The sequence below is a fragment of the Ooceraea biroi genome, chromosome 5 (genome assembly GCF_003672135.1).
Source record: "Ooceraea biroi isolate clonal line C1 chromosome 5, Obir_v5.4, whole genome shotgun sequence".
NCBI classification, from domain to species: domain Eukaryota; kingdom Metazoa; phylum Arthropoda; class Insecta; order Hymenoptera; family Formicidae; genus Ooceraea; species Ooceraea biroi.
Genome location: NC_039510.1, coordinates 17322177 through 17426468, shown reverse-complemented (window position 1 = coordinate 17426468; position 104292 = coordinate 17322177). Strand labels below are relative to the sequence as shown.

At 47.9% G+C, this 104292-nt stretch overlaps 4 protein-coding genes across 6 annotated transcripts; 2 read left to right on the top strand and 2 right to left on the bottom strand.

Annotated features, from left to right (window-relative positions):
- The first annotated feature begins 15190 nt into the window (after positions 1 to 15190).
- LOC105284936 (cuticle protein 21.3) lies at positions 15191 to 19098 on the top strand. Its single transcript, XM_011348810.3, has one exon. It carries the CDS (start codon positions 17863 to 17865, stop codon positions 18715 to 18717), a length of 855 nt encoding a protein of 284 aa, XP_011347112.1. The 5' UTR covers positions 15191 to 17862; the 3' UTR covers positions 18718 to 19098.
- A 1086-nt stretch (positions 19099 to 20184) lies between these two features.
- On the top strand, positions 20185 to 22185 carry LOC105284935 (DNA-directed primase/polymerase protein). Its single transcript, XM_011348809.3, has 3 exons — positions 20185 to 20755; positions 20955 to 21751; positions 21889 to 22185. The coding sequence occupies exons 1-3, from the start codon at positions 20441 to 20443 to the stop codon at positions 22112 to 22114; spliced, it is 1338 nt and encodes a 445-aa protein (XP_011347111.1). The 5' UTR covers positions 20185 to 20440; the 3' UTR covers positions 22115 to 22185.
- Positions 22186 to 22199: 14 nt separating this feature from the next.
- On the bottom strand, positions 22200 to 25184 carry LOC105284934 (stAR-related lipid transfer protein 7, mitochondrial). Of its 2 annotated transcripts, XM_011348808.3 has the most exons (7): positions 24380 to 25184; positions 24161 to 24315; positions 23815 to 24077; positions 23618 to 23745; positions 23256 to 23395; positions 22815 to 23126; positions 22200 to 22726 (listed from the first exon to the last, which is right to left on the bottom strand). In XM_011348808.3, exons 1-7 carry the CDS (start codon positions 24793 to 24795, stop codon positions 22713 to 22715), a joined length of 1428 nt encoding a protein of 475 aa, XP_011347110.1. In that variant the 5' UTR covers positions 24796 to 25184; the 3' UTR covers positions 22200 to 22712. The 2 variants fall into 2 exon arrangements, with proteins under 2 accessions (XP_011347110.1, XP_011347109.1); XM_011348807.3 differs by having other exon boundaries at positions 22200 to 23126; positions 24380 to 25183.
- Positions 25185 to 32433: 7249 nt separating this feature from the next.
- LOC105284933 (LIM domain-binding protein 2) lies at positions 32434 to 101743 on the bottom strand. 2 transcript variants are annotated; one of them, XM_026969441.1, is made up of 10 exons: positions 98950 to 101743; positions 55624 to 55705; positions 38231 to 38333; positions 37086 to 37258; positions 36456 to 36659; positions 35325 to 35457; positions 34419 to 34540; positions 34088 to 34330; positions 33582 to 33671; positions 32434 to 33500 (listed from the first exon to the last, which is right to left on the bottom strand). In XM_026969441.1, the coding sequence occupies exons 1-10, from the start codon at positions 99813 to 99815 to the stop codon at positions 32982 to 32984; spliced, it is 2535 nt and encodes an 844-aa protein (XP_026825242.1). In that variant the 5' UTR covers positions 99816 to 101743; the 3' UTR covers positions 32434 to 32981. The 2 variants fall into 2 exon arrangements, with proteins under 2 accessions (XP_026825242.1, XP_011347106.1); XM_011348804.3 differs by having other exon boundaries at positions 33407 to 33671; positions 35334 to 35457; positions 98950 to 101736.
- Positions 101744 to 104292: the final 2549 nt, after the last annotated feature.

The window sequence follows — 104292 nt, the reverse complement described above, 5'->3', positions numbered from 1 at the left end:
AACCTAACCTAACCTAACCTAACTAACCTAACCTACCTACCTAACTAACCTTAACTTTTAACCTTTTTTTTTTTTTTTTTTTTTCGGAGGAGGAACCCGTCATGGGCCCCCTCGCTCCCCTTGGGCGGGGTGCGAGGGGAGTGTGAGACTCATACTCACTAAACCTACCTCCGTCTGCCAACCCTGGCTGTATGGGGCGCGAGATCGGCCAAACGGCACTTCGTTCGCGCCCCACGATGCCCGGTATACGTCCCTAGCGCCGGTGCGCTGCCCTTTCGGGCCCTAATCCCACCCGCGGTGTGGCAGACCACCGCTCCGCGGGGACCTCCCCTCTGTCGGGGGAGGTTTTAGGGCGACGGCCGACGCTCCCAAGTCGGCCCTCGCCCACCCGTCCCCGATACTCCCCGTTGGGGGTCAAGGAGTCCTCGGACCCCTCGACGATGACGGCCCGGGCAGATGCCCCGACGACCAGTCACCCGAGTGCCCGGGCAAATGCCCCGCCGACACTCTGCCCCCAACGGGGTCACGCGCCTGCAGCCCGACTCCACCCGAGTCGGGGCCCTTCCCCGCGACTCCGGAGGGAGGTCTCCGCGACCTCCCTCCCGAGTCTCCACCCCCTGCTCCTCGCACTCCCGCCCCGGACGCGACGAGGGGCCGCCGGCGCCATTAAGGCGCCCCGCGGCCCCCCGCCGTCATCCGTGGCCGGGACCCCTCCGGCCGACTCCCGGTCGGCGCTCGCGCTCGGCCTCCTCCTTCCGCAGCATCACCTGCTCGCAGAAGGAGGAGACCGCCCTCCAGTTCTCTCGCTCCCGACCATCTTCCGCATGACGGTCGGCAGCGAGAGGTCCTCCCCTACGTCTTAAGGACACGGCGTTCCACCCCACCGCGCACTCGGCTAGGGTGTGGTCCGCCGTGTCCCTCTCCGCCCCGCAATGGTGGCAGTGTCCGCGCTCCTTCCCGATACGACACAGGAACTCCCCGAAGCATCCGTGTCCGGAGAGAACCTGTGTCGTCCTGTAGGTCAACGTCCCCATCCTCTGTCCACCCACTCGCAGAGGATGGGCTGGACGGCCCCGGCGACCCTCCGACCCGATTCACCCGGGTCGGCGAGTCGCCGCTGCCACTTCAGCAGCACCGCCCTCCTCCCTGCTCCTCAGGGCCCCTTTGCCCTGGCCGTCAGCACCACACCCCTCTCCCGCAGGTCCCGCCGGCGGAGGTAGCGTTAGCGTGTCCTCCGCCAGCAGCTCCACGGGGGGGGTGCCCGCCAGGGCCAGCGCCGCTCGGTGAGAGACGGTGCGGTAGCCCTCACGACCCTCCGGCCAGCCGCCTCTCGGCCGCCCTCAACACCTGGAGGGCCCGCCGGGAGGCCGCGAGGTCCTCCGCCCACACGGCGCCCGTACAGGGCGATCGACCGCACGCTCCCACCAGCAGCGGCGCACCCGCGTTCCGGGCCCCCGAGGTTCGGGAGGAGGCGACTCAGCGCGTTGGTCGCCCCTCCAGCCTCGGCGCCAGCCGCGAAGTGCTCCCGAAGGACAGGTGCCGTCCAGGGTGAGGCCAAGATACTTCATCTTGGTCCCCACCGGGACGCTGACCCGCCGACCCGTACTCGGCCGGAGGCGGCAGACCCGGCGATGGTCGAAAAAGAACATCGCCTGGGTCTTCTGCGGCGCCACCTCCAGCCCAGCCTCCCTGATGGCGCGGACCACCACCGCCACCGCCAACTCCGCCAGGCGGACGCCTCCCCAGCTCGGACCTCGGCATCACGCAGGTGTCGTCGGCGTAACACTCACGTGACAGCCGGGCGGCAGAAGGACGCGCGTGACCCGCTCGTACGCGAGCCTCCACAGGTGCGGTCCGAGGACCGACCCCTGCGGCACGCCGCGCTCCACCTCGCGGGTCCTGGTGCGCCCGTCCCGGTCGACCCACTCCAGCGACCTGTCCGGAAGTACTCCAGGATCACCCTCGCGAGGTAGGGAGGGAGGAGCTGCGCGCGCATCTCCTCCACTATCACTCCCAAGGGAGGGAGTTGAAGGCGTTCACTATGTCTAGCGACACCGCACCACAATCCCCTCGAGACAGCGGCCTCCGTGAGGGCCCTCACACTCACACGGCGTCCACCGTGGAGCGGCCCTCCCGGAAGCCGAACTGTCTCTCCTCCTCACCCGGAGCACCCCCGGGCAGGTGCCGGACGAGACGGCCCGCTATCACCCGCTCGAACAGCTTGCCGATCTCGTCCAGCAAGCATATCGGCCGGAACTTGCGCACCGCCGCCGCGTCTCCTCCGCCGCCTTCGGGATGAGGACCAACTTGGCCCTCTTCCAAGCCGCGGGGAAGCGTCCTCCTCCAGGCACGCTCGAAGAGCGCCTCACTCCGGGGCCAGGACCTCCATCGCGAGGGCCAGACGGCTGGGAATCCGTCCGGCCCCGGGGCCCGTTGGCCCGCAGCCGGCGCAGGATCCCGCCCACTCTCCGGACCGATCCCCGGTATCTCCTGGGGCGCTCGGAGGTCATCCACTCCGGGGGTCCGGGCACCCGCCTCCCGCCGGGAAGAGGGTGTCCAGGACCCCGCGCAGCTCCAGGGATCCATCTCCTCCGTCTCCGGGGGCGTCCATTGCCGCAACTTGCCCATCACGAGCCGGTACGGACGCCCCAGGGATCGCCCTCCACGGACCGGAGGAGCTCCTCCAGGCCCTCGCCTTGGCGTCCCTGATCGCCGCCTCAGGGAGCTCCGTCTCTCCTGGAGCTCCCCGTAGCGCGCGTCCACCTCCGCCGCCGTCCCCCGGCGACGGGCGCGGGAGAAGCGGCGCCAGGCGCGCCCCGATGCGCGCCGCAGCTCCGCCAATCCGCGCTCCACCAGTAGGTGGGCCGTCGCCGAGGCCGGCCGGCCCGGGGCATCGCAAAGTCGCACGCCTGCGTCACGATGTCCCGAGCCAGCCGGCCTCCTCCTCCACCGTGCCCTGCGGCCTCTCCGGCCACGTGGACGCGAGCAGGGCGGCGACCAGTCTGTCACCAGACAGCCCCTTGAGCGCCCATCTCCGCGGTCGGGGTCCGCCCGTCCCCCGTTGGCGGGGGCGGAGCCCGAGGGCGGAGACACCACCATAGACACGTATCTATGGTCCGACAGCGTCTCCACCCCGACACACCCTCCACCCGACACCCGACGCGCGAGGGCCGGAGATGCCCAGGTCAGATCGACCACGGACTCCCCCGCCCACCGCACGCAGGTGCTGTCCGAGCCCACGTTCAACAAATGCAGGCCCAGACCCGCCGCCCAGTCCGCCAGCACCGCGCCCTTCGCGTCCGGCCGCCGGGAACCCCAGAGCGCGGACTTCGCATTGAAGTCCCCGGCGACCAACAACAGGCCGCGGGGGTGCCGAACTATGCACCCCCCAGCCTGTCCAGGAACCCTCGTACTCGGCGAGACTCAGCTCGGGGACACGTAGACCCGACCACGGTGATGCCTCCCACTGCGCCGCCACGAACTCCCCCGACCTCCAACACTCGGAGGGAGGGAGCCCGCGGCGTCGCCGCGCACGATCGCGACGAGGCCCCCCCGCGACGGCCCAACTGGGGCTGTCCGCGGGGGGCCGAAGGGCTCCGCCGCGATGCCCAACGCGTAACGCGCTCCGCCAGGCTCTGGAGGAAAAGATCCTGAGCCCGGCGGGCGCGGTTAAGGTTGGCCTGGAGGACCTGGCCGCCATTACTCCACGTCCATGGCGGCTCCTCCAGGCCCCTCGCACCTCGTGTCCTTCTCTCCGCCTCTTCCCATGGAGCGGGTCACCCGTCGGGGCTTCGGCTCCTCCTCCGCGGAGGAGCCGGCCTCCTTGTCCCATCAGCAGCGTCGGCTCACGCCGCGCCCGCCGACGGGGCCGCCTGTCCTGGGAGCCGGAGAGGCGACCCTTTGCGGGCGAGGAGCGGCCTCCGTCGGCCGCGCCCCTCCCTGGGCGCCGTCTCCGACCCCTTTGCACCCCACTTTTTCCCCCTTGGAGGGCGGAGCACAGGCCGCGCTACCCAGCCTGTGGTCCGCCTCCTGCCGAGACCCGTGCACAGAGGGCACTTCGGGTCAGCGGCGCATCCGCGCGCCCGATGACCCGCCGCGCCACACCTGTAGCACAGGTCTCGGCGGTCCTCGCGACTGGGGCACGTCGCTTGCACGTGCCCCTTCGCCAGGCACCTATAACACATCAAGGGCCTGGGCTCCAGCACAGTACGGTGCCCAGGCCCAGCCCACTCTGATCCTGCCCAGGTCGGCGACTTTTCCGCCGGCCTGCGCAGGAAGCCTGATCCAAGAGGTCCCAGGCCGTCTGGGACCTCTGGATCGCCCTACTCGATTCGGGGGTCGCAGCCTCCCGCGGCTGCGACCGCCCGCACCGACTCCTCCGTAGCCGCGTCGTCCAGCGCCGGACGCGCAGCTCCGCCTTCTTGAGGGTCGGGTGACCCTTACACCCGACCCCTCAAAAACCTTCTCCAAGCGGAGGCCAGCTCGTCCGCCTTGGTGGCGGACTCCGGCCCGGGATCTCGTAAATGAGGGCCCCCGTCAGGCCCTCCTCACTCGCGGCGCGGCGATCCCCAGGGCGTCGATGTCCACGCCCTTCTGCGCCTTCTCCACGGCCCCCTTGTAGTCGCCGTCGGCGCCGTGATGACCACGGCCGCCGTCTTGGGACTTAGGGGGCTTCGGCCCCTTCGCGCCGGGTCGACCGCCGCGGGGAGGGTTTGCCCGTCCGGGTTTGCCCCCCCGCTGGCCCCCTACCTGGGGCGGGTTTGCCCGGCACGGGTTTGCCCTTACCCGCGGGGGCCGGTGGCTGGGCGGTTGGCCTCGCGGCCCTCCTGCCCACCACCGTCGACCACGGCTGCTCCTCCTCGCGGCTGGAACTCGGCTAGCCGGGCCGGCCACCGCCGAACTGGGCCGCTGCTCTGCCGGAGGGGGTTAAGGGCAGGCGGGGCTCCGCTCGCCCCACCACCCCTTCTTCCTTTCTTCTTCTTCTTCGCCGTCCCGCCGTTGCCTGTCTCCGGTCCTGTTTGGGGGTCGGCTCCGCTCCCTCGCGCCGCGCCTCACCAGGGGCGCCACCGCCTCCGCGACGATCCGCGAGACCATGGTCCCCATGGAGGCCATAATTCTGGCCTCCATGGGACCAGGGGGTCCTCCCTTTCGGCGGGAGGACCCTCCCCCTTCTGCGGTGGTCTCGGTCCGGAGTCCTGCCTCCGACGTCGCCGGGCTCCTCGGCGGAGTCACCAGCCTCCGCCCCCTGACGCGCAGGACGGGGAGTCAGCCACCCGCTGGCTCTCCCCCCCGTCCCCCGCGGTCGCCGTCCCATGAGGGAGATGGTGTCCTCAGTTCGCGCACCTGCGATTTGAGGGACTCCACCTCCCCCCTCAGGGCGGCGTTCTCCGTGCTGAGAGAAGGGGCTCCGGCGCCCCTCCTCTCAGCAGTGACGGTGAGCGCCGCCCTGATGCCCGCCGCGGCCTCCTTCAGGGCCCTGACATACGGGCCCTGAAGGTGGCCCGAGTTCTTGGCGACCTTCACCACGGTTTCGAGGTGCTCCATCACCCGAGCGGTGATGTCGGGTGACGGGCACTCCCGAAAGCGCTCCACCTGGACTTCCCAGGATTCGCGCTCCCTCTTGTGGCTGGCGAGGGAATGGAGGCGAGGACTTCCTTCTCCCGCTCCCACTCCCTCGACAGCCGCTCCTCCTCCCTGGCGCGCGTTGGCCTCCGCCAGGCCGACGTACTCCCCGGTGGTAGGGGCCTCCCGCGCTTGCGCTTCCTCCCCGTCTCGCTCGCCGACGCGTCGGTGTCGACGTCCCCCGGAAGGACGCCACGTCGCACGTCGTCGAGGCAGCCGAGTCCCGGGAACTATCCCGGCTGACCCGACCGGCCCGACTGCCCGATCGCGCGCTCGATCCCCCCTCCTCGCCATTTGGCGGGTCCGCGGTCGTCGCGTGCCCCCGCGGCTACCGTCGGCCGCGGAGGAGGAGGCCGCCGCCGGGTCCAAAATGGCCCTCAGCGAGACCCCCTCCTCAACGTCCGACACCACCACCACCTCTCGAGGCGACTCCCACGCCTCCTCGTCCACGCCCTCCGGCGCCTCCGCGCCCGTCTTCCCCCCGTTTTCCCCGAAAAGAAGCGTTATCCATAGCGCAGTGTGAAATTCTCGGGTTCGGCCATCATGGCGTCCCCACCGCAGTGGGGAACCTTCCCCCGGTAAATTTTCCCTAATGAAGTGTGGGACAGCCGAGAGGCGGTTTTCGGGTGGCCAACCCTAGTCCCACCGAGAGCCGAAAGAGGGTGGGGTTACCGGTGAAGCCGGCCCCGATACAAAATTTTGGGGCTTTACGTCCGGCGACGACGTGCAGGCCCCGATCCGAACGGGCCCCGATCCGAACGGGGTCCTACACGGCCCCCCCGGACGGCTCCAGTGCACTCACCACCGCCTGACAGCCACGCGGTTACGGGAGACACTGGCCGAGTGCTCCCCCGCTCCCCCGCCCGGCACCGACGCTTCAACCCCCGCATTGGCTCCGATCCTCCGCCCGCCGCCGACGGCGCCCCACCACAGGGCGCCCCCGCCGGGCCGATCGCCAGGGGCAAGCCCCCGGCGGTCGAACCAGCGGGCTCCCACGTTCCGCATTCGCCCCGCGACGTCGGGCGCACTGCCCGACGCCCCGGGGAGAAGAGGCCTGGTACCTGGCCGGCAACGAGCGGCACGGTCGGGGGGCCTACTACTCCCCCTTGGCTAGTCTGCGGGGAATATCCACAGCGGGCCGACCGGGGCCCATTCATTCATACACTCATACCGTGACTCGGGTGCCCCCGGGAACGTCAATTCCCGTACCTGCTACACCGTAGCAGGCCCCTGAGGGAAACCTAACCTAACCTAACCTAACCTAACCTAACCTAACTAACCTAACCTAACCTAAACCTAACCTAACTAACCTAACCTAACCTAACCTAACCTAACCTAACCTAACCTAACTAACCTAACCTAACCTACCTAACCTAACCTAACCTAACCTAACCCTAACCTAACCTAACCTAACCTAACTAACCTAACCTAACCTAACCTAACCCTAACCTAACCTAACCTAACCACCTAACTAACTAACCTAACCTAACCTAACCTAACCTAACCTAAACCTGGACCAGTCTCCGTGGTCCTGACAGTTAGTTAATTAATTATTTAATCAGATAGTTAATTAATCAGTTAGGACTGTCGTCCCGACGCCATCCAAGGTAGGACTGGGAATTCCCAAAGGTTAGGACTGCCTTCGTGGTACCTGAAATCAAATCATTAGTTAGGCCTGGTTGCGTTAGGACAACAACAACAACAACAAAATTAACAGGAACAACATTTAACTAACTAGTGTAAAAGTTGGATCGTGCGGTTAAGGTTAGTATATAATATTCATGTATAACTATTATCAATCAAAATTTATCTTTATTTTTATCGGCCTTTTTTTTTAGAAACAAGATACAAATATTATTATTATACAGAATATATTATGCATATAGAATATATTTCTTTAGAGTACTAATGATAACAACAAACAGTGCAAACAGATTTTATAACAGACTCTAAGCTACGAAACGATAGCAGTTATACTCACTCTCGCTTTGCAGCTGGTATAAGAGAAGAATTTGTGTCATGGGTGGTAGTGTAAAAGATGTTTCAGGAATAGTAATAGTAAATAGTAAATAATATTACTTTGAAAATAATAGTACTTTGAAATATATAATATAACTATAATATAATATAGATGGATGGTAAGGCGTGTAAAAGTGTAAAATAACTCAATTTTTTTTTTTTTTTTTTTTCCATTAAATATTTTATAAATGTACATATATTTGATCTTATAATTTTGTTTGCATAATGTATTCAACTTTTTTTTTTTTTTTTTTTTTTTGTATAAAAATATGTATGCGTTTAAGTATAAAATAAACAGGTATTACTTATGCTAGTTTATTACTTATGCTTATGCTACTTCTCTATGAGTACTTTCTAGAATCGCCAAAACCAAATAATGTTGTCTATGCTCACTATACTCCATAAGGAAATAGTACTATTTCATTCTATGTTTACTGCGACTAGTGGTCATTATCTGCATATATAATATTTTATATTATTTATTGCAATCTCTTTTTTTTTTTTTTTTTTTTTTTTTCTGTTCACTCATTCGTTCGCAAAGTAACAAAAAAGTGTTAATTTTCCTAATTTTCAACAATAAGTCAAATATACGTCAAGTTGAACTGAGTAAATTAGTTGAACTAACTACATTTATAATTATATTCAAATTTTAATAATTTTAATAATTTATTCAACTTTATTAACGAAAGAAATAAAACCAAATCTTTTATATTGTACTTAGTTTCTTTTTGTACTTATTTTTTTTTTTTCTTAAATTATCCAAATTTCTTGAATTCGCTCAATTTTTTAATGGTTAATACACGGCTTTGTTTTTTAATCATCGGCCTGCGGCGCTTGAACAAAGAAAATTTCTTTTTTTTTTTTTTCCTTTTTTCTCTCCCTTTCCTCAATTTCTCCTTTTTTTTTAACGGTTAGTACACCAGGCTTTTTTTCCGATCATCGGCCTGCGGCGCTCAAACCAAGCAAATTTTTTTTTTTTTTCCTTAATTTTCTCCATTCTTTTTTTTTTATGGCTAATACACTAGGCTTTTTTCCGATTATCGGCCTGCGGTGCTCAAACCGAGCAAATTTCTATTTTTTTTTTCTTCTCTCAATTTTCCAGTGGTTAAATATAACAATAAACTATAATATAATAAATCACGCTTTTTTTCGGCTCATCGGCCTGCGGCGCTTAAACCAAGCAAAATTTACATTTTTTCTCTTCATTTCCTGCATTTTCTGCATTTTCCTTTTTCTTTCTTCTTTTCTCTTTTCTCTTTTCTCTTTTCTCTTCTCTTTTCTCTTTTATCATTACCTCTCACTATATTGTTAACCGCCTGCTTAATTCCATGCAATACCAAACCATCATCTCTTCATCATCTTACCTTACCATCGTCTCTTCCTTTACTAATTTCCAAAATTCCTCCTACTCCCTCCCATTCCTCATCCTCAACCGGTCAACTAAACCTTACGAGTAGCAATAAATCTATATTTTATTCCTATTCCTATTCCTATTCCTATTCCTATTCAACCTTACAACGATCATCCAATCAATATCCTCTTCTAATAACACCTGGCTAATATTTTACAGTCACGGCTTCTATTAAACCTCCATCGTACTTCCAGCCACGTCTCCCATGCAATGTCGCTGTGTCGCCATTGCCACATCGCACCAACCAATGCAAATATCACGCAAACAGCCAATAGGTCCAATGCGGCAATAAGCATCACGGCCATTCCCGCTCCTTAGCTTAAGCGCCTCTTCGCCCAGTCCGTCTCCCGCATTCCATAACGCTTCAGCCAAAACTTCCTCTCCACTCTCCACTCTCCACTCTCCACCATCCTCTTCCACCACCTCTTCTTTCCTCGCTATCCAATCTATTCTACATTCTTCTTCACGCTCCACACTCACAATACGGCCTGTATGCAGGGGGCATTTCGGTAACGTGTCAGCGATCGGTAGTCCTCCATACTCGTCGCTTCTCCATACTCCGAATAAACGTACATAGGCTATCTCTCTCTCTATCTCTATCCTCGTTCCATCTACCTGCTCCCATATCGCAATCCCTGCCACACCATTTCCTCTTTTTTTTTTTTTTTTTTTTTCCATCTAGTCCGTACTGCACGCTTTTTTCACGCCCATCAGCCTGCGGCGCGCAAACCAAGCAAATCTCTATTTTTCTCTTCCTTCCAATTTTCCCACTTTTTCAGGGTCAGTACCACATATGTTCTAATGGTTACTACCGCAACCTTCTAGTTAAGACCAACGAACCAAGAAAACAAACTTCATTTTTCCCCTCTTTCATTTTTTTTTTTTTTTTTTTTTTCCTCCTTAGTACTGCGCCTATTTATATCGTTAGTACGGCATTCATCCCGGTTACCACCACGTTAGGCCGCCCGCACACACCGTTCGTGTAGATCCAAAATATCTTGTTTCTCGCGATCGGAGTGGGTGGGCGTGTATCACTTGTGGTATGTGGCGCTGGATCAGTGCACACGGTCCAGGTCAACTAGTCCAAGTGTCGCCGCATATCGATGCCCTGGAATATGTACATATTCTCGAAAACGCGTTGTTCCCGAGCGTTCGCACTATTTACCCAGAAGAGGATATGCCGACACTAAGGTTAAGCAATCAAAAATCTTCTTCAGCATTTCACACTCGTCTTCTTCTATTATTTTTTTCGTTTATCCATAACACGCTCCTTCCCTTCTTCTTGCCAACGTTTAATCCATTTGCGCACCGTTTGCACGGAACAAGGAATACGACGTGCGATCTTTTTTTTTTTTTTGTTTTGCTGCACCACAGCTAATTACAAACGCTCCTTTTCAGGACCACCAATATATTTGACGAAGCAACACTTTCCTTCGCATAACCTTAATAAAACAATTTAAAACCCACACATTTCTCATACACGCATGTCGTTATCGACGGAATATTTCTTTCGCTGCTCATAACCATACGAGTCGATCAATTACCATCGTCGATCAATTCGGCGGATGGCCGCCATCTACCGAATATCCGCCGCTGCGTTATACGCTAGAGTGCCGGGCAACGTAGGAAATGCTCCGCCGTTTGCGAAACGATTCGCTGCCGGTCAGTGTACACGTCGCGCGCTACCAAGTAGCTTATCCGCAATTTCACGTCAAATTCATGTCGAATCAACTTTTCCTTACCCATATCTTCTCACCAACTAAACACCTAATGAAAAAATTAACCATACTTTTATAACATAATGTCTATGCAAGCTTTCTATTCCGACCACTTCCAAAACAATTGGTGCACTCCATCCTCGGATATCCTAATCGTATGCTAAAATTCTCACTTTCATTCTTCTCCACATTCACGTTCACACTCACGTACGTACGCTCCAACGCCGAAAGTCCAACGCCGAACGTCCAACGTCCAATGTCCAACGTCCAACGGCCAAGACGCGTGCTCGCGGCCCGCGGCTCGCCAAATCAGCTCATGTGCCGTACGATACGGCAGCTGTCAATTCTGTCAAATTTCTATTCATCAAACACCATGAAATAAATAACACCTTTAACGCCTTTTTTACAATACCATTTCTTATTTGTTATATAATAAATAATTGATCAATATTATTATCCGAAAACATTATTAATATTCAAAAATTAAATAGCGCGCGTAGCGCAAGCCTCTGTTGCTAGTAAAACTCTACATAATGTAGAATGGCAAGAAGATTGTTTTAGTTTTGGAAACGCGACGTTGTAATTTTAGTTTTGTTTTAATAGCGCGGTGATCGCGTTCAGTTTGATATGCGGTTGACGATTTATGTTACTTTGTTTCCGCGGGCGACCACGCAGCGGCGTGAGCAGCGCGAAGAGAGTCGAGATCTGGCAACGAGCGGGTCAAGACGTGTTACGCGCAAGCCAGTTGTTACATTACGTTCTTCTATTTTATTGTACCGTATCTCAGTAAATTCTTGTGTGGATCATCAAGGATTCTTGTCATCTTTATCCCACTTTCGATAACATCCCACAATAATTATATAGAAACATATAAAATTATCTATCAAATATGTCCATACATGTCCATACATACTTTCTCTTGTATAATTTCTCATCACAGATATATATATATATATATATATATATATATATATATATATATAGAACAAATAATATATGTAGAACAAATAAGTAGAAAAGTAATTTGCGCATTCTTTTTGTAAAATTGTGATTTTCTATAATTGTGACATATAATTGTGAGATAATATTTCATACATCGGGCGTGCGCGTATGGTATGTGCGGACGTACGGGCGTATGTGCGGGCGTGTGGGCGGACGTGCGCGAATGTGCGGGTGTATGTGCGGGCGTGCTGATGTACGTACGGGCGTACGGGCGGGCATGCGGGCCAATGACTTTGTCAGAGGCGCAGCTGCTGCGGCGCATCACTTTGCCAGAGGCGCCGCAGCTGGCGAATGACTTTGTCAGAGGCGTCGCAGCTAGCGAATGACATTGTCAGCTAACTGACTCTCTAGCTTGTCAGCTAGCTGACTCTCTAACCCTCTCCGTTCGCGAGATATCGACCATGATGTAAAAACTAGTTTTTCGCTATTATCGCCGGAATGGTGCGTGTGAAGGAAAGTTTAATAAGGGCGTTGGAAAGGGCTCGAAGACCCCCGTCGAATGCCGCTAGATAGAACCCTCTAGCTCGCTCAGTTCGCGAGATATCAAGCATTTTGTAGAAACTAGTTTTTCGCTATTATCTCCGGAACGGTGCGTGTGACGGAAAGTTTAATACCGGTGTTGGAAAGGGATCGAAAAACCCCGTCGAATGCCGCTAGAAAGAACCCTCTATCTCTCTTCGTTCACGAGATATCGAGCGTTTTATAAAACATAGTTTTTCGCATTATTTTTTATATTCCCTAGTTCTCTGCTATTGAAAATACCATAAGTTCAGAAATGAAAAAGTTCTAGTAAAGCAAAGGAATTGCTGTAAAATCACTAAACATGCAGTAAAATCAAAAGAAATGTAGGAAAATCACGGAAAATGCAGTAAAAGCAAAGAAAATGCAGTAAAATCACTGAAAATGCAGTAAAATGAAATAAAATGTAGGAAAATTCCTGAAAATTTAGGAAAATGAAAAATGCAGTAAAAGCAAAGAAAATGTTGTAAAATGACTGAAAATACAGCGAAATCGCTAAAAATGGAAAAAACAAAGAAAATGCATGAAAATTAAAGAAAATGAAATAAAATCATAGAAAATGAAATAACATACTGGAAAATGAAATTCAATCAAAGGAAATGAAAGAAAATAACATCAAATTTAAAAAAAAACAAAATGGCCTTTCTTGTTTCTTGAAAATAAGGTTAAAAATAGCGAAAAACACCCAGCATGCAACGATGCAGGAGGAATCTATAAGATTCAATGGAGTTCCGCGCAAACGCTTAGGCGCTACAGCGCTTCATCGTTTCAGAGCTTCGGTGCTTTGGCGCCATCGCTTAAGCCCGTATCAGACTACGTATTGGAGATTGGAGATTGCGAATTGGAGATTGGAATTTGACCAATCAAAACAAAGCAGACCCAGATTGCTTTGTTCTGATTGGTCAAATTTCAATCTCCAATCTCCAATACGTAGTCTACGCGCTACAGCGTTTAAGAGCTTGAGCGCTTCGGCGCAATAACTTAAGAGCTTCAACGCTTCAGCCCTACGGCGCAATCGCTAAGGCGCTTCAGCTTTAAAATGAGTTTAAAAATATCGAAAACACTCAGCGTGCAACGATACAGGAGGAATCTATAAGATTCCAAGGTTGTTCCTGGCTTAAATTTCGTCCAACAATATTTTCTGAATTTGTTGCTCTCGAAATATTCACGTTTAGAATTTGTTTCTTGCAAAATAAGCTTGAAAATAGCGGAAAACAGACAAATAGCGGATAACACCCAGCGTGCAATGATACAGAAGGAATCCATATGAATTAAAGGTTGCTTCTAGCTTAAATTTCGTCCTGGAACATTTTCCGTATTCGTTGCTCTCGAAATATCCAAGTTTGGAATTTCCGGCAGATTCTGCCAGCAGATTAACGACAAAAAAAAGCGAGCAGAATCTGTAGTACATTCCATCAAGAGACACGGTAGTGTCTCGCGCCAAGTGCATGCCCGTGACCTATCGAGATTATTAGAATATTCGCATAATGTTAAAAAAAACTGACGTAGAAGAAAAAAGAAAAAATGTAGATTTGACAAAATAGATCAGTATAAAGAAAATTCTGATACAATGCTAAACTACAAAACTAAATGAAAAAATATAACGGATTCAAAACAAGATAGATGCTGACTGAAAATTTTGAGAATCGCCTATCGCAATCCCAATGTTTTATTCGAGAAAGTCAAACTGCATTTTGATCGCTTGGCGCATTAGAAATAAAGTCACCTGCCGAGTTTAAAAACAGCTATGGCGAAAATAAGCGCATATTCCGCTCACCGTGATTCTAAAGCATCGATAGATCTTCTCTCTCATAGTTTTATTTGACGGATGTATGCTATTTGCACATTTCTTTACATCTGAGTTACACGTAATGATGCTGCTTGTAGATGATTTGGAACATCGACATATGTGGACTGCGCTTAGGCATAAAAAATATAATTGGCCGCAAGAAAGAGATAGCGACTACCCAAACAGCACCAAGTCGACTGTTAGTTGACTGTCAGTCGGCAGAAGAAGTCTAAAGTCGACTTTAAAAAGTCGAAGTCAGGCTGAATGTCAACTTATAGTCAGCTAATAGTCGACAAATGACTCGACTATAGTCGTCTATCAGTCAGCCAAAAGTGGACTTATAAGTTGACTTTATGGCAATTGAAGTCGACTTTCGAAAATAGTCGACCTTGGGTCGACTTTCAGTCTATAATTAAAGTCGACAATAAACCATCCAACAAATAGTTGACTAAATGTCGACTTAAACAGTTGACTTCAAGTTGACTGAAAAATGCCGACTATCAGCCGGCAAACAGTCATTTGTGCTGTGTGGGTAGTGACGGCCAAGTTCTATAATTAGTATTGAAAAAAAGAGCAATTGGCCGTCACTTCGTTCCCTCTTTGTTTAATTCTAGTGACACGAACGACGCTTTTCGAGGGCTTCCATGTACGGATGGCGCAGTCCATACTATATGTCGGTGTTCCACATCATCTACAAATAGCATTATTACCTGTAACTCAGATGTAAAGAAATGTGCAAATAGCATAATACATCCGCCAGATGAAACTATGTAGGATAGATTACAATCTCGAGCTTACGCAATTCAAATATTCATTTTCATAAAAATTTGATGATTGCCAACGTTGTATTTACCGATCATAAAATAAAGAGTTTAGGGTGATACTGGGTCACGGACGGAAAGAAGAATGGACGCAATCCCTGTGCAAAGTATACTTTTACAAAGGAAAAAGTTCGACATTATGTGAAGGGATATGTCTGTCCGTGACCTAGCACCATCACCTAAAGCGCAGTGGTGATCAACTTTATGACAAAGAGCAGTATTTTGGCAATATTGGCAGTTTTTAGTATTAACAAAATATATAATTTTGTTGTACTTCACACGGTTTTTTTTTTCTTTTTATTGTTGAATAATTAATTAAATTATAATTTTATTACAGATTTGTTTTATTGGAAAGAACAATGACCAAGTATAGTACTGTTTCTGTTTTTCATAAATGTTGAAACATAAATTGAAATATTATTAAGATTGTGTGAAATATTCAAAATGTCGCGTATCTTATTAAAAATTATTCTACTATTTATATGTATATGAATAGAATAATTTTTGCTATTTGCACATTAAATAATTAAAACATATAGATAATTGAAGTATTTATTTTATACATCTTGCATTTTTTTGATTATAAAATAAAATAGAACAAAGTAAATCAAAAAGTAAATCAAGAATAATTACATGCGTACATGCATGCGCGTGTGTAATTTTTCTTGCTTATTTTATTTTCGAAGAAAAGAATGAAAAATAAATACTTCAGTTCTCTAGGTATATGTTTTAATTATGAAAGTTAATATAATATAATACATTAATATAATACACTATATAGCTAATAAAATACTACCTCTTAATTTATGTAGCAATTAATTTTAATACTATATTAAAGTCTCATTAAATATAATCTTCGTAAAATTTAATGTTGAAATCGAGATCATAGTCATTCATTTTCGTGCGTTATCAGTTCATTTATCATTATTCATCATTATGTTCGTCAGCTCATTTATCACTTAGTCGCTGATGAATCCGTTCTTTGATACATATCTCGTATTATTATCAGTATTAAAAGATGAGATTATACGTACTACTTATGCCACTTCATCCTAAATTTTTCATTTTAACATTCCCTTATCCAGCTTGTCCAATGTTCGTGATAATCGGTCAATCGATTTAAAAATTTCCGAGGTAAGGATGAAATTTACAAAGAACTGCCATTCTTATTTCGATCTGTTTTGACATAATCTTTATCCTTCCTTAGGCATAAAACAAGGATAGAACGACAAAGAGCGCGCTAACATCTGTAGAAGCGCGTTCTGAATGTGGGTCATTTAATCATCTCATCTTTACTGAATTATTTAATTTCTCTCTTTCTCTCTCTCTTCAAGACTATGAGATTACATGTATAGGTGAACATCTATTTCATATCTAGTAACGTAATTGGAGCATCTACATAAATATATTACGTATCTCTGCTGTTACATATATATGATGTCTCTTATGTCAGTGCAAGAATTTGGAGAAAGTGTGTCCTTGAGTTCTCTACAATATCACACATATGTGGTGAGTTTATATAAATGAACCATATTACGTAAGGAGACTAATATAATAAAATGGATATATGTATGTAGACACGGGAATTATATTGTTCACCTTCTCTTATTTGCGAATTTGCAATGAATATATGTCAATGCTAAATAGGAGAAAGGAAAATAATTTCTTTATTACATTTACCTCAAAAAAACAATTACTACTTAAGAAATAATTTTTTTCAGTATTAATTATTAATATTATTAGGTGCAAAATGAGCGTTTGGAAGAGAGTTGATATATTTGATTTCTTTTTTAGACAAGAAATCTGTCTTATCCTTTATAGTTTCGTCTGGCAGGTATAACGCTATTTGCGCTTTTTTTTTACATCTGCGTTACAGGTAACAAATGCTACTAGTAGATGATTTGGAATCAAAATGAGCGAAATATGCGCTTACTTCCGCCACAGATTTGAGATAACAAATACGTAATAACAAATTTAAGAATGCGAGTGTGTTTTACCGTTATACGCAACTTTATCACTATGCTAATTTGCTGGTCGTATGTAAATGTAGCCCCATGATCTATTTGTTACTTATCGCTGGACGTTGATTTGCGCGTTAAGCAATCGGAAATCGTTGAAGGCAATCGAAACAAGAGTGAAAAGCAATTATAACAGATAAGCGTCGCACCCTCGACCTTCTCTATCGAGTCATTCTGTACCAAATCTTAATTTCGCGGGGACCACGCCCGGAATTCGTCCATGTCCCCCCTCGAGCGACTATCCTACTTCTCCTTTGCACCTTCGTATGCTCCTTTCTTAATGATTTCCCACAAAGAAGTTCCATGTACGTTTCCCCTCTCCCATCAGCCATGCCCAATCACCTCGAACAAGGTAGTGTGCCCAAAATTCGATTGAACCCCCTACAGTCTTGCTCGCATATAAATAGTGGTCGACAGCTACCATTTCGGCAGAACCAAGTAGTTGTTCCACTTCAGACAAGCAAAATGGCATTCAAGGTAAGCAAAGCAAAGCACGCCAACATAGTCGCGAGATTATATTGACACCTTAATGTGCACTGAGTAACACACGAATACAAAGATTTCGCTTTCGACGTGTTAAGAAAAAGATGTGGAAGAATTACTCCGATGGAAGAACTTGGTAAAATCGACATGTACTTAGCTGTAGATAACCAGTACTAAGACAAAGTACTAATTTCGAACATCTCTCACTTTAATCAATTTGCATATCATGTTATACATTTCAATGTATATACAGAGTAAGACGGATACCTAATCATGGATAAATAAATTTTAATAATTTTAGTATCCTGGAGACGAGCGGATACTTTCATTTAAAAATTGCATCTATGATCAATTTACTATAATATAGATATGTATATTTACTGGTAGAATTAATTCTCGTCTCACAGAACAACACATTCAATCGCGTTAACATCGACACATTACTGATACTGATGACAAGATGCTTCTTGTGCAGTTCATAGTACTCGCAGCCTTCGTGGCAGTGGCGAGCGCCGGTGGTCCGGCTGCCTATGACATCGGCACGCTGTCTGCCGATCACAGTAGCATCGGCTACAGCCAGGAGTCCACGCAGAAGGGCTACGCCGGCCAGAACGTCGTGTCCACGTACAGCAGGGCCGAGGACTCCGCGCACTCGTCCGTGCGTGTCAGCAACAGCCACGTGAGCAACGACGCTCTGCTGGAGCACCACGCAATCGGCTACGCCGCTGCCGCGCCGGTCATCACGAAGGCATACGCCGCGCCGACCTTGGCCAAGCCCATCATCGCGGCACAACCCGTGATCGCCAAAGCCGCTTACGCCGCTCACCCTGGCCCAGTGCTCGCCAAGACCGCCTATGCCGCCGCACCCGCTTATGGATACGCGGCTGCCCCGGTTCTGGCCAAGACGACGTACGCCGCACCCGCTGCCTACGGCTACGCCGCACCCGCCGCCTACGGCTACGCCAGCCCGCTCCTCGCTAAGAGCTACGCCGCGCCGGCGGTTGTCGCCAAGACCGCCGCGTACACCACGTACGCCGCGCCGGCCACCCCCGTGATCGCCAAGGCCACTTACGCCCCGTTTGCACCCGCGACCACCACCTACGCCGCTGCCGCTCCGCTCATCACCAAGACGACCTATGCCGCCGCTCCGATCCTTGCCAAGACCGCGATCGCTGCCGCACCGGCGTACACTACCTACGCCGCGCACCCCGCGCCGATAGTCGCCAAGACCTACGCCGCCCCTTACTCGTACGAGACCGCCGCCCCCGTGGCGCACGCCACCTTCAGCGGCTTCGGCACCAGCTACGCCTGGTAAACCGATCGTACGATACGACCGGTACACGCGCGCTTCATATGCCGAGTACGCGTATAAGCGGTTGACCACGTGACCACAATTTCCGAGACTGCGATCTCCTCGACGATGTATTTCCTTCGGTACATGCGCAAGATTCTCTCATTACGTAGAATGTGTACATAATATATATTTATACGTTTTTGTATCGATATTTATACCTCGCACTCTCGGTGCACGAAAATATTTTATTTTATATACGGAACTCTTTCAGGATATATGCAGTTTTGAGATATACAGTTTTTTTTTTTTACCGAAGACGTTTTGCAGAGATTAGTAGCGAATAGGAGTCTTATTGTATTAGATACCAATAAAGCGGACTTGTTAACATGACGGGCATGTCTATGTTTTTACTATGATTCGATTCGAATTTCTTTCTTTTCTTCTCATTTATTTTCCTTCTCGTGAAATCGACACATCCGATAGTTCTGTGTACATTGTTATTCACGTACATGAGTCACTAATTCAGCATTGACAGAAAGAAAGTCACGTACACGGGTGAATAACGATCGTACAAAAGATTAGGATACAATGAATAACAGAGTATGTTCTGACGTCGTCGTGTCGAACGAAATGCGCCTAATTTCCCGTTGAAATTCAAAAGAATTTGCATACGATGGATAATCAAAGTGTACCGATCATTTCACGATGTCATTGCATGGATCCGAACTGAACACAGTGGCGGACCAGCCACTTTCACATGCGACCGGTTCTCGTAATTTCGGGCAACGGTTACGATGATGAAATCAATGCGCGATCTAATTTCTTGGAGCAGAATCTGTCGCGACAGTTTAGTGAATATTTCCAACGCTTGAACAATCAAATAAATTGCAATATCGGAACATTTCGCAGTTTTTTTTATAGATTTAGATGTCGTAGGATGTAAAACTCAGAAATCGATGCAAACATCGAGTAACGCTGCGATAAATATGTTGTTCGGTAAGGAAAGACTTTGGAAACGAAGGAACATAACAGTTTAGTTGAGTCGCTTTATCCAACCAATCGACAAGTTTTCGAGAGAGTCGTTTGTCGCTATCGAAACGAGTGACAAGTCGATAAATAAATAGCATCGACATAAATAAATTTTTTGGACAATTCACTTATGAGACAATTCGAATAAAAGAGCAATACGATATTAATATAATTATTAGTGCTCATTCTATTAAAATTATTCACAGTTTTTATTTTGCAAGATAAAAGCTGCGCTTGCTACTTTTTTTTCTATTTCAGAAATATCGATATACTTTTATTTCACATACTGATAAATATATATATACATATATATTTATCATATATATATATATATTTTCTATTCTTGCTTCTTTACGTAGCATTAATATATTCTAATTATATTTCTCTTACACGCGCGTATATGTATAACTAATTTTTTTTTTACAAGTACTCTCTTTTCTACTTTCTCTTTTTTCCTTTTCAACTTTGCGCCTACATTTGGGATCGATTTTTGATTGGATCATTGTGCGCATCCGTCACTATCGATACATCATCGCGATTACAAATGGCTGTGCGCATAATTGGCGGGAAACTGTCAGATGGACTTGACACGTGGCACAACACGTTTGTGGAAGAAATACGCATAGATAGACAACGCAGATATGTTGCCTCGCAATTTTCTTGCAGCAAAATGACATCGACTGCATAAATTGCGCGCTCGTACACGAAATCGGAGATGGAGCCGATCAGCACGGAGAAGTTTTACGGCAGCAAAGTACGCGAAGAACGCAAGCCCAAGTCCAACGTTTGCTGGGTGACACATCGGACCATGCCGTCGCACATACTGGGTCCCACGCAATATTGGCAGGAATTTTACAAACAGGCGGACGCACTGGCCGCTGCTACCGAACGTAGCACGAAAACGGACACGCTCTGCACCTTCGTGTACCAGCGAGCCAGCGATGGCAGCCGCAGATTCGTCGTTGCGCATCCGGAGGTCTACTGGTGGCACTACAAGGCCAGAGCGCAGGAAGAGAGATGCTCGTACGAGGTGAGGACTCACAATTTGTTATATACAATTATTTCACACAATTTGCTCGTCAGTAGTAGAACGTTTCAATGTTTCCGTTGGACCTTTAAAGGACGCAACTTTGGGTGATTCGATGATTCCAAGCAGTGAATAGTCTTTCTCTCAATCGTTTCTTAAGTGCTACGAAGATGTTTGTAGAGAGTTGTTGTAAATTAAACAGGTAATACCGGAAGGTTCACCATGTTGGTTGTATCTGGATTTAGAGTATCGGATGGAACTGAATCGTCACTGCGACGGATCGCGCATGACCAGTACACTGATAGACATCATACGTGCCTATTTACTTAATCGCTATCACTTGCTGTGTGATAGAAGCAACTTTTTAATACTGGATTCCACGTCCAGCGAGAAATTCAGCCGGCATGTTATTTTTACCATGAAGGACGTGTCCTTTAAGGACAACTCGCACGTCGGAAGATTCGTGAAAACCATATGCAGTGACATCATGCTACACTTGAAATCGGATGTGCAGACACAGGGGATTTTAAGTCACTTCGATAAGGCGGACATTGACGAAATGCTCGTGGAGACGGACCGCGGCAAGAGATTGTTCATCGATCACGGTGTCTATACGAAGAACAGACATTTCAGACTCTATTTGTCCACCAAGTGGGGAAAACAATCGTACTTGACGGTCTCCACGGATTGCACGCACATGCCAGTGAACAAGTGCAGGGAGAAGGATCTCGGGATCTTCTTGGATTCCTTGATATCGTATTTCCCAGACAAACACCATTTGATCCTGTTGGAGTTCTTTAATCAGAGTGACGTGAAGACTCGACTCTATACGAGAGCAACGCCGACGCAGTCCACTCACGAGGATGAAAAACAGAAACGGGCCTCGCCGTATCCCGAACTAGACAGATACGTTCGCGGTATCGTCGATCCCGGCAAGATACGAGTCGCGAGGTATTCCGATAAAACGAAAACGCTGAGATACGAAATTTACGGTAACAGGTACGTGTGATCGCAATAAGGTGGACGCACAGCTATTTCACATAGTCAGTTTGTTTTTATTTTGCTATGTACAACTATCGTGCTACAAAGCTGACAAAATATTGCATGGTACTACTATTTTGTACATTATTTTACAGATACTGCGAGAACATTGGCAGGTGTCACAAAAGCAACAACGTGTACTGGATCGTGGATCTGAACCAGAAAGCAATGTACCAGAAGTGTCACGATGCGGATTGCTCGGGTTTCGCGTCCGCACCCAAGAGCTTGCCGGAAGAGATCGTTTTTATGTTAGACACAGAAGGCGACACTCTCATATCTCGTGCAGAGATAGACGAAGAGGTTGCACATAAACATATTTGAGATTTGTCTTTTATATTGAAGAAATATATTTTTTAGTGTATTGTAAATTGTTTGTATAAAAGTATATATACAAATGCTCGTTTAATTGTTTCTCAATAAATTTATTTTTAACACGCCTTTGTTTCTAATAATAATAATGCCCTTCAACAAATTGTACATTGGCAAGCGATAAAACATGATATATAACTTATGCGTTTCGTGTTTCACGGAATAAATGACGCACTAACGCATGCGGTTGATTAACGCGATGATTATGCTAATGGAAATTATTAAAATTTTATTTCCTACGAAACGATACGTTGCGCGACATTTGTATATTATAATTCACAATATATTTATATATTGATATATTGTATCAAACAATATATGTAAATGTAAATGTAATATACATGTACAAGTATATCTTTATACTTAAAGGTGCACTGAATTCGGTTTGTTTTGTACAGATCTGTTTGCCACGTAAATTATTAAATCTTGACCGACTTTTACTCCATCGTATTCTTGTAATCTAAAGCAGTATTGCACACATCGTTATACACATCCATAAATCTGTTTTACATCTTTAACGATGGTATATTATTATCGCTTCCACGCGAGGTCACGTTAAAATATCTGCTAGTTGAAAGTTATTTCATTAAATCCAATTGTCATAAGTTAAAAAGTGCGAATAACTTGGTGAGATAAAAATAGTGCAATAAACCTTGCTCCTCTTTCGGTGCGGAATTCGTCGTGTCGTTCTTGTTCTGACTCTCCACGGTATCATTCTTCTGCTGTACATTATGTGGTAGATGTAACTTGCTAATATCATCAGCAGACTCATCTCGCTCATCCTTATAATTCTTCATTGATTTTCCATTGTCATTATTATTGCTCAACTTGTCCTTCGCATCGGCTTCGACTTGCTCTTTGGAAATATCCCCCAACGGAAGATGACCAGCATCGGTTATGCTCTGTTTATATTTCTGATAATCCTTTGAAGCCTGCCTCATACGAACTAGAAAGTCTGGTAAGCCTAAAATACGCATAATAAATAAAGTATTAAAATATATTATACATATATAATAAAACTATAATATGCAACGAGTGACAAGATCTTCACTAAAGTATTATAATAAATCATTTCAGCTGTGGAGGAACAAACCTCTCAACGCTACCCAGGCAGTAACAGCAGACGGTACAGCAACGCCTGGATCATCAAAGTACGTGAGTCCGAATTCAATCCCCGGCTCGTGGAATTTCGTATAAGGTTTTATCACCATGTACGACCAATATGTCCTGACTCTGTCACATGCAGATTATTCATTGACTAAATTGACGGAATTCAAGGTTCCACCTTAATTTGTAACTCTAACAACTTGAATATTTACAAGTACTGAATTAAATTATTCTACACACACATGCGCGCGCGCGCGCGCGTGTGCACGTACCCACGCAGTCAGATTATAGCTATATTATTTTTTTAATTATCTTTTCTAATTGTATTTAACTTGTCTTTCTCTTCACCTGTAAGTCCCTCGCCTCTCCGGTACGTCAGGATGCTCCGTTACTCGGCTGACGATGATCACGAGGCCCTTATCATTATCCACGACCCACCGTCGTTGATACACGTAATCTCTGTTTGAAAATAATTTCTGCACAATGCAAGTTAATTATTAAGTGAAAGCGCGTATCTAACATGAAATACATTATATTGTATTTACAGGCCAGATCATTTCCCAGTGGATGATGTCGGTACTGTGATCGGTGGATGACTCTGTATCCGGATCGGTCTCAATAATCTGCAACTCCTGAGCGGTAGGATCCCATTTCTTCCTATAATCTACGTCGATTTGTACTTGTAAGAAGTCATTGGCAGTGACGTCGGCAAACGAACCGTACACTTTGTACGCGAATAATCCTCCGACTTCCTTTCTTCTCCATATCAGCATGTCCTGGCGCTCGATGAAAGGCTGCCAATCTTCCACTGTAATTTCATACGTGTATTACACGCAAATCGAATGCAAATGTAAGATTTCAAACTGTTTTTTAGTCGGAAGAAATACTCACGCTCTTGGTTGGAAGCGGCAGAGGGCTGTACACCGTTACACTTACAGTACTTTATGTCAGGCTGCACAATGTCGATGACGATTCGCAGGTGACACTTGGCGCAAACCACCGTGGAGTCTCGCAGCTTGTAAATCCCCTCGATCTCGTGATTGTATCTGCAAGTTGAGTCTGATTAGAGCAGAGTCAGCGAGAAGAGTAACCTCCCAGGGAGAAAGTTACGTCTGAATTTCCTCGTCGCTTATCCTGTCACGGTCCCAATTGTAGGCGGTGACGCCGGTCGCGCTTATCAGGAAGCCCTTGGCGTTCCTGGCGACGCGCCGCCTCCAGGAGCGCATGAACTCCCTGAGCGCCGTCTCGTCCCATATCCTCGTGTACAGGTGAAATATCTGCATGCACCGTCGCACCCGCTGCGCCGCCACGAACTCGAACTGCCGCTTGCAGGTCTGTGCCACCTGGCTGCTCTGTTCCCGCAGCCACATGCTTATCCGCCTGCGGTAGCCGCCGAACCTGCCGCGGCCCGGATTGCCGCGGTGCTCCAACACGAGCGCTAACCTGCTAACGTTGCACGCGTGACTAGTATGATGACTGGAGTTGAAACGTCGCAGAGCGTGCCTGGTCACTTTCCACGAATACATCTCGCTCGACGTTTCGCCCCGACTACCTCGGTGTCGATTTTACGTTCCGGATACACGTCAGTCGGTCCGTTCGACCGATCGCATTCGCGGCTCGTCGGAAAGCCTCGCGGGTAAACGACAGCGTAATGTTACGCGCGATGATATTACGTGACGATTACGCGCGCCGGTCCTCGATTCGTGCTCTGCTGACGACGAGCAAGTTGCGCGCGGATCACGTGTGCCGTGTGCCGTGTGCCGTGTGCCGTGTGCCGTGTGTGTAAGAAGCGGAGACTTTAACTCGAGATGCGCCCGATCGGCCGCCGTGCGAGCGAATTGGCAAATGCACGAATGCACGCGAGAAGCCGAGGAAAGCATGACCATAGAGCCGCGTAACTGCGCGCATGCGCCCGTTGTTCAGAGAGGAACGAAGACGGAAGAGGCTGGTGCGCGAACATGTGCTTTTCGGACGGCCCGCAATTCGTCGTGCCGAGCTGTCGGTAGATTGCCATTCGTCAGGCGGTCTTGAGATACCGTGCCAAGTTATTAAAGGTTTCTTCAAGGTGTTGCGATTGATTTGTATTTTTGTTTGTTGCGTACGTAGTTTTTATTATTTGTTATTAGTTGCCTATTTTTTATTATTGTATATATAACGTGTATCGGCGAAAATATAAATTGTTTGTAAAATGCGTATATTGAATTTCAAAAAGTAGCGTTACAAGAACGATCAGTTTCTGGTGCAGCTGATCTTATCGTGCGATACTGTTCCATAAGACGCGTGCGTACGCGGATAGTATTAATATAAAAAGAATAATAAATTATATGGATCAATGAAGCATTGTTTGCTTGAATTTGAAACGTGAGCTCATCGTACACGCGCACACACACAAGCGGGAATAAAGATCGGCGACGACAGCACAGGCGGGATATTTCGGATATCGTTTTTTTATTAACGTTTTATCAGTTACAATTTTGATTACATACATATAATGCGGATTCTTCTTTAAACACATGGTTGCTATGATACAAATGACGAGGATAAAAATTTGGAGTGCGTAAAAATGTAATTAGATGACAATACTTTTTACTTTTCTTCACGTTTTCTTCCTTTCTTTCCTTTCTTCTTATTACTTCATTGGTCATGGCGATGGGTCAACGTTGAACGTATATTAATATAATATACCGCGGTTTGGCCCATGTCCATACTAAGTAGGTATGTAATATCCTTGATCGCAATTGAATCGTTCCCTAATTCGCTAATATTTTACATGCTATCGGTGCGCAATCGTCGCTCAAGACTGGTCCGGTATTAGCGATCTGATCGATCTCGGAACTGTGCTCTTCGCATCGACCACAAAGGCATGGATTCAGTACCAAATTCAGAGGACGGTATTTACAGAAGTACCAACGACAGTGAATCGGCAATGTACTTCGCCGCCGGCGGATATTGTGCTTACATTTAGCGATACGTTCCTCTCTCGATCTCTCGCTCAATTCCGAGTGATTTACGATCGAATGTCTCTTCGGGGAGCGCCAACCGTTAAGTATCGGCCAACAGAGATGAGGAAAGAAAGTTTAGTTGATCAACGACAATCTGGTTAGCCCTGATCAAAGTCGGCATTAAAATTTTACTAATACTTCTTTCGTTCAAATAACTCTTCCTTTTCCTCTTTTGGCTTATGGCGCCTGTAAAAAAAATAACTAGATACTCATTAGACGGAAATATTAGACGCAAAACCGTTCTTCCTGAAAGAGATCTACTTTGGAATCACGTTTTCCTCCCGCACGATTCGGTAATTTAGATGACGCAGTAGTAGTCGGACATGTGCACGGATGGGAGGACGAGGCAAAGTCTTTTCGGGGACCATCAGGGTGCACGGACGCGAACGGGAAAAAGTCCTCTGAACTTGGAACAACGATGGACTGCCTGCGCGTGTGTCCGTCGTGCAGCGACGAATGGCACGTTTCCCATTCTCTCTCTTTATCATTATACACAGGACTGACCATTTATCAACAATTATTTGGGATTACCGTCCTTTAGGTTTAATAACGTAGGTGGGTCGATGACAGGGTGGGTCACTAATCGCGGCTACGTAACATTCGATTTCCGTGTTGTTTCCGTAACGCTAGTCCGCTTCTCCTGAGATTCGGTCGGTGATATGCAATTTGATTCGTAGAGAGCTCGAGATCCTGCGTAGATCACAGTGCAATAATCAGAGAGCGTCTATCTATTCCGGATAATATGAATCAATACGTTCAATAGTGATGATCGGAGCACGACTTTGCGATCATCTTGTACGAAAGAAACTTGGTGAGAATTTCTTGCATACTCCTTTCACATTTCTTCTGCTTTCCGTTACAGAAATTAAAGGCGAAGCAAGAATCTTTGACGTAAATGTGGGCGATAAAATTACTTAAAAGAAAACAACAACAAAACTTATTGAATCACTAAAAACGCCTAATGAGGAACTTTGATTGCAAAGATCAGTCCTACGTCCCGAAGAATTTGTCAACGCGGATCGAGTCAACGAGAAGGAAGTGACGATGATAAACGTGATGATCATTCGGCTGCTCAGTCCAAAGCTCACAAGTAGCGCTTTTGAATACGATACGCACCCTTCTTATCCCTGAGCCAAAATGTACTTGAGATCTTTCCGACTCAGAACCGAATCATACGACGAAGATTCTTGTGTGCCGATGAAGCTGAATTAATGACGAATGAAGACTTGGATGTTGATTCATTCTACTTATTTAATTAAGGCAATCTATGTTCAAGAAAGTAAATTAGCTTAATTTTCTATCAGTCTGAGAGAGAATGCCACAATTTTCATCGATTCTCCTGAATCTAATTCGCCAAAGATATTGTGTAAAAAATCTGAAAGAAATAAATACACGTACGGGTATTCGTGTGTACACACGAATTCATCAAAGCTGTATAAAAAATATCTTCCACTCGTGACAAGTGCTTCATTCGTGCACCAAAGCTGTGTTAGAGCTGTACAGTATGCAAATCAAAAGCGGTCTCAGCCAAATTAGACGGAAATAGATGATTCATCAACGAGATTGCCCAGCCCTTTGATTGCCCACGAGTGTCGGAGGATCGTGCGACACACAAGGACCGTAATTAACGCGAAATCACATTACGCAATTACGAATAATACGCGCCGTCGGGTTCAGGACCTTTCGCGAATACGCGCGTCTTCTGGTACACGCGGATTCTCTCCGAGGCGTCTCACCCAGAAAACGAGACGCGTCACTTCAAAGGACTTCAGGTATTTAAGTATCCGCGACGCGCCATCTCTTTCGATGTTGCTTGTATCCATCGTTTTATATCTCGACGCACGTTCCTCCTCGTACGAGAAACTACGCGCGATGCGTGTATTTGAAGAAGCTTCTTTTCTATCGCGTCCGAAGAAACGGCGACGGAACGGAAAGAGAAGCGAAAGTGAGATGCGCATTCGAAAAACGAAACCAAACGCCGCCTCCTCGCGGATTAATGCGTGACCCCGGGACATCCACCTGCGACCGACTGTCATTTTATTATACGACCGATAATACTTTCACGGAGCCCGCCGAGGCGCGCGGGCTCCGCTTCCTTTTACGCGTGACTCGAGACCCGACACGTGTGACCACGCACGGCGACGAACGACCACCGAGATACCGCAGGGGATGCAGCCCCCTAAGCACGCGACAACTCTTCTCTCGGAGGACTTTGTCCGGAGTTGAAGCAACTCCCGATTGAAGAGATGTGACCGAGCCTTATGTAACTGTGTACCTCGCCTCTCGCATCGCGGCTATTCTGGACGCTGTTCCGAACTGCATTGTCAACTATGTTCGAACGTAGCAGTCGAGATTTATCCAGCTGGTGTAGACGGATGTGCGCGCCAGAGAATTCGCGCAAGTAGATAGATATCGATGTTTCGCTTTCGCGTCAAGAGACGTAAGGAACGCGAGTGTCCGATGACACTTACCCGAAGCTTCATCGGTTGACTCTAATCGGTTGGTTCAGAGTTTGTTAACTTGGCTTCAGCGTATTCCTGTGTGAGGCTTGAGGGAGGCGAGGGAATCGACGGAAGTATCAATGGTGCGGGTTGATTATCATCGGTAAAACTGGCTCTAAAATGTGCGTCGGTCTTTCATTTAATCATACATGATCGTGCTTGCTCCGTGGGTGTGACTGACTAGTCTACAAGATTATGTGGAACGTCGAGAGCCTCGTTTTGCTACTAAATGTTACCGTTTACCGCGCGCCTGCGGATATCGGACTTTGCATCGAGCAATCCCCCAGTGTGCGTTCTTCTCTTACACGAGGAATAACATGAGAGGAGTCGTTGCCACTCGAGGCAGAGCGATGCACTTTCTTCCGGCGTGGATCTCTATAAAATTCGCCAATACGTGTTCGCCACCGCCACCGCGACTCCGTTTCGAGCCTCGTCGGGCGTATCGGGCCCGATACTTTCAAAAGTTTTCGGCCTTAGGCCCGAGGAGAACGACGCCACGAGAATCCCCTGGCTTTTCGGTGCGCGCTTCCGCCGACAATCAAGAATTTCTTCGCCTATTAATGCTTATTATTTCGTGTATTTTGTTTTTCCTTTTTTTTGTCGTTTAAATTCAATTCACATTATTAGGGTATAATAATTAATTAATTAATTAATTAATTAATTATAATAGTATCATTATAATTCGTAATAATATACAACATTTGTCAATAGATCATTTATGCTAAAACCCACTGTATGCTCGTGTCGAAATCATTCGGTCGGTCATCCTCATGCTCTCTTGTGCACATGTACACGCATACACCTGCGCGCGTCCGCACGCCCGCATTCACACGCGTATGCTCCTAACGTGCGGTCATTCTCTCTTCTTTTAGCTTCGCATCCCTGTCTCCCGTTCTGTCTACACACGCACACGAGTGTACTTAACGAAATACATCTCTCCCTCTCTCTCCTTTCGCACACTCACGCTGTGGGACTGTACTGGCTTCACGCGTGACTTATCTAACTAATCCATGTTTCCATGTGTGTGATTCTAGGACATGGATGTGTGTGGCGTGTGTGAACGCGAGCGCGCGGATGGTTCATTTTTCTCTTTTCAAACACGCAACTCATCGCCTGTTCTCGGTGTAAGCTCTATCGTGCACACAAGTTACAGTTGTTCTTTTGTGTGTGTGTGTGTGTGTGTGTGTGTGTGTGTGTGTGTGTGGGCGCGCGCGCGCGCGCGTGTGTATGCGTGTAGCCTGCAGTGTTTGGATTAAAACAAAATAAATAAATAAAAAAGAAGAAATCATACAGCGATTCGCATTAAAAATTACTGACAGAACGAAATGAAAGCGATTCGCTCTCGGAAAGAGAGGGAGCGAGAGAGAGACGTATAGATACATGAATGGTATGTGATGTGCATATGTATGAGAGTGATAATGATTGTTTTGTACATACGTAGAATGTATTCTCGTGTATTCCGTCTGACTTGTACTTTCCATCGTCAAACGAACAAGTTCCACGGGAATATAATGAAGCGTCGCTTTCACGTGTATACAAACGATTTAAATATATTTACATGTATATATATATCGCTCGTTTTCTCTCTCTCCCTCTCTCGCTCGTTTCCCTTTCCTGCGCGGGTCTTTCGCGTTGAAGGAACGACGAAAAGTCCAACGAAGTGACCCGTCCGCTCGCAGGCTCCTGAGAATGGACCGACTCGAAGTTTCCACGATGCACCACTCGTTCTTGCTGCAATTTTCTTGCTACGATTAAAATCCACGGAGCAATAAGTGTTTCGATGTTGAACTTTGCAAGACAGCGGAAGCTGAACGTTGGAGATCTTCTCAAGTAATCGTGGACTTGTTAATCGGTTGACGCGACCCGGCAAGAAAACGACGTGCAAACGAGTGCGGCTCGTGCGATCTACACACCGAGCGTTTTCGCAAGGGTAAGAATCTGCGAAGCGCGCGCGCGCGCGCGTGTGTGGGTGTGTGTGTGTGTGTGTGTACGTGTGTCATATGTTGTGTGTACGCGTGTGTATTCAAAGGGAGCATAAATTCCGAAATCGAAGCAGAGCTCGTACCAACGTCGTGCCGTGACGTGACGTGGTGACGCTAGTTATTAAACCGGGTAAACGTCGACAGATCACAATTAGTGTGATGTGTAATGTGTAAGACTGATGACAATTATATCTAGAGCGATGTTCCATTCTTATATATTTTGACACATACTACTGTGTAATTCTGAGTCTCGTCAAATTTCTTTCTCGAAAATGTCTTTGTTTCATGAAATGCTTCAACGTATAAAATCGGTACAAGTCGTTTACATAAAAACTTATTATAGAAATAGATTTAAAGATAAATCAAAGATTCGAAGACAAAGAATTATAATGATTACCGCGCACAAATAATATATTATATAAATCTTTTATATACTCTATATGTCGTGATGTGGAATATATAATATGCAATTTTTTATATAATTCTTCCTTGAAAAATCACCTAAATGCTGAGAGAGAGAAAAGAAGGGAACATAACGAATCACAATGATCGATATAAAAATAGGAACAAATGCAATCTATATAAACGTAGAATGAGGAACATATATTATATTTAAACGTAACGCGCAAGGAACTACAGTATAAAGATTTACGTGTACATGTCGTAAAATGTTTGTGTGTGTGTGTGTGTGCATGCACATGTCTGATATGCAATGTACAAAATATCGGGTCATCACGCGCATTTTGCTACTATGTGTCCATCGGTAAATAAAATCGTAGTGTCACAATTGTCGCCATTAAAAATCTCGTTGAGGACAGAAACGCGATGTTAGTTCAGTGAGAAATATTCACTTTCAACTATTAAAATACAAAGTTAAAAGTCACATATACAATCAGTAAGACGTGGGTACGTGCTGTGCTACGTATCGTACCGCGATTTACCGCAAACGCAATGCGGAGTAACGTCGAGAAACGCTTCCAAAATCCAAAATGTTGTTCTGGCGTAAGAGTTGATTCGGTCTCGTTTAGATTTTGAAAAGACTTGAAATTTACGTTACATGTACCGGATCGACCTCGAAGCGCGAGATCTCTCTTACATTTCCCATGTAAAATACACTTTCCGTGGTTCGCCAAATAATTACCGGGTGATAAAGGGACAGAATTTTCTAACAAGCCCTCGAGACAATCGGCAAGGCCTGTGCGTTTGCGCTCGATTGGTTTTCGCGTTTAGAAAATTGTCGTCGAGTCGAGAAAAGGTGACTCCTCATCTCTCTCCCTTATTTTTTTGTCCCTTCCCTATTCCTCTCGTGTTCATTTACAGACTTCGCACACTCTCGCGTCACGTTCTTTCTCTCGCTCTCATCTCTTCCCTTTCTCTCTCACACATGTCATAATACGCGTCACATCGCGCATTTCGCACTAAACTTTCGTACTGACGTTTGCACAAATACTTACGACATAGCTCTTATAATATTTTATATTCATTTACTCTATTAATTATATCAATACTGTTGACGGATCGAGATTCATTCACAGTTCGCGTCAGAGCGGTTAATCGTCCCTGATGCACGTGGCGTTGATGTCCATTTTTCTCGGTTCATCTCCCTCTAATTCGTCGTCCCCCCCTCCCTCCCTCCCCCCCCCCCGCGAACGAGGGTTCGCTGCCGCGCGTTTACACATTTACGCGGCCATTAATTCCCCGTTTCACTATTTATTAATAATTTTTGACATAAAGTCTTTATCACACGCTAAAACGCTTGATCTCTATTCCGGAGATCTATCCGTTTGTCGCACGGTGTTCCGGAGCGATACGGCGATTCATCAGCGAGTATACGGCAAGTGATCTCCGTTGCCTCCTTCCCATCCGCTGTGGCCCGCCGGATTTTCTCCCTCTTCCCGCGTCGACACGATGACGAACATTCGGAGACACCGTGGCCACCTATCCCTCCGTCCGACAAGTGGAATGAACCCTGCGGGATTTGTGCAGACGTAGGTTCATCCTCGAAATCTCATGCTGCTCGCGGTCCAAACATCGACGGCGGTAACGACGGACGATCACCCGAACGGAAATCCCGATGAAATTCGTCTAGCAAAACGAATCGGTACACAACACTCGCGCACAAACGCGTGTCTCCGCATTGACGAGTTGAGTTCCAAGCGTCGTTTTTCGGTTCCGTCACTGCCGCGCGAGACTCCTCCTCGCTTCTTCCCCGATGCGAAATGCCAAGTCATTTGTGACCACGCTGCGCGAGGAAATACTCAATCTGCTGCAGGCAAAGCAGTTGCTGCACGAGGCTCTGCAGCGGATCTTGGCCTGGTTGGAGCTGACCTTGCTGTTGGAGCGGGCCCTGCGGCTGCGTCAAGCCTCCACCAGTAGACTGAGCAGACGTTGGCGGCAGCATCGCAGCGCCCGGGCCGGACTGTTCGGCCAGCAATTGTCGCTGCAGCTGTTGCGCCTGGTAATGTGCCACCGCCATCAGCTCCGAGGACTCCATGCCCATCGAGGCGGCGGCAGCAGCGGCGGCGGCGGCGGCGGCGGCCACGTGACCCAACTGCGGATGCTGCTCCGGATGATGATGATGATGATGATGATGATGATGATGACCCGCTGTAGCTGCTGGCAGGCCAGGCGGTTGGCAAGCTAGACCCGGTAGTACGCCGATGTGCGGCAACCTGCCAACCGCAGTCGAGCCAGCCGCGGAGGCTAGATAGACGGCGGCAGTGGGGAGGCTAGGATTCTCGCCCCGCTAGGGAGCCACGTTCTTGGGCCTGCGCCCCCGTCGCCCCCTGGTGGGGGGGCGCGGGGACTCCTGGCCTCACTGGCTCACCGCGGGGCTCTTTTTGTCTTGCTGCTGCTGACTGGCGTCTTGCGTTCCTTGTACACCCGCTGCTGCACCGGCTTGACCACCTTGAACACCCTAAAACAGAAGAGCGTCGAATCTCTCTTTACCCTTGGACTGGAATCGAAATGAGTTCAACCAGTACTCTCGAGTACTAGTAATGTCATCTCTTAAGCCTACTTTTCTTCAGTGTTGGGAATGTTAACTGACGTCGGCGTTAACTGATCCAATGACACAATGGTATAACGATTTGATGATCTAAAAGAGCAAAATAAATCGAAATAAAGATACATACAAATTTATGTACATTTTTGTTTTTCTTTATTGCTCAATAAAAGCACTAGGAAAAATCAAGTGATAAGGACTACGGAGCTGCTAATGTGCATTGCTTTCGCATCCGCTTTCGAATACGAAATGAAATGTTAAAGAATGCTAAAGGAAACGATGGTTTTCTTCTTCTTAATCTGGAGTTTCCAATTTCAAACTGCATTTACCTGATTACCAGGACCACCCTGTGGTGGACCAGGACCGCGGTCTGGTGGCCAGGAATTGCCTGGCGTCGGTTCCGCGTGGAATTGATGAGGATGTGGTGGTGGACCACCGGCCGCATCATGACTATGAGGATCCAGATTGTTCGCGGCGTCATACTGCGTATTTTCTAGTCTTGTAATTAGCCGTTCATCCTCGTCCCCGAATTCACCTCCCATTAAAGAAGGTTCACCCACCACCATCACGTCCTAAACCGCGGCAAAAAGGAAATATCAGTCTCTTTACCGTAGACTGAAATTAGACCGTAGACTCAAAAAGCGACATCAAGGAACCTACCTGTGATGCTAGAGAAAAATTTGGTCCAGGTGATCTTTTTTTCGGTGCAGGGGGTGCGTTGTTGCCTGGGCCCGACGTGCTCCCCTTCCTCTTTCTTCTTTTGCTAGCTGGTCGCTGGGACTCTAAAAGAAGACAGGATTGTCGTGAATACGATGTCGCGTGTACTCGACGGCCATTGGTTTGGCCACGTGTATGACTACACGCTGATAAACTTAAGAGCACTACCCAGCTGTGGACCTTTCTCATTATCAAAGGTCTCTGACACGCACAAGCACAAGCATGCATCGATTGAGACATACGAATACAACTATACACATGTCAAGTTCCTTTCTATCTCTCTTATGAGTTGCTTATACTTTACACTCTCAAACAAACTTTACAGAGAAACACGCTTGGTACAATAGTACTTGATGCCGCAGACACTTGGCTCAATGGTTTTATCGAGTTTCGAGGGATAAAACGAGATTGAAAATAAATGCGTTGGAGAGTACGTTTGAAATCGTAAATGAAAAGCGGAAACGCATAAAAATGATCAAAACATAAATAGATGATGCGAAACGAGAACTAATTTAGACTTAAAGTGCTATAATAATGTTCGACCTGATTGCGCAATCAAGCTGAAACGTTCGTTAAATTCGATCATCGACGAAGTAAGCGCAATTGGAGAGGTGGCTCTGATTGTTGAAGGATTTCGAGCAAAATCATCGCCAGGTCTCAGGCTCGGGACAAGGAAGGGAAAAAAACCGATGGAACCAAGAATCGTGACAAGGCAGCGAAGAAAATTGACGATAATAGTGCGTCGTTCCGCGGAAATCGGCAAAAACGAATTTCTCGTTGTCGACAGGGTCGACTGTCCGTTCGGCTTTACTGGCTGGTGCTTCTCATGTAAAGCAACTGTCCGTCTACCTCTCTTACCCGGCGGGGCAACTATCCTCTGCCATTTCTGGAACAAAGTCGTCTTCAGGCAGTCGCGAGGTGACAATGCATACGCCTTGTGCCTCGACATTAGTTCCTGCATGGGCTCCAAAATCACGCATAACTGTAAACAGAGTGCCACATATATAGCTCAATTCAAAACAAACTACATTGTATTTTTCATTTTAATTTAGTAAGCGAAATTTTTGATTCTGTACGTTTAGAACAGAAGTTATCCAGAAGCAGAACAAATTTAAATAATTTAGATTTAAACGTACGAAAAATGTAGATTAAATCTTTCACCATAGTCTAGCATCCTAATATTTAATGTTAATTGAGTAAAAACACTTCTATAATCTATAAAAACAGATGTGCGTCTCAGTTTTGGCATTCCGTTTTGCGTGACACTTGCAATCCGAGAATTATTAACGTCCTATTGCATACATATTGCATATAATATTGCAGAAAATTTACATAAACGTTTCGTTAAAGTTTAAATTTTAGTGCGCTCTGTATCTATCATACGTATCCTTGATTAATAATATTATATCACGCTATATGCGCAACAAGTATAAAACAGATAAATATTTTGTTGATAAATATTTAACAACGATTCAAGTTGCGCGCAGCGACGTTTCTCTACAAATGAACCGAATCTCGCTTTCGTCGTCAACAATTCCTTGTCCACGAAGAGAAATTACTCGAGACTTGGCCAGTCTTCTACGCGTTTTCCAACATCGCGCTCGAGGATTCAACAATGGGCGAGGACTTTCCCGCGACCAAAGTAACAGTCGACGGCTTTTCAAGCCGCTCGAGACGATACACGGCAGAATGCGCGGGCGCCCCGGTGAAAGCGCTTCCGAGCGCGGAAAGAAGGTGGTCCCTCGTAACCCGGATAGCCGGTGTACTTTCGAGAAGGTAAGCGTACACGTCGTCGTTCCGAGACACACCTTACGCTGCAATGATTTCCTAGTGCTCATTACCGTGTCCGTGATTAATGCCTCTTTTTGTTTTAGATCAACAAGACCTCAACTTTGACTTGCCCAGTCAACCGATTTGATCAACACTCGATGGAGTTGGACCGAATTGAGTTAACGCGATACTTGAATCACGCATACACACCCTAAGATAGTTGAGGGTAGCATTGGACATTCCCATCCTGGTGATGTTCTTGCTGAGCTGCTCGAGTATCGCCGGATCTTGCTGCATGCTTATGACGGACCGCGGCACCAACTCTCGATGCGTCCTCACCGTCATATGCCACGACTTTATCCTCATGAGGTCGTCGAAGGTGAACTCCAATATTAACCTACCCTCCGTTAATACCTGAAACGAGTTTCGGATTATAATATCTGCCTTGTATCTATTTCGAGGGTGTTGAATTTTGCGCGTCACCGTTGAGAGTTACTTGAGTTAGGGAATAATCTTAATAGAAATTAAAGAATATTCAAAATTAAACTGTAATCCCTGTTATCATGATAATATTTTTTTCACATAAGAACGATCGCAATTTCTCTAATGTATTAGATTAAAATTTATCACGACGATTCAACCTAACAAACTACTATTAGAATCAATATTGCTTTGCTATAAATTCTTTCAATTCTCTGTTAAAGTTTCAGTTCTACGATATTTAAATTACGATAGTTCACTACGCCTCTTTTCCTCATTTATTTCAAACATTTTAATAATTTTAGTTGAGCGGCGGAATGCACAGTGGAAGCGTCAAAAGTTTCGCTGTTATATACTTACCCTAGTATACGTCGGCTTTCCATACTGCGTGATCACCGTGCACTGTTCACAGTCCAGAGTTATGCTGGTGTTATGAAACGACTCCTTCTGATTCTTCAGTAAGTAGTAAAGCTCTGACACTCCACCGTCGAATACCGTCCGGAAGTACCTGGGTATTAACGGCCTTCCTATCGCTGAAGGGATAACGATAGAAACGATTAGGAATGAATCAACAAGGAAAAAAGGGATACCAAGCTGTTGCAAGCAAAGCAAAAAAACCGGAGGCGACGATTAAGATCGACGATATGACTCGAAAATTCATAAAAATTGTCATCGCGCTCCTTCTCGTCCACCATCGCGAATAGAGGGGAAAGATATCTAGTGGGAAAAAGTTCCTGTTCTCTCTTTAATTGAAAAATGCATTCCGCGCTCGTCCGGGCTCGTCTTACCGTACGGCGAGCTTGTCGTTTATGCCCGGCTGACGACGACGCGCATCCGCGCGACATGTAATCACGTTGTCGTCGTATATTCTCGCGACGGTGTGGGAACAGACATTAAAATCCACCAACTGCAAAATTGCCGCACAGTGGCACGTCATTATTTAGAACAGTACCGTACGAGCGTACGGTAAGAAGCGCGGCGATTGAACGTCGGTCTCTAACAACGGGGAACGATTTTAATATCTCTCTCTCTCTCTCTCTCTAGAATGTAAGAAATTATCTCCAGTAGAAATCGATCGCGTTAAATAACGAAAGCAGTGTGTAAATATATTCATGCATCATCTACAAAAATTATTAATTTTTCATCTGTTTTCCATTTTCATAAATTTTACAAGTCATAAATCATAAATCTCACAAAATTGAACATATTTTATTTCGTGTCATTTTGCCGTGTTATCTTTAAATGACAAATTTCTCGATAAAATGGATTTATATCAAATGAGACTAACTCCACACGTGATCTCGCAAACATCGATATTATAGACGTCAGAAATAAAGTAGCGATGTTGAATTAAAAATGAAATCGATCTTCGCTAACACGCGACAACTACTTTCTTACATTGGGCGGGTTTTTGGCTCTGAATTTGTATTATTACAGACATTTTTGAACGTTTTTATGATTTAGATTGGTATGTATGAGGCGCAGAAATAATCGGCAATACTCACAATATCTCTTCGGTCCATCCTCCAAACAGAACTGGAGAGTGAGGGTGGCGTCCTCCTCGAAGAACTCGTTCGCAAAGGATTCCCACCAGAGGTTGTCGCTTTCCTGAATAACACAGAGAAACATACCAGGATTAGTCTCGGTGTCTCAACTTTGTGCGCGATGCATGCATCCCGTCATCGTTGCGCCGATTATTGCCGCGGCAGCTTATCTCGCGAATCGGGAACGATCGGGGATGGCAAACGAGGGGCTGATGGTTAGGCCGAGGACAGAAGAGTGGAGCATAATGAAGAGAAGAGGAGCGAGTCAAGAGGTAGCACCCTCTTCCTCCGAAGGGTTGCACGAGGAGAAAATCGAGGAGAGAAGAGAGAGAGAACGTGTACCTCGACGCTGAATAACACATGACTGTCTGGCTTGAAATTATAGCATTCCACCCCCTCTCAGTCGTAGGAACTACCCCTTGGCTCCGTTCGCCACGCTTTCATTCAATTATGCATCCACCGCCGAAACCCTCGCGCCCACCCGCGTGAGGTCCGCGTACCCCCAAAAGCCCGCGGGCGATGCTCTTATTATTTTACAGCGTGTGGCATGGTGTTTCGTCGGCTTTTCTCGTGCGCTGAGAAACCGCTGTCGTCGGTTAGGCTCTCGCGACGTCATCGCTACTCGTGGGGTTGTCGAGAACCGCGAATCGCCGCGATCGAGGTAGCACGCTCTCCGGGAATCTCACCGATGGCCTGGATTCTCCGACTGTAATCAAATTTCGTTTCTATCCGGTTCCATCCGACTGTGTTAGTCACAAGATAATTTTAAATGACGATCCCAATTTTCGTGCAGTCTGCTAATCCAATGACAGTCGTAAGTTCTTGTCGCGAATTGATACTCTCGATGCTACACGCAAGAAGAGACAAAAACGTCGATAATTCAAACACTTAGTTAATTTCAATGAACATCATGTTACGAATAGAACGTTACGTCCGACGGTGTCCAAAATACTAATACGCACCGAGGGATTGTTTTCTGAGCACGTTTACTTCCACGGTAAACCCCTCATTGTCCACGGCAACAACAATTACCGCGTTTGCCGTCGTGCTTGTCAATAAGTACCTTTTAATTTTGCATCGGAGGGTAGGTAAAGTTAGCTTTAGCGCGCAACTGTAGAATCGGTGCGCCACGAACGCGAGAGGAATGATTATCAAGTTGGTGCTATTATTAATTTTTCCCTCACGCGTTTTTCGTCGGGCTGTCTTTCGATCGACCAGGAATAGATGAGACGCGAATCGAAGGGAATGAGATATCTTCCCCGATGCCGGAACGAGCGCGGTACTCGTGTCAAATTCGCGTAGACAATCGGTTTCCGGGGCGGACGGCCGACACGATGCTGCGCTCGCGAAGATTTATTTCGGACGTAAGCTGCACCGTGCCAAATCAAGCAAACTGTTACCACTCCCGCGCAAATTGATATTTCTGGCAAGCGCACACTACGGGGGCAGCCCGGGGAAGGGTGGTCGGGGGAGGAAGTCGTTGAAACACTGGCAGGATAAGTGCAACCGAACGAGCAAGAAGACGTTACTCGACAAATAGGCGATATTCAATAACGTGAGAAGCGGCCGAGAGAGAGAGAGAGAGAGAGAGAGAGAGAGAGAGAGAGAGAGAGAGAGAGAAAAACGCCTCCCGAAGCCCCTCGAGGCTCGACCGCTGCGAGTATTTCGGAAAGACGAGGATTAATTTAATCGAAATTCGCTTTCTTGTCCCACGTTAACCACGTCAATGAATAAAAATCGAATTTATCGCAACATCACTTCAAGCTTGCCGCGAATCGAGGAAATTTTCTGAGCCACGTAATTCAGCCGCCTTTCGATTCATTTCGTGATTCTCAAAATTGTGTCAAGTGTCGCAAAAGTCTTAAAATAAATTGATGAGATAACTAATTCCTTGTTAATCATTTTATTGCGATCGATGGATCCTATAACTTTCTCAGCTTCTCGATATGGTGTGTCACGGTGTACTTCTCAGTCTTTCAGAGATGACAGTGTACGTTATCGGATATTCACGGATCGATGATCAAAATCCCCGACAGCGGAATAAAATATGCGACGTCGATATTCGGCGATTGTCGATTTAATGAAGTCAATCAGCGATTCAAGTGACGAAACTGACAATGCCGGAAAAACTTGAGATTTTTACGCGCGAATGTGCGCTGGCGAATTTCGCTTGGAAAGTGCGGTCGATACTCGTCGAGATTTCTCATGAATAGATTAGCGCACAAGTTGTGATGCATGCAAGTTATAGCGGTCAATAATTTCTCTTATATTTTGACGATAATTTCTTCGGACTTGTGCATATTCTCTACTAAATGAATATGCTCTGTGAATATTCGGGGAATACTCGCCATCCCTATGAAACCCCTCGTCATGAAAGAATATACACTTGTTAACACATTGACTGACACCGACGGGTATAAGCATCATGGTAAAGTTCGTTCCATGACACGTGACGGCTAAGATGTACGCGTCTTTAATTCGCACTAGTCACGTTAAGCAGTTTTATTTGCGCTCCAACATGACCTTTTTATTTCGCAGTTCAGAAAAGGAGAATTTTAATAACACGCTTCGCTTCCTATCACTCTCATTTCCTATTTCTTATCAGGTTTCTAAGGAAAGTAAACGAACAAATAATGTCACGTACGCTGAATTACATTTTTCTCTCGCTTCTTGTCTCGTTATCTTTACGCAATTAACGAATTATATAATCAATGAGCGATTAAAGTACACGCGAAATAATAAAACTTTTAGCATTCCCGATGCCCGATTTGCACATTTCGCCCATTCCACTACAAAGTCTGCGTATCCTGTCCGATAATTCTCTCGCCTTGAACAAAACCGCCTCATCGACGATGGACAAGAAACTCGAATTTGTGTTCTCGCTGCGTGGACTGTCCAAATTCAATATTATTCCCGCAATAAAAATTGATTCCACCCGCCATAAACTATATACGTCGCGCGAGTGATAAGGAAATAACAAAAAGCGACATTCGCACACATGTACCGTATACTTTCATTCACCCAAGTTAATAACAGCGAAAATTGCGATGGTCCCGGTGCAACGTACGAAAAGTATGAGCACGGCGCTCGAATACAACGCCAACAAAAAGCGCTCGCAAAAAGGTTCCGCACAGTACGTGCTTTTAATATTAAAAATATGATTAGCGAACTGCACACAAAATTCGACGTCGCGTAACACTTTGTTATTTAATGCATTTCTAGTCTTTCCAGAATTATTATAGGCTCGCTGCTCGATTCACCGTTGCATAATTGAGCCAAGCACTGAAAAACCTATTACATATAAAGACTATTGCAAATGCACATGTAATGCAGCATATACTGCATGTCTGCAATATTGCATTCAAAGGCATCAACAAAGACCCCGTAGGCGAAGATGAAGAAGAAGAAGAAGAAAGATCGCGCGAGCATAAATCGCGGCGTGATTCTCGCGCGTTTTTTCGGTGGTCGTATTAGCGGCGGAGTTAAATTCAATTTGTCCAGGACCGAGGCGGAGTCCCGGAGGCGGGAAAAAAAGCGAAGGTCCACGGCTTCGAGCTGACTCGTCCCGTCCGTCCGTCCGGACGCCCGCGTCGTAATAACCGGGGCGCGGCGGCGCGACGCCGCCGCGCTTCCACCATCGCTCGGTCTCGGGCCGGCGTGGCCGCCGAAAAATGTCCGGCATCGGGGCGAGTCTCTCTCCCGAATTCCAGTCCGATTCCGACGCATACCGGCGCGACGAGAAAGAATCCGATGTAATTCCACGGTGTTACCAGGTAGCGCGGCGCGGCGCGGCGCGACGCGGCGGCGTCTCGACGTCGACGCCGTATTTTAAAGCCGCCGCCGGCGCTCGCAACGAATAAATTTCTTTTCATCGATTCGGCCGCGTCGACCGCCCTCGAGACTGTTGCCCGCGACCGATGCGTCTTCTGCCACCCCGAGGAAAGCGCCCCTGCTCCGTACCCCCGCGCTACTCCCGAAATTCTCGGCCGTACGTTTCCCGTTTCGTACGGGTAAGCACGGCTGTTACTCGTGGCGGTTGTCCGATCCCCGTCTCGAATTGACACTAAATTTCTCCGCTTCTCTCGTGTCATAGACCGCTCGAGCGGCTCAACCGGTTGCCGCTCGCGAGGAGATTCGCCGGGGACTTTTCGCGTTACCGATATCGATGTAACATCGTCATCGCATCGTGCAATTTCGAACAAGGTTCGTTTTTCGACGCTGCGTGGGTCCGGAGGAGTACGTTTTACGTTAATTGGACGGCGCGTTGTGTAAAGATGAGTCGATTCGCTGAATTAAAGAAAAAACGCCATACTCTCGTATATCGAGATATATATGATGATGTAAAATCGATGACACGAGACTAGGCACATTTTCGACTCGATTTACTCAAGAGTACACGTATGTGTGTGTGTACGAGGGTACATTGTACGAGTTAACTTATTTCTCCGCATAATGCCGTCGTGTTTCCACCGCCGCGAGATGAACGTCGAACGCAACTCTCTCGTCCGCGGCATCGAAATCCGAACGCGGTGGAATTATAATACAGCCGGGGTTTCAATCGCTAATTTCTTTGAAGCCGCCCCTCGTGACTCGAATCGACCGGCGAAATCCACCTTTTTCATCCTGTCCGTCTCCTATCCATTCTTCGGCTCTTGTGATTTTTCGCGTGTCCCAACTGGCAGCGCGGACTATACGCCGGGGTTGCCCGCCGGCTCTTCGCTGGGACTGTACCACCCCACTGTTGTTAGGGGGGTGTGGGGGAGACTAGGGGTGGTATATGATCGTGTATATACGCCGCCGCCAAAGTATTGTCGGCGCGCTCCACCTCTCGATTTTCTCGCGAAAATCCTTTTCGCGGGGAAGTCCGCGGTCGAGGTGGCCGCGCGCTATATTGAAAATTCGCGAAAATTCCCGGCCGCACGACCATCATTTTTGAGAAATTTCGGCCGTGCGGCTCGTCCGCAGATAGATTCGACGGGATTTCTCTCTGACGCGACCAGCCCGGACAAAACTCTCCCGGCCGATCGGAGTATATACGGCCAGGGGCGGCGGCGCGAGGGACGAACGCGAAGGGGGGAGAGAAGAACGAGGGGATGGGGGGTACAATATGGGTTATCGAGGGGGCCCCACCCCCGGGGGAGAGCAGGGGCCCTCATTTTATTACCCAGGCTCCCATGACGGTTCTCAACCTTGGCCGAACTTGCGCCCCCCTCTCTCTTTCTCTCTTTTTTTCTCTCTCTCGCTCGCGCGTCTTCTCGCGCGAGTAATCCGCGCCGGACTTATCCGGTTCGTTAATCGTCTGCAGTCTCCAGCCTCGCTGGACCAACGAGGTGTCGAATTGTTCGCGCGTTCGCGAGCCCGTCAACGGAAGAACAACGGCGACAATATTTGCTTCTATTTTTGTCCCACGCGAGAGAGTACAGCAGCGTGAACGAACGAACGAACGAACGAGCGAGCGAGTGAGCGAGCGAGTGAGCGAGCGAGTGAGCGAGCACGACGTGACGGATGCGCGCGATGGAAAATGTGAAAAGTGTTCGATAACCGTGTAACGGAGGCTTTTGCATTCGATAACGTCATCTCGCGCAACGACGTCACCGCCGCCGACACCCGCGCTCAGTCCTCTCTCTCTCTCTCTCTCTCTCTCTGTCTCTCTTTTTTTCTTTCTCTTTCTTTCATGCAGTGTACCCTCGGGATCTCAGGTTCGTTCGCAGGAAAAATCAACTTTTCGCAAAAATTCATCGCGCAGTGCACGGTGTATTAACGTATTAATAATGTTCATCAAGCCGCGCGGCTCTACAGAACGTTTCGGTTACGCGGTGAGATATTTCATCAGAGGCGGATTCTTTGACGAGTCAATTCTATATCTTGAAGGAAAATTTTCAGGGAGGGGGATGTTTTCTCCCAACTCGGACTTCAAACCGCTCAAGGGGAGAAATGAACTGCAAAAGTTTGTATTTCGGCGCTAATTTTCGGTCGACTTTACTCCAACTGATATTTTATTCGAAACTTATTCATCAAGAAATTCACGCCATCGAAAAGTGATATCGTGACAACATCGAGAACGAGTTTCTTCAATTTTCTTCAATTTTCATCATTGAAAGATATCGAGATTCGTGACGTTTTCTCAGAGAAATGCCTGAAATCTTTTTCGACAAGCTCGAAACACATTGTATGCGCTGTTTACGTGAACAGTCATTTCTCTTTCATTCGTCTTTTTTACAAATGCGCTCTGATCATACAAGCTCTCGTTCTCGATCGTGTATCTCATGAAAATCCAAATTAATTTCTGTCCGAGCACCCTCGTTAAAAGTTGCTTGTACAAATGTAATTATTTTCACGTGGTACCGGCAAACACGATCGCTTGAAAAATTCCACATAAATCCAGATGTACTGCAAATTTGACGACGATCTCGAGCACACGTAGGAAAGCCGGGTCGCTTGAAATAAAGATGGACTCAAATCGCCGATCCACGTTAAAGATTCACTTGGAAAAACTCGGAATTGCGCCTCGTAAATCGTTAAAACACGTGGCACAACGCCGTCTCACCGGCGTTCCTCAACGTCTTATCGAAATTGTGAAATTATCGGGCCCGCGTGATGAGATACACGAAAATGTTGCGAATACAAAAAAAGGGACGGGGAAGTTGGCGAGCGTTAAGGGCGGAAAGAAACGCGTGCGCGCGTGCGGAATCGTATATAGCGGGTGTGTAGGAAACACGCGCCGGGTAAATGAGGCGCCATCAGTCACAGTCAAAATGTTCCGCGTCATAGTCGGGAGTGGATCTCTCTCGCGCACGTCAAAGTCCGGCGATGGAAATTAATGCACTTTCTTTCGATGAGTAACGAGCACCGAAACGCGAGAGATGTCCGCGCGCGGTAGCACGAGGAAAAATCTCTGTCGTCGTTCTCTCCCTCGTCTCGTCGTTTCGCGAAAAAGTCCGCGATCGGACCGCGCGTGAAAATACCCACCGACGAGTCATCGGAAATGAAAAAATCATTACGAGAGGCCAGGAGAATATTCGCGAGCTCCAAAAGCTCTTACCAAAGATTGAGTTACAAGCCTTGCCCGAGCCTCGCGTAATGTTCTCCGCAACTGCTTATGAATACGTTTGAAGCGTTCATCTCTTTGTTTTCTTTAAACACGCAACTATTCGCTATCATATCATCTCGAATGTGTACGGAGGTCTGTCTCTCTCTCTCTTGTCACATCCAACAATTTTTTGATGAAATAAGGGAGACTATTTTGGGAGTTCCGTCCGCAAAACCGCACTCGGGCACCACTGCGACGCGACGTCGATAGCGTGATCGCGCGAACATCTTTATGACGCGATGGTATCGACATCATTATGCACGCTGGCCCTTTGACAATCCGATTTATCTGCGTCTGTTTCTGTCTGTTTTACTCGTTTTCTTTTTTGTTATCAACTTCATCTCGTAATTCACTCTTGACAGAAATCGTGCAAATGGACATACTTTGATTAGTTGCAGAGGCCGATCTTGCCACTTCCCGGCGTGTAAATTACATCGAACACGCGGAGTCCCGGACTTGGAAATTTTAATTTTACACCTACTCTTTGAGCTCGAAGAAGCGTGCGTGGGCGTTATACGTGTGTACACGTGTGTGCAGATATAAACACGCTTTTCTTGTATTCGAGTCGCGGAGCAGTTTGTTCACGTGGATCGTTACTGCGCGAGGGATACCGTGTATCAGCTATACAAATTTACGTTTTACGAGTAACCGGATTAGTAGTTTGTCGCGAGATTTACGTCGGCCGACAATGTAATAAGCGCATATCTCAGATCACGGCTTCGTTAATTCGATGCGACTGAAGGAGACGCGCGTGCGTCGCGCGAGCCGACCGCGTATATCGCTTCAATAAACTGTACAAAGAGTTGCATCAAGAAAATACATAATCGGCTCCTGAGAAACTCGTTTCCATATCAGCGGCTAACCGGTTAACAAACTTCTTCGCCTCCTTTTTTCTTCCTCTTCTATCTTCTTGCGCTGTTAATTACCGTTCGGTGTGCACGAATATGCCTGCTCTCGGAGTGTATCGGAACTCGTTTAAACGCTCGCATTGTACGCAATGAGCCTCTTCTTTTGTCTCGCAGCTATAGCCATCATCTCCAGTTTTGCAGCGCGTCTTCCTTACACACGCACAGTCTCTCACTCTCTTTCTCTCTTTTTTTCACTTCTCCTCCCCTCCCTTCCCCTCCCTTCTTCACTGGCTTCCCGTCTCCCTTTCCCGCTCTTTTCATTTTTACCCCACCGTCCCGCCCGCTCGTATCATTCCCGAGACGAGATAATACGTTCCCGTCCTTTCTTTATTATTTTCTCTCCTCTCTTTTTTCCTTAATACTCCCTCCGCTGCGCTACGATTTTATTTATGTTCATCGCCCTGGCAAACCGGCCGGCGCGTACGTAACGCGAGATCGCGGCCGCGCCGGATAAGCGTCTATCATTTTCTTGCTTCACGCGTTCCCTGACGAATCAGTCGCGGTTAATTGATATTTGCGGCAAAGTCCGGGAGATTATCCGCCAACTGTAAAACCAAATTGTGTGCCTCGGCCAATTCTTCCATATTGAGAAAAGCTAATAGAATTTTATTGCCAAGACAAATTACTTTTTTTCTTATTTCAAGTTATATTATGATGGTTTATCTAAACGAATATTCGGAATTGAAATCGTCATCATCAAAATTGAAGAAAGAGTTGTTAGACAATAGTAGCGAGGCACGCGACGACAGTAGTCCGCCGAGAAAGGCGACACGTTGCGAACAACGGAAGCTGGCGAGAAAGTATCGAGGAGAAAGCACGTGAAGTTCCATTCTCCGTTCGGCTCGGTTTCAGGACGCGGCGTGAAGCCGGAACCCTTTCTTTCCCACCTTTTCAGACCGGACCGTCGTCGAAAACTCCCTTCGATGTGCCCTCCCGTCCATTAAGACCCTATCGGCGGTTTCATTGTTACAATTCTACGCGTAATACGTACTTCGGAAACCGGCACAGAGGTGTGACGTTCGCGTTCGAACGCGATCGGCGTGCAACGAACAGGCGAGAGAAAGGGAGCTGTCAGTCTTGAAAAATTCTAGAAGAAGCACAATTGTCGCCTGACTTAGAGTCGCTGCTCGCAACTTTTCACGGGATAATCAAACTTCTCGCGCCACAGATAACTTTGAATGCAACACGTGAGAGCACGTTGCATTAAATGCGATACATTCGGAGGATGCCGCCAATTATACGTAATATGTTAACGTTGCGCACATTAATAGATCGAAATAATCGCTTCGTCCCAATTTCCCGAGCGGCGCATCCCCCTATTAAGTCATTACGTGCATTCGGCCGCTGCTCGCGGTTCTCCGTTTCTCGTCCATTAAATCTTTTTCTCGGCTGCTAAGATAAAATCGATGTAATACACATCTTGAGGCCGGGGCCTTATCGTGAGGGATAGTGTTTCCTATTGAATCTGCGGGTTGCATCCGAAGACTTCTTGAGTAAGTCATTGTGTCGCTCTGAAGCTTCCTCGTGTCCGCGCCCCCGACTTTATTATTAGATATTCTTGCCTTATCCTTGCACGAGTCGTATCTCGAAACTCGGCCTTCTTCCATTCCGATCTTGATGTAATCCAGCGAGCGAGAAGCGGTATGGAAGTCGTGCTAGAGACTCGTCACCGCGCTCCAGATTTTCATTTATTCGCGCTCGTGCACGACGTACGTGACTTTTTTTCCTGTCGCACCGACTGAAACTTCATTCGTGAAACTACTTCTACATCGCCTTGGCGATTCGGCGCTTCACACGCATCCGCGCCGTAACACGCGTTAATTCTGGTCCGAGCCGTCGTCAGCCACGGACCGTGCTGATGCCACATTCTATCCGATTGTACTATAAGCTTCTTTCAAGCTTAGATTCTGTCGATTCGGAGCGCAAAGCGCGTTCGGAAATCGATTTAGCTTCGGTAACCGGTACGGAACAGAGTCGGAGGGAGAAAGAGGAGAGAAGCTAGAATCTTCCCTTACGTGCTATCGCATTTGCTCGGAAGAATGGGCTCGTCCACTTTGATTCAAATTTTGCCGATCTCGGGTGCTATATGTTCAACGTCTCCTTGCGTAGATTGCAGATTTCTCAATTGTGCCTCTTCTTTTTTCTCTCTGCGTGTCGACGTTACGAGAAAAACACGAAGAAAGTATAAACTGTATATGCGTCTGAAAAGCAAGCCGAGCCGTTGACCCGAGCTAACTGATGAATTCTGACTGCTCTGTTGCAACCTGGTTCGAGTGCCAAAACGTTCCGAATCGGTCCGAGTCGATCTGGCGATTCCATCCGTTCTTGCCAGATCACACGAGGCTTCGTCTCTCCGCGCGGACGAACGAGGGAATATGAATTCCTGGACGCGCATGCTCGCGACACCGACTCGTAAAAGCGGTCGTTTCGTCGCTGACTAGTCGCCGCTTCTTCCTATACGTGCCAGCTCGGTCTTTTCCCTCGTTTTGTTCTAGTCGGCCTTCTCGTTGCCGACTAAATCCTTCCGTCTCTCTCTCTTTCCCTCCGTCTGTCTTCGCTTTTCCCTTTCGCCTCCACCTCGTCTAGGTAACTCCCGGTGTAGGCAGAACTACGCCAAACTTTGCAGTAACGGTACACTTAGCAGCTCTCCGACCATCTCTCACTCCTTCTCTCGTTCCTTCTGTCGACCGCACAGCGTAAAGATCCGCCGCGAATAGTATTCCGGCGGATCGTTAGTAATCCCCCCCCCCCATTCCTGTCTTTCCTTCTATCTCTGTAGTCAACATTAAAATTTCCCGTCTCTGAAGCAGTCATCGTCGATAATGTTGAGAAGTATCGCGCCGCGATCTCGTATGATTGTAGTACAACTTTAATATCGCTATTAATAGTACATCATTAGAATCATGGCGTATTTACGATATCATCATTAACGTGTAATTAATTATTAGCATCGCCCGTAAAATTCAGCACTGCGGCCAGATTCGAGTCGAGTATCGTGCCGAATCGACGTCGATTCGTTTCGCAAGCGCCATCCAAGGTGAGCTCTGTCCGTTGGTTCCCGGATGACGTTGTATGACACCGGTTTAACACGGCCGATCAGGGCCCGCGCGTGTTTCGCAATTACGCGACGTGCTAATTACTCGCGAGAGAGACGCGACGCGGCGGAAGTTGGATCGCGAGCTGGGTAACATAGTTCGTTGACGCGTGCCAGGTCAGTTGCGTCAGTCTCGTACACGTGGACGCTCTTGTAAAACGCGTTTCCCTATTTTTGTGACTTCACTTGTTCTTCGATAGAAACGCTCGGTTTTACCCCGCTCCTCTCGTCTGTCATCGTGGTTGCCAGCGGGGACTTTTGCGTAATGGACCCTCCTTCGCCAAGTATAGTTAGATAGTTTTAGACGTGATCTAAGCGGCTCTCTCCCTTCTCTCGGCGTTTCCGTTTCCTTCTTCAAGGCTCCTCGTTCTTTATTTGCTCCCCATCGATCATACCATAGAGTACGCGCAGCAAAGCAACCGCTGCTAAACCGCGTACGCTTAATCGTCTTGACCCGGCCGGTCGATATAATCAGCCAGCGTCATCGGAAGATGATTACGTATTATTCGCTGCAGCTGCAGATACATGAAATGTTCCTCGCGATAAAGCCCAGCGTCTCTTTAACGTTTCGAAATGGATTTCAAATTCCCCGCCATTAATTCATCACGCACGCAGTTTTATCGTTACAAATCGAAAGACAGTCGCGCGATCATTTCTTTTTACGTACAAGACGCCTCTGCTCGCGCGGCGGCGTTAGTCTGACGGAAGAAACGGTGGTGAACCTTGCAAACGCATGCTGACAACGCACGAGATGCGACGATAGCGCGAGGAAAGATGATTTATGACCGTGGGACACGCCATGTCGTTTACTAAACTTCGCGAACCGGCGCACGAGCGAGCGAGCGAGCGTGAGCGTGCGTGCGTGAATACGTGCGTGCGGGGGAGTGGACGAAAAACATGAAGACTGGAGAGAGAGAGAACGCGCGCCGGGATGGAGAATAGAGAGTAGACCAGAGTAGAATTTATTTCGTGTTTCAGCAGTAAGCCCTCTCGGAACACACATACGTGCGCGCGCTATAAATGATATATGAATATACACGACAGACGATAAATACAAGGAAAAATCCCGTCGTAGAAAAGAAAACAGAAAAAGTAGATAACAACGTGTATGTCGCGAGAAAGTAGCATAAAATGAAAAGAGGTGAGTTGTGACCGAAGAGCACGAGTTAAGGAGACCGTATTCAGTTGCCCGAAGATACCGATTGCGTAACAGCGGATACTGAATCAGAAGCAATTTTTTTCAACGTAACGGCGCACACACGCGTGATGATCGTAATAATTTATCGTTTTGAACAAAGAGCGAGTCGCGCCGAGCCAGCTTCCATCGCTCGCCAATAGATAAGGGAACCTGTTCATCGATTGATTTTACGCGGGCGTATATAGAACGTGTATATACACTGTCGTCTCAAATAGAAATTTAATTTAACACCGAGCAATCGAATCAAACGCCCAATTCCGGATGTCCGGAGGAGCGAAAGAAAATTGGCCGTATTGGATACCCCCGTTCAAGGAAATTTGGTTCGGCATTAATTGAAGAATCGGCCCCGACTTTGAGAGAACCCGCACGCGGGTCGCGAGAGTGAGGGAGAAAGAGAGAACGAACGAGGGCGAAACGGCGCCAAAAGCGAGACGCTCGCGGTTCGACGGGGGTTGTAACACCGAAATTTGGATCGCTGCCTTTTGCGCTCCACGCCTCGTTAGCCCCCGGAACGATTTTATGCGGCCGGGTGTAAAAGCGTGCCTTGTGTTGTCACGCACCTGTCATGATACGCGCGCATGGTTCAATCAAAAAACGCATGAGCGCATCGCGCGAATCGCTCGCACCTTCGGTACAGTTGCAATTGCAGTTTACGAAAAGTCCACAAGTCGCGTGATTTAACGAGTAGCTTCTGCTTTTGTCGCGACATTTCCGCGACAAAATCGGACATGCATGCATGTGACGTTGTTACCGACTTCCCTTGACTTGACTTGACGTTGCTTGCCAAAGATTTAGGCCCAGTTCCACAAAATCGAACTTAAACCGAGCTTAACTGAACGACATACATTTTACGTTATGGTGAAACTTGCGGCCCACATCGTGTTTTTAAATGTAGTTTAATTAAATCTATATAATCTGTGCGAAGAAACTGTCAAAGATTTCTATTTCTTTTGAAACATCGAATGTGATTGTTAACGTTGCTAATAAAAGAAGATGTGCTAGATCGATTTTGATGCTAAAATCGTTATCTACAGTATTAAACTTCGTTTATATTCATTAAACGCCTAAAATTTGGCATTTAACTTTAACCACGAAAATCGACGTTAACCGTTTTTTATAGCAGTTGCGAAACGCGACATTTCTTTAAAACTAGGTTTAATGACTTAAGCCCTCTAAGGGTTAAACTACGTTTAAAATAAGTTGTGGAACTGAACCTTAAAGTGCATTCTTTGCTATTTGATATCTTGAGTTTGATTCAGAAAAAATGTTTTTAAAAACGTCAACAAAGAAATCCGTCGAATTATTTTTTTCGGAGAAATTCATTCCGGCATTCGAGGTTGACGCCATATGGTTTACCATGTTTTCCCGCAATTTTTCCGCGATTTTTCTGCCGGCAGACCGCAGAGCCTCTGGTTTACAATTAAACAACGCGTTTGCTGGAAAAACTGACCGGCAACGTCGGTGGATGCGGCGCGCAAAGAGAGCGCAGGATCTTTGGCCAATAGCCGCGGAGTAAACGGGCGCTTCAGCTACATCGTCGCGACGAAAAGCGCTTTTTACTGCTCTTCGTTCAAAGTCGCCGCCGGCGGTGCGATTCATAAAATAAAACTGTGGCCGGGCGCAAGTGTCCGGCCGGCTTATCGAAACACGCCGCGAAACGTTAAAAAGCAGCGTAAACACGCGCGAGCACGCGTGTTAACTCTCTTTTGCGCTCATTTCAGAGCCGCCGTACGACACGCGCCGTAATTTCACCGAGAGACGCCACTTTCACACGTGCGCGCTAATATCCCGACGGCGTATACGAATTTTTCGAACGAAGAATTTATTTCGCTTTACTTTATCGACGCGCGCCACGCGCAATTGCGTTCTGCTTGTTGAACGCGCGCAAACTGCCGCCGGACCGCCGGATTTAACCATTGATCGCGTAATTTTCGTTTTTCTTTGTTTTTCTGTTGCGATAAAACCGCCGTTTGCCAAAGGTAGATCAGCGAAATGTAAATCAGCAAATAACGGACGCATTTCCTTGTATAAAAGAAAGAGAAGGGAAAAGAAGCTACTTTTCGAAAAAAGCAGCTGTCTGTTTCGTCGTTCAAAAAGTCAAATTCTACTGACTTGCTCTCATTACGTCCGACACTGCGTCTTGATGCCTATCTATCTAATCTCTAATATATATCTAATATATAGCAATTTAACTTAATATAAAAAAGGAAACAGCGACAAGACGAACTGAGGCTGAAATTATTTTTTATGCGCGCTCAGCTGTACGATCACTGATACATTGCGACAGGGCCGCTTTCTTTTAGGTGGCGTTCAAAGAAAAATAAAAGATTATTAAAAATGGAGGACCGGCTGGTCGCACTCGCGTCCACAGTCCGAATTCGTGAATTCAGGTCATCGTGGGATCCACGTGGTACGTATGCATAAGTAAAGGCAATCGTGATACGCCGGTTCGATTCTGACCTTTTCCTTTTGCCTTCGTCGCAAAGCGATCGATGCGGTCCACGTGTGTACACGTGCGTATATATTGATGTACGCCAGCTCGTGTGTATACCCTTGTGTGCTGCCGGAAATATAATTTGCACACGTCCTGGATCTCCGTGCGTCACGCGTGTGCTTCACTGAAGAGAGAAAAGCGAAATTCCCGAACAGCTCTGCGCTCGCCGAGACGTGACGTGGTGAAAAAAATGTCTTCATTTAAATATCGCGCAGTCAAGTACTTTTACTTGAGGATATGGTTAAATGGATCGTTTCCAAAGGCTGAAACATCTCAGAAAATGAAAAAAACAACTCGATAAGAATCTGTTCTAACATTTATTTCATAATCTCCATTTCAATATCGAAACAGATATTCTGATTAATCGACGACATGATACGTAATATGCGTAATACTAAAATTGCATGTTCGAAAGTGAGGAAGCGAGGAATGTAGAAACGCCCGCGCCGCGGCGGAAACCTCGCAAGAATTCGTCGCGGAAATCCGCTTGGAAAACTTGCACGGCCGAGAGGTAAGCACGCGGAAAAGTTCTCCGTGTCGGCACGTGTACAATCTCCCGAGGCGTTGACAACAACTCGTCGCTTCTTGTGTGCGACGGAACAACGACGGAAACCGAAGAATTTATTCGGGCCGCTTATCGGGACCTCCCCGGGAGGAAGACCGGTTGTCCATCCGCGGCTCGAAAGATTAATGAGTACCATACTAGAAGCGGAGGCTCATTAAAACGCATTAACCTCGGGCGCTTTCCTTCTTCTTCTTCCCCTTACTCAATCCTAATGAAATATTGAATCACTGCTCCGCGAAATATCAACCTTCAGAGAAATGCCTGCGTGTCGTAAATCGCGCGTCGTGTTGGCGCGAAATAATCCCGAGACGGTGTGCGCGGATTATTCCTCTTACGAATACGCGTGCAGATAGTAATGATGAAACTACTCGAGCCTAATGAGTCGTACTCAGTACCAATACGAGAGGTCCATCGTAGACTTGATTTTATTAAAGACACCCAACTATGGGTGTTCGTTCTCCCTTTCCATCTACCTCTTTGTGTCTCCTTTTCTTCAACTCGATACAATTTCCGTTAGAAACAACCGCAACGTTGCGCGTCTAATAATTTCCATCGCGATCATCAAGGTGTTCTTTCAATCAATAATTTGTATTTATTTGTAAATATAAATTTATATTTATATTTGTGTCACGCTCATTTTGTATTATATTTTCAATAATTTCACCTTGTAAACGCACCAATTTAATAATTGTCGTAATCATAATTGATTTCCAGATCCTTGTAAAAGTTGCGAGCTGACGGGTGACAACGCAATTTGAGCGTTCTTTGCTTGAGCTTCGATTAAACGATTTGCGCAACCGACTGCAAGCCGTCGACGCGATGGATGGGACGACATGTGCGCGCAAACAATGATGCGTTCCCTGGGATCATATCTTATCGCCATTATCGTGGATCTCTCAGAAGAGGCCGGTTTATCTGGCGACGGTATATGGGCCAGATAATTTTATAATGTAGCAAACCCGAGCGAATACGTGACTTTAACGGGGAAAGACTTCCATTCCGCGCCGCATTTCCAATGCTGGCATTTCCATTTCGCGCAAATAGCTCGTCGCCCTGCGTGCAGTTCACTGAATGGCGACAAAATTACGAAACCTGATCAAAACGCCTGTTCCGATTTATTAATTTTCTCGGGCATTATGAACGTTCTTCTGCAAACGCGGACAAGCGTGGAGGCGTCTTTTTATCTTGAAAGAGTTTTCTGTGTTTTACAGGATATAAGGTAAATAAATATAATGAGAAATCTTCGTCCATGTATTCTTCACAGGATGCGTCTGATAGAAACGTCGAAGCTCGATGATGGCTTTGCCGTGCGTGCCGAGCCTTTTTTTCGTGCGCGCAACACAAACGGCAGAGACAAATGAAAATTACGAGTCGTTTAGCGAACGCGATTAAACAAACCGGCGTGCAATAACCTTTATCAAAATAACGACATCTCGAATTGCGATAAATAGCATGTTCGATTAAGCATATACCGTAAATTTCGCCGACCGTTTCGGACACCGCGAATATATGTATTTTTTTGTCATCGTTTCAGAGGGGGACATTTATTTTTTTGATTTTATGGAAAAGAGATATCCTTTCTGTTCGCACGATGAATTCGACGACTGAATTGATAATGAAAATTTAATTCGCGAATTCACGATACATCGTCATGATTCGCGCACACGTGAACGTCGCAATATTGTTGCAATGTTATTGCAGCATCGTTGTGCGTAATCACTAAACCGACGCTTCTGCAAGAACACGAGAGATATCCACTTCTACTTTCGAAACTCGAATCTGCTCCAAGAAGGCGGAGGACCACGCGCGTGTACGAGCGATAAATTCATTTCGTGATGACAGACGCGAGTGCCCGAGACGAGATTATGTCAAACGGACGTTCGCGTTCGCGCGAGTACCAAAAGCTAAGGGAGGATAAATGGAACCCGCTTTAGGTCGGATGCAACACATGCATACGTATGAGTGCAAGTACGCATGACGAAAACGAATTTGAAAGCGTACTCACCTCGGTGCGTTGCGATAACCTTTTGTTCAGCTCGTGGATCCTGTAGTCGGGCTGGCTGTAGCCGTAGCCTGGAGTGTGTCTCCTGGGAACAAACAGCGATCAGTCAGATTGGATTCGTCTTCGCGCACGGGACGATTAAATTTAATTAATTAATTGTAAACGATAAAGGATAATCCCTCCTTCCCGAATTATCGCAAAAAATTCGGGAACGCGAACTGTCTCCCGTTAATCCCGCGGTCGACTGTACAGCAGCAGCAGTATGTTACTCTTGTGTGAATACGTGCAAACGTCGCAAGTGTTTCACGCACGCAGCATACCGTACCCCTTCGTCGTGTGTCACGAATTTTCGTAAGGTATACCCCGAGGGGTACGGCATACTAGCGGCTCTCTCGAGCCGCAAAACGCGCGCACGCTCGGACGTGGCACAGATTCGCGAAATGTAGTTTACGACTTTCACCGCGACCGCGCCGTTTTTCGTGGCTTTTTCATGCGCCACGGTGTAGAAGCGAGGATTTGAAAGGTACGGCTGAAGGGTCCACCAGCGCAACGCACCGATCGCGATCTAGGCTCGATCTCGCTCTCTCGAGGGAACCGCGGAAAATTGGTCTGCATCTGTTGCTTACTCAGTGTTGCGATTAACTTTCTTACGTCCTCGAGAAAGCGGATTTTCGAATCGCCGTTGGCGTGTGCCTCATTCGATTTTTCGAGTCGTAGCGCTCCACCGCTACGAAAGTAACATCTATTTTCGCAAGTAACATTGACGAATATTTGAAAGCTTTGAAACATTTTGTGACACTGTAAATCGAATTCATTTGGCAGATTTTAATTTGTGATAAAAACGATCCATTAAAAAAAAACGATAATTTCGTCGAATTTTAGTTTCGATGCTTCAGACATGCCAAACAGTAACAATCAAAATCAATCAAAATACATGCACATTTTTCTAGAAAAAGTTAGAAAATTTAAAAAATGCCTTAGTAGTTAGTCGTAGCACCAAAAGCAAACATTAGTGAAAAGATGCCGATAAGTCACGATCACCGTTGTCTCGTCGTTACCGCGAGGCGTATAATTAAAATATCATTAACTCTTTTTTTATATAACCCAAACACGAAACGTCAACCAAGAAGACATCTCGAGATAAGGACTACTCTTTCTCTTCGCCTTTTCTCTCTATCGCGCTGTATTCTGTGACCTTTTCTTATTACTTATTGAGTAATTTTAATTCGCTTTTAATTCGCGAAATTTTTAAGAAATTCGAATAATTAAGGATATTTTGAAAAAAATATTTGACTAAAACTATAGTTATATAGTTTTAAAATTTATTTTAAAACGAAAACGCCACGTGTTAAAGCAGCTTCAAAATGTTGGTTCGCTAGTGGGAGGGAACCATCCCGAGGCTGTGAAGACTCGGTTTTCCAAACCGATTTCTAATAGTACGCATGTACATGCACCGATGTCAAACGACGACAGTCCACAAGCGGTCAGCTGTTTGGTGAAATAATCGTCGTATCAAAATCAATAATGACGCGAAGGTCGTAGTATTTATGCTGTCAATTTAACTGTCGGCGATCATCCGGACACTAATATCTCGACGCCGCGAATCAATTATCAGCAATAATATCAAACATGTTACGCGGTAAATCTAATTTTCGCGAATTAGCCTTGCGACAATGGCGAGCTGATCCACGATAATTTTATAATGGCGAGTACGAATGCGAATTAATTTCTGTGCATGACGACGGTATTTGATTTAGATGCAAGACGCATTCATTTCAGAGTGCCAACGCACTCTTCTTTCTAAAACATGTCGCTTTTAAAGATAAGCATTCATTTTAAACATCAAAGACATTTGTCTCCCTAAACAGCATTCAAAGAAATGACCTGTCGCACTTCTTCTTCTTACTTTCCTGCATAATCCTTGATGTAAAAATCAAAAACACCTTGTCGCTTAGTCTCGATCGATGGCTTCGAGGATCGGGTCCCAGGCTATCAGTCGATCGTGGAGGAGCGGTTGGTTAACCGGAGGGTAATTAACGTCGAATTGATAATATTTAGTGCTCGAAATGCCCGAGTCTGTGTGTACCGTGCGCGTATTCGCACCCCCGGGCCCGGGCAAGCGATCATTAAGAAGCGAACGCGACGCAGTGATTAATAACAAGAGTACGCAGAATATTCCAGTAACAGAGTTCAGCGCGTCGCGCTTCCGGTTAACGAATTTCGGTATCGTCCGACCTACGTTCGATACGGCATTTCGCACGTTGCGCGTTTTCCCGATGGCGTTTCGCTATGGCGTATCTCGTGACGCGATAATTTACGTTTGAGCGAGAGAGAGAGAGAGAGAGAATAAGGCTTTGAAAAAAGATCCTAAATCGGAAAATTCTAAACGGTACAAGAAGCTACTTCGGAGGAAACTTTATATTCTTTATTCTCAAGATGCTTGTATGAAACACAAATCATACGGCTTCGTGTGCGCGTACATCAAAGGACCGTGCCCTACGAAACGTACAAGAAAGAGCCGAGACTGCAACGGGAACTCGGACTTTCCCCCGAACTCGAAGACCGGCCTTGGTGATACACGTGCTGCGTTTTCTTTCGTGTATTAGACGACCTTGTCTAATCGTTATGCTAATTATAACGCGCTTGTTGCACAAGGTTGCACAGAGAGGGAATGGGAAAGAAAGAGAGACAGAGACACATTATCGCGACAAAGAGTCGCGATAATGCGGGAATAATAATTACGCGGATTGTCAGTGTACGCGCGTCTTACGGAACGTCTTTCGCGTCGCTTGATTGACGTTGCAGAGGCGCAATATAACGCTTTATTTAGATCCTATGGTATATCGCGGCAGGATTCCATCTGTGATTTTCCACCGGACTTGCTACGTCGTCGCTGCGTTATCGGTGCTAAACATCCGGTGAATGATGACCGCGCAAACGAACGATAGTTTCTTCTATCGGCTGCTCCGCGAGCTAATTGGAATCAGCTCTAATGAAAATGAAACGTTCCGCGCGCGCGCGCGCTCAAACGAGTTTCGATGGAGGTCAGGATTTCAGCAAGAAGTGGCCTTCACGACTGGGCAAGATAAGACGTTTTCTTTAAGTCTTCATTGCGGTGCGGTTTGATAAGATAATTCGCTCGAATACAGATTCTTCAAGATTCGTGAGGAAGCTTTCGTATACGAGTAGATAAATGCCTAATTAACAGATAAAACTGATAAATATGGCCGACGAGCGAAATAAATAATTACAAATAACCGACAGATCGACTCAAGCTATGAGGGTAGATTCGGCGTGATTTTCTTTCTTCACGCACGAGAAAATACTCGCAGTCCCGAGATCGATCGCGCCAGGGAAGAACTTGGACTTTCTCGTCTCTGGAGAATCGACGCCATGGAACGCCCGGCGACACGTCACCGTCGTACGCACGTATATACTTGCGCCCGCGCGCAAGTGTGTATGTACGCGTGCGGGGCAAATTTACCAAGGGTGGGTCGAGAACTCGAGGGTTGCTGCAGGGCTAACCCAGTGTCGTGTACGGTTTACCAGGGAGTGACAAAACGCGTGGACAAGTCTTTCGTCCCATTCGATAAACTTGATCGCGAACGATTGCTCGCCGCGTATTGCGCGAGAAATAATCTTGATTGTCGGGGGAAAGGATGGTCGCACAGAAACGGAATAGCTGTTACAGCAGCTCGGAATTGCCTGTAACTTTAATCGCGAGTGACTTTCATACACCACGTGTTCAATGTTGATAAATCGTTTATTCTCATTTCTCCCAAAAATTAGCCAACGCTAAACCTCTCATTTAGAAGAATGGAGAATCACGAACGTTTCTTTAAAGCAACACTCAAAATATTTATTTCATCGGATACTACTTTTCGAGTGGTATCCGTTCGTTGTAATGACCGGCGCAGTCGCGAAAGGACGCGTCCGCTTCCGGAATCGTCGGACACGTCGGAGTGCGCGGCGCTTGACGAATCGAAGGCGCCGCGCGTAAGACGGAATTGAATCGCGCTAATTTAACCCGATAACGTAATTTCACGCGAGGCACGTAGCGGACGTAGAGCAATAACCTCAGGCTCGCGCGCGCACATGTAACTCGCTCGGGCTTTTCATTCAAGACGTGCCGCACGATCGAGCTAATTAATTCGTCGCACGGCAGGTCGCGAGGCCCGCCAGAATTTTTGCTCGCCTCCTCCTTAATGTCCTCCCTCCTCCACCCCGCGTTCCTTCCCGGAGAGGAGATCGTGACAGATCATTTCGCCGATACGGAACTAATTCGCTGAATGAAAAACCGGCGCCTCGCACGCGCGCGCTCAAGCTGCCGTGCATCTTTCAAGGCTGCGCCTTTAAAAGCGACTGCAGTCATCCAAAAGAGACTCATTAAGACCATTTGTTTAATACTTTGTGTAATTTCCTCGAACTTTTCCATCTCCGTTCACTGTTTTCTTAGCATCTGCGGACGCTACGCTCCTACAGCATTAATTCATGTTTTATATCAAGTACACAGAAATTATTAAGAAATGAACAAGTCATAACCGTTTAATGAGCGAAAATGAAGAAAACGTGACGGGATATTACGATCACAAGTTAATGCGAGCTTTTTAAGCTCTGTAAAATGGGCAACTTTCTTGTTGCACTCTCGAAACGGCGATTTCAGTGCGAATTTATTCACTCGTCCGTACCTAATGCTGCTTTACTACCACAAACACTCGACGTAGATAAGATATGACCATTAATCAGAGAGCAGATCGATTTAGAGAGCTGTCGCGGTTCATTGGACGTGGTAATATTCGCCTCGGCGTGAGAATTCGCGAACAATGTCTCTCCTCTCGCGAAGGTGATTCGAGTTCCTCGCGTTTCCTGCACTGCGCTCATTGAAAAAAGCACATTCGTAAATCGTAAATTTGCGACTGCGCACTCAATCAACTGTGTACAATGCTACGTACAATTTTGCATCAATTGCAAGTGCAAGCAAACATACGCTTCGCTTAATCGTATTCGCGTAGACGAACGGATTATTCATAGTTCGTTACTAAAATAACGTTCGCGCGAATATCGATCGCCATGCGGTTATCTCGCGCGACAATTCGTTTCCCATCGATATTCCGCTTATAACATCAGACGATCACGTCCGATAAATCCACTCAAAGTGCTCCGACGATTTCTGGATTTTCGGAAATCCGTTTTCCTCTCGAACGGACGATGTCATTGTTCCTGTCTCGCTCGAGCGAAACGAACGAAGCGTGTTAACACTTTCCTGCGTTTGTCAGACGGCGCAGCTTCGCCGACCGCACTGACCGCCGGCGCGGCCCGTTCCTCCGATTGGCACGCACGCAGGCACCAAGGCAACCGGCCTGCCCACGTGCGCGCTCGTGCCGGAAGCAGCATCGGCGCGGCCGATATCTCGGTCGGAGTCCGCGGGATTTGCAAACAGGTCGCCGTGGGTGGCTTCGCCCGTTATTAAGCCGCGGGAGTTAATGGCTTTAGTTTAGTTCGCGTGGCTAATGGGCGTCCCGACGCGCCGCGCCGCACCACGCCGCTGGGAATCAGCTGACCGGCCAGCTGGCCCGCGTGGCTCGGGCTTGGCTCGTCGGCGCGTCCCGCCGCGTCGTGTCGCAGCGCGCGAGCGAGCGGAACCGCCAGTTGAGAGCCGCCGCCTGCAGGGGTCTCAGATTGGGTTAGCAAAGGACGCAGTTTGGTGGCGAGGGAGCGGCGAAAGTATCGAGGGAAGGAGAGAGAGGGAGAGAGAGAACGAGAAAGAGAAATAGCGAGAAGGGGAACGAGGAGACGGGGGGCACGGCAAGAGGGTGTTATTAGGGGTTGCTCATGGGGTGGCAGTACGATCAATGCCAGGGAGTCATGCTAGCTCCCCCCCCCCTTAACCCCTCCCTCGACATCTATATATAGCACGCGAGTACACACATGCATGGAAGTTCGCAAGTATAAGGCGAGCGAGCGTGTAGAAACGTCGTGTCTGTATGTGTGAGTTTATTTGCACGAGTATGGGGTTACTTTGCTGAAGGGAGAGAGAGACGAGGGAGAGAAGGCGTAGATAAAGAGAGAAGAAGAGAATGGAACGCGCGTAAACGCACGTGCGTAGACGGATATTTTGAACTGTCTCGCGGACTCGGAGTGTTATTCGTCGCGCGCGCGCGACGTGTTTTCCGCGTGTTGTTAGTGAGTTTGCGAGCGGATTACTAACGACGATGGACTACAACGGCGACGATGACGTCGGTGCTCCCCCATTGATACGAGCGCGAACCGGGCGGATTGTTTGCCGTGAATAATCCCTCGCGATGATATTCGGCGCGCAAATGATCCACTCCAATAATTATCGAGTTGCGAGCAAGCCAGGCGGAATCCTGGCTCGAAAAAGTAATCGGCGACTAGGAGTCGCGATTAATCGTTTACGTGCGTGTCTCCTCGCGCGCACAATTCTTCGTAACCCGAAAATAGCACGGAAGATTTCCTTGCATCAAAGAGAAATTGATATTTCCAGCTGGCCTATGGTAACGTTCAAGTTTTCCCCGTAATAAAGAGAATACGTGGAAATTGCGCTACGTCGGCACACAAGTTTTTAATAATTTCCTTTTTTCTGCCTTTTTGGGCATGGAGGAGAGCTAATTGTCGCGGATGGCACGTTAAGCTGAGCCGGAGAGGAGACGCTTCGCAGACAGTGCCGCGGGGCACACGGCGCGTTACGCGCGCCTCAAAGTGGATGCACCACGTGTAACACGCAATCTACATGTCATAAGGATAATAATGGCGAAAGGCACGAGCGGAGCTCGTCCGGGGACATTATCGCGGGCTTCAATCCGTGTGTGCACACACGATGCAATTCGGCGTGGCCTAACTGTCGAAGGACGGCGCGACGCGGCATTCGCTATTAACGAACCTTTCGTATTGATCGAAGGGACGGGTGATTCTGCCAAATCTGAAATCGCGACGAAAACGAAATATCTATATGCTGGCATACAAGTGTATTGTCATCAAACGTGATGCGTGATGAAACGTAGTAAAATGAAAACTCAATGATACTAAGGAGAAACGCTAAAGATGATACGAGCTCTATCGTAATTTATTCGGATCATGTCTTTTATGGGTACTAATTCATCGATGAATCGGCCCATTAGTGAACAATGCGGCAACCCGTATTATGCTGACAAGCTTGTCATTTCTTTCTCACAATTCATGAAATAATTTAATAAATTACCGAGAAATAATGCATTTCTCCGTTGACAAATCAAACGTCTCACTTCCTGCACTTGAGGCACATAATCTTCATGATAGACTTCCTATATATAAAATTAAATCAATATTCTTATTATAATCATCATCCTCTTCATTCTTTAGAGACAAATACGAATACAAAACGACGATATCCAGCGGCGTTCAAGTGGCGTTCCAATGGCTATCCATTTTGGACGCCGTTACAGACAGATACGATAAACAAACTCGCTCGTATTGCAGATAACGGTGGCGCGTGGGCTCGCTCCTCTTAATTACACGCAGAAATTCGCTTAGCGGTCCACGTTCGGAATAACAGCCGACTCAGCTTCGCCAGCGTCGGCTGCAACAGCAGCAGCGACTATGACGACGACGACGACCGTGGGTTCCAGCCACCACCTTACACTCTCGCGAGGACTTTCCGTCGCTGGCGCAGCAGTAATCGCGCCGCCGCGCCAGCAATTTATCGCTGCCCGTGACGTCGTTTTATCGCCGATATTCGTCCCCTTTTTTTCCCGCCCGGATCCCGGGTAATTCACCTGGACCCGGGGACCCGTTCGCCCTCGCTCCTCCTTCTCCTCCTCCTACGCGATCCCTCCCTCCCAGGCATATTTTCTTGGCACCGTGGTCCGATAGCCAGCCACCGCGCAATCGGACTGCAGCCAACCATCGACACAACCCCCCGAGCGAGAGGTCGGTCGCACCGATCGAGGCGCGACTTCGATTCCCCGCAGCGACCGACGGGATTGACCAACGGACGGACAGACGGACGAATGGATGGACGGACAGACGTGTCGTGGGAACGGACGAAAAACGGTCGACCGGGGAGAACCGCGGCGCGACCATAAAAGAGCAATAATCGCGGCGCGCCGCGGCACGTTTCGTACCCGGTCACTCGGACTGCGGCTGCCATTGCTGGAAAAGTGAGCGGTCTGAGCCTCTCCGTGACGAAATCGCGCGCGCGGACAGAAAGAAACGCCTAACGGTATATAAGCGATATATAAGAGAGAGATGCTTTTGCAAATTGTTGCGTTGTCATACGAAAATCACCACGTAAGAAAGAGCTCGTTACATCATGTATTCGCTACGTATTTGTCGTTAGAGAATTACTTAACACGCGGCAGCTTCGTTATAATTTCTGTTACATTAATTACACACTTTTTTCCTAGCATCAAATAAAATTAGTATAAACACTGGATTAAAAAGATTCACGAGAAACTTGAATTATCATACGATTTGCGAACACTCGCCGCTGCACGGATAGATATTTCCCAGTAGGGAGCAAAACGTTTCGCGATGTCGGCGCGAGATGTTTCGTCATGCTCGGTGTCGAAATCGCGGCGGTAGGCGAAACGCCATCAGGCCAGGAAGGAGGGATCCTTATTTCGTCATTCACGTAGGATACCCGAGTGGCGCGCGCTCGCAAACCGCTTCAGAAATGACCGATCGGTGCGCTCTCGTTGTTACCGCTCCTAAAACGGTCATTTACAGTCGAGCACAAAGAACATTCGCCTCGGCCTCGGCGCGCCGCAATATCCATCGATGCCAGCGAAGATTCTCGCGAAGCAATTGACTCATCGTTCGTTTCGTCATCGTTCCGGATCTCGCCAGACGACGCGACGAAGAAACGCTCGGACTCGATGTCAACTCGCTCTCCATCCACGCCTGAATAAACCGCGCGAATAAATTCGTAATATAATATCGCCGCGTTATTACTATTATTATTATATAACAAATAACTGACACACATTAACGGTCGATCGGTGCTGCGGAAAAAATGTATTCGCTGCATGCCGCGAGATACGGACGGCCGTCTCTTGATTTACGCGCGCCTCGATAAAGCCTCGTCAAGATGCGCGAGCGAGATGCACCGAGCAGCGGCGAGAGAAAATAAACTTCGCAGTTTGTTCGGCCACTGTTTTGCCCTGGTTGGCCCCTGACCTCCGACGATTAGGGCTATCAATTAGCGGTGCAAACCCCCTTTTTAACAAGAGTCCAAAAGGCGAGCCGCAAAATTGATAATTAACAGCCGAGCGATACATAAAAAAGATGGAGCGGCGTGCGAGCCGACACTTTTACCTTCGCCGTGGAGAATTTCTCGCGCGATCTCGTGCTCCTCGTGATTGATGATTACGCGCGCGCGCGCACGTGGATGATGAATACGCTGAATAACCTAAAGCCATCCATTATGTAACTGCTATGTATAAACAATATTTGTATAATATAGATAATGGTTATTCGATTGCTGGCAAACGATCACGACTGCATCCCGATCTATCAACGCATTCGTTCGCGAGTTTCGCGACAGACGAAATTGAACAAAATTGTGTTAAATCCCGCATTTTTTAATTGCCGCAATTTTGCGGTCCCGATGATCCTTCATTTCCGCACGATTTTCGCGACCCGTAAAGTGTCTCTGTCGCTCGCACCGCTTTCGGAAAATTCGTGGATCGCGCATTATTATAATTACGACCGACGTACAAAACAATATAAATACACACAGGCGTACACGCGTCGCGTGCATGTAAGTTAATGAAAGTATTAGGTTAAATTTCTGCCGCTAGTAACGAGGTTCCGCCGGAGCGCGCATTGAAAATCGCATTATCGCTTGCTTTTGCTCCGCGCGAAAATTGGTAGACGCGATATTTTAACTGCAGCAAATATACAGGATACAAGTAGTGTTTGGCGAGCGCGTTAGATTGAATTTTTGCTGCTAATGAGATTTTCGCGACGTGCATCGGAAATTACGTTACCGCCTTTGCTTCGCGAAATTGCCGGACGGTGCCTTTTAACTCCGCCACGATGGCACGTTTGAAAATTCGGTTTGCTGGCTGCCGCCGGGGACCGGCCCGACCTTTCCCGACTCGCACGTGAAACAAACGCTAAAATATCAATCATTAGTACCGATTCGTCCGTAGTAACGCGAGCCTCTGCAGGCCAATCTGCCGATAAATTAACGGAAAAGAGATCACGCCTGTCGATGGAGCGATCTTCCGCGCGCGCTGGGACAAAGCGACCGCTTTGTCGGGAAACAATGACACATCTGTTCGGGCTAAATTGCCGTGGGATTACTGGGTTTAAAGATGTTACACGATCTTGCGAGGAACCGGTTTGGTCATACGGACGAAAAAGATCCATCGATCGCTCGGTCTCCCTTCGTGCCAGCTTCGTTTCTAGTTTCGGAAGGAACTGGAAAAATGGATCCTGCGACTAGATCGCGAGTGAAATTGCCGCGTGCGTGCGGACTTGCCAGTCGAGAATTCACGTCGAACACCCAGCGCAAGTAACTTAAAACCGTGTGCTCTTATTGAAAGAAGTTACGGCGCGGCCGATGATCTCCGCTGATTCACGAAGAAACGGAGATCCACGATGTAATGACGCGGTATCACATTTCATCATTGTAAACGTATCATTATTACCCTCGGATCGATCACAGCCTCGCACGATCGTTGCGAGACTTGTTAATACGTGGGCGTCCGCAAACTTTATGCAAAACTTCAAATTGCTGTTACGTAATGGTTACTTTGTAAATAATTATACAGTCAAATAAAACGTCTGACAAGATTTTGCAATCGCGCAATATTGTCCATACGCAAGGCGTCTCTCAGCACGCGAGCTTAATTTCAATAACGGACCTTTGTACGAGCGGAAAGTCGACGACTCCCAATGAAGATGTCCGGGCGTCTATGAGACGTGTCTCGCACGAAATTATGACGCGTGAACGATTGCATGTTTCATTTTCAACTTTACCGTCGTACAAAGAAGAACCGACAGACTTGAAACCGACGCGTATCGTCGCGGTTGAAATCCGGTAGTCGCCTTGCGCGCGCGAACGGAACGGACGCGATTACTTACGCACCGCGTTCAGAATCGTTCGAGGCGCGCGCGATTAAAACGCAACGATAATTTATCGTCGTGAAGCCGGTCGGTGCAACAAAGGAGACGCAAACCGAAAGGCACCGGCGGCAGCCTCTCGCGGCGTTATTACCGACACGTTAGCGCTGTTTACACGGAAATGACGGCGCGATAAATCCGTGGTGTCACGGCACATCGCAGATCCACGGGACTAGGAAGCTTATACCGGTTTGCGTGAGGCGAGTGCCGATAAACCACCTCCTCCGACGTTTATTCGGCGGTCCTCGATGATTTAAGGGGAGGGGGGAGTCCCAATCAACCGACCGGGATTGATTCGCGAATAAATTCACGCGTGCCACGCGCGCGCGTGATTACCGCGTACGATCGCGCGCGATAATTGCACGCCGCGCCGCTCTATTATTGATAAAATAATTATCCGCCGACGACGTCGTGACGGATTAGCGTTAACGCAGTCCCGGATTTTGCGTTTCCGACACAAACGTGACCACTGAGGAAACGCGAGAGCATCGAAAGCGAGCGATTGTCAGCAGCGGTTCGTAGTAACGATCGCGCGGCTTACTGAGATATCCCTCCTATAATTTACGAGGCAACCGCAGCTTGCTCCCCGCGATAAAAAGAAGCACGCTCATTCCGAATAACGTATAAGCGATAACGCATATAAGAGACGGCTGGAGTGTAGTTTGCATCTAATTCACAGTCGAGCGGAGAAACTCGTTCCATTAATACGGCAGGATTTACGTATGTTCATACATAACGCGCGGCGTGATGCATTTCTGGCTTCATCCGGCGACAATCGTGCAGAACGGCACACGACAACGACGATGATGACGCACCGTTAAATCATTCAAACCACGTGCACTCGGCAAAACTAATTCCTTCTCGTTGCGTCTTGCTTGCCTCCTCGTATCGAGACTTTTATCGCGAAACTCGTCGATACACCAAAACTCTCGTTTCGTATATCGACAACAACAGATCAATCTGCGAGAAAGAGAGAGCGCGCGAAGCGATCGTTCACGTCGGAGACGTATCCCATAGCTTAGCTGAGAATCGAGAGATGATGCATCTCACTACTACGCGAAGAATAACAAAACGGATATTGATCGCATGGAGAGAAAGACAGAATCAGACGCATCTATGTAACTTTTTTCGTTACTACGAGATCCTACCGTGCGAGAACGCGTATGAGACACGCGAAAGAGAGACCCCGCGAGCGTTCGCAGTTCGCCGCATCGCGCGTGTGGGAGGCTGCTAATTTATTACACATTAACGTCACTTGCGCCTCCGGTCGAGCGAGCGCGGCAGGCAAGAGACACGCGCGTGTCTCGAGCCAGCGAGCGCGCGACACGTGAAATTTTGGCCTAAACTCGAGATGAGAGTCACGCGCGATGCCAGATCGCGTCGTCGACACGTAAAACGAGCAAGCCTTCCAACACGGGCGCGAGTGAATCACGCCATTGCCATTTTAATCTGTCGCGTTCCATCGCGCGAAGTCGCTGCCAGTCGTCGACGAAGTCGTGCTTCGACATCGTCGTCGCAAAACATAACGCGGTCGAAACATCGCATCGCTCCGAATATCACCGCTGACCGACATCAAACTAAGAAGCGATACGATTCTGCACAGGCCAATTTTCCGACGCTGTATAAATCCGGGAGGACGAATCATACGGCGAGCATATCCGGATTCCATTGTCGCGAATGAACATCGGAATTCATTACGGCGCCGAGATAAGAACTTAAGCCGAAACTAAGTCGGCTTCGATCCCGGGTCTCGGGCTCTGCTCGTCGCGTCCACGTATGGCAACTGCGTCGGAAATCGTCGGCATTCGTCGGACTTATCGAATTTATGTATATAGCGGTCCGCGATTAAACCAGTATCAAAACGCGGTCGCTAACGAGTAGCGGCGCGTTTGGGCGCGCGCCGTCGACCCTCGTCGTGCCGTATATCGCGGAACGTGCGAAAACACTCGTCTTAATATACATGCAAATCTGACCCGGATATCCGCGCGGGCCCGGGTCTAACGCTCTAATGCGCGCCAACGCGAAAATAACAAAGTTGAAATCCCGCGGCCGCGAGTTTGCGCGTCCGCACCGCTATTGTGCCCGCTATTCGTGGCCGCGGTAATTCGAGACGAAGGACGGGAAGGTTGGCACCAAGAGCAACCGTTTAACGCGGACGCGGTTCGTGACTTTCGACGTGACCGCGAGGAAATCGTGCGCGGCGTCACCGGCACGCGATGACGACGAGAAGGAATCCCCGAGTTTCCTCCACGGCCAAACTGCACTCTACATCGTCCTTAATTGGGTTCATGCGCCGCCGCCGCTGCCATCGTTGCCACGTTAATAAATGCGGCCAGGCAAGTGCATTCTGCACATCGCAAAGTCCGGCCACGCGCCGCACGCGCGTGCGCGTGCCCCTACGGGCCCTTATAAAGACTCCGATCCCGATTGAGTCATTAATTGCCTTGAAGAGGGCACGGCCTTGCCTGCGGCGCTAAAGCGCGAAGTCGCATCCGGAGATGCACATTCTGCGTCTCCGCCAAGTTCGAATGCAACACGCGAGCAGTTCGTTACGTTGTGGCAAATGTAAACGCACTAATATACTCGTATAAAGTATGGAGAGCAAGGAAATTTAACCATATCGCGCGACTGCACGTAACTCTGAGTTAACGTTTATTGCTTCCCGATGCAATAACACGAGAAGATGGAAGATCGGCGACGACTGCCTCCGCGAGAGGGTAATATAATTTGAGAGCAGAAGGTACGGTCGCACGACGTCAATGACACCAGAACGAAGGCCGAAGGCTACTGTCGCGAGGGTTGCTTTTCCCACAACCGCTGATGTACGCTTCATCCACGCATATTGCGGCTCGCGCGATGACACCGTTAGATAATTTGTTACCCCGTTATCGTTCGTGGTACCGCTTTACTCGACGATAGATAAACAGATCGCGACAAACACGCGCTTGCCGGATTCGCAAAACGCGGCCAAAAGCAACAATCCGCGAGAGGAGAACGACATTGGAAATATATTCAACGATCGCTGACGAAAAGGCTGATCAAGTGTATCGCTAAAGATCGGTGCCAAAGATCTTCTTACAAACTTGTTATCTGCGTGGGAAGGATCTCTGCGATCTCGTCCGTAAGCAACGATTTATCGCGACGCATTAAAGGTTTAACCAAGTTAGCTTTAGTTGCCTTCTACTTAAGAGTAAGTAAAGCCCGTGTAACTAAACGTGATCGAAGGATAATTAAAGACAAACTAGATTCCAGCCAAAAAGTAATCTGACTGGAAGTGATTAAAGGAAATTAAAAGTAACTTGTCGAGAATATAGCGTTCGGCGGAACATTGCCGATACCCAGATCCGATCATTTCCCGGTTATTCAAGGATATCGTTACAGGGCGATGTCGACAATTCAACGCTGAGGGCACCAGGCTCTCGCATGCATTACCGCGGAACGGAGAGGGTGGCACTTCTCCGTGTCAGCATCCCTTCGTCTCCTCTGGCGCAATATGCCTCTGGGTGCTTCCATAACTTCGTTCTTACACGATCTCCGTCTCTCTTTCTCTCCGTGCTTCCCGTCGCCGTTCGTGTATACGCGTTCGTAAGTGCATCTCTTCCTCCGGCTCACCTCCCAGTTCGCCCTTGCGTTCGACGCATTGTTAAGAAGTACTCCCGTCTCCGTCTCAAACAAACCGCCCCCGTCGCCAATAACAGCGGCGATGCCATTAACCGATCTTCCGAGAGGTCTTTCCACTTCTCTATCTTCATCCCGCTCTCTATACATTTTGCATCGCGACACGGCGGCGACACGGCGGCGACACGACGACCGCGAGACCGACGAGAGGAGACGAAGCGAGACTACGAGGGAGAGATTCCTTTTGATTCGCGTACAGGCCATGTAGGATAATTCTCTCATTAATCGTGAATATCTGCCGAAGAGAGTAATAACAGTGATGATCTTACGCGACGACTCTTTAATCCTTCATCTAGATCGACCCTGACAGAGAATAAATTTAACGATATAATGATAGCTATAAAAAGATTTATATAATAAGAAAGATCTTGACTCGTGAAATATTAGACGTATCCACGACATCTCGATTCGACTTCGAGTTGCCGAGAGCACGGAGATCCATGCGCGTTGTCGGTTAAGAACCCGAAAAATATGCCGAAGCGCATCAACGTGTGATTGCCGGTCCTGGGTTTGTTCTATTATTAATGATGATCGGTTAACCATCGCCTTCCCCACCGGGCAGTGTACATCGCGCGTGAATTTTGGGATCGCGCGATACGTATACGCGCGTACGTGCGTGCGTGCGCGTTGCGTAAGGAGTCCGCTCGGCTGGCTCCGCTGCTGGCTCCGTCGCACGCACGTGCGAGGATGAAATTAGCCGGTACCCCCTCTCTCCCCCATCCCGCTCCTACCCCCTCACTCTTCGTGACTTACTCCTCTTGCTCCTCCGCCACCCTTTTTCCTCGTTTCCCAAAACCGCTTCCAGACTATCGAAGTCGTTCCCCTCCCGCTTTCTGCCCTCCCATCATCCTCCCCCTCCTGATGATCCGTGTAAACATAGGTCGCGCATGGCGCGCATGCGGCCCATTTTAGAAACGGCGTTTTGTCTCGCGGCTGCCCAAGACCGATGTCTTTATCAATCGCCTGCCGGAAACCTTGGAGGGTAAAAATTCGGGGGATGCGAGGAAAAAAGGAGGGACTTCCGTCGCAGCTGTTGCCGATCCCGTCCGCTCAGGACGTTACATTAATTCTAAGAATTCTGACTTTGTCGCAGTGTTGCTTGCACGCGTAGTTATTGGGTATTTCTAATGCAAAAAGTATGTAGCGAGTTTAATGGAATTTGAGTTTAAAGGAAATTCTCATGGTCGTACCGTTACCTGCAACGGGATTTCAAGAAATGCTTTGCAGTTTCAGGATTAATACTAAAATTTGCAGAGAAAACAAGACGAGCGGCGGAAACGCGGAAAGAATATGGTGCACATTCGGCGTTAAACGCCACCGTCTGACTCGATCTCATCTTTTATCCGCTTAATATCAATGTCGACACGGCGTTGGAATCCAAACGAATACACACGTGATACGACGAGCAGGAGGAACACGGCCGCGGCCCGAGCTGGTTTCGAAATCGACGCGCACCTCCGGTAAAATCACGTCGAGCCGATTGGCGGCTCGTCGCGCTCATTATCCTCTCCGGTTTCGCAAGAAAGCCTTCCTTATTCCGCGCGCGTCGTCCAAAAGAAGATCGGCCGACACGTGTCCTCGGCTAGTAGGAGCGGCCGCGGGAGGTGCGACGCGCGCGCAACAAGGTGGCGTGAGAAAAAGGACGAGAGCGGAATCTAGCCGGCGGCGATGCTCGTCGTAGACAACGAGGGGCGAGAGGGGAGAAAGGAAGGTCGCCGACTCGGTCGCGGCCTGAAAAACCGTCAGGATCACCCGAGACGTGGTGGCTATTTTACATTATCCGTGGCGTCCGTAGCGGGACATGACGGGCGTGAAGAAGCACCGATCCGCCGTTAAGGCGAGACGAGGTGTCGTCTCTCCCGCGGAAGACGAGACGAGAAGCCCCGCGATATCGCGCGCGCGCGGGCGAGCGAGCGAGCGAGTGAGCGTGGCCACGTGCGCGGCCGCGCGTGCCACGTGCACGCCGTGGGATCGGAGAGAGTTTTCGCGGCGAGACTCGTAAACGTCGCCGCGCGACTGATTTATCGATCGCGGCTCGCGACTGCCGAGCGCCGATCGTTCCTCACGCCAGCCGGAAACGATTGGAGACGCGCGGGAGACGCGCGGGACACGCGCGTTTCGGTTGGAATGTACTGTGCACGCCGAGTCTGGAAGACTCTCTCAGCGAGTCATGGAAAGGCTTGGCATTTTTGACGAAATGTTCGTTATCGTGCGACAATTGTTATTAACGGGAAAATAGAACGGAGGACCATTGCAGTATATATCTCAATTGCGAATGTAATGAGTGACTGATTGATTTCAGGAACATTAGGTATCTCTAAAAACTACTTTAAGCAATTTTATATAAATTGACAGTCCCATAAAATTAGGGATTATAGAATTGGTTGTAACTTTAAAACGCACTCTGATTATATAATTTTGTTACTGCTCCTGCTCTGTGATGAGATTTTATAAAATCGCTAGTGAGTGTATTAATATCATTTAACCGGAGTGAGTCCATGAAATTGCTAGCAATTTTAGAAAACATTATAATAGATATATTTTCAAGCACGCATTGCAGATCGCTGAGAGGAAGAAACGTCCTCGCGTCTGCGTAGAAAGTCGGACTGAAAAATGCATTGCTTTCTCCTGCAATCTGGCGTACGATGAACTATACTCATCTCTCTCGTTTTTCAAAAATATGAAATTAAATACTTACTTTGTAACGCCGCACATCGCGGGGGACACGCACGCTTCGAGATCGACGCGGTGCGCTAACAGCGATCGAATAATCGCGTCTCGCGAGTAATCCCGGCGAGATCGGGATGATAAAGTGAACAAGAGCGCCGCCTCACCTGACACCGTTGGAACATGAGACGCGGCCGACGACGGGAGAGCCGCGACGTCGCGCCAACCGGGCACGTGCCTTTCACGAACACGTGTGCAGCAGGTGTGTAGACACGCTGCGGCACAGCTTCCTCCACGGCGTGCACACGCGGAAGTGATCCGCCGCCACGATCCAGAAAGCGCGTGCGGAAAGGAGAGAATCGCGGCGCATTTCGCTCGCCGATTCTCAAATACGTCATCGTAATCAAACGATAAAGACTGGACAAGGTCAGATATCCGCGAGGGACAGCACGAGAAAGATTCGATAAGATTATCGCGACGCGCGCGAAAAAATAATTCTCTTGGGGGAGAAAAAGGAGGAGGGGAGAGAGCGGAGGGATACTTCATTGACGATTCAGAACTCATAATTCAGCATAATTCAGAGCTCTTTGTTGTTGTTGCGTAGAGTTGAATTTTTATCCAAGTGGAAATCCAATTTCAACCGACAGTCTGCGGAGCGTTGCATTAACACTCCGCCATTATTAAAATATGAATTCGCAATTGGCGAAACTTCAAATTTAATTAATCAAATTTTCGATTAATCAGGAAACTTTTCATTTAAGCGACTGGCTGTTTACTTTCGTCTGTTTAACAGCCACTAATTAATACTAAGCCAAAGCGGAAAGGGAAAGTCCACTCTGTCCCGGGAGCACAGTTCGAAGAGCGACAGTACGCCGTGCGATTTATCCGGGCCGGCTCGCGCGGACTGTACGAGATCGTGCCGCGAAAGTTATGATTTAGCGAGGAATAATCGTCGGGCCGGGCCGGGCCGGGGCGGATCTAAAAATAATCCCTACATACGCGCGGTTGCGTTTCGCTGGTACCCCACCCAGACACGCGTAACCTTTTGATACACGCGCGAGAGATGCCGGTGCGTACGCGATGCTAAGATAAGATCCTCCTCGCCGCAGCCGCTCGCTGCTTTGTACGCGAGAGATGGGTCGATAAACGCTTGAAAATCTTGCGGCGAGCTGCGCGACTCGCCCGCGCGCATCGTCTCCCGCGACCATAAGGGATATACTTTCACATTCTCGAACGTCTCGCGGATTCGTTCGCTCAATTAAATTGCGACGTTGGGAGAGTTCCATACGCATACGCGTTGATCCTGTCGTCGAGCCAGGTAGAGAGAGGAAAAATCGCCGATGGAAACCTGAGAGACAGGCTTCCGTCAAATCCTCGGCTCATTAAATCTTACGTAACTTATACGTTCTCGTCGATCGTATTAAAATTAACGCGACTAACGATGCTAATTGTACACTCATATGTCTTGATAATGTAATATTGTCAGAGATACGAGATCGATACGAGAACTCACGCATTTCAAGTCTCCAAGTCGCTTGCTCAGTTTGTACTCGATGACAGACATGATACGATACGATCTCGATAAATCAGCATGTGACGCAACCGAGAGGTGTAATCGAATCACAGACGGTCAGGGGTTACGAATTAATTCAATCGCGGCTAATTCAGCCGACATGAGAATATACGCTTGACGGAACTCGCACGATGGAGTCACACTTGACCGAATCGAACCGAGCGAACTCAAGTCGGAAGTGCGCGCGCGCTACGCCGTTGAAAAATAGCTAAAGTTTCGAAAGCCGCGCTTATCGGCACGGATGATACGTGCGTGTACACGCACACGCGAGCGCGAAGTTACGTATAGAGGTATACGCGAGCAGACGTTCTCCATCGTGCTGTAACTTTGCTGTAGACCACCGACAGCTTTAGAAAACAGCGTTCCTAGAACGTCAGTCAATCGTTTACGCAATCTTCGAACAGAAATCTCGAGCTCTGCTACATGTACGTGTGTGTGTGTATTCGCGCTGAGCGCACCACTGCGAACGTGAATACGAGCGGTGGTTATCGAGCGCGAAAATCGGTGCCACTAATTTTGCACACCGAAGTAACATGCCGCAATGGATTCGGCGTTTATATTTCCACGCTTATTTGGTCGCCGAATATAAAACGCGTCACACGATATGCAGCACCGCTCTTGATCATTATTGCGAGATATAAATATCGGTGCTGCAAACAGCTGAGACGCTGATGAAAACCTCTCCTCACCGGGATTTATCGCGGATTTACGGAACATCATGTGGGAAGAGCCAACGATAGCCGCAAAGGGTCTTGGTTGCGAGCATAGTGGCTCATTACGTCTGTCATATGGTAGCATAGGTGCGGACGGCGAAATGTCGGCGTAAACAGCGGCGCGTCAATCATTCGTTTACGCAACACACGACAGCGCGGATCAGTGCGCGCGCGCCAGTACACGCGCCGCGTTCTTGCGTGTACGTGAGAAATTTCTCTTTTCCCATGTCGTCGTCGGAGAAACTTTCGAAATGACAGAAACGACACGCGTAAAACAATACGCGGTAGGACAGACGCGATTTCGTGGATCGGCATTCGTCGACTGCATCTGGAATGATCGGAAAGATGCGTCCGCGTCTGCGACGATACAACTCGAGCGATACAAATCGGGACCGAACGTGCGGGGGACGAGAAGCTGCGTGCGAGTCATTCCACGAAAGAGCATCGCTCATTACGGGCGTCATTATCGCGCTGTTGTGCCGCTGGAGCCTTTGTCGTTATCATTGCGCAACTGAGACCACCGAGGACGCATTCGCGCATAATCGTCGCGACGGCGCGCAATCTCGACACGAGCGAGAGAGCGGCTCGCGTATCATTGCTGTATCTTTGCCAAAAACGAGTTTTCGCACCAGATTAGTTTAACAAAAATTATGTTACGACTGAAAGAATAAGATAAGTGATCATCCAAATCAGTAAACGAGAATAGATTTTAATTATATAGAGAATATTTTAAAGAAATAATTTTAATTTGATCACTGATAAATTCTTTGATAAAAAGGTGTAAAAAAATGTCTTCAATGCAGGCGTTAATAAAAGAAATGATGTACCCTTGCACCGTAATGATCATTTATTCGAGCTACGAGATGGAGCCGTAAATAGCCTCGTTTTAATTATAATTGATACGAAATACTTTAGTATTTCGATAATCGATTTCTGATGCGAGTGTGCGGCCGCAGAATACGCCAATTGTTCCATTAATTTCGCTAATAGAAGTTGCCGACGTGTAATTATTTCTAGATAATGACATAAAATATATTATTATCATTTCGATTCCCGTAGCTGCGATCAACCGCAGATCGACGTCCGCCAATTAAAGTCCCTCTTTTGCCTCTCTCTCTCTCTCTCCTTATGCAAACACAAATTCATTATTGCAATAATCATAATCGTAATTCAGCTACGCATCAATCTTTCTTTCATTGATTTTCTTCATCGCATATTATTCATCTTTCATCTGTTTTTTATTTCACGTGAGAAAATTCATATCCCAAGATCTGAAATAAATCGCCACATTACAGCTTTGTTATTTTATCGTATTATATTTTCGCTTTTATGGAACGTCAGAAATCTTCCCATGGTAGATTTCGCCGAGATCTTTAAGATGGTCTTTAGCCCTTCCCCTGTAGAGACATCGATTTGTTTCACGGATTTACGATCGGCGTGGCACGCGCCAAGAAGACGACTCGCGCGTGACTCCGCGTGTAAGAAAGTGCCTCGCTGTAAATTCGAACCAACGAAATGGCGATCCGTTTTGTCCCGCGCGGACATTTGTACGCGCTTAATAAGGAGCCATCGATCTCACCGTCGACGAGGAAAGATCTCCACTCGACAATCTTCGCGTGTGCGAATAATTAGAATATATCAAAGAGGCCTAACTGAGTCTCTTAGGCGGAATGATCGCGTCACGGCACACTTTATCTCGTTACGATTTGTTTCGCGAATTTATGGTCGTCGGGGCGCGCTCAAGTCGGCGGATCGATGCCGACGAACCCGATGATGACGCTCAATTTCAGAATCCGATAGTCAGCTCTCCATGCGGCTGATCGTCCGCAACAGAAACGTCACTTCATTTAAGTTACACTCATTTGTCATAGAAATACGTCAAGATGGGGAATCAACATTTACACTTAAATCGGAGAAGCGAACGTGGGATGGTTATTCCGCTACGAAATTACAAATTTTTCGGAGTCATCGCGAGATTTGTGACCGTTCGTTAATAATTATCGATCGTTCATCGCAAGTTACGTCACGATCTCTTTGGATCTTTTGCTACGGGGACAACGATCCGTCTCTTAGCGCATTCACCGGTTTCCGTTAGGGCATGAGCCAATTTAGATGTGAGGTAGAAGCCGATATTAAATCCTAGTCAAGAAAATGGTAAATAGTAATCTCTCAGCCGTGACGTTTCTGAAAATATAACGGCGTCTCTATCCTCCGGCGTGGCAACCCAGTTTATATCTCGAGCCAGTTTATCGCCCTGCGGCTCACGCGGAAATAGATTGATAGAAATAAATGCATCCCAGCACGCGTAATTTAAAATGGGAAAACCGTGTGCACGACGTACCCGCAACGGTAAGTTTTTCGTACGAATGAAATGATGCCTAGCTGTGTGCCTGGCGAATTATTTGCCAGTCGCAAAGCGACATTGCAATTGCGCGAATCTGAGAGAATAAAGTTACGGAAACATCCGCGAGCACTCTGCGAATATCCCGGTCAATCGACGATTTTCCGTCGCTGCGTCGTGCGCCGTCCGAATCGCGAGGATCCCTCCGACAAAAACGACCTCAACCTGCTGGCGAATTCATTCGGAAAAGGTTTAGACACGTACCGGCCGGTCGCCACGGGCGTTTAGGCCTTTTGTCACGGCGGCACCGATTTGTTTCGTGGATTTACGGTCGGCAAGGCACGAGCCAAGGAGCCGAGACTCTCGGTCCCGCGCGCTCTTTCTCTCCCTCTCCCTCTGTCTCTCTTGGTCTCGCAGTCGTCGGTATAAGTTTAAATCGGGAATGGCGGGCCGGGAGGCCGTCATGCGGGAGGCGCGATGGTATTTTTATCGAGCTAAATATAGGTAAACCTCCTATACGGAACGCCATACCAGCGTCGCGGCTCCGCTCCGCTCCGCTCCTGGACGCTCCGCTGCGCCGAGGAGAATCGCAAGAGAAAGAGGAGGGCAGGAAAACGAGAAAGAGAGGCAGAAAGAGAGGGAGGTCCAGGGCGTAACTACTCGTTAACGGACACCGCACCGCGTAGTCGACCGAGTTCTCCTCAGGTACCCCGGGGTGACCGCAGAGGAACTTCCGCAGAAAAAGAGAGATGGGCGAGACCCCCTTGATTAATATCGTGTTAACGACTGGCTATCTTCCTTTCCTCACGTGAAACCGCGCTATCGCGGCGAGTCGCGATCGATCTTTGAAGCGATCGCGCTGTCTTAATCGCGAGGCGTAAGCTGTAATAACGCTCAAGTCGTTCCAATACAGGCTACCGTGGAAAATTGACGCGCGAGGCGGCGGTATCGACGACGGGCTCGCGTAATTTATCGGAGAATCGACCTCGAGGAGGAGATAGGGAGCCACGAGACAGGAACACGCGTCCTACAAGCACGTAAAGAGATCTCACAAACGACAATCGCGATACGCTACTAGTTTCCCTTTTGTGCAAGTTTACGCGGCAACGTGTCCCGCAAATCTGATATAATCGACGCGATCGGATAGAACGAGCGTAACGATACACTCAACTTCCTGGATTACTCCCGCGCGCTCAATTCCATCCCCGATGATCTCGCGCCTTTTCTCAAACGCACCGTTATGCATCCGTTGCGATTAGAAGCGCATACACACATTGGAAGTCGCACAAGCCGAGATGAGCCGTCACGATCGATTGTGATGCCGCCTCCGCACGGTGCTTTGTTAATGGCGCTCGCCGTTGTTTACACCGATCGTTTGTATTGTGGCGATAACGCGGCCAGATTTTTCGGACGAACGGTCTTCCTAGCCGCTTTCAACGGACCGTACAATATAATCGTACTACCATAGGGCGGTGTCCCATGACCGCAAAGAGCTTCCGCAGAGGGAGATGGAGGGAATGTAATTTGAATTCGATTCGAGGGCAAATCACCCGGCCGGCCGGCGCGCGCGCCGGAGTAAAGCTCCACTGCCACCGCTGGTCGACACAGATTCGTGTAAAAACTCCCGTGTCCCGCCAACGTGTTTCCCTCTTTCTCTACAACTGCGAACATTCGTAGTCACTTTGGCTCTACATATTGCTTCCTGAATATCGCTACACATGTAGCAACGAGATATACGCTCGTTCGATTCTCATTTCACGTTTAAAATCTCCGATGAAATCGCCCTGCTGAATAATCTTTCTTTCTATCTCTCCCTCCCCCCCCCTCTCTCTCTCTCTCTGCGTGTTAATATAATTAAATCTGAACTACTTTGACTATATTATTTTATCTAATATCATTTACCTAACATCTTCTTTGGTGAAATTTCATCTTTCTCGTGAATAAAGATAATTTGCCAGATCCAAATCCGAGAATAAAGAGTTAAAATCTGTAATGACTTTAAGGTAAGTCTTGATATTTAAAATTTATACATTTGACGTAGCGTGATTTGGCGAGACAAATATCTTGTATTTAATATTTGGTTAGCGTGCGGTTTTAGTGATGAGAGTCTTAGAAATCGAATTTGATACTGATAAGTCTCAAAAAGTATTGAAAAGCATGTTTGAAATCAAAGGTATCGTTCGAATGATTTCGAGAGCAGAGACAAAAGAGAGAATCTTTCTATAGTTGTCAGCGTGTGTGTGAAGAACACTGTCATATTATTTTGTTATTATCTATATTAATATCTACATATTCAATTAAATCAATTTTATTTAAAAATAAATTGATTTGACTTCGATTTGGTACGTGTATACATATTTTTTGGTCCATTAGGTTTTAGTTAATTACATTATTGGTAACATAAGTCGCACCACAAAAAGAATAAAATAATCATTAATAGCTTTATGCTTATAAAATGTTTTATAGTAACTCGTGAAAATAAAGAGCGAAGTCTCAGAAGCAGCAGATTACATATTTGAGAGTAGCTCTGTATATGTGAGATAAGAATATTAAGCTTACTGAAATATATTTGAAAAATATCACAATTTCCGTTATAAGTATTTGAGGCTAAACAACATCGAGGCAAAATTTACGACCTATCGGCCTCGGGGAAGCCCGGAATGCGACCTTCTAGGAAACATCTAGCGGCCCTGGTGTGTGGCCAGATGTTTTCCGAACCATGGCAATAGCTGCACCGTGCCATTCTGTTCAATATGACGTCGAGATATCCCCCCATTCACTTATTCATCCACATTATTTACCACTTCCACATATTTATGGAGTAACATTGTTTCACCTTTGTCCCTTCTGTCTAAACGAACGTGTTAATTGTTTGTTGCGTTTCATTTATCATAATACAACAAGGTAGCGGCAAGACAACAACAAGGACAAAGTCGTCGTAAAAAATGATGGTCGAGTGAATCGATCTTGTAGCAATCCATTTTTGCAAAATAAATGTCAAAGCACATCACGCGTAGAAATATCGTGTGCTTCATCGATCCCTTAAACGAAATAAAGTTTGCGTTTTTTTCATTACTCATTACTCAAATCTTGAATTTTTTTCACTTATTTTCACGTTACATTTCTAGCATCCTATTGGGTACGATACCAGGCGTCTGTTTTTGACGTGTAAAACTGTAGCAAATTATTACTGCAACAAACATAGACACGTTCTCCGAATTCTTCTCGACGTTTTCTTCTGTCTCGACCTCGTCTGCGTGCCGACTGACAGACTTTAATTTTGGATTAGAGGCGCAGGGATCAAGCGCGGAGACCGAAGGGATTGTGGTAAAGGGAAAATCCCTCTTCATCAACTCTATTTTGTATTCACGGAATAAGCGAGGGAAGAAGTTTGTGATCACAGGAACCAACAGGACCAAGTGAAACTTGAATAGCAATCGATGTTCGATGGTACGTAACACAAATCCACGCACGATTGATGAAAGTGATCAATCGAAATGCTAATTTAAACAGGTAGAGACAGCGAATAACAGTCGTCCGCATGGGATCGTCGTGTGTAAATCAATTTTGTGCATTATAATTATTACTTTGGTACAATATATGTGCGAGAAAAGTGAACGAGCGACGTATCGGCGACGTAATAAAATATCGAATATATTACATCGTCGTTTCTCGCGTCGCTAATAACAGCACTCGCGGAACTTCACTGCCTTTATGTTCGGGCGATGTAATGCTCGATGTTGGGAGATAATTACAAACGTCTAATCGCCGTCGCTCGCGGCGAGCAACAGATAACGAAACGGCGATTTGCAGGCAAAGGAATTGCAGATAGAAGCGATGTTATTATATTTTTCCACGTAGCTATCAACAATACGGGACATTAGCTCACGTCGCCTGTAAATCCGTTACTGGTCACCGCGTTACTGCGGTTTCGATTTTAGGGCGACCAATGGCGACATTTCCGGTCGTTGCCGAACGCTCAAAGATAACGAACGATTGTTAGAAAGGGGAAGAAACAGAAGGAGACCGAAATCGACAACGGCGGGTGGAAGGAAGCGTCGTACATGCTATTACACGCTATGACTATGATAATTTCGCACGACGCAATTGGTTTCCGGAACCGATCATTCATCGTCGTCACAAGACGGACTCCCATTTGTCATACCGGATTTCCAGACAAGCGAGCGGGACGTCGAGAGATCGGCGTGATCGGCGAGCTCGCTTTTGATCCGCCAATCGATCCGCCGATCTGGTCGGACGTCCCGTTACTCCAGACGAGTCCGAGAGTGTCCCGTGGCGTTTCTTTCGCACCGATACTGCCGCGCGATATATCGCGCGGTGGAATAACGTATCGATAGGATCGCCCCCGCGAGACTCTCGCTCGATCAGATCGCTATGCAAGCGTGATCTGAGATCACTCGATCGTCGAGCAGAAAATTCGACGACGCGATGTTTATTTCGCGCGAGCGTGCGTCCCCCTGCGCCGCGTGTTCGACACACGAATTGCTTGCTCCGCGCGCAACAGACGCGTCAATAAAAATAGAACGCTCGCACAAAAGCGTCCCGAGTGTGAAAGTTCACCAGTGCCTCTCTCTCTCTCTCTCTCTCTCTCTCTTTCTTTCTTTCTCTTCGTCTCGCCTTCGCGGAGGAGACTCGACGTAAAAACGCGGCCTTGCCCGGCACGCGGTACATACGAACTCACCCATGTGAGCCAGGGTGAGTCACTTGAAGCCACTTCGTGGAGAATAAGAGAGTGGATACGTGGTGCACGTGCGTACGCGCCGGTGTGCGTGAGAGCACACTCCGCGCACAGAGGAGAAAGAGACAAGGAGGGAGAAGAAACAATTTTCATTCTGGGAACATTCCTCGATGTGCAGACGCGTTGCACATAGATCCGTAAGCGATACGCCAACAAAACAATACGGGACAGTGCATCTAATTAATGAATCAACCTTGTTTATCGAGTGCGCGAAGAACACAAACATCAAAATGAAGTATTGATCGATCCATGTTAATAGCGGTTAATCAACGAACTCGCGAGAAACGCATGGTCCACCTGGACGAATTCTTTCGCAGAAAGAAAAGGAAATGGAAAAGCGAAAGAGATGAAACGTCAGCGAAAGGCAGGGTCAGAGAGAAAAGAGGAGAGTAACATCGCCGGCGTCTAGCGGCTTTGCTTCTTCCTCGACCTCGAGGTCGTGGCCGACGTTCCACGTCGCTTCCGGGAGGAGAAGAGCGCGTGATGGAAGCGCGCTGCAACGAGGAGACCTCCCCGCTTCATGCACCAGGACGACGAACTCCGGAGCGGCAGAAGCGGCACGCCAGAGCCCGCCGCGTCGTCCTGGCTGGTCGACGACTCGCGACTGCGCCGTTATAACTGCGGCTTGCGGTCGGAAACACGTGGGAACCCGAGGGAGAGGAGGTTCCTCCGCCTTTGTACGTATCCAGCGAGTGCGCGCGTGTGCATGCGTGTGGCGTTGCACGCAGAGTGTATATGTATGTGTGTGTGTGTGCGCGCAGCGTCCCGTGGGAATCCGTGGCCCTGCGCAGAGCGCGGGAGAGAGAGAATGAGAAAGAGAGAGGAGGGAAACGAGAAGCGATGTACAAAAGCGATCCCTCCCTCCTACGATTCCTGCGAAGGGTTCCGATAAATCCCTTTCTCTCCGTTTTTCCTCCTACGCGCCCCGGGGATGCCCCATTCCATGGTGCGACGTTGGAAATCGCCGTCCTTCGATCGTGGATTCCGTCGATCGGTCGCGATCGACGTCCCGAGCTGCGAGAATTGGAATCCTTTTCGCGGGATTTTAATTACCGTCGACTCGGTCCGCGTGTTGCTCTCCGAAGCAGTGCAATATTGTTTATATCGTATTCGTTTATTAATATATTATAGAATAGTGAAATACATTAATAATTGAAATTTAATATCGCGTTTTATTATTGATATTTTATTTATCATCAATGTAGTATGGAGAATCCCGCTCGCTCGGTCGGTGGAATTTTCAATCCGCGACAAACCTATCCGGAACTCGTCGTTTCTCACATTTTCTGTTCGCAAGTATTAGATTGGCTGTTCGTGACTTCATGCGAATCACGACACCGACAAAGATATAAAGAGCAAGCCGTTCTGAAAGCACATTGATAAATTTTTTCCATGTTTCTCCTAATTCACCAATGAGAATGTGAGTTTTCACGGTCAACGCAGGAAATCGTTGTGCCTCTACCAGCATTGATCGCTCGCGATAGCTTTGGAGTTTAGTTGGGAAACTAGCTCGCGCCACAGAGAATCAGTTTGGACTTTTACATCGCGTTTTGAAATGTGTCCGACAGGATCCTAAGAACAAAAAGAACAACGAATCGCGCAAACCGTTTTGAGCGATCGCGGATCGGAAAAAAGCGGAAATAGAGGCATCACGTTGAAGCAAGAGCGACAAAGTGCGATATCGGGCGAAAAATACGAAAAAAAAATATACGAAGCGATTTAAGATGCGCAGCTCGAGCATCCACAGTCATGAACATCAGTTGACGAGTATCCGTTTTTAAAAAAAATTTGCGAATCGCGCTTTTACATTCTACCGCTGTAATGCATCGTCAGGAGAAATGAAGTCACAACTCACGGAGACAATGAGTGGAGTAGTCAGTAATCTAATGCACCGGTTGCATGCCACATTTCCGTTCGCGGTAACGAGAGCGATTAATGAAGGCCAATGTGACACGAACGGCCGCACGCATAATCCACGACTCGTCGTCTCTCACGGAGAGCAGGGCCGAGAGCGAAATGACTGGGGCTTCGAGAGGGTATGAAAGTTTGAAAAGCTGGCCGCACTTAGAGAACTGTTCCGTGTGCTCCAAGTCAGCTCCACGTGGCCTCCACTGCGCTATAAGCTTTAATCCCTATTACGTGGGAGGCGGGGGAGGGACTTTAGTACACGCGCGGAACTCGTGGAGCACTTGAAACGATCTTGTGCTTTTAGCGTTCTACTACAACGGGACGCTACGCGCCCAGAAAAAATGCGGCAACCATAACCGCCTGGTTAAAATCTTATTGTTATACGTATGTCGGTCGTAGCGCGCGAGAACCGCTTCGGGAAGCTGCGCCAGTTTAACGCTCAGAACACGCGCGCTCTTACAGCGAGGGCTCGCGTAAAAGATTAAGGCGGAAAAATGATCGCGAGATATTTAATTCAGGCGATGCGGAGCGTTGCTTAAGACTAAATTGCTATGGGGAAAAAGAGATGTATGATCTGCAGTGTAGATTTGGAAACATCATTAAGAATATGCGTCATGTCGTGTCGATGTCTCGACCAATATTAAGAGAATTACATGGACCTAATCTGTTTATCCTATCTCGTTTCACATTTTTTCAAGATACAAGTGAAGAATGGCTTGGAACACCGAACATTACATGAGTTCACATTTTTATCACTGCCCTCTGCGAGTGATAACGTTCGAGCTTGTATGTGCTACGGCTGATTTGTAACGTCAATTAACGTTTCTATTTAATCTCCAGAAATTATCTGTAAGCACAACGGTATGAGCGTGGTCCAAGTCACAAGCGTCAATCCCTGCATCGTTGATAAGCAAGCAATTCGCGTAAGATTTCGCGACAATTACAGCGCGATCTCGCGCTATCTATCCTGCGATCGCGACGGTTTTCCAGCGGCGTTCGTCGTAAACGATCGGGGACAACGTACGTCATTCTGAACTCCCTTATTTAAGTATATAGAAATTTATTTATTCGACCACAAACTGGTTATACAGTGATGACAAATCACGCAACGTTTCGACCCAACTATTTCGGTCCTTCTCAAGCGTGAAAAAACCCCAAACTTTAGTTTTACATAAAAGTCGCTTTTGGCAGAAAACAACTTTAAAAGACACTCAGATCCCTTATTTAAGCAATCCGGCGTTGAATCCAGATCAAACAAGCTCCATCGACAGGCACGACGCGCGATATATTACGCCATTATGCGCCGCCGTGTCCATATGATTACACGAGCGAGGTATTATACAGCGTGCTTGTATGTAATTGCTAATGAACCGATTTCAATACGGTTCCTCAAGTTGTAGGCGCGAGTCGGCGAAACCAATCACGCGAAGACAAATGGTCGCGCAAGTCCCGCCATTTGTCAAGAAGTAAGTGGAATGAACGCAATTGACCCGAGATTTCCGATTACTTCGTAATGAAGAGCGAATCCGCCGGTATTTATCGGACACCGATTAACTCTCGGCCGGCCGGCCGCCGCGCTCGCTCTCGCTCTTGCCTCGCGCATTCCGCGCGTAGACATATCGCCGAATCGCGCATATTTAATAGAGACGGCTGACGCCCATCGACCTGTCAATAATATCAAAATTGTGTGCCGCGGTATCCCGCGAGTTAGCTACAAACGTAATTATTGGAATAAATTTGCATGACTAGAATCGGGTCGCTCCATCTCTCGATAGAGGTTCATTCCATCGGCGGGCCAATCACGGTACACGCTTCCAATGGAAATACGTTCTAATTGGTACAATAGGTCGGACTACGGCTGTCACGAAGTTTATAAACTTTCCGTGCTCGCGCAGCGTGTATTAATTTCCCTCCACGAGAGTATTTTCAATTACGCCGCTCGCACAGATTTGCCCATGATTATTCGATCAAGAAGGATACTGCAAGTAAATATGTTTTCTTTAATAGCAAATATTCTTACATTCAGGATATATCACAGATTAATCATCTGCTCCAGTTGCACCGTATTTTATTTCGTCTATCGCACGTTTATCTCTAATTTATTTTTATACCTCGATCCGTCATCACAAAATAAAATTTCTTGTAACCAATTGAAAAATTTCTCACCGTCGTAATATTTAACATAGTTTGTCGGTATAACTATTTTTTTACGATTTACGTCTATTCTTTCGATACTCGATCGACATGCCGTAAATTTCCAATTGCAAAAGGACAGCCGGAAATCGATTATTCTTGCGATACCATCGCGCGAGTACCGCGGGACTCGCGAGCGCAAAGCTCCCTTCGCTCCTGCACGAGGACGAAACGGCGATCGGACGCGAAAAGCAGAATGAAGATGTACAGCCTCGTGAATCGTTCCGCCGTGACCCCGAGCACGCTGGAGGGATTAATCCTCCGATGGACGATCACACACGGCGGGGCTCGACAACGAGGCGCTACGATCCGTGGACCGCTCGGAACTGGTTTCCGAAATGATCCCCGGCTCCGACCCACGCAAACCGGCGACGAGAAACCGTCTCGCCGTGCGTCGCGATGACGCGAGAGTGTTCCTCCGTGCGGACGAGGAAAGAGGTCTCCTTCGGAGTCCTCCGAGGTCCTTTAGAGTCCCGGACCGACTGGATGAGATCGGTACGTGACTCGCGCGTCCATCGCGCGTCCATCGCGCGCCATAATTTCGCCGGATAAGAGGCCCCGAATAAATCCGGCTTAGGGCGGAAACGACATCACGTCACGTTACGACAGAATTGACTCCCTCCAGTTTCGGGTCACGTTATAACGGAGGTCGGGGTCACACTTCTCGGTCGCCTCCTCAGCTCGAAATCGTCATGATGTATATATCGTATCTTTATTGAATAAGAACGTCTAAAGGCGTCGCGGCGTCTAGAAAGACGAGAGATCAGTAGTCTTCTTTAATTAGCGCAAAAAATATAATAAAACGGGTGAATGAAAAGTGATAACGTTGTCCCCTTTCAAATTCAGTAAGCATATTCTAATCAGTTTATTTTTTGTCGATTTAATGAGCGATCAGTGCAGATTATTCCAACTCGCATCGTAATTTTTCTCTGTTAGAGACATAAAATTATCAAACATCGGTTAATGGGAACGATGCAACAAATCGGATGATCGCTCGCGCGCCGAATAATAACGGCGTCTCGCCGTTATTAGTCCGGAACGGGGAAAAAACGCGGGATTTGAGAAAAATTGGCAGATTAAACAAAACTCGCCGAGAACGATATATTCGTGCGGTCGAGAGCGACTCCGACCCGTGCTCCGAAAATCGAAAATTTTACTCCCGCGCGTCCACGACCACCGACGTTTTGCAAGAATAATCACGCACACGTATAATTTATACTGGAGTCAGTGTCTCTGAAATTTATGCGCGAAATTTATGTGCACACACAGCACACATAAACGACGGTGGTGGCGGCGATGGCGGCCGCTCACGATCGCCTTGAAAATGCATGCGCGCGTCCTCGCCTTGCCGAGGGAAAAGTGCATTCGAACACGAAACCCGGGGCCGACTTTTCGAAGTTTCCTGCGCGCGTCGCTCGAAGGGCTTATCCGACGAACGGCCCGAACGACGAGCCACGCGACGTACCTTTCAAGGTGAGCGGGATTCATCTTCCGAAAAAAAACATCGACGAATGGACCGGCGGAGGTCTCTCTCTCTCTCTCTCTCTTTCCTCACTTCTCTGTGTGCTTCAAGTAGCTCGAACGTCGACGCGCACGAAGCTTTTATTTTCGCGAGACGCAAAATCCTGTATCGCATAGCAAGAAGATCGTAGGACCGCTGCGAAATGTGGAAGCGACCTTTCGACGAGCAACAAATTGTTGGAGAAAAATTGATCTCACGCGGTGATACCGAACGCGCAAACGTCAATTCGTACGGCCACGGTTTGTAATTTCATATTTCGTGAAATTTCACATTTCTGCGCTCGGTTCCTGATTTAATTCCGCCTGAAATGCATGCCGTGCAATATGATTCAGCATTCTGATTGCATTGTTAATGCGACAACTCTTATCTCGACGATCGAGATCGCCCGGCCGGCGAAGGAGAAATAAAGTTTCTCGAGAGTCTACCGCCAAGTCTTTCACGGTGTAGGAATTGTGAATCGTGATATGTTAAAATGATATGTCGACAGGAAGAAGGGGAGATATACTTGCCTCCGTTTCGCTCTTACACGTGAAAGCGAGGAACAATGCGAAACATACATAAATACACATGCCCGTGATGCGCTCCACTATGAAATATGAAGAGTTGTTGAGCTCGTTTTCTTCAGTTACATTACCCTAAATGTTTTACATCCAGCGTAGCGTCCCAAAGTATCCGAGTTGCTCTCTAATTACAAAATAATTACATGTACAACATCTTTATAAATTTCCGGGCGTAAACTATAAAATAATAAATTCAATCGTTCCTCGCGACGCTGCAATATCCTCTGAAAGAACCGAGAATGAACCGAAGCTCGAAGAATGAAAATAAATAATTGAGCTGCACGATTACCATGAGCTCACCCAGCATGAAATCAATTATGCGATCCGCGGAAGGACGCGAGTGGATCGTAAATATCGGCACGATTATCTCCAGGCGTCATACGCGAGGAAAAAAGAAGGCGGAGAAAAAGAGCAGACAGAAGAAGAACGATCGCGAAGGCGACTTTCGAAGCCCGCTCGGAAGATTCGCAACCGGACCTACTACCCAGATCCGACGCGAGCAACCCAGTCGTAGAGCGCGAACTGGTCAAACGACATTTTCCACGTTGCAAGGTGCCTGCAATTTCTACCGGAGAGATGCATCCCGCCGATGCCTCGTCGGTGCCTTGGCGGCAAACTCAAACTACGATCGACTTTGAGCTCGCTCGAAACTTCGATGCGTCGTAACGCGCGCGTAGCTAAGTTCTCTCACAGAAGCCAAGAGAGGAGAATGAGAGAATGAGAGAGTGAGGGAGGGAGAGAGAGAGAGAGAGAAGGTGAGGAAGAGAGACGGCAGCATCGAAGGATAGAGGTGGGTTGAGGTGAGATGGAAGCGACGAAGGAGACGACGAGAGAGTGGAGGAGGAAGACGCCGAGTTGGAGGTGTAGCGGAGGAGCAGGAGTAGGAGAAGGAGGAGACGAGAACGTTGAGAGAAGACGAGAGAGGCGAGGGAGGAGGATTCGAGGAGGCGGCCTTGAGAACACGGACCACGGAGAGACCAGCGCGAAGGCAAAGTATGCGTGTATGTATTTGTGTGTGTGAGGGGAAGGGAAGACAGAGAAAGAAACGGAGGGAAAGAGAGAGCAAGAGAGAGTCAAAGACGGGAGAGACCAGCCGAGCCAACTCCAACGCGAACGAACTGCTTCACTGGCAAATCATTCACGGTTCTCATCCTGAGCTGCGAGATTCTTTTTGAAATCGAGCAGCGCGGCAAGGGAGACGACGGGATCTTCGAGTCATCATCCAAGTCTCCGAGTCATTACGGCTTCTACAAATCGCTAGCAGGGATGGGAGGGGAGAAACGAAAGGAATCCCTCGATGTTTCGCGGAACTAACCGCGAAGGGGTGGAATTGGACGTGATGGACGTGACACGCACGGACGGTCTCTGTCGATTTGGACGTGCACCAGTGGATTCTTGACATTTTAAAATCTCGCGGACCGATGCAACCGACGCGCGGGATGCGTTATGCAATCCCGATGATGCAAGAACGGCGACACGGCGAATGCGCGTCGTACGTCGATGCAACGTTGACGTACGTCCCACCGCGCTGCGTGACGCCGGCAGCCCTGACGATGATTTGGGCTAATATGAATGCACGTTATCCAACAATTTTGTCGAATGGCCAAGCAACAGAATACCTGTGCGTGTGTAAAATGTATATATATCGAATTAATGCCGATTTTATAAATATTTATGGATATCAAATCAATTTGTTTTTCCAATTTTTGTACTCGACTCTCCATCTCGACTGACATCTTATCTGTTTATAACTAGAATTTAAATAATAAACATATAAAAAAAGAGAGAAAAAATAAACGGAACTACAGTTGAAACTGAACAACGTCGGTCGAAACCGGTTCTTTATGTTACGAATGTTAAGAGATGTTGAGCCTCGCGTTCCCGCGATGAGAACCGCTGGGAACGTAGCAGAGCGCGCGCTCTCGACGCAGGTAGGTCGCCTGAACCCGGCTCTCTACGGAATATACAGACACTTGGCGAGGTTCGCGAGGTCGCGTGCACTGCATTTGGACAGGCAAAGCTAATCTCATTATTTATAGCTCGCTGTTTGATTTGCCGATCGGCCGTTATTTTCGCGCGAAGATACCGGCTACACCCGCGCGACTTGACACCGAACGCGCGTGCCTTCGCGCTCTCGCAAAACCTTGATAGTCAAAAATATTACATCGTTCTCTCCAACGCGTGAGAAATTTTCGCGATCCTGAAGGTTCCAATAATTGTTTCAAATATTATGCCAGCCGATGCGTCATTCATTCCGCCATTGTGTAAACTATTACTCACAAAAGTAGTAACAATTGCATTATAGCAGTACTCTACAATCGATTGACGCGTGTGACTCAATCTTCATCAAGGAATGTTTTTCTCCAAGTAGATACATGCAAATTCACTACTTTATTCATGACGGCTGACGCTACAAAGTTATCCGAGGACAATAAATTATTCTCGTTCGAGGGGGCGAAGCGAAACCGCGAGTATAAGTACCGCTTTATTTATGGGGGCCCGTCAAATCGAAATAGTCGCGTGTGTATAAAAATAAGCCGTCCGAATCGGCGGGTCGTGACAGTGTCCGTCATTAAACGGTCGCATAGGCTCGTTTGTCGTTTCTTTCCGCCGCGACGACGAGAGGTGACGACGTTAATCGCACGAGTCGGAGACAGGTTGTTAGGCGCATTCGCGCGGCCGGGATCTGGACTAACGTTGTTGTCGAAACGCTGAATGAACGGGGCGAATGAATAAACGGCGCTTTGTCGTAACGCTTCGAGCGGACTAACGAAGCTCGTGCCGCGCGCACGAGCGGCATTTTATAAATAAGCGCGACGCGCGTCGCGCGAGCGTCACGCTGCCGTTAAGAGCGAGACAAAAGAGGGGTTGTCAGTCGAGCCGAGTTGATCAGCGTTCAGTTCCTGGCCCGATCATCAAATCCATGCCGAGGAGAAGCGTCATCTCCCACAACGAACTGTCCCAGATTCAATCCAAATATTTTAGGGACGGATCTGTTGTCCTAATTTAATTTAAGCAAAACCTGCGTCGACTTGTAACGTCAAATAAATGAGACTCGCTCGGATACAAAATATAATCAATTTAGAGCAACGGAGTCGATCGTTGAAAAATCATAATCAAGTGGATGATGCAGGATTGTATATACGCGTCATGGAGCATAAGAGCCTGTCGGTTGCGCAGATCGATCGTATGCAGTTCGAGGGGAAAGCCCTTCGCTTTCGTCGGCGACACCCGATAGCGATTTCGTGAACGTCCGGGGAGATAAGGGATGTTTACACTGACGTCCGAGAAATGCAGCCTACGTGTAAATACGCGCCGCCGCCGCTGCAGTGATTCGTGAGGGATCTTCTTTAAGTGGGTGTAATCGAGGAACCTCTCTGCAGGCAACCTGACCCATAAAACTTAACGGGTTCCACGTACGTGTACGTATAGATCGACTATCGAGTATCGGGCCAGATAAGGGGGTGGATAAGCGGCGGCTCGGGTAAATCAGGGGAACCCCGTAACGCCATTGATCACGGCGCACGCGCGCAAGCGGAGGCTATATAGTCGTTTCATGGTAGATCTTCTCACGCGAGGCGATTATGCGTGTTGAAATCATAATCGGCGAATATCGATTCGTACGGTCTAATCAGCACTAACTGAGAGCTATCGATTCCACCGTCGGTTACTCGATAGTCGCAATCATTTTTAATCGCATTAGTTTTACAGGACAGAAACGCACACGATATAAATTGATTAAAAAACGTCCCGTTCGCTCGTGTTGAATATTCTACGAGATGTCTTGCGAGTGCATTAATGCGGATTTTTCATTTGCGGCGCCTGAAGCGCTTAAGAAATTCACAAGCGCTGACGGGAGAATTTCCGACGTAGCCGTGTTAATTAAATTAAAACTAATTGTCCTAGCGAATCCTAGTAATTTACATTTGGTGTGCTATTACACCAAGGCCTCTAATTAAAATAAACACCAGTCCAGATTGCCAAGTTGAACGCGTAACGTCGCGCGGGACGGCTGCGAGCCTGCGGAAAGAAGAGCTTGACAATCCAGGGAGACGTTTGCCAAATTACACCTGTCCCAAGAGACACCTGCATCGATGCTTCTAGGTAAACCGTGACTCACAGAGGCCTTCCTCCTCTTTATTGTCGCTATTGTCGTGTGTCCGTACCTCTCCCAACCTTTCCCTTTCAATAATTCTCGACGGTACTCGTACTGTCCGGCACTCGGTGTTCAACGAGCACTTGTGTACCGACTTACAAATGTTTGTTTCTTCAGGAAAGGGACCCGATCCCTCCCCACAATCAATATCCTCGGAAATCTCTTTTTCTACAGCAACGATAGTCGCGGTAGTTCTCTCTAATTACGAGAGCGAGAATTTACACAATGGAAGAGGAGGGATCTCTGCATCACAAAGAGATAAAAATCCGTTTATTCGTACGAATTATTCTTGAATTATCACCTACCTATCTCTTAGTAAAGAGGAAAAACACAGAAAAATAACGATGCAGCATCTAACTTTCCATAGTAACTCACAAACTGAAATGCATCTTGGTGGCGAACTTTCAAACTAGACTTTAGCCCGGGATTGCGGCATTGGTGGCTCCATCCGTCACGATACACCGTATACGCGCGAACTCGACGATTTACGCGCCTCGAGGATTCGCGCGTACGTAGTAGCACGCTCTCTTCTTTGGCCGTAATTGGCCGCCCAATTACACAGATCGGGCGCGCCTGACGGACTGTTTATTAAAAGAAATTAACATCAATGTAACCGATACGAATCGCTGACCGCATGGGAAATCAGTCTCGCTGGAGCGAGAAGGAGAAGACGGCGCAACGAAATCACCTCACCGGGCCCGATAATTCGTTCGCCGCCTTGGCGGACTTCCGCCGTGCGATTCATATGCATCATGCACGTGCATGTTGCCTATACGTTCCCCCTTGGTGGACGACGGGGAACTTGGTGCGCGCCGCGAATGCTCGCCTTGAACCTGCCGGGCCGCGCGAAGAAGTTTCACGTGAAACTGGAACCGACCGACCGACGATACGGCTTGATACGCTCCCTGCGCACGGCTTTATGCACAACGACGGCGACCACGGTGGCCAGTGCAGCTCCTCTCACGTGCTCCTCCGACAGAACGATCTTTCTCCTCTTTCCACAGTTTCCCTGCCTCGCGATTCCCTCCAGGCTGACCTCCAAAAGTTTACTTTACCCTCGATTTTGCTGAGAGCTGTTATACTCGATCGAGTTTTATACGGATTCAGTGCTGTTATCGTGACACGCAAGAAATATGCTCAGTTTTAATAAACGCAAGATGAGAAATTCTCACATTTCCTGCAGAAAAAAAACGTTTGAAGTTCGCAAAAGAAGAATCCTTATTCTCAAACGAGAAATGAACAGACACGTACTAATGTACTTCCTGTTTTAGGGCACGTGACATAATTCTTCTCGCAAAAAGTTTCCAATTGATCGAGCAAATCGCAATTCACACTTTCCTTCAGATAACAGTTGCTCGATTTCTCAGATACAGAAGTAAAGCACGATCGAACGTAAACGCAAACACGGATGCGTGAGTGGATGTAACCAGCGGCACATGGAAGTAAAACGTGAGTAGGTAGAGAGTTCCTGCCTGCTCGTGCGCCAGTTACATCGATGCTTGCTTTATGCACCCCGTAACTAACTAGAAACACAAGTAGCACGAGGTACGTGCCGCACGCTAATCCCGCTCTAGTCGCGCTGACGGAAAGCCGCTGGAAAGATGGCCCGCGGTGTCTCGCGCGAAACGAGAAATGACGGGCGTTGCAAAAACAGGAGCACCGCCTTGCATCGAAGAGCACGACTGTTATTATTGTACGCGCTTAATTGTACGCCGTGTTCCGCGGTAACTGGAGATAGCTGCTGCCGCACTGTCAATGCTGATGCCAAACAGCAAAATCTCGCGCATATCTGTAACGGGTCTGCGCTAAATCCACGCCGATCTACCTTATTATCTTACGGAGTGTGTTGTAAAATCTGCATAAACTGTCGAGGAATGCTTCGATCTCAAAATGATGTTTTCTTAATGGAAACTTTGTTGACCAGCATTTCTGTTCACTTGCCGCGTATTTCGAAATCGCGTATTTTCATAAATATAATTGCGCGTATTAATTTTCATATTAATATGGATATTAATATGCATCAATACCACGAATTCCATCGAAGCAAACTCCAGTTAAAATCATGTATAATGGAATCAAGATAAAGCTCGTCGGTCAGTGCTCAATACTGCTGCTGTTAAATTGGCGCGTGATCGAGATCCCCTCTCCCCGGCTCGAGTTTTGGAAAGATACGAAATCTGAGATGTGACATCTCCGAATTTCCGAAAAAAGAAAGTTCGACGAGGCTCGTTTCGCACGAGAGAATCCACGTTGCGAGACCCTCGAAGCGAGGCAAGGTGCCAATTCGCTTTTGTCGCGAGGCGATCAAGGTCCTTCTTATCCTACCGAGAGGCCCGCGATAAGATAAGGCTGCCGACGGCGCTCGTACTTCCGATCGCGCTTTAAACACTGCGCTCGCCTTTCGGTGTTCTCCAGCGTGCTATTCGCGTAACGCGCAATTACTTTTGCTCACTCCCCGCCCCGCGATTCCGTCGCCTTCCTTGTTCTAGTTTTCTTTTCTCTTTTCGCGTATTTGTATCGTACTTTTTGTACACAATGTGATAAATTTTTTTACGGCAATGTTTAAGACAGGATTAGAAAACTGTCACGATGACGTCACGCCGGTTGTTACTCTCGGCATGCTGGAATATGTTTGTACACGTGTCCGAAACGTGTCGTTTTGCAGCGATTACAAATTTCGAGAGCACGGTTAGCCTGTCCGATGAGTCATCGCTCAATTCGTGATAACGCCACGTGCTTTTTTCTCCTCCTCCGAGCGAATGTGTAAAGTATCTCTCGCGCGCGTGCACGCGTAATCTCAGCCGATGCAAATATTTGAATGATGTAACGCAAGGTGTATCGACGAATTTAAGAACAAGAACATCAAGGTTATTTTTTGAAGAATCATTAATGTTGTTTTTCTTCCTCACGAGAACGATAAACAAATTTATCTTAGATATCCCGTGAGAAAGTTATTGGAATATTTTTGCAGGATTTATGCAATAGTAACGCATATTTACAACAATTTTTCTATACAAATCCTGAGAAATTTTAATCATAATGAAATTACACAAATCGACAATTTCGATTCCATAGAATTTAAAAAGAAATTATAATTTATTTTCATTAAAAAAGAATCAATAATTTAGAGTTTGTCTCAGAGGAAGAATCGCTTTGCGAAGAGGCGACACCGAATCGATATCGCTTAGTATCATATACTGGATTTTCCCAAGTTATTGGGTTTCCCAAGTAAATTGCACGTGTACTAAGAAGCTCAGTCAGGTGTCGCAAACTAGTCAAAGCGACTCAATGATAATACATAAACGTAGGCTTTCTTATCTGACGGCACGCGTAATATATCGTGAACGTAATCTTTAGAGATATTGACTGAAGCTTAAGCTCGGATAAAAGCAAAGTCATTTAAAGACACCTCATGCAAAGTGTCTTGAAACAGTCCAAAAATATTGTAATCTTTTTGACATTGTATCTTCTAATAAGTAAGTTTTACATAAAATTTATAAAATCTAATCTGACATCAGCAAAAACGTAAACTCTTTACTGTTTGTGTTCCTGAAGCATTATTCAGACTGGAATAAAAGACATCCGAAAAGTATAACTTCAATGCCGCGCAAAGAAGAATTAGCGATAAATTCCCGTGGCAATCGGATTGGAAATCACAAGCGGCGGACGAGTCGAGTGTTTCGCAAACGTACGAAACGGGTAACGCTAACGTTGGAAAGGAAGCCTGATGCGCCTCCGCGAGTGCGCGGAGTGAAGTAGCATCGTCATTCGTACGAATGTAGCAGGGTGGAACGCTTATGTTAATGAGCCCGCGCGATCACCAGGACGAGGACGGTGCACGGGGAGATGATGTCGAAACGATAGAGACGTCCAGACCGGATACAAAGAAGGCCGAGGAGGAGTGGAACCGGATAATCGTCATTGTGCACGTACCGAGTAGTATCGACGTTCTTAACCCCTGACTGCCTCTCTCGCCCGCGAGGTGAGCACCGCCGAAGGAGGAAGTCGCGGGACGAAGAACCGTGCAGTGCACACCTGCACCAGGGCCACCTCCCTCCCACCTGCGGGGCACCTGAGGCACCGAGATATCGCGACGGAGACGACGGCGACTTTCGGCGCACCTGACAGACACAACGAGCGTATCTGGTGCAACCAATAATTATTCCCCCTTCCTACCGTCCCTGTCTCTCTCCCCCTCTTACCGAATTGCGATTCCAGCGCGATTCTCAACGATGAAAGTTTGCCCGGGAAAACAACATTCCTCGCACAAAGTCGCACTTTCGCCAGAACCGGTGGGGCTCTTTGTCTTACGCGTCTTATCGTCGCTAGGTTTGTTGCAAACGTGAACATGGACGTGAACGAATTTCCGGCAAGATGGTTATTACATACTATAAATCTAGTCTTGGCATACGTTGGAATTAGCGATCGGCAGTTGTATCATTCAGGAGACTTTGCAGATTTTTGGAGCTACCTACATTCTCACAACCCGCGTCGCCAACTTGCGCAACGCTGACCAGGAAGATCTTGGTCGAGGTACGATAACGGATTCTCGGAGTATACTGTTACTACGCCTGAGAGAACGTACTAGCGAGCGACTAGCGGACGATTGGCACGGAACGAAGTATCGAGCCGTAAAACAATCGTCTAAAAATATCCGTGGCGGAAGAAAAGAACTCGCCGATCTGTGAATCGAAAATAATTTTAATCTAATATTGCTGAGATAATTCCTATCATTTGCTTCATTCGGACTAGAACACTTTTTTATAATCCATTACCATGTATTAATAACTGCTATACAAAAAAAACAGGTTTTATTTATTTAGTTATCAACTATAGCATGAAAAGAGATGACATTAATCTTGGCGTCGCAATATACACAATATTGCTCCTCACGTCTCTTCACTTTTTGTAATTTCTATGGTGATGTAGTGCTATCGTCACTTGACACAAAATTACAAATTGCAAATTAATTCAACAAGAAAATGCAGAAGAAGCTGTTATTCACATGCAAACTCTTACTGCATGCTCGACCAATGACGATAATTGCGCATTAAAGACCATTCCATCCGTACTTTATATTCTTTTATGTTCGAGACAAGGATATGACGAAGCGAAAGAAACTGATTCACGTGGTATTGGATTCACCGGAAAGACCGTGCGGATGTTTTTAGCAAAATTCAAACGCAAAACTTTATATCAAGAATACATAGTTTGGCGTTTGAATTTTGTTAAAAACATCTGCACGGACTTTTCGGTCAATCCAATATTAATCGACAGTTATGGGAAACAATACTGTACGAATGTACAAAACTGTTGAATGTGGAAAATGTGTTGTATGAAAGAGAATACAATCGTCCCGGTTGTCGACGACATACAAAGCAAAATTAAGGTGGCGCGTAAACGGCAGCCAAACTTTGCGAGGGATTCCTTTAGCCACACGATATAGTTTTTCGTAAAACCTCGCGTGACTGTCCGCACCAACCCTCTCCTCCCTCTCCTTTACTTCTGTTCTTCCTCGTGCAAACCCGAGAAAAAGTTTACATACGCCTCCACACAAAGTTTCACCCCGATCCGCGGGACGCACGTGCGAGCACCCTTTTGCGTGACGGTGAATTGTTATGGCTGATGTAACGACGGATTATTCATTTGTATCAGTCTACAAGACGTCTCAGAAACTTTCTCGTATAGAAACAAAACAAAAAAAAACAAGAAAAATTGCAAACTACAAATGTCTCGATATCCAGATGCAAAATTCTATTATAAATTAATAGTTCAATCTGCTATCGCAACGACGTGCAGAATTGCTTTTGAAATGCGCCTTAAAGACGCCTCCATCCGAGGGAAAATAAGCGGGAACACGCGACTTTCTCGATGTCAAGCATGATACACAAACGCCACGTACTTATTTCCACTTATGATCGCGAGTATGCAAATCATCTCTTCGGTCGTAACTCTGACATTATGGCGCGAATTAATGTCGCAACTCGGACGTTACTTCATTACAGCTGCCACGGAACACGGGCAACACCGTTAATCGTATCGATCCCGCGAAAATCGCTTCTGCCGAACGTGACTGAGCGTACCGGGCGAAAGGCGCGTGTAAGGAGCTCCGTTTAGTCGCTGCGAATTTACCTGAAGTAGTGCGATCCAAAGGGCGAGCAGAAGAACGGATCGTTGTGCATGTGCGGCTGCGCGGGCACCCCTGGTCCTTGAGGATGCGCGTGCGGACCCATCGGGCCGCCAGGCCCGGGCCCGCACATACCGGGTGCGCCTTGAGGTTGCATACCAGCCGGTCCCATCATGCCGGCCGGGCCCATCGGATGAGGCGCTGCGGGATGATGCGGCGAGCCGACCATGTGTGGCGCCGGGTGATGGGGATGAGGCGAAGGCCCGCCACCCCCCATGTGGGGGTGAGGCGTGTGAGGCGAACCGCTCATCATTCCGTGGGGTGGCATCGGATGCGGGCTTGGCGAGGCGCCGTTCAGATGAGGTGCCGCGCTCACGCCGTGAGGGGTTGGCGGACCGCCGTGCGTCGGCGTTGTCGCCGGCTGCGGTGGCGGCAAATTCGGGGGCCCGGCTGGACCCGCACCCCCAAGCGGCGGCAGCGGCCCGTTCGCCATGTTGTTGAGCTGGGTGAGCGATGCCGCCGCCGACGCCATCGCCTGCAGAGGATTCGTGGCGCCGCTTGCCGTGTTGATGCCTAGCGCGTTGTTACTGAGATGGTGATTGCTGCCGACGACGACGTTGCTGAGGGGATTTGCGCCGCCGCTGTTGCTGGCGCTGTGGTTGATGCTGTTGGGGTTGCTATTGCTGACGACGACGCCGCTGAGGACTTGCAGAGACGGCGGCAGCGGTGGCGAGCCGGCGGGGGGTGCTGCCGGGCCCCCGAGGCACCGGCCCGACGGACCGGGGGCGGTTACGCTGCTGGGTGCTACCGGCACGCCGGCGTGGAGTGGGATTCCACCTGGAGGGCGCTGTGCCACGCTCACCGCCGGCATCACTCCCCCCTCCACGACGCCCTTCACCCTCTCCGCAAACTCCCGCCGGGGTTTGGACTAGAGTGTGAGACTCGAGCGTTTTCTTCTGTTACCTCTGTCTCTTCTTCTCCCGCTGTATCCTTTCTTCTTTCTGCCCTGCTTTCAGGATACCTCTCGTTTCCCTCTCTGTCCTACTCTTTGTCAGGGTAGTGCCTTCTCTCTCGTTTCTCCCGAGTTCTTCGCTCTTTCACGAGCTTGGACGAAGTTTCAAGCAGGATCTCTTCCTTCCTCGGGCTGTACCGCATGCCAGCCGTTATCCCACGCTTCTCTCGCGCCTTCCGAATGCATGTGCGCGGCTATCGAACTCTAGTCCCGCGAATTGTCAAGTTCGCGCAACATCTCGCGCGTCACGACGAAAGACACCACCAGTCCTGAGATGTTTTCCGAAAATCGAACACACTAATCCAAACACTCTGAAAATATCGACGATCTGTTGTACTCTTCACGAAACAATCACTAAATGGATGTTGCGAGACAGACGTTATCACTGCACTCTGTAGGAACGAGTATCCTTCGGCGCAACGAGGGAAAACACGTGTTACCCCACTACGCACATCGGACGGAAGCCGGACGTTTCGGACTCGCGTCTACGGCGTTGCGCGTTACGCGATTCACCTTCACTGCACGTTCGTCGAAATACACTCGCTCTCGGACTTGCGAGCGATCCTGGGGACGTTTTCTCAGTCACGCACAACAAAAATCTCTCTCGCGAGTTACTCTCACGCGTGAAAAAATGATCATCTGTTTTTCCCCTGCAACAAGCCGTTCGAGGATTCCTCGCTTCGCTCGCACGATAAAATTGATCGAGACTAGAAATGTCAAACTGACTTTTGGACACAGAGGGGTCGCTTCCCCCTTACGAGTAGTGTCTCCTCTTTCACTCTCGTACGTTAGAACCCGAACACAACGAGAGTACGGACCGATCGCGTGTTCCACGCTTACGACATTGCCCGGCACGCAATGAACTCGCCACAAAGGGAGGGGGTAGAGGGGCGAGAATTAATGCCACTGGCCAACGACGCGTCCGCTGCGGCACGTGGCCGTCACGTCGTCGTGGTCGGCGTCGCGACGCGCGCGGCCCAGGTCGCGGATCAACGCTCCTTCGTCGTCAGCCGGCCGTCATCCTCAGGTTCACGAGCACCCTTATACCTTCGCGCTATCTCCCACCACTACCTCTACCACCACCACGACGACGACGACGACGACGATGACGACAACACCCACGCCGCCCGCCGCCTACGTACACACCACGCCGGCTGCTCCCGTGGGATCCTTTGCATCCCTTCTCCCCCCCGGCGACCCCCTCAGTCGCCGCTCGGCGACCCGAAAACTAAGCCGACGCGAGCACGCCGCTGCACCCCGACCGGCTGCGTTACGCGCCTCGGCATTCTCCTCGCGCCTCGACGATACCTTCGATATGCTCCTCGATACGATGCCGGCGCACGCGTCACTCCACGAGACACTGTACAAGTATATATATATGCACGTCGTTTCTCTCTCAAATGCTTCCGTCGGTTTCTCGGTTCGTCGCGTGTATGTGTGTGTGCGACTCCGCGATCCCGAATCCCGGCAAGGCGAGAAACTTCGCGGGCACCCGTTAAGAGTACGCTTACTCTCCGATCGACACTCTGAAGCACTCGTTCGTCAGATTCCGCGTTCGTCTGACAGAAAACTTGCACGACGGGTAAGCACCTTTTTTTGTAACGCAACACTAGTAATGTGTATCCAAAACAAGGAGGAGGAGGACGACGACGACGACGCGCGTTGCCGCCGCGTTGCGTATGTACAGTACAACGAAACCGTACGAGCCACACAGATAAAACATGCCACACCACTCGAAGGCGCTCGCGTTACTGCAGAGTGGCGGCTGCGACGGCGCTGTAGTCGGCACTCCTCGGCTGTTCTCGAGGACGCCACGCTGGGGAGGGGGAAGCGACGCGCGGCAGAGCGACGAGCAAGTGGAGGAAGAGGATCGTGGGACCGTCGGTGGGGCGCCGGGACGATGGAAAGGGGAAGGGGAAGGGGAAGGGGGCCCGGGCGGCGAAGGAACTGCGTGCACGATGCTCGCGCAGAGAACGAAGGGACCGAGAGGGGGGCTTGCCACGTGAGCGTCCAACGCCCGGCGTTCACGCAACGAACTTGCACAAGTTGCACATCCCGGCTTCACGTGTCATCGCCGACGAATCGGAATGCCTCGGGACGATTTCGAGAACTCGCGAACACGGATTTCGTAGGCTCGGATAGGAGCATCTCCGAGCGAGAGAAAAACGTCGTGTTACGAGACACAAGTTCGTGTTTAGAATTCATGCACGAACGGTTGATGCGTTTGATTGAAAAGTTGCATAGTTTCTTCTCAAGCCGTTCTATTATCTAGTCTGCTCTATCGCGCGCCATTGTTTAATGAGACGTGTCGCGTATGTTGAGATGCTCGATCGATCCGCACACGACTTTCCGTATCACGAGTCTCGATTTCCTGTTAATGCGAGCCGACAGATTACAGATGCAGCCTTTTGCCGTTGTAATCTATTACGGACAGACAGAACTCGCATGCCAGGAGATATAACGCCGTTTCCCGTGCACGTCGCGAGTTGCATTTAACGCGGTTGTGTTTAGGAAACTCGAATGTACACACGGGACGCGGCCGCGTAACGAGATCCGGAAACGCCGGGTGTCCGATTCCGTTTGGTAAATTATTGCTCGTGAAGGAGGAAACGCGGTATCTAACGGCCAAAGTCGACGAGGATGCGAAGTTTCACTTTCCGCCGCGATTCGGATCCCGCACTCCCCTACCCCACCTCGTCCTACCCTCTGCCTCGTCGTGAGGATTGATTCGAGGGTGTCCGCTAGGATCACCGTAGTCCGGAAATCCGATTCATCGTAATCGGGGTCAAGTTAAACGTATTTGTACGGCGCGAGGAAGAAGAATGAGCCTTCGTTGTCTTGACGTGCACCGACGTGTTGGATTGATCAATCGATCCACCAAGCGTAAACACGCACACAACTGTACTTATCCTGCAATTTACAGTGCTTTCCCATGCTTTCATATTATCTGATTTATATATATTTTTTAAATATCGTAATACGTGCAGCAATTACGATTAAATGTGCATCATTATCGGAATTTATGTATCATTAATTTTATGTATCTCTACGTATCGCAACTCGCAATTTCAACATCAAGACGATTATTTACTAAACTACTGTTTGTACTCGGATACGAACGTATTCATAGTTGATGCACGAGACGCAAATTTAACGTCGAAGCTGACCGATTTGCGGTAGCAAAACCGCATTTTTGAGCGCATTTGTAAGTACCGGATATTTTCTCGATAAATCGAAAAATTTCATCGTTATTGACAAGCACGTGTCACTCGCAAACCGGAAGACCGTTCCTTCTGAGAGTGTGAGTCGATTTCCGCGGCCGCCCACAGCCCTGGTTTCTTTCTCACAGTTAAGCCGCGGGGAAAGTTTCGAAGTTCACGAATGTCGAGCTCGTGTGCGCGATATCAGTCCACGCACGCAGCGATATTGTAAAATAAGCAAATGATCCGAGTCGATACCACGGACAAATCATTTTTCACAGCTTAAATTCGCAAAGTTTCATCTTGTAAGAATATGATTTGAATTCTTCGTTATTTCGAGTAACCTAAAGCTCTAAATCTTTTTTTTCTAATTTCAATGTTATAATTTTACCTGTTCTTCTTCTATCTTTTCTTATACCTGTAGAAAATATTTCTAAGAAATTTCCTGTGATCTCTTTTCTGTTGTAAAGTTAAGAATAGCTCGGGAATACAATTGTGGTTTTCTAACATTCCTACGTAAAACTGAGATGTTGAATGCAAGAGATTCAAGTCTCTCGATGTATAATCAGCATATATCGAACGAATCATCGATGTTTTTCAATCACGAACGACTGCTAATAAACAAAGTCGCAAGATATGCGATGCAGCGTATGTATTCTAACCGTCAAAGTCCATGCGCGGTTTACTTTGCGGCACATCACGCGCAAACAGATTTGGAATTTGCGAAAAATAATAGAGATATCGACGGATTCGAAGTCTAGACACCCGAAGAATACCGTCATCCAGAGAGATTCATCCTGCACGCTGTTTCTCCGCGGATGTTGCGCCAAAAAAACCGTGGCAGCTTACTAACTGGATTACCAACGAAGTAATTTCGGATTAAAAAGTAATCGACTCGAGCTACCAGCGCGTCGCCATTCTCGCGGTGTTCGCAAGTTCAGTTAAGGGAATAGTCCGCAAATCGTCGTACAGCGGATAGCAGATTAAGGCAGATGAAGAAAGACGGGAAAGGCAGAAAATTGTAAAAATCCGCGATTGGAAATTCAAATGCCGTCGGATTTATTCGATTACATTTATTCACCACCTAACGCATGATGCAATTGATGTTTGCCAATAATAAACAATCGGCGTCCTCG

Bases quoted from the DNA above. Each gene is read 5' to 3' on its own strand.
- LOC105284935 (XM_011348809.3), top strand. From the start codon at position 20,441: ATGGAGCCGATCAGCACGGAGAAGTTTTACGGCAGCAAAGTACGCGAA. The intron at 20,756-20,954 runs GTGAGGACTCAC...TAAATTAAACAG, and splicing joins AAGAGAGATGCTCGTACGAG to GTAATACCGGAAGGTTCACC. The intron at 21,752-21,888 runs GTACGTGTGATC...ATTATTTTACAG, and splicing joins TACGAAATTTACGGTAACAG to ATACTGCGAGAACATTGGCA.
- LOC105284936 (XM_011348810.3), top strand. From the start codon at position 17,863: ATGCTTCTTGTGCAGTTCATAGTACTCGCAGCCTTCGTGGCAGTGGCG.
- LOC105284933 (XM_026969441.1), bottom strand. From the start codon at position 99,815: ATGCCGGCGGTGAGCGTGGCACAGCGCCCTCCAGGTGGAATCCCACTC. The intron at 34,541-35,324 runs GTAGACGGACAG...GTCTTCTTTTAG, and splicing joins TGCCCCGCCGGGTAAGAGAG to AGTCCCAGCGACCAGCTAGC. The intron at 34,331-34,418 runs GTAGGTTCCTTG...GCCGCGGTTTAG, and splicing joins ATTTTTCTCTAGCATCACAG to GACGTGATGGTGGTGGGTGA.
- LOC105284934 (XM_011348807.3), bottom strand. From the start codon at position 24,795: ATGTATTCGTGGAAAGTGACCAGGCACGCTCTGCGACGTTTCAACTCC. The intron at 24,078-24,160 runs GTGAGTATTTCT...ATGAAATTACAG, and splicing joins TGCCGCTTCCAACCAAGAGC to TGGAAGATTGGCAGCCTTTC. The intron at 23,396-23,617 runs GTGAAGAGAAAG...TGCATGTGACAG, and splicing joins GAGAGGCGAGGGACTTACAG to AGTCAGGACATATTGGTCGT.